Here is a 121,896-nt window from a genome sequence, read left to right as displayed (position 1 = left end):
TTACCAGAGGACATTACCAGCAGGCATTACCAGAGGACATTATCAGAGGACATTGCCAGCAGGCATTACCAGAGGACATTACCAGCAGGCATTAACAGACAACATTACCAGAGGACATTACCAGCAGGCATTACCAGAGGACATTACCAGCCGGCATTAACAGAGGACATTACCAGCGGGCATTATAAGAGGACATTACCAGCAGGGATTACCAGCTGGCATTACCAGAGGACATTATCAGAGGACATTACCAGCAGGCATTACCAGAGGGCATTATCAGAGGACATTACCGGCAGGCATTACCAGAGGACATTACTAGCTGGGATTACCAGAGGACATTATCAGCAGAAATTACCAGAGGACATTATCGGAGGACATTACCAGCGGGCATTACCAGAGGACATTACCAGCGGGCATTGCCAGCAGGCATTACCAGAGGACATTACCAGCGGGCATTACCAGAGGACATTACCAGCAGGCATTACCAGAAGGCATTACCAGCAGGCATTACCAAAGGACATTACCAGCAGGGATTACCAGAGGACATTGCCAGCAGGGATTACCAGAGGACATTACCAGAAGGCATTACCAGCAGGCATTACCAAAGGACATTACCAGCAGGGATTACCAGAGGACATTGCCAGCAGGGATTACCAGAGGACATTACCAGCAGGCATTACCAGAGGACATTATCAGAGGACATTACCAGCAGGGATTACCAGCTGGCATTACCAGAGGACATTATCAGAGGACATTACCAGCAGGCATTACCAGAGGGCATTACCAGAGGACATTACCAGCAGGCATTACCAGAGGACATTACCAGCGGGGATTACCAGAGGACATTACCAGCGGGGATTACCAGAGGACATTACCAGCGGGCATTACCAGAGGACATTGCCAGCAGGCATTACCAGAAGACATTACCAGCAGGCATTACCAGAGGACATTACCAGCAGGGATTACCAGAGGACATTACCAGCAGGGATTACCAGAGGACATTACCAGCGGGCATTACCAGATGACATTACCAGCAGGCATTACCAGAGGACATTGCCAGCAGAGATTACCAGAGGACATTACCAGCAGGTATTACCAGAGGACATTACCAGCAGGCATTACCAGAGGACATTACCAGCAGGCATTACCAGAGGACAATACCAGCAGGCATTACCAGACGACATTACCAGCAGGCATTACCAGAGGACATTACCAGCAGGCATTACCAGAAGACATTACCAGCAGGCATTACCAGCAGGCATTACCAGATGACATTACCAGCAGGCATTACCAGACGACATTACCAGCAGGCATTACCAGAGGACATTACCAGCAGGCATTACCAGAGGACATTACCAGCAGAGATTACCAGAGGACATTACCAGCAGGTATTACCAGAGGACATTACCAGCAGGCATTACCAAAGGACATTACCAGCAGGCATTACCAGCAGGCATTACCAGAGGACATTACCAGCAGGCATTACCAGAGGACATTACCAGCAGGCATTACCAGAAGACATTACCAGCAGGCATTACCAGAGGACATTACCAGCAGGCATTACCAGAGGACATTACCAGCAGGCATTACCAGAGGACATTACCAGCGGGCATTACCAGCAGGCATTACCAGAAGACATTACCAGCAGGCATTACCAAAGGACATTACCAGCAGGGATTACCAGAGGACATTGCCAGCAGGGATTACCAGAGGACATTACCAGCAGGCATTACCAGAGGACATTACCAGCGGGCATTACCAGCAGGCATTACCAGCAGGCATTACCAAATGACATTACCAGCGGGCATTACCAGAGGACATTATCAGAGGACATTACCAGAGGACATTACCAGCAGGCATTACCAGAAGAAATTACCAGCAGGCATTACCAAAGGACATTACCAGCAGGCATTACAAGACGACATTACCAGGGCCTTTGTTAGTGCTCTCTTTCCCTTTGTCCATGTGTATGTGTGCACTCACGTACATACTTTTCTTATAAGCATATTATACCGTAGTGATCAATGTCCGAAAATTGACATTGAAAATGCATATCAATGACAGGTCCAATCCTGGATGTATTGTAAAAGTTTCCCCACTACCAAGATAACTTACGAATGGAGTTGAAACAATGTGCACATGCACCGAATAAGAGCTCTGTCTAACTTACTGTCCCCCTCGTGCTATCTCTTTCTCCCTCTCTCTGTGCCTGTGTCTTGCTAACACGTCCCCAGACATCCATTTTCAGGAGTGAGGGTTTTCTGTGGTTTGCAAACAGAACATTAACTTTAAAGTATTTTCTTATGCCGTCTGTCTCTGGTCTATATATGCTGTAAATCCTGGCCATTGTCCAGGAATCTCCTGCATGCAGCCGCTCATAAGCCTCGTCTAACCAGCCAAGAATGTGAACCAGCCTCCTTCAAAGAGAAGCCTTTCACAAGGTGTGGTTAAAGCAGGTAACTGTGTCTGCAGGTGGTCACATTACAACAGAGGAGGCTGCAACTGAAATCACCTGTCTTGCACAAGAACTAACTGCAAGGGGAGTTGCAAGGGCAAATAGGTACATTCGGATTAGATTAGATATGAGTAGGCCAAGTCTAGGAGGTAGGTATTCTTATACTGATGCATGAAAAAAGCTACTTTGAAAATGTTTTCATAACCAATACTGTGGGGTAGACATAAATCAAACCCTTAGTAGACTGATTTGGGATCAGTTCTTAGATGAAACAATCACAAGTCAGCTCAGCAATGTGAATGTAGAGGGAGATAAAAGACACTTAAGCAACAACCCCAGAACAAACAGATAATTTGTTACATGTGTATCCAGAATCCAGTTGGAAAACCGTGAGGACAGTCAGAGTCAAACACAGACCAGGCGTCCAGAGATGAGAGGAGAGGAGTGAGGAGAGAGATTTAAAATAAGACAGAGGACAAAGAATGGCTTGTCCAGGGCCTTTCTGCCATTGCCCCAGAGGGGAGGCCGGGGTGGCACTTGTTTGAGGGGCTCCCATGATAAATGTCCCACTACTTGATTCTGTCACACTGTCTGCAATGTGGACAATAACATGGGTCATGGCATAGTTTTGACACCGTGGACTGAAGAGAGGGAGAAGTTTGTCTCTCAACATGGCCATTCATCGGAACCATTCAGAATTACACAAGATGACCATATCCAAGAGGGCTTTTATAAGATAAATAAATATGAAACTCTTCACAGTTGTCTTTACTGAGATGTTTAATTGTAGGCATTAATCACTCGTGACTGGGACACTGGGTCTAAGGGCCCATATTAAACTCTTGTGCAAAAAGTGTCAAACAAGCAATGACAGTGATAAATGTGAACCAAATGAAAAATATGACATGTTTAACATAACTTAAGATTTTTTGAAGGACTCCTGGCTTGAAAGGCACCAGACTGGCATTGCAACATTGTCTCACCTGCCCTTTCAGTGGTTGGCAACATGGCATTGCATTATTTTGATTCGTGCAGGGTTTTAAGCACTGGAATTACAGACGACAGTTTGAATAACCCCATCTCATCTCTCACTCACACGCAAAGCTGTGCTCTCCCTTTCCCCTCAAAACCTACGCTCCCCTCCTCTTAAAATAAGCAGTTGGGGAAAATATTCAAAGCGTACCACCTCTTCCTCCTCCACTCAACCAGCCAGGCTTCAAACTCCTAGAGCGCACTGCGAAAACTTTCCTCTGCAACTGCTGAAAAACCGACTGACACAGGACAGCGCCGAGTGAGAAGAGATAGGGAAAGTAGAACGCGTAGCCCGTTAATAGTTGCCTGGGGTTTGGGAATGGCGGAGAGTCGGAACGATCTATGTCCACCTTCCGAATGGCACATGTGAGCCGAACCCGGTCTCCTCCGCGTCTATTTTGTTACATGTTAGGAGGCGAACGCCAGTAAACAGCGAGAAAGAGACAGGGGGGAGATTGAAGTATCTACAACAGCCTGTCGACACCACTATCCTCTCATCTCGAGATGGTCTGTCCGCCAGGACTTCGATGGTTCCTACTTACCGCTCTCTTGCACGCTGTCGCACCCCGGGACACCCGCGAGAGACCTAGGCAATGTGACCCGCCGAAGTCGGTGAGTTGTGCGGAGTAGTTACGGTTACTTACCTGTTTCAGTAATGTCATGAGGCAATGTCACACATGAATATGTCCTTGATGGATAGATTCAAGTCTTTTAGCTAAATATGTTGGGTTAATTGCAAATGTATGTGTCTAGTCTACAACTGCCACAGTAGGCTACAACAAATTATACAATTTAAATAAACGCACTTTGCTTACACAGTGCTCCTGAATAAGTTGTCTTATGTGCAGCGGGTAGGCCAATATAAAAATAGTGAGATATTGTGTAGTTATTGGGTTTTTGTGTAACAACCAAATTAACAATAACAACAAGTTTTGAGTTTTATTGTCATGGAAATATTGACATACTATAATAACTACCTACACGTTAAATACAAGAACTATAATTATGTTTATAGCAACTTTATTAGGCTACCGTATTATTATAGTATAATTATCACATGTGTTATTATTAATATTATTATTATGCTATTATTATGCCATCATATATTGTTAGGCTAATCCATTATTTCAAGGCTTCGTTAATAGGCCTGTAGTCTACAAGTTGAAGAGGGAAAGCCCATGGCCTATAATTGAAATAATTTCCAATCAGCAAAGTTGCTTCCAATGGCACCTCAAAAATAAGTTATTTTACTTGACATAGCCTATTCTTGAGTTTCCTCACACAAATCTGGGCCTGAAAAATGGAAGCAGTTGCCAAGCGAAATATGGTTCATGGGCGCCTACCATATGCCTGTTTATATGACAAAAGATAGTGGGGAACACAAACGGGTGACTTGACTTTACATACATTTATTTGGAAAAGTTTCAATTACCTTCAATCCAAACGGATCAAGTTTCAATGAAACACGACCTATTAAAACAGTTATCGGGCATATTTGCAAAATTATGGAATGGGCTTGTTTTCACAAAGGGAGTCAGCCCATTCGAATTCATTTAATTTGAGTGTTATTTTATCTGGAAAGGACCATGTTGCACATGCTCCCGTCTGTATGTCTCTCAGTGTGAATTTCTCATGATTCTAATTAATTTCCTTCTGATTCTTCTCTTGTGCTGATGATAGAGACAATGCGTGCCGTACGCGTAGACTACATGACTGGTCTGGTCTATATGACTAAATTCCCAGATAGAAACGCAATAGGCCTACATCATAACTGGAATTACATGACTACAGCAATAACGTTAATTACAGGGGCATGATGTGATCTATTAATATAATACAAATGTGTTATAATGCATTATTGAAAATATTTATCATGGTTGACTTGATAGCATTGCTACAACATAGTCCACAAAATAATGAAATTGTTGGTATTGTTAACCTGCATCTTATAATGGCATTGTTGTCAGGGTCCAGGGATTAACTGTATATGTTGTTCCCCCTTCATGTGATTTGTAATACGTCAGTACAGAGGTATCTGTTTTGTGTTAAAAGTAATTACCCAATAAAATTGAGTTGTTCACATCAGTGCTCCGGAGCGAGCTAGAACCAGCGCGCGAGGAGCTCTCCTCAGGCTCGGCCAAATCAAGTAAAACGGACTTCAACTATCCTTATTCGATCGTAAAGAAGTCTTCCTGTCTCCGTGAAGACGAACAGACGTTTGACGATTTAATGATTAACAAATGATATGTATAAAGTTACCAAAATATATAGCCAAAATATAGCCTAGTCAAAATAGAATAGTAAGAGCTGTAGGCGTCACCCATGCATTTATTTAGTTGTACTTAGGCTATGCTAATGTGAAAATAATTTCCAAAGAAACGTTTTGAAACGTCTTAATCACAAATTGCCAGTTTGAGAGGATGTGCAAGCATTTCAGTGTAAAACATAGTTCAATGCAATAATTAGGCCTAAAAGTATACAAATTTAATTTATGACAATAACAATCCCTTGCAAAAACAATAATATTTCCAAATATTTAATGCCTTTTGACAGGGTTTTGAAATCCTTTAAAAAAATGTAATTTAAAATGACAAATGTTAGCATGGCATTGGCATTACAATTGTTATTACAACTGGGGAAGTTTTCATTGAATTAGGGTAGAAATAAACATTTAAAGGGGCTTGGCCCCCCAGATAGCATATGAACATATCATGAAATAAATGTTTAGAATTACAGGAACTGTGCTTTAAAACTGCAACATTTTCTCTCAGCAAAATATGTAAAATAGCATGAGATTTGCTATAAAAATGCAAGTGTTTCTCTCTGGGGTGAGATTTGGCCTTTTTGGACCATGCTGGTGGACCCAGCGAAACTGCTAAGCTACTGATACAAATAAAGAAATCCTCAATCCCAGCATCATCTATATGGTTTGATTTATGTTTTGCAGAGCTATGATCTATGGATGTTTTTGTAAAGAGGGCATAAGGACCCTCATCAAATCCCTGGAATGTTAATGAACTGTAAGAAATAGACACATAAACAAAGCTTTTTCCATTTTATCAGACTTTTATACTGTTCAGTAAACCAGATACAGTAGCCACGTTTGACAAAATGTTCAGCAAAGGCCTATTTGTGTGCATTTTGTTGTTTGTGTAGGCTATCCAATGGCTTTTGCAAAAAAGTACTTCCTCAAGTAAAGGATATCCAAGTTAGGTGGGTTGCAGCAGTTTTATATGGTTCAGTATGTTTATACTGCTGTAGCAACCCTTGAAAAGCTTCCCAGCTTCACAGAGGCATTGGCAGCACAGTTATGCACCTCAACAATACACTGGGGTCTGTTTACAAGGAGAAAGCTTCACTATAAACTCATTGCCTCAGAACAGCAGACAGAGAGCAGCACAGTGGAAGTTAGCTGACAAGGTTTCATTGAGTCCCTTGCCTTTATCTCCAGCTGACATTTCAACAGATTCAATTGCATTGACCTGTATCTCAACCAACTAAAAAGCCTGTTTTGAATCACTAAATCACAAAAAGTACTTTTGACTTAACTACTGTCAATGGCCTTTACTCAGAAGGTTTATTTACTCTATTCAAATACTGATTGTCATAAACTCTCTCTCGCATCTCCTCCTCCCCATCCTCCCCCTCAACCCCCCTGTGCCCCAATAGCAAACCGACATGAACTCTTTCCTCTGGACGGTGGAGCGCCCAGCTCCCTATCCCCCCTCCTATCTCTTTGGGACCATCCATGTGCCCTATACCCGTGTGTGGGACTTCATCCCAGATGTCTCCAAACGGGCCTTTCAGACCAGCGCCAACGTGTTCTTCGAGCTGGACCTGACTGACCCCCTGACCATCTCCAAGTTGACCAACTGCCAGCTGCTGCCCCACGGGGAAAACCTGCAGTCCCTGCTGCCCCGGGACCTGTACCGCCGCCTCAAACGCCACCTGGACTATGTCAAGCACATGATGCCCTACTGGATAACGGCAGACCAGCGGGGCCGGGGGCTGTACGCTGACTACCTCTTCAACGCCATCGCAGGGAACTGGGAGAGGAAGAGGCCTGTCTGGGTGATGCTGATGGTCAACTCTCTGACGGAGTCAGACGTGAGGTCGCGGGGGACTCCCGTACTGGACCTGTTCCTGGCCCAGGAGGCCGACCGCATGGGGAAGAGGACGGGAGCGGTGGAGCGGGTGGAGGAACAGTGTCACCCCCTCAACGGACTTAACTTCTCCCAGGTAAGAGAGGGGGCTGTGGAGGGGGTGGGTTTTGGACATGATCATTGGAGTTGGGGGATATGTGATTGTTGGATGCAGTTGGGAGATTTAATAGAAGGGAAGTCTTGGGAGGAGTTAGTGGAGAATGTAGAAAATGACAATGGGAGGAGAAAAATATGATTTGAAACGATATGTTTCAAAGCTGTGTAGATGGTTTTAAAGTTATTATTGTGCCTGAGCCTTACAAAACAGACATGAGAGCTGAATCAGCTGACGAGGTGTCACGTTGACAGCTGTAAGTGTAACATGAGTTAGTGAAGGTGTGAGGTAAAAGAGTGTGTGGGACGGGTAGATCTCTTTTCACTGGGCTGACTGCCTGTCTTGGTGCTATGATACAACCACTGTTAGTATCTTGCTCTGTAACTTAACACTGGAAAGATAGACAGAATAACCAAATTACTTGATGACAAAAACATGGGGAGTATCCGTGTTTTATATCTCCTTGGAAGGGCTATAGAGGAAGGGTAACATGGAGGTCTAAATAAAGGATGGCCCAGGAATGGTTAGGGGGAGGTCAACTCAAGTCAAATTTTCCAAACTCTGGGAGGTCCAAGCATGTCTTTGATGTGCTAGGACTGGGAGGCTATTCTCCTGCACACACACACACACACACACACACACACACACACACACACACACACACACACACACACACACACACACACACACACACACACACACACACACACACACACACACACACACACACACACACACACACACACACGGCGTGCCTGGGCCTCCGTGTGAAAGGGTGCGGGGCTCCTGCGCTAATTTGAGAGGCACTGGGCCCACACAGCCTCTCCTCTTTCATCAGCACCTCCTAACTACGCTGTCAAAGAGCACACACACACACACACACATGCGCGCACGCGCACACACATACAGCTGCCCTGCACATGCATGGGAACGTGGAACACAACTGCCCTACAACAATGTTGCAAGGCCAAGTCATGAACTGCTTCTCAGTGTAGTAGTATACAGGATACAGTGATAATATAAGTCTAATTTCTAATGACCACAGCCTGGAGCTAACACTCTATCATTAAAGCTCTTGGTGTAATGCCTGTTATTTCCAATGAGAACATGAGTAAATCACCAATACAAAGTATTGGACGACTGCCTGCCTTTCTATTGTTCCAGGGAAGGGAACTTTTTATAAGGCAGGTGTATTGTTGGATAACATTTGTGTTGTTGGAGGTTATTTTTTCTAAAATCATAATGAATAACTTGAAAAAACTCTGTAGCATAATGGACTTTTGGACTTTTGAGCAAGCAACTTACCCCCCATCTCAAGTTGTATGAAAAGAGTTCAAAACCTGAAATGAAAGTGACATGGAAACAATTATAGTCAATTATAATTTGCAATGTAATTTGAACACTATGGTTGATTGGATCTCTCTCTTTGGTGATTGGATCTCTCTCTTTGGTGATTGGAACAAAGATGAGGTCAGGCTGACAGACTGAAAAAAACAAGAGAGGAAAAGCGCGAGAGAGAGAGAGAGAGTGACGGTGAAGGAGTGAGGGAGAGAGAGAGAGAGTGACGGTGGAGGAGTGAGGGAGAGAGAGAGAGAGTGACGGTGGAGGAGTGAGGGAGAGAGAGAGAGAGACGGTGAAGGAGTGAGGGAGAGAGAGAGAGAGACGGTGAAGGAGTGAGGGAGAGAGAGAGAGAGAGACGGTGAAGGAGTGAGGGAGAGAGAGAGAGAGAGACGGTGAAGGAGTGAGGGAGAGAGAGAGAGAGAGACGGTGAAGGAGTGAGGGAGAGAGAGAGAGTGTGACGGTGAAGGAGTGAGGGAGAGAGAGAGAGTGTGACGGTGAAGGAGTGAGGGAGAGAGAGAGAGAGACGGTGAAGGAGTGAGAGAGAGAGAGACGGTGAAGGAGTGAGGGAGAGAGAGAGAGTGTGACGGTGAAGGAGTGAGGGAGAGAGAGAGAGAGAGACGGTGAAGGAGTGAGGGAGAGAGAGAGAGAGAGACGGTGAAGGAGTGAGGGAGAGAGAGAGAGAGTGACGGTGAAGGAGTGAGGGAGAGAGAGAGTGACGGTGAAGGAGTGAGGGAGAGAGAGAGAGAGTGACGGTGAAGGAGTGAGGGAGAGAGAGAGAGAGAGACGGTGAAGGAGTGAGGGAGAGAGAGAGAGAGAGTGACGGTGGAGGAGTGAGGGAGAGAGAGAGAGAGTGACGGTGAAGGAGTGAGGGAGAGAGAGAGAGAGAGACGGTGAAGGAGTGAGGGAGAGAGAGAGAGAGAGACGGTGAAGGAGTGAGGGAGAGAGAGAGAGAGTGACGTTGGAGGAGTGAGGGAGGGAGAGAGAGAGTGACGGTGAAGGAGTGAGGGAGAGAGAGAGAGAGAGACGGTGAAGGAGTGAGGGAGAGAGAGAGAGAGAGACGGTGAAGGAGTGAGGGAGAGAGAGAGAGAGACGGTGAAGGAGTGAGGGAGAGAGAGAGAGAGTGACGGTGAAGGAGTGAGGGAGAGAGAGAGAGAGACGGTGAAGGAGTGAGGGAGAGAGAGAGAGAGACGGTGAAGGAGTGAGGGAGAGAGAGAGAGAGTGACGGTGAAGGAGTGAGGGAGAGAGAGAGAGTGACGGTGAAGGAGTGAGGGAGAGAGAGAGAGAGTGACGGTGAAGGAGTGAGGGAGAGAGAGAGAGAGTGACGGTGAAGGAGTGAGGGAGAGAGAGAGAGAGACGGTGAAGGAGTGAGGGAAAGAGAGAGAGAGTGACGGTGAAGGAGTGAGGGAGAGAGAGAGAGTGACGGTGAAGGAGTGAGGGAGAGAGAGAGAGAGTGACGGTGAAGGAGTGAGGGAGAGAGAGAGAGAGTGACGGTGAAGGAGTGAGGGAGAGAGAGAGAGAGTGACGGTGGAGGAGTGAGGGAGAGAGAGAGAGAGTGACGGTGAAGGAGTGAGGGAGAGAGAGAGAGAGTGACGGTGAAGGAGTGAGGGAGAGAGAGAGAGAGTGACGGTGAAGGAGTGAGGGAGAGAGAGAGAGTGACGGTGAAGGAGTGAGGGAGAGAGAGAGAGAGTGACGGTGAAGGAGTGAGGGAGAGAGAGAGAGAGACGGTGAAGGAGTGAGGGAAAGAGAGAGAGAGTGACGTGGAAGGAGAGAGAGAGAGAGAGAGAGACGGTGAAGGAGTGAGGGAGAGAGAGAGAGAGTGACGGTGAAGGAGTGAGGGAGAGAGAGAGAGAGTGACGGTGAAGGAGTGAGGGAGAGAGAGAGAGACGGTGAAGGAGTGAGGGAGAGAGAGAGAGAGTGACGGTGAAGGAGTGAGGGAGAGAGAGAGAGAGTGACGGTGAAGGAGTGAGGGAGAGAGAGAGAGAGAGACGGTGAAGGATTGAGGGAGAGAGAGAGAGAGAGACGGTGAAGGAGTGAGGGAGAGAGAGAGAGAGACGGTGAAGGAGTGAGGGAGAGAGAGAGAGAGTGACAGTGAAGGAGTGAGGGAGGGAGAGAGAGAGAGAGTGACGGTGAAGGAGTGAGGGAGAGAGAGAGAGAGTGACGGTGAAGAAGTGAGAGAGAGAGAGAGAGTGACGGTAAATGAGTGAGGGAGAGAGAGAGAGAGTGACGGTGAATGAGTGAGGGAGAGAGAGAGTGACGGTGAAGGAGTGAGGGAGAGAGAGAGAGAGTGACGGTGAAGGAGTGAGGGAGTGAGAGAGAGATTGACGGTGAAGGAGTGAGGGAGAGAGAGAGACGGTGAAGGAGTGAGGGAGAGAGAGAGAGAGTGACGGTGAAGGAGTGAGGGAGAGAGAGAGACGGTGAAGGAGTGAGGGAGAGAGAGAGTGACGGTGAAGGAGTGAGGGAGAGAGAGAGAGAGAGACGGTGAAGGAGTGAGGGAGAGAGAGAGAGAGAGACGGTGAAGGAGTGAGGGAGAGCAGGGAGACTGATGTGCATCATGTCAGTGCGAACCCTAATCTGAAACATGAGCTCTACTTCTTCTGTGGTGGCTAGATCTGACAGCTCCAAACCCTACTGTCCACATATAATTTGTTCCCAATAAACGTAGCTGCTTACAATATCCTGTAACTTGCCGCTCCCGCGTCACCAAGAGGGTCTCCGATGGTGATTCTTCATCTGCCATAATTATTTTCATACTGTAGGCACCTGGCCCCTGCACAGCCAGTGACCTGGAACTGTGTGGCTGGACCTGGGGCATGGGCTAGCCCAGCTTCGCATCCCCTCCCCTCCCCTCCCCTCCCCTCAGCTTCTCAGCATGGGGACAGTGTGGTGACGTTACTGAGTCAACCATCGCCCTGGGTCTCCTGACCTCACAGGAAGTGATCTGTCCGGATGAGAGGTATAACTGATAAACAGTTTCCCCCACGGTGAGAAGTGTACCCCGTGGTAGAGGCCTTCATGGGTCCAAAAAGTTGTACCCGTTCTGAAATGGACATGGTGCTTTCCCATCCGGACCTGATATGCATAAATACATTTTTTAAATATGAGACCAGTTCCGAATGGACCCGAGAACAACTAGACCCATTCTGTATAGACCTGGACGGCTCCAGACCTCGTCTGATCCAGTTAAGGGAAGCAGCAGAAAAGTCAATTTTTAAGCTACTTTATTAACCGGATCTGATAAAGCGCGAGAGAGAGGAGGTAGAGATAGATGAGAATCTAGCAGGGGCAGTGCTGTGTGTGTAGGCTACTGTGAGTGTGAGTGAGTGACACGTGGAACGGGGAGGAGGGAGAGATGAGAGACTGCAACCAAAAAGCTGACTCACGCTATAGTAGACTAATAGCCACCATAGCTAGGTTATTTATCTTCCAATATGATTACGTAGTACCTATGTTGACAGCATCAAACCGGGAGAGGCTAGTTAAGCTAGGCTAATTGAGGCTGCATGAGCTTTCTCGTCCTACACAGTTACAAACAACAACTACTAACAACTAATCTCCTAACTTTTGCCCCTCATGGAGGCTCTATGACTGCAGACTATTGCCACTTTGATGACTTATGATTGGCCAACAAGCTACAGTACGCGTGCCACTCTCGTGAAACGCAAAGAGCAGCAGCATAAATTAGAAAACAAAATCCTCTCTCTCTCTCGGTCTACTGCAGAGGTCATGTTCTGATCTATACTGAACAAAAATATAAACTTAACATGTAAAGATCCCAGAAATGTTCCATACACACAAAAAGCTTATTTCTCTAAAATGTTGTGCACAAATTTGTTTACATCTCTGTTAGTGAGCATTTCTCCTTTGCCAAGATAATCCAGCCACCTGAGAGATGTGGCATATTAAGAAGCTGATTAAACAGCATGATCATTACACATGTGCACCATGTGCTGGGGACAATAAAAGGCCACTCTAATGTGCATTTTGTCACACAACACAGTGCCACAGATGTCTCAAGTTTTGAGGGAGCATGCAATTGGCATGTTGACTGCAGGAATGTCCACCAGAGCTGTTGCCAGATAATTTGTTAATTTCTCTACCATAAGCCGGCTCCAACGTTGTTTTAGAGAATTTGGCAGTACAACCGCAGACCATGTGTAACCACGCCAGCCCTGGACCTCCATATCCGGCTTCTTCACCTTCGGGATTGTCTGAGACCAGCCTCCCGGACAGCTGTTGAAACTGTGAGTTTGCACAAAGTATATCTGCACAAACTGTCAGAAACAGTCTTAGGAAAGCTCATCTCCGTGCTTGTCGTCCTCACCACCGTCTTTCTTGACCTGACTGCCATTTGGCATCATAACCGACTTCCGTGGGCAAATGCTCACCTTCGATGGCCACTGGCAGCTGGAGAAGTATGCTCTCCCGGATAAATCCCGGTTTCAACAGACAGCGTGTATGGCATTGTGTGGGCGAGGGGTTTGCTGATGTCAGCGTTGTGAACAGAGTGCCCGATGGTGTTGGTGGGGTTATGGTATGGGAAGGCATAATCTACAGGCAACAAACACAATTGCATTTTATCGATGGCGATTTGAATGCACAGAGATACCGTGACAAGATCCTGAGGCCCATTGTCATGCCATTCATCCGCCGCCATCACCTCATGTTTCAGCATGATAATGCACAGCCCCATGTCTCAAGGATCTACACAATTCCTGGAAGCTGAAAATGTCCCCGTCTTCCATGGCCTGCATACTCACCAGAAAATGTTACCTGTTGAGCATGTTTGGGATGCTCTGGATTGATGGGTACGACAGGGTGTTCTAGTTCCTGTCAATATCTAGAAACTTTACATTTCCTTTGAAGAGGAGTGGGACAACATTCCACTGGCCACAATCAACAGCCTGATCAACTCTAAGAGAAGGAGATGTGTCACGCTGCATGAAGCAAATGATGGTCACACCTGATACTGACTGGTTTTCTAATCCACGCCACAACTTTTTTTTAAAGGTATCCCTACAGATGGAGCTCTGGCGCACTTACAGACCTGATAGAACTTTGGTTTCTGTGTGCAGTAGCAGTGAGGCAGCAGTGAGGCTGTGGAAATAAAGGCTTGGGGAGAGCATCTCCAGAGCTGTGGAGGGCGATGCAGGCCGACAGATGGGTGGGCCTGCCAGCACCAACCACTCTCCAAAGGCACGCTATCCACAGCGAGGGGGAACCTGCAGGAAGCCAGGACGTCTAGAGGGGTGCAAGCTGGTCACCGTCCAGCAGACACATTCTGAAAAAGTCAACAACAACCACAGGCACCTCTCTTCCACTCCCCCGTCTCAGCGCACTACATCTATATCTACATGTAGACCTGAGCCTCTGCTGCCTGCGTCTCTCCGTCTCTGGCCTGGTGTATAAATACCTCTATTTATTTACTCTGGTTCACTTTGCAGCCGAAGCACAGCCCTTGTCAGCGGGAGATGACATCACAGCTGTGCCCCCCTTCTCTGTGTTGGGGTCAGAGGTGGCGATGGGGCTGGCGGAGCAGTGGGCCGTGAGGAGACTCTGTGAGTTCTGAGTTAGGAGCTGAACATTCAGGGGCCCCAGAACAGAAAAGGGTAAGTTACTGGGCTATTTTCCAGGCAGGTGATATAAGTCAGTATTCGACATCCATCCATGTCTGAGGACTTCGGGAGATGACGTGGAAACCGGCCACTAGGGGCAACAGTAAGTGCTGTCGGTTTTGCTAGGGCGTTCTGGATGGGGATGGCGGATGAGTGTAAGCATCTACCTGTGGTTCGAAAGGTTGCATGTTTGAATCCAGCGATAGAAAGTTGTTTTTGATATTTTTGTTTTAACCCTATCCCAAAACTTAACCCTTACCTTAACTATTCAGAGTTAATGCCTAACTTTAAGAATGTGGACTTAATGCCTAAACTTAACCTTAAACACTTCGAAATGTAACATTTGAGAAACATGGATGAACGCCTAATTCTGACGTCAGACAGTGAGAGCTTGTTGCGATTTTCACTGTGACCTGGAGAGGGAGTCTCCTCAGCTGTAGCATTGTCACCTTAGCAGGGACAGATCTGGTTTCTCCTCAGCTGTAGCATTGTCACCTTAGCAGGGACAGATCTGGTTTCTCCTCAGCTGTAGCATTGTCACCTTAGCAGGGACAGATCTGGTTTCTCCTCAGCAGGAGCTTGGGGTGCCCTGTGGTGCACTGTGACAGAGACGTCTATTTCAATCAGCCCTGCCCCCGACACAGCTCAGTAGTCCTTTTCTGCTTTAGTAAAGACTTTAGGTTGAGACTTTCTGCTGTGCTGACATAGCATACAATATGGGCCTCTCACATATTGTGGTTAGGTTGGTAAAAATATCCAGGGGGCATTGCCTTCCTATGCATACACAGAATTTTGTTTCTCTAATTTAATACGTGTTAAACTGAAGATGATACGCTGAGTCTGAGATGATACGCTGAGTCTGAGATGATACGCTGAGTCTGAGATGATACGCTGAGTCTGAGATGATACGCTGAGTCTGAGATGATGCGCTGAGTCTGAGATGATGCGCTGAGTCTGAGATGATACGCTGAGTCTGAGATGATACGCTGAGTCTGAGATGATACGCTGAGTCTGAGATGATACGCTGAGTCTGAGATGATACGCTGAGTCTGAGATGATACGCTGAGTCTGAGATGATACGCTGAGTGACCAGAGAAATAAAGATCTCTCTTGTCTCGACAGGGTCACGGAGAGCACTGATGAAGACAAGCTGTGTTCAAAACACACATCTCCCGGCTGTCATATCAAATCATGACAGAACACTTTTCAGCGTGTTCATTGGATGGCTCTCGTATAAATAATGCATATTTAAAGGGAGGAATTAGGTAACATATGACCTGGTCTTTAGTCAAATATTTACATTCCATGGCTGATGTGTTAGGATGGGTCTGGAGCGCTCCTCTGGCCGCAGGGCCTGGAGACAAGTGATGGAAAAAAACAGTTGTCTCCTCTGCTCCCTAACCTGGCTCCTTCTGGCTCCATGCTCCCTCCCTCTCTCTTTCTCGCGCCATGTCTTGGGGCTCTAGCTGTCCCACTGCTCAACTGTACACACCTGGATCTGAACACACAGAACAGAAGAGTAGGAGAGTATAGTTCAAACACCGGGCCTCTCCTACTATGTATCTACTATGGTTGGTACAACGACTCTGCTACTACATTGATTGTTACAATGTTGGAAAGAAACCCCAAAGGAAACACTGGTAGATGTTCACTCTTTACGAGTGACGTTAGAGGATGATGTCAAGCCTCGTATGACTCCTAGTATAAATATGTGGAAAACTGCCGGGCAACTTGTATCAGACAGGATATTTCCTGGCTCCGTTGGCAGGCGGAGGGCCAACCACCGCTCTAATGACTTAATTGGCTTCTTAATGACTAAATTGCCCTTCTGCTACCCAGAACCACTTAGGCTATTATACACTGGCCAGAACAGTGGCTTACGGTGGAAGCCAATGAGGAAGAGAGGCCAGATGTGGATGTAGAGTGAGTGGTGGGAGTGACGACTGTAACTACAGGACATCAAAGAGATGGGGTGAATACAGGTCATATACTATTGGTTCAGTTAGACACAAGTTGGTCAGTTTTTTGCCGGTCAAGGATAATAGTTGGTATCTCTATTCTATTCCATTCTATGGTTACTCCATAGAGCCATATCTCTGTGGTCTTGAGAAACACCATGTCCCCTCTCCCACCTCTGAATACCTGGCCAGAGGAGAGGACCTACTGTAGATAAGTAATGGATTTACCACATTGTCACTGAGGTAGCCACTATAACGAGACAGTGGGCTAGAGAGAGTGCTATCCCATACCGTTGGGTTCCCAGTGCTAAAACCATCCCTTTCCTGTTTCAAACGGAACACGGATACCTATCTTTGTTTTAATGGCCGCACGTCACGCTATGGATCATTATCCTCCTACCCCTGCTCTTTCTCTCATAGCTGACTCGGTCTCTCTTTCTCACATACACACACCACAGTGACCCATGCAGTGAAATACACACACGTACACACACAGACAATGACAACATGGGTAACAAACGCCAAGCAGATCAGTCTAGGGGCAACAAAACAATGGAAACAAAACAGTGGATTTGGAGGTGGTCTCGCTGTGCCTCTGGGCAGGGGCATGTTTTTTCCTGGCAGGGTAGGTTGGATTGGGTTGTCTGAGGTAGCGGCTGATTGATCGCAGACAGGAATGTGACTCAGTGATTTCCTGAGCAACCACAGTTTCCCTGCCTGGAACCCTGTTGTCTGTCAGAGTGTGATAACCATCTTAGATCTGAATCACATACATTACAACCACCTTAACATTGCAGCTCCATGACTTGGTGTTGGTGTGTTGTTGTCTGTGCACAAATGCTCACAGTCACAGATCACTAGCCTTGAGAAATTAAGTGTGTGTGTGTGTGTGTGTGTGTGTGTGTGTGTGTGTGTGTGTGTGTGTGTGTGTGTGTGTGTGTGTGTGTGTGTGTGTGTGTGTCACCCTCATAGGCAGGCTTGTCAGGGCCCTTGGATGAGCATTAGTGTAGGCCTCTCACTGAACCCTGCTTTAATATGACCCATGCGTTTCCTCTGCCCTCTGTGCTCTGTCCCCAGTTATACACACCCCAGTGAAGCACTTCAATTCCGCTCAGCCCCACCTCACCCCCACCTCACCCCAGTCTCACCCCAGTCCCACCTCACCCCCACCTCACCCCAGTCTCACCTCAGCCCCACCTCACCTCACCTCAGCCCCACCTCACCCCCACCTCACCCCAGTCTCACCCCAGTCTCACCTCAGCCCCACCTCACCTCAGCCCCACCTCACCCCAGTCTCACCTCACCCCCACCTCACCTCAGCCCCAACTCACCCCCACCTCACCCCAGTCTCACCTCAGCCCCACCTCACCCCAGTCTCACCTCAGCCCCACCTCACCCCAGTCTCACCCCAGTCTCACCTCAGCCCCACCTCACCCCCACCTCACCTCAGCCCCACCTCAGCCCCACCTCAGCCCCACCTCACCCCTTTCCCCTTCAACGCTCTTAATGCTCTCAAAGTGTGCTCGACTCCGCACCTCTGTACCAATCATGTGTATTATTAAAGAGGAAGTGAAACTCAGTTCTGAGTCTTTAAGGAAGGAGTCCATAACTGTTTGAGGATGATTGGTTAAGCAGGGAGGCTCTTAGACTGGCCATTTTCTTTGTTGAATCAGTCCTGATTGAGGTCACACCCTAGACTATTCCTCTACTGCCACTGACAGAGTCAGAGTGGTGATGACTCAGGTCGTCCATCCGCCCCAGCCCACAGACTGATGTGAAACCCGCCAGTTGGAGCTCTTGAAATGGAGCTCCTCTCATAAACTTTTACTGGGGTGCACATAAATCCACTGATTCCCGCTGTTCCCCCGCGCAACCGTGTGGATCGACGCCCGCCCCCCCCCAGTCCCCTTGTCCCTCCCCAGGCCAGCAAGGAGGGAGGGCAGGACGCAGGCACCACTGACATTAACAAGGCCTCAAACACACAGGCACTGGTACCAACTCACTGAGCTCTGTGGGGAGAAATTACAGCAGAGCAGTTAGTCCAAACCCCATTCATCCATGTTTAAAAGCACTCGGCTCAGTCAAAGTTATTTTTGTTGATGGATAGTTTCATGAGAACACGTTGATCCCTGGGTCCAGCTTGGCTCTGGGCTGACCCAGTGATGGAGTAGTACGGTCAGGGCTGGAAGGGATAGCTGCAGTGCCCACCAGTGTTAACACAATGTTATAAGTAAGGAAGAGATCCTTCACAGTGTTCTGATAGGAAGGTCATGTTTCACTCCACATCCCTGTCTCTGATGGATCGGCAAGGGTGTAACTGGAATACATGACCTCATAGTGTGTCTGGGGGTGGGAGTGTGTGTTTGTTTGCATGCATGTCAGTGGAGGCTGGTGACGTGAACAATTTAGGAGGATGGGAGACCCACGGCATAGGCACGGACTGCACGGAGACGACAAAGTGTGTTTTAAAATTATTTTAACCTAAAGCATTTAATAGAGACATTTATAGTACAATATTATGGGGAATGGGAATGAAAGGGCTACTTACACATTGTTGGGAAGGGATCACAGCAGTGATTGAATGAGGGTATGAGTCATGAGTTGAGGTTTTCAGAGGTTTGACTTCAGTGCAGGACAGGGGTTGAGGTGTTCAGAGGCTTCAGTGCAGGACAGGGGTTGAGGTGTTCAGAGGCTTCAGTGCAGGACAGGGGTTGAGGTGTTCAGAGGCTTCAGTGCAGGACAGGGGTTGAGGTGTACAGCGGCCTCAGTGCAGGACAGGGGTTGAGGTGTTCAGAGCCTTCATGGCAGGACAGGGGTTGAGGTGTTCAGAGCCTTCAGTGCAGGACAGGGGTTGAGGTGTTCAGAGGCTTCAGTGTAGGACAGGGGTTGAGGTGTTCAGAGGCTTCAGTGCAGGACAGGGGTTGAGGTGTTCAGAGCCTTCAGTGCAGGACAGGGGTTGAGGTGTTCAGAGGCTTCAGTGCAGGACAGGGGTTGAGGTGTTCAGAGCCTTCATGGCAGGACAGGGGTTGAGGTGTTCAGAGCCTTCAGTGCAGGACAGGGGTTGAGGTGTTCAGAGGCTTCAGTGCAGGACAGGGGTTGAGGTGTTCAGAGGCTTCAGTGCAGGACAGGGGTTGAGGTGTTCAGAGGCTTCAGTGCAGGACAGGGGTTGAGGTGTTCAGAGGCTTCAGTGCAGGACAGGGTCACCATGAATGGACTGTGTTGGAGAAGAGCTCAACTCTTCCACTGAGGGCAGGACAGGATTTGACTGGGACGACAAAAAACAGAAACACACTACTCTACATAGAAAATTGGCAGGTCTACTCACATTGCTTGTACAGGAGAGGGCACATGAGACGTGGCTTCAGTCAGGAGAGTTGACAACGGTAGTGGTCATCACCTCTTAATCAGGGAACAGGAGGGGACTTAACTGTAAATACAAATAGTATATACCTTCCATTACAGCAGCGCCACCATAGGTTTGGTCAACAATTTTCTCCATGTAGTTAAGCTCAGACATTTCAGAATTCACAAAGTCAAACACAGACTGTGCATCTCTCCCACTTGACACATCAAAATAGCTCAATAAATGTTCCTGGATAAAGCCCTGATCATCCACATACCTGACAATAACTGACGACCGCGAGCAGACTGGTGGCACAATAGGACCCAGAGTGATGAGGCAATTTTTTCCCTCTTGGGCCGGAGTTTTTCCTTATCTGGTAACCTAACCAGGAAAACTCCGGACCCTACCCTATGACAGTGAATAATCACTTTTAAAAAGGTTTTATACTGGCTATGATGGGATCCGTTTTTCTAACCAGGTCCGTTTTTCAACTCCTGTAAAAACCTTCTGGCCATGGGGAGGATGAAGACCTTGTCAAACTGCAGCAAATGAATTATATTTAGACTAGACTAACAGGGGGGTTTCCTCTTCCCAGACACAGAGATGGACAACAGAACTCACAGGGCTGAGCTTCCTTTATGCATGTTTGTATAGCGCAGGCCTATGCAACTGTAGGCCTAATAAAACATTTACTCACATGTCTGTCTATGACATCACTATTATGTTGACTGATTCATTCCAGGTAATCATTTGGGATTTAAAAAGGTCTAGGCAACCTAGCCAGCCCAAATTTGCATATAAACCAAATTTGATCACATTCACATTTTCTCCTGACAAACAAATGGACTATGAATACGTAACGCTACCAATTTGTTTACCCTGACCAGATGGACAGGACGGATAGGCTGCATGCAGATGTTATTATTAGTAGCCTACAGTTGATCATACTGAATAATCATCTCGTTTTCATTCCATACAGCATGTCAGATCTCTAATGTTTAGGTGTGCCTATAATGAAACATTTATGTAAAGAGTTTTTGCTTGTGTCTGTCCAGAGTGATGATGTGTTATCACCTTTGCTAAATAAATACCGGAGGAAAGTGGAAAGCCTACTTGAGCTCGCGCAAAAAAACGCACTACATCAACCTTTCTTTTTAATCTAATGTTTAATGGATGATGCGTTGGAAGCAATCAAATCATTCTGAATTGATTTCGACATCCCAGAGAAGGCAGTACAAACTTCCATATGCTCAGCAAGTAAAGCGTCTTAGCGTTCAATTACCTCTGCAAGCTCCTTGTAGTTGACCTTGTTAGCTGAACCTTCCCACTCGTCCACTACATTGTTGCGAGCATTAACTAGCCATTCTGGTGGACAAAACTGCACTCTGGTAGCTAGCTACTTGCTACTAAAGTTAGCAAGGCAAATTGAAATAAATTGAACTAACTCAACACAAAAAATAAAGTTCTAAAACCAAGAAAACAATATATAATCTACCTCCTCCGTCTCCTGTAGTTTGAAGAAACATATTTGAATTGAATAATATCCTAAAAATGCTCATCTATCACCATTCACTCTTATCTTTATCCAATATGCCACCAACTCACACCCTCAAACACGTAGATCCCCTGAACGCAGCTCACTTTCCAGCCCACTTTCCAGCTCCCACTCTCAAACACCTAGATCCCCTGAACACAGCTCACTCTCCAGATCCCAATCACGTGAATTCTAATCATCTGTTCACACACCTGTATGTCATTATCACACACTATTTAGTTCAGTTCTTTGCACCCCGTCACTGTGAGGTATTGTTTGTTTTGAGACACACGTCTTTCTGAGCTCTGGGTTTCCCGTGAGTTACTCCTCCTGTGTATGATAGTTTTTGCCTGCCTCACTAACTTTTGCCTATTCCCTGCCTGTACTTTAGCCTATTGGATTTCCTGTTATCTACCTATTGCCTGATCTCCCGGACTACGTTACTAGCCTTTTCCCTGCCTGTACTGTTGCTCTTTTGAACCCCCTGTGTATGACCTTCTGCCTGCCCCTGGACCCAGCTACCTGCCTCCTCCTGTACTCCTTTGCAATAAACACCTTCGCCTGAAACCAGCTCTCTGTCTCCCCTCGTGTTCATTACAGGAATACTGTCCGGCTACACCATGGTGCAAACCTAGAGTGCGTTGTTGAGACTACTGTAGACCTTCATTGCAAAATAGTGAGTTTTAATCAGGTATTTGGTGACGTGAATATATTTAGTATGGTTTTATCTAAAAAGGATAACTTTTTAAATTTTTAATAAAAAAATAAAAAGTTTAATTCACTGAGTAGGATGGACCTCCCCTTCTTCCTCTGAGGAGCCTCCACTGGTGTGCGTGTTTGCATGTGTATGTCTGTACCTAATGATGTGTGTGCGTGCGTGCATGTTTGGTGCATTTGAAATATGATTAAACACAATTGAACGTGTGGTTAGCGTTTTGAAATCCCATGCCAAAACAACAGCTCAGGCCCTCAATGGGGAGGCTTAATAACAAAGAAAAAATTATGCGACCATGAAAATGTTTCACTTTGTTAAAACCCCAACTGCTAATCTCTGGGTGATAAACAAATTCTACGTCCATGTTCCCTCCACTGCCGGAAGATTTCAGGAATTTGCTGAATTCAGGCCTTTCAAAGTTTTATTCCCAGGCACTTCTTAGAGCCAGATTTAATTGATTGAGGGAGTAGGATGCTCTCAATCATCCAGAAACTCCAAGTTTCTGATCATCTCCACCAACGGAGTTGGCTTTGTGAAATTAATTTCTGACTACATCGATTTGCCTAAGGTCAATATATATAAAAAAGATTATTATGAAACTCTTACATTGTACCTGTGTTTGTCCTCTGTAGTTACTTGACTTTCTTTGTTTGCTGAAATCCATACTTTTTCAATAAATGTTAATCAGATGTGCCAATTAAATCTCAACAAGGAAACTGTCTGTGATTGTATTGGATTAAGTTTTTATTAAAACATTTGGATTTTAGCAAACAAAGAAAGGCACGCATCTACAGAGGACAAACATACTGTAGGTTCAAGGTAAGCGACACGTTTTATAATTGACATTTTTTGAAGTATTAACCTTGGGCGAATCGATGTAGTCGGAGCTGAAATCCACAAAGCCTGGTTTCTGCTCTACTTCGTTGGTGGAATTCATCAGAAACATCCTTCTCCATGGAGTTGAGTTTAGTCAGCTACCCTCTTCTCTGCCCCTCAAATGACCCTCATCCCCCAATCGCTCCACCCTCCCTCCCTACCTTCTCTGCTGTCGTACATGATTCCCTGTGACTGGCTCAATGGTGCAGCGCAGGTTAGTGGTTGTGCTCTATTGTTCAGGTCAGTTGTAGAGCTGGGATTTGGGATTATGGAATGTTGGCTCCCCTTCTGCTGACGTGTGACCTCTATAGGCCTTACCTTGAGAGCAAGGAAACAGGGAGAGGAGAGAGAGAATGGAGGGAGGGAGGGAGCGCAAAGGAGAATAGGAATGAGGGAGAGAGAAAAGTGGATATAGAGAAATAGGAGATAGAAAAATAATAGGGGAGGGGCATGAGAAAAGACGGAGATTCAGCAGACCTACGCCACTCAGAGTTAGAGCAAGAGGAAAAAGAAACGAAAATAAATGACTCAATTTGGATGTGGAAAAGAGAGGTAGAGAAAGGGCAAAAAACACAGGAAACCTTTTACTTTCTTCACTGGGCAGGTTTTACCAAAACAAAAGAGATGTGCTTTGCTCTGCTGTGAGATTTCTCTCCCCTTTCTCCTCTCTCTCTCCTCTGTCTCTCCACTCAATTTCACCTGTCATTCACCGGTGGAGTTTTCCCCCCTCTCCCAAGGCAAATGTTCTCTACCTCTCTTTTGTGCTCGGTGGAACAGTTTAAATACAGTACCAGTCAAAAGTTTGGACACACCTACTCATTCCAGGGTTTTTCTTTATTTCTACTATTTTCTACATTGTAGAATAATAATAAAGACATCAGAACTATGAAATAACACATATGGTGGTAACCAAAAAAGTGTGAAACAAATCCAAATATATTTTGTATTTGAGATTCTTCAAAGTAGCCACCCTTTGCCTTGATGACAGCTGTGCGCACTCTTGGCATTCTCTCAACCAGCTACACCTGGAATGCTTTTTCAACAGTCTTGAAGGAGTTGTTGGATGCTTTTCCTTCACTCTGCGGTCCAACTCATCCCAAACCAACTCAATTTTGACTGGTACCAACCATTTCGAATCCCACCGTACCTTCTCCGCTATGCAATCTGGTTTCAGAGCTGGTCATGGGTGCACCTCAGCCACGCTCAAGGTCCTAAACGACATCATAACCGCCGTCAATAAGAGACATTACTGCGCAGCCGTATTCATCGACCTGGCCAAGGCTTTCGACTGTCAATCACCACATTCTTATTGGCAGACTCGACAGCCTTGGTTTCTCAAATGATTACTGGTTTACCAACTACTTCTCTGACAGAGTTCAGTGTGTCAAAGCGGAGGGCCTGTTGTCTGGACCTCTGGCAGTCTCTATGGGGGTGCCACAGGGTTCAATTCTTGGGCCAACTCTTTTCTCTGTATACATCAATGATGTTGCTCTTGCTGCTGGTGATTCTCTGATACACCTCTACGCAGACGGCACCATTCTGTATACTTCTGGCCCTTCTTTGGACACTGTGCTAACAAACCTCCAGACGAGCTTCAATGCCATACAACTCTCCTTCCGTGGCCTCCAACTGCTCTGAAACGCAAGTAAAACTAAATGCATGCTATTCAACCGATCACTGCCCGCACCTGCTCGCCTGTCCAGCATCACTACTCTGGACGGCTCTGACTTAGAATATGTGGACAACTACAAATACCTAGGTGTCTGGCTAGACTGTAAACTCTCCTTCCAGACTCACATTAAACATCTCCAATCCAAAATTAAATCTAGAATCGGCTTCCTATATCGCAACAAAGCATCCTTCACTCATGCTGCCAAACATACCCTCGTAAAACTGACCATCCTACCGATCCTCGACTTCGGTGATGTCATCTATAAAATAGCCCCCAACACTCTACTCAACAAACTGGATGCAGTCTATCACAGTGCCATCCGTTTTGTCACCAAAGCCCCATACACTACCCACCATTGCGACCTGTACTCTCTCATTGGTTGGCCCTCACTTCATACTCGTCGCCAAACCCACTGGCTACAGGTTATCTACAAGTCTCTGCTAGGTAAAGCCCCACCTTATCTCAGCTCACTGGTCACCATAGCAGCACCCACTCGTAGCATGCGCTCCAGCAGGTATATCTCACTGGTCACCCCCAAAGCCAATTCCTCCTTTGGCCGTCTTTCCTTCCAGTTCTCTGCTGCCAATGACTGGAACGAACTGCAGAAATCTCTGAAGCTGGAAACACTTATCTCCCTCACTAGCTTTAAGCACCAGCTGTCAGAGCAGCTCACAGATTACTGCACCTGTACAGATTACTGCACCTTTACCTCCCTTATCTCACCTAATTTGCTCACATTGTATATAGACTTATTTTTCTACTGTATGTTTTGTTTTTTCCATGTGTAACTCTGTGTTGTTGTATGTGTCGCACTGCTTTGCTTTATCTTGGCCAGGTCGCAGTTGCAAATGAGAACTTGTTCTCAACTAGCCTACCTGGTTAAATAAAGGTGAAATAAATAATAAATAAATATTTATTTGGGGTGAGGTCGGGTGATTGTGGAGGCCAGGTCATCTGATGCAGCACTCCTTCACTCTCCTTCTTGGTCACATAGCCCTTACATAGCCTGGAAATGTGTTGGGTCATTGTCCTGTTGAAATCAACTGATAGTCCCATTAAACGCAAACCAAATGGGATGACGTATCATTGCAGAATGCTGTGGTAGCCACGCTGGTTAAGTGTGCCTTGAATTCTAAATAAATCACTGACAAAAAATCTCAAATTTGGACTCATCAGACCAAAGGACAGATTTCCACCGGTCTAATGTCCATTGCTCATGTTTCTTGGCCCAAGCAAGTCTCTTCTTATTATTGGTGTCCTTTAGTAGTGGTTTCTTTGCAGCAATCAACCATGAAGGCCTGATTCACGCAGTCTCCTCTGAAGAGTTGATGTTGAGATGTGTCTGTTACTTGAACTCTGTGAAGCATTTATTTGGGCTGCAATTTCTGAGGCTGGTAACTCTAATGAACTTATCCTCTGCAGCAGAGGTAACTCTGGGTCTTCCATTCCTGTGTCGGTCCTCATGAGAGACAGTTTCACCATAGCACTTGATGTTTTTTGCGACTGCAATCAAAGTTCTTGAAATTTTCCGAATTGACTGACCTTCATGTCTTAAAGTAATGATGGACTGTTGTTTCTCTTTGCTTATTTGAACTGTTCTTGCCATAATATGGACTTGGTCTTTTACCAAATAGGGCTATCTTCTGTATACCACGCCTACCTTGTCACAACACAACTGACTGGCTCAAACGCATTAAGAAGGAAAGAAATTCCACAAATTAACTTTTAACAAGGCACACCTGTTAATTGAAATCTATTCCAGGTGACTACCTCATGAAGCTGGTTGAGAGAATGCCAAGAGTGTGCAAACTCTCATCAAGGCAAAGGGTGGCTACTTTGAAGAATCTCAAATATAAAATATGTTTTGATTTGTTCAACACTTTTTTGGTTACTACATGATTCCATATGTGTTATTTCATAGTTTTGTTGTCTTCACTATTATTTTACAATGTTGAAAAAAGTAAAAATAAAGAAAAACCCTGGAATGAGTAGGTGTGTCCAAACTTTTGACTAGTACCGTATATCAAACATATGGCAGCGTTTATAGAAGGCAAATGAGTTGAGACATCACATTTACAAAAAGATTTCTGCAGCCGTAGTCCCTGAGGACAGTGGTTGTTCAGGGATTATATATGTCCTGATATCCCCAAACAGGGAGAGAACAGCAGACAGGAGGAGATAGTGTGGGAGAGATTGAGAGAAAAGGAGAGAGCAGGGGGAGAGCAGCAGGGTAGAGAGCTGGAGAGAGCTGGGGAGGAGAGGGAGATAGGAGGGTAGAGAAGGAGAGAGCAGGAGAGTGCTGGCCAGAACAGGAGAGACCAGAAAAAAGAGTAGAAGAGAGAGCAGGGCAGAGAAGAGAAGGAAAGAGTGCAAGACAGAGAAGGGCGAAAACATGAAGGAGAGGGAGAAGAGATCAGTAGAGCGAGGGGTTTTATGTATTCCTGCTAAGATACTGTAAACTGGGTCCATGGCTCTCTCACCTCTCTCTGACAGGCCTGCCTCTCTGAAGCTGCCTCTGTGGTGTGCATCATGTGATGGGTAATTGGCCTGTGGTTCCACCACAGTTGTGCAAACAGATTAGCAGTGAAACGTGTCGGCTTGCAGGGCTCTCGCAGGGCTCTCGCAGGGCTCTCGCAGGGCTCTCGCAGGGCTCGGAGGTGAATGTGTGTTCTGTGCTGTCTGAATCACAGTTGTGGGTCTGTGTGGGAAAGAGTTTGATGGACTAATGGATTAATGGTGATCGGGTGGAGCAATTGGCTTATACAGTACATGCATTCCCACACCCGTACACACACACACACACACACACACACACACACACACACACACACAGTACGTGCAAACAGCAGAGACGCTGTATAGATACCCTAGTATAGTGGTCATTGTCCAGTTGTCCTTGTACCATAGCCTAAATGACTATCCTGTGAACAAAGACACTTTTCGAGAGAAAGGAGCTCAGTTTAGTGAGTAGACTCTACACACCATCAGCATTCCGGCAGCAAAGCTAAGGAGACAGAGACAGAGAGCGAGGGAGAGAGGGAGAGTAAGTAAGAAAGCGTCTGAACACGCAGGGCCATTCAGATATGTGAGTTTAGCTTGGCTCAGAAAAGTCAGTGTGTAAGCAGCCGGGGTAATTGGTTTCTGATGCCCCTGTCAGCCATGTGCCAGACCACCTGCCTGGGGTGGGAGGAGGAGGGAGAGGGGAGGAGAGGAGGGGGAGGGAAAGGGTGAGTAACAGCATCTCTCCATTTGCCACCCAAGGTGAATGCCCAACTCCGCTCACCCGAGCCCAAGCTATCCATAACCAACCCTCTCACCATAGCTCTGGCTGTGCCCCCATGGCTCAGGGCTGTAGCAGGCTTTACAGTATGTGGCCTATGTCCCTGATTGGCTCAGGCTTTAATATGATGGTCAGTCAGCCAATTGGGGGGGGGACCTGTCCTCGTTGTTGGATGCCAGCGGATGTGGCCACAGGCTCTTATGTCACAAAGCAACTTTACAGATCTCTTAATATGAAAAATATGGGGCCTAGACCGAGAATGCCAGAACCGTTTAAAGAGCTCAAGCCCTGTTATTTTACAGAGAAGCATTAGCAAATCCCCTCTTTTGATATATGTACATACTGTTGATTCTCTCAGGTAATACCCTCAAACACAGCTTACTGAATCCTAAAGACAATACATGTGTATATGTCATTGTCAGGCAAAACTCTCTGAGCTAAGCTCATAGATAGGGAGAGAGAGTTGAAATGGAAACACGCCTTTTTTATTGCCTTGACAAAAGCCGAGGAAGAAAGAGAGAGAGGAAGGGAAAGAGAGAGAGAGAGCTTGAGTGGAGCAGACCCCCCCAAAGCCTATGCTCAGCTGTGGTGGCAGCCAACTCAAGCACTTGCGCCCGTGGTGTGAATGGCCTTTTAATGCCTGCTAACAGCCTGGGTGTTTAGCAGGATGGAGATAGGATGGGGGTGACGACAGACAGCGTGTGGACTCCCTGCTCTGCTGACTCCCTGCTTTGTCCAAGGGGCCCGGGACCCTCTTCACCTGCAGCTTCCCCTCTTACACACTGACACATAACTACTACATTCTGCCACCTTTATTACACCCACTGTGTACACTCTCTGTACCTTGATTACACACTATTAACACTGTGTACAGTCATAGGGTTAGTTACACCATACAAAAAGTACATAAATCATCACATTGATACTGTATGCTCTTGTTCTCACAAGACTGTCTCTGTTTCAAAGTTCCAATTAATGTTCAGACAGTCATTAATTACTTTTTAACTGCAGTTAGTGTATGTGGTGCATGTGTATGACCTGGAACAGATCTACTGTACCGTACAGTGAAACTGACAGCTGGAGGAACCGTCCCATTGAACCCATTGAGAGTCCACAGGTCACAGCCAGGGGAGTCAGGGGACTTAGGGGAGTCAGGGGAGTCAGGGGACTTAGGGGAGTCAGGGGAGTCAGGGGAGTTAGGGGAGTTAGGGGAGTCAGGGGAGTTAGGGGAGTCAGGGGAGTTAGGGGAGTCAGGGGAGTTAGGGGAGTTAGGGGAGTCAGGGGAGTTAGGGGAGTCAGGGGAGTTAGGGGAGTCAGGGGAGTTAGGGGAGTCAGGGGAGTTAGGGGAGTCAGGGGAGTTAGGGGAGTCAGGGGAGTTAGGGGAGTCAGGGTAGTCAGGGGAGTCAGGGGAGTTAGGGGAGTCAGGGGAGTTAGGGGAGTCAGGGGAGTTAGGGGGGTCAGGGGAGTTAGGGGAGTTAGGGGAGTCAGGGGAGTTAGGGGAGTCAGGGGAGTTAGGGGAGTCAGGGGAGTTAGGGGAGTTAGGGGAGTCAGGGGAGTTAGGGGAGTCAGGGGAGTTAGGGGAGTCAGGGGAGTTAGGGGAGTCAGGGTAGTCAGGGGATTTCGTGGAGTCAGGGGAGTCAGGGGAGTTAGGGGAGTCAGGGGAGTCAGGGGATTTAGGGGAGTCAGGGGAGTTAGGGGAGTCAGGGGAGTTAGGGGAGTCAGGGTAGTCAGGGGATTTTGTGGAGTCAGGGGAGTCAGGGGAGTCAGGGGAGTTAGGGGAGTCAGGGGAGTTAGGGGAGTTAGGGTGCAGAAATGGGGAGGCTCTGACACCTCTGACATTATCATCCTGGACGCGTGGGGACAGATGTAAGAGCTGAGTGACCTGTGCTCTGGTGTGTGTGTGTGTGTGCGTGCGTGCATGCGTCTACTTTTCCTAATGTCTTACCGGGCCAATCCCAACCAGATCCTTACCCTCACAGGAAACACACTCTCAGAGTTCCGTTGACCCCTGTCTGTGGAGGTCATGTGTGACCCAGAACAGCAGGGTAAGAGACAAACACACACAGGCTTTGTTGGCTCTGCTGGACTGAATCTCAGTGTTTGTGTGTCCTGTCAGTGGGAGAATAGTGTGTGTGCCATGCAGTGTGTTGCTGGGAAAGTGCAATGTTACATGAAGGGAGAAGAGTAGCCCCACTAAGAACCATTCATTCACTGCCCCAACAACCTAGTAGGCCAACCTTCACACAGCTGACGCGTGTTAGCTAAAGACCATGACGTCTCTGCGCTTTCCAAACAAACTGTTTAAACAGGTGTAGAGAACCAAAGGGAAACGGACAGATAGAGAGAGGTGTGAGGATGAAGTGTAAGAGAATAAACAGCTGAGTGTGTTTTTATTGAGGCTCTCCGCTGTAGAACACGTTGTAGGCTGGTGCCAACATGGAGGAGCTGAGCTGCTGAGCGCCATTCTGTTCAAGGGGCTGTTTAAGCTTTAACACTCCTCCTCCTCCTCGTTCCAACCACACTCATCTGGGACACCATGATTATGTGTTAAAACCTCAGCAGTTTGAAAGGAGGGGAAAAGTGTTAGAAGTCAAAATTGTGAAGTGTGGATTCAGTTAGATATTCAAAGAATTCCTCACTGTGGTGGTGAGCTTGGGGTTGCTGAGGAAGGGGGTTCTAAAGTAGGGGCACACGGTTTGGGAGATGTTTTTGTTACAGGTTGAACTTTATTCATTGAATGGATACTAGCGTACATATCGCTCTCTCATCTATTTTATGGTGTGTGTTCTTGTAAGTGAGGCTTGCTTCTTTCTGTATGTTGTCTTGGGTGGGTCAAAACCATTGCTCTTGGATCAGTTTCAGTCATTAGTTCTCCCTCATCTGGGTTGAAACCCAGTGAATGGCGACAGACCCAGGATCAGTATTTGAGGGCAGTGTCCAGCCAGTGCCTACTGATTTGGCAGTTGAAATGCAGTCTGATGCTTAGTCTCAGAACTCAATTTTCTCCTCGAAAGGGAAACACAAATAAATTCCTTTCAATCAGCCAAGGGTTACTTTGAGGCTCATTTGGAAGGAATGTTATTGAAACTTAAAGTAACATTATTCAAAAGGTGAAATATGCTTTCCTAAGCTTGATTTTCTCTCCGCTTTCCTTTGATATACTCTGGGGTAATCCAGGCGGAGTTTTGATGAAGACAAATTTTCCAACTTTCTACTTTAGAAGTACAGAATAGATTCTCTGTTCAAGTAAACTATGAGTTTTTTTTGATTACGTAAGATACTGAGGTAGGCTACTGGATGTGTCATCCATGATTTCTGGGCTTGAGTTAGCTTGTCTCAGACAAGTTGTCTGTGTTGGATGAGAGTACAGAGAGAGTCTGAACCTAGGCAGTAGAGTTCTGGTGAGAGGCTGATGATACTTAGAGGAGTATCGCCCAATAGTTAAGATGCCTTTCTCTCTCCATCTCCTCTGGCTCCCTCTGTCTCTCTCTGTCTCCCTCTCTTCTATCTGTCTCTCCCTCCCCCCTCCCTCTGTTGGCCTCTATCTTTCTCTGGAAGTGCTCTGGGGAAAAGGTCCTGAGTTCAGCTCCTCTGAAAGGGGATCCAAACCGTCTGCTAATGAGAACGCCAAGCCTAACAGGGACTGACAGCTCTTGTGAGTGACGACTGTGTATGCGTGTTTATGAGTGTCTGTGTGTGTGTTTGGGGAGGGTTGGGATGGGTGGGGGTGCTGGGGTTGGGGGGATGGCGTCCAGCCGTGGCAAATATCTGTGTGCATTTCTTTGGGGAGGCAAAGAGCCGTGGTTCACTTATTTTGACACACAGTACAGTACACCCACGTGTATACACACGGACTGCTAACATCTTCAACTCAGACAGGAATGAATGAGATATAGCAGCTTAATAAGAAGGGTTTGAATAATTCTGGCCAATAGTTTTGAAAGTGGTGCTCACAAGTCAAAATGGCTGCCCATTTTTTGTGTACTACGTCATCCAATTTGTGTGATATGTTACAAATACAATTTGTGCAATATGTTACGAATTTGTTATGCTTAAGATCCCGGAGTGCACCTTTTATAGCCAACCTCCATCCAATCCTAGTTCCAACATTGCTCCAACCACTATCATCCCACTCCACCCTGTCTATCTACCCAGAGATCAAAAGCAGATGGGTGAGAATGGAACGGGGGAGGGAGGGAGGGAGGGAGGGAGGGAGGGAGGGAGGGAGGGAGGGAGGGAGGGAGGGAGGGAGGGAGGGAGAAAGGTCAGGCAGGGAGTGAGGGAACAGTCAGCCAGTCTCAGATGAAAGGAATCCCCCCCAATCCTCTCAATGATAAACATGTGTCTCTGTCACCGTCCGTCCTCCAGTCTGATGATGCACGCCTCACAGGCGCTGTGTGTCCGACACACTGACGCTCCACACCAACACCTCTCCCTATCCACTTGGCCCCAGGAGCCACCACAGCACTAACCAAGGCATCTAACAACTTAACTCATCCCTCGATTTCCCTTCACCGCTAGACACCATGCCTCCTCTCCTCCTCTCCTCCACTATTTGCTGCTCACAGGCATGGTGTCATACTGAATACCAGACGTTTAGGGATCTCTCTCTGCAGCACTGTGTGTGTAACAGCAAATTAGGATCTCTGGTTGAAGGGGAGCAAGGGCTTTAAATACGAGGTTCCCCCTGGAGATGGTGGTTTAGAGTGGGGCTCTATGGTAGTCTGTTGACATGGCTGTTCCTGGCCCCTCTCCATGGGCAACTGGCGGGCCTAAAATGAACCAGGAAAAGTGGAGGGGGGAGAGGGGGTAGAGAAAGATGAGAGAGGGAGGGAGGGAGGGAGGGAGGGAGGGAGGGAGGGAGGGAGGGAGGGAGGGAGGGAGGGAGGGAGGGAGGGAGGCGTTCTCTCTGAACCTTTAGAGGAGAAATATGGGTAAACATTCTGATGCTTGTTGCTGTTGTTCTGGCAGAAAAGGCCTCTGCGCTGCCTTAACAACAAACATTGTGTTTTTGGGTATGTGTGTGTGTTTTATGTACGCAGTTGTGTTGTGTCTTTATGTTATGTTAACTCACGTGGTTGTGGTGATGAGGATACTTATTTGTGGGAGGATACAGCAGTGTTGGAGCGCAGATTCCCCCCTCTGCCCCCCTCCTCTCCTGGCCCGGCGTTGTAAAAGGACCCAGCATTTCATGTGAGCTCCAGCAAACATGGTTGTTTAACAGCTGTGGTCAACACGGCTGTGTGACGGGGCATGGCTGTGTGTATGTGGCATGGCTGTGTCATTAATGCTATACAGACCGCCGGTGTGCAGCCACGACAACCACCGCCACTTACCCACACTGAGCCTGGGACACTCACACACACACATTCACAAAAGCATGTTGCTGACACAGACACACACACACACACACACACACACACACACACACACACACACACACACACACACACACACACACACACACACACACACACACACACACACACACACACACACACACACACACACACACACACACACACACACACACACAAGCCTGAAGAAGGCACTGCATGCCGAAATGTTGGTTGTTACACCCATTAAATGTTTGGGAGCATTATTAGAGTGTACAACTTTATTTATTTACACACACACACACACACACACACACACACACACACACACACACACACACACACACACACACACACACACACACACACACACACACACACACACACACACACACACACACACACACACAAAGAAACACACACACACACATGCACACACAAACACATGCACAGTAAAGACAGTCACACACATTCATAGACTCACAGACTCTGGGTTATGGTTAAGGTTAGGGTTAGGAGTTAGGTTAAAGGGTTAAGGTTAGGGTTAGGAGTTAGGTTAAAGGGTTAAGGTTAGGGTTAGGAGTTAGGTTAAAGGGTTAAGGTTAGGGTTTGGAGTTAGGTTAAAGGGTTAAGGTTAGGGTTAGGAGTTAGGTTAAAGGGTCAAGGTTAGGGTTAGGGGAAGGGTTAGGTAGCATGCAAATAGTTGCAAAGTAGTTCAAAAGTAGTAAGTAGTTGCTAATTAGCTAAAATGCTAAAGTTGTCTGTAATGAGATTCACACACTCAATGTTTGGGTTGCTAGACTTTCGCGTTATTTACGTTTCTGCCTTAAAACCTCTTAAATGTAACTAAATGTAATCTAAAATGTAATCTAAATAATCCCCAAAAGTAATTATTGATCATGAGAGTGCCATAAACAGTAACTAGTAATGCTGTATACTCCAAGAAAGGATAACATCTCACCTTTCTGGTAAAAATAGTTATGAATTACAAAAGTGTAGTGACATTTGAGGACACAAGCTCAAGTACACAGTACAATTATGAAAAATAATATGAAATATTTTATATAATGTATTTCCTATTCAACAAAACTGTATAAATAAGGCTTAAATGACTTATATTTTACCTAAATATAGCACAATACATTTATAAAACTTCTAACTATAAGATTTCAACTTCCTTATAACTGTAAAATACATACTTGTATATTTAGTGTTAGAGAAAATGTACATATTTTCTAAAGTTCTCGCTTGATCAAAACCTATGCCCCCACCGCTGTGAACATCTCACAGAGCTCTTGCTTGGCTTCCTAAACTTGTTAGTAACTCGCCTTTCATCTATATTAATATTGTCCAGCTATGACAAACAAAAAGTGTTTTTTGTTTAAAATCGCTGAATTATTTTAAATTACTGGCTATACATCGATCTCTGAATGCGCTACATCGACGAAACCACGCTCTCCTGCTGCGTTACGATGTAAGGATTCCAGCAGTGGCATGTATACCATTGATGCCAAGGGAAGCCAGACTTCCCAAAAAGATTTACCAAGAAAAAAACATACTAAATAATTTATCTTTCGTCTCTGTGTTTCACACATTTCCTTCAATTCGCAAGAGGCTGAATACATCTCCCTGGAGAAAGTATCAGAGCGAATGAAACAGCACCCCTCTGTCTCAGTATGTGTAGCGTATCTATCTGATGCTGTCTGGTCAGAAAGAGTATGACATTGTTGCCGCCCGTAGCCTTGAATGCAAGGGAAGCCAGCGAGCATTTGGACTCCCTTGATTTAAAAAAAATTATAATAATAGCCAATCAGCGTTGAGCTAAACTGAGTGAGCTCAGCTGTGAATGGTCCTGGCACACCCCCAAAAAAGTGTCAAGGGAAGACAGTTTGGATTTGGCTTCAGGCCAATCAAATCACAAGCCAAACATCATTATTGACAGAAGAAAACTTGAATTGTTGCATCTCGTTGTGTTGATGTCATCTAGCGGTTAGCTAGCTAGCTAAAATCGTCCCTTTACAAAATTAGCTACGGATGGAGATTGAGCTTTGGACTTGTGGTTTAACTTAATTATCCATACTGGCCAATGATTATAATGGTGATTCTGATTCAACCATAAATTCATTCATTGTTGTGCCCCTGGCCTGAGAGGATGGAAGTTCAATATGAAGCTAGATGTAATATGCTAACGTTAACTAGCTGGCCTGGTGCATCATTGCCCATAAAAGCAAGTTAGGCTAGTGAGCAAGTATTTTATCCAGGTAGCCTAGGACAACAAAAAATAAAAGTATGTACTGTATGACAGAGTCATAGACCGTTTAGGCAACATGGAAGAGGAGGATGGCATTAGTGTTTCTCTACAAGTAGGGTGAGTCAAGATGTTTTTCTACTTGCACGAATGCGCATAGAAATCAGTAACATGGACAGCCACATCATATTTAGCTTACATTGATTGAACTAAATAGTTTTTGGTATCTTTTAGTTGTTACTGTATTAGACTAAGAAGGTGATTAGATGATGTTGAAATGGTGCTGGAATAGTGGAGGCAGCTCCTGTTTTCTTTGCTACTTGCGGTAACTCTCTGTGGTTCTAAATCAATAGTTGTTTAGTCCGAAAATGTCGGAAACATTACCTTGCTTGACCATGCTGTTGGTCGTGTAATTGTTTGTAACATACAATATGTTTTGTCGACTTCACCAGACTGTTGTTGCTCTCCGGTTTTGTAATGAAACAAATGTGTGGTTGAATTTATTCTGCCACTGTGTCTTCTTATTGTCTCAGCATGAGGCCTATATATCACGGTGTCAAGGCATATGAACTAACAGGTTATAAAGCAAACAACACACTTATCACAACACATAGGTTGTAATATGGATTTTTTTATGCATTGGCTTCCCATGTGATTTTACCCATGCTACTGGATTCCAGGCAGTGGCTGTGATGTAGGGTTCAAAAAGGAGTTGATGGACAGACGGAAGAGCGAATAAAATGGTAGATGGGACATCCCAGCTTCAAGTGCTGTTAAATTTCACATCCGGCTTCACACAGGCAGAAGAGACATACTCCTGTGTCTGTGAGAATCGGGGCTACCGCTCAATGTAAGCCATATGTTGGTCGGAACCATGATTGTCCCCAAAACAGGGGAATTTACATCTTTAAAGGAATACTTTGGGATTTTGGCAATGAGCAGGGGTGTAGTGACATTATTTAAGGTGAGGGAGCGTTTTTGTTTTTTTACATAACATAATAATGTCCTCAATCAATGTTTGTACCGACAGATGTGGCCAATTGAATAGCCTGTAATGATAGAATATGCATAAAATGCATTTTCCAATTGCAACATTAGCCTATGCCCACACATACAGTGGCTTGCGAAAGTATTCACCCCCCTTGGCATTTTTCCTGTTTTGTTGCCTTTACAACCTGGAATTAAACTAGATTTTTGGGGGGTTTGTATCATTTGATTTACACAACATGCCTACCACTTTGAAGATGCAAAATATTTTGTATTGTGAAACAAACAAGAAATAACACAAAAAACAGAAAACTTGAGCGTGCATAACTATTCAGCCCCCCGAAGTCAATACTTTGTAGAGACACCTTTTGCAGCAATTACAGCTGCAAGTCTCTTGGGGTATGTCTCTATAAGCTTGGCACATCTAGCCACTGGGATTTATGCCCATTCTTCAAGGCAAAACTGCTCCTGCTCCTTTAAGTCGGATGGGTTCCGCTGGTGTACAGCAATCTTTAAGTCATACCACAGATTCTCAATTGGATTGAGGTCTGGGCTTTGACTAGGCCATTCCAAGACATTTAAATGTTTCCCCTTAAACCACTCAAGTGTTGCTTTAGCAGTATGCTTAGGGTCATTGTCCTGCTGGAAGGTGAACCTCCGTCCCAATCTCAAATCTCTGGAAGACTGAAACAAGTTTCCCTCAAGAATTTCCCTGTATTTAGCGCCATCCATCATTCCTTCAGTTCTGACCAGTTTCCCAGTCCCTGCCGATGAAAAACATTCCCACAGCTTGATGCTGCCACCACCATGCTTCACTGTGGGGATGGTGTTCTCAGGGTGATGAGAGGTGTTGGGTTTGTGCAAGACATAGCGTTTTCCTGATTGGCCAAAAAGCTACATTTTAGTCTCATCTGACCAGAGTGCCTTCTTCCATATGTTTGGGGAGTCTCCCACATGCCTTTTGGCAAACACCAAACGTGTTTGCTTATTTTATTCTTAAGCAATGGCTTTTTTCTGGCCACTCTTCCGTAAAGCCCAGCTTTGTGGAGTGTACGGCTTGAAGTGGTCCTATGGACAGATACTCCAATCTCCGCTGTGGAGCTTTGCAGCTCCTTCAGGGTTATCTTTGGTCTCTTTGTTGCCTCTCTGATTAATGCTCTCCTTGACTGATCCGTGAGTTTTGGTAGGCGGCCCTCTCTTGGCAGGTTTGTTGTGGTGCCATATTCTTTCCATTTTTCAATATTGGATTTAATGGTGCTCAGTGGGATGTTCAAAGTTTCAGATATTTTTTTATAACCCAACCCTGATCTGTACTTCTCCACAACTTTGTTCCTGACCTGTTTGGAGAGCTCCTTGGTCTTCATGGTGCCACTTGCTAGTTGGTGCCCCTTGCTTAGTGGTGTTGCAGACTCTGGGGCTTTTCGGAACAGGTGTATATACTGTATACTGAGATCATGTGACACTTAGATTGCACACAGGTGGACTTTATTTAACTAATAATGTGACTTCTGAAGGTAATTGGTTGCAACAGATCTTATTTAGGGGCTTCATAGCAAAGAGGGTGAATACATATGCACGCACCACTTTTCCGTTTTTAATTTTTTTTAATTTTTTGAAGCAAGTTCTTTTTTTCTTTTCACTTCACCAATTTGGACTATTTTGTGTATGTTCATCACATAAAATCCAAATAAAAGTCAATTTAAATTACAGGTTGTAATGCAACAAAAAATGTCAAGGTGGATGAATACTTTTGCAAGGCACTGTCTTGTCGAAAGAAAATGTTATATTTTTTATAACCTCAACCACCAAGTTGGGCATAGGCTACCTAATTTAAAAATAGGTAATCCTCACTGTCAATCGTGAATGATAATTCTTCACATTTTACCGGTAAAAGTTGGAGACTGCAACTCCATGCCGATTGTTTGATTGATCTCAATCAGTTTCATGAGGATATGCATTTAGAGCTTCTTGAATAACTATTTTGTGAGCGAATTAGAACAGATGGTGTTAAGGTATTAGCCTTTCTTGTATTTTGTTTCAATCAAAGCATACAGTGCATTCGGAAAGTATTCAGACCCCTTCACTTTTCCTACATTTTGTTACGTTACAGCCTTATTCCAAAATGGATTAAATTAAATAAAAATCCTCATCAATCTAAACACAATACCCCATAATGACAAAGCGAAAACAGGTTTTTAGAAATGTTTGAGAATTTATGAAATTTTTTAAACAGAAATTACTTATTTACATAAGTATTTAGACCCTTTGCTATGAGACTCGAAATTGAGCTCAGGTGCATCCTGTTTCCATTGATCATCCTTGAGATGTTTCTACAACTTGATTGGAGTCCGCCTGTGGTAAATTCAATTGATTCGAAGGAATTGTCCGTAGAGCTCCGAGACAGGATTGTGTCGAGGAACAGATCTGGGGAAGGGTACAAAACAATGTCTGCAGCATTGAAGATCCCCAAGAACACAGTGGCCTCTATCATTCTTAAATGTAAGAAGTTTGGAACCACAAAGACTCTTCCTAGAGCTGGTCGCCCAGCCAAACTGAGCAATCGGGGGAGAAGGGCCTTTTTCAGGGAGGTGATCAAGAACTCGATGGTCACTCTGACAGAGCTCCAGAGTTCCTCTGTGAAAATCAGAGAACCTTCCAGAAGGACAACCATCTCCACAGCACTCCACCAATCGCGCCTTAATGGTGGAGTGGCCAGATGGAAGCCACTCCTCAGTAAAATTCACATGACAGCAAGCTTGGAGTTTGCCAAAAGGCACCTTAAGACTCTCAGTCCATGAGAAACAAGATTCTCTGGTCTGATGAAACCAAGATTGAACTCTTTGCCTGATTGCCAAGCGTCACCTCTGGAGGAAACCTGGCACCATCCCTACGGTGAAGCATGGGGGTGGCAGCATCATGCTGTGGGGATGTTTGTCAGCGGCAGGGCCTGTGAGACTAGTCAGGATCAAGGGAAAGATGAAAGGAGAAAAGTACAGAGAGATCCTTGATGAAAACCTGCTCCAGAGTGCTCAGGACCTCGGACTGGGGACAGGACAACGACCCTAAGCACACAGCCAAGACAGCACAGGAGTGGCTTCAGGACAAGTCCCTGAATGTCCTTGAGTGGCACAACCAGAGCCCGGACTAGAACCCAATCGAACATCTCTGGAGAGACCTGAAAATAGCTGTGCAGCGACGCTCCCCATCCAACCTGACAGAGCTTGAGAGGATCTGCAGAGAAGAATGGGAGAAACTCTCCAAATACAGGTGTAGCGTCATACTCAAGAACACTCAAGGCTGTAATTGCTGCCAATGGGGCTTCAACAAACTACTTAGTAAAGGGTCTGAATACTTATGTAAATGTGATATTTAAGTTTTTTATTTTTAACACATTTGCAAACATTTCTAAAAACCAGTTTTTGCTATGTCATTATGGGGTTTTGTGTGTAGATTAATGGGGGGAAAAAAACTATTTAATCCATTTCAGAATAAGGCTGTAACGTAACAAAATGTGGAAAAGCTGAAGGGGTCTGAATACTTTCCGACTGCACTGTACATCCTGCCTAGTGGTGCGTTCTGTTGAGTTTTGCCTAATTAGAATTTTTGGGGGACTATTCAGCTTCAGCTAACCATCCTAACGTCTCATTAGAAATGAGGAGGTGTTTTTTGTGTAACAGGAACTTTATAGGCCTACTATGCTATGGTATTATATTTGCTTCTGTTATGTGAAATGCAAATTAATCATTCCGTAATGTTGCGAGACACTGATTCAGCTTTGATCTAACTTTACTAAACAAGCACCATTGTGAGAAGTGATAACCTTCTATTTGTAATAATAATAACAACGTGATGATTATGACCATTAGGCAACAGATCTTAATGAGATGTCATTTTAAGCGATTGGAGAGCCGTTCGTGGTGCTGAAAGGACAGCGCCACTGTGCCAGGATTTCGCAGTGATGTTAAAGAACTTGTGGTGTTGAAGAATAGCTGAAAGATGGCGCTGCCATTCGGCCAATCCACAGACAAACAACAATCATTTGCAGTAGGCCTATAGCGGTTTACCGTGCCTTCAGAAAGTATTCACACCCCTTGACTTTTTCCACATTGTGTTGTGTTACGGTCGCCTGAATTGAAAATGGATTAAATTGAGATGTTGTATCACTGGCCTACACACAATACCCCATAATGTAAAAGTGGAATTATGTTTTTAAGAAATGTTTATAAATTATTTAAAACTGAAAAGCTGAAATGTCTAGAGTCAATAAGTATTCAACATCTTTGTTATGGCAAGCCTAAATAAGTTTGGGGTATAAATTTGCTTAACAAGTCATACACTACATGACTAAATGTATGTGGACACCTACTCGTCGCACATCTCTTTCCAAAATCATGATCATTAATATGGAGTTGGTCCCCCCTTTGCTGCTATAACAGCCACTCTTCTGGGAAGGCTTTCCACTAGATGTTGTAACATTGCTGCGGGGACTTGCTTCCATTCAGCCACAAGAGCATTAGTGAGATCGGGCACTGATGTTGGGCGATTAGGCTTGGCTCGCAGTCGGCGTTCCTATTCATCCCAAAGGTGTTCAATGGGGTTGAGGTCAGGGCTCTGTGCAGGCCAGTCAAGTTCTTCCACACAGATCTCAACAAACCATTTTTGTCTGGACCTCACTTTGTGCACGGGGGCATTGTCATGCTGAAACAGGAAAGGGCCTTCCCCAAATCTGTTGCCACAAAGTTAGAAGCACAGCATTGTCTAGAATGTCATTGTATGCTGTAGCGTTAAGATTTCCCTTTACTGGAACTAAGGGGCCTAGTCTGAACCATGAAAAACAGCCCCAGTGTCACGGCCGTCAAAGGAAGTGGACCAAGGTGCAGCGTGTTGAGCGTACATTTTCTTTTATTTGTTAAAATGTCGCCAACAAAACAATAAATAACAAAAACGACCATAAGTGCCACTAACAAAGTCAACTACCCACAACGAAAGGAGGGAAAAAGGGCTACCTAAGTATGGTTCCCAATCAGAGACAACGATAGACAGCTGTCCCTGATTGAGAACCATACCCGACCAAAACATAGAAACACAAAATCATAGAAAACATAACATAGAATGCCCACCCCAAATCACGCCCAGCAGGGAATGTGGTGAGATAGAGACGAGGAGGAGGGTTGGTAAAAAGACAAGGCCACCGTCAACTCCACAACAGCAGTACACAGTACATTACACACACCACACGCAGCCATGTATTCTATACCCGAGAATAGAGGGATCTCTTCCTTTACAACAACACTGAAATAAACAGCTTTAGAAACGGACCGTGGATGATGGGAAATTGCTTCCTCTATGGTGAGACCCTGGCCTATTAGAGGGAGCGGTGTGAGAGGGTGTGGTTGTAGAGAGAGGGTGAAGGGGGGGTGGGGGCGAGAGCTCAGGCCCCATGGTCAGCCCAGGCAGACAGTAGAGCTGCAGTCTCAGCTCTCAGGCACAGATCTGAGGAGAGATAGCATCACGGTCAGGACAGGGTCAGAGTGGGGTGAGTGAGGTGAGGGTGAGAGGAGGGGGTGTAGGAGGAGGGTATGTGTGTAGGGAGTGTATGGAGGGTGTTTGTGCTCTAACAGCACCCTTTCCTCCCCCCAGCTCCCCCTCAGACCCAGAGGTGACACAGCAGCCAGATGCACCATGGGGGCCAGACTGAGTCCCTTCTCAGGACCCACAATGCAATAGTAAAGAACAGTAAAGAATAGGATATACTGTGGTAGTACACGCTGATTCACATGATCCTAGCAGCAAGGGGTCATTGCTTCTCTATAGCTAACTGTTTGTTAAACAAGAACAAGAGGTCCACTGTAGCTTCAGTATGGTGAAATAGGAAACCACACTCCATATGTGCATCATCAAACCTACTCATATGTAGGCACACTTGAAAGCTTGTGTGTCTCTACTCCATGGGTACAACCCTGTGTGGTGCAGAAACACAATACCAATTTTCCACTTGAGTCTCATGACTCAATCCCTAAAGGACACCTCCCTCCCTACCGTGAGTAATTGCCTCGTTTGTTAAAGTATCGGTTTCCTTACACTCCCTCCAGCCTCTCTATAGCTCCCACATTTAGAGGCATCCTGCCTGGAAATGTGTGGACCACCTATCAGAAAAAAACCTATATGCTGTGATGCTGCCCAGTGCAGGGTCTGTGTCTGGGTGACTGACTCTGACTGCCCCGGTCTATGGAGACTTCTCTGTTTTAGGGACAGAAGGAGGAACAGGACTCTCCATTCTAAAGCAGGAAGGGAACGACTCATTTGATGCAATCAGCAGAAACCAGACAGCCCAACTTTACTCATAGGTTTACTATTGTACACACAGAAGGTCTGGGTCCAGAACAGGTAACCCTACCCCAGAATCCCCAGAACACTACCCTACAATTACCACTCTGCCATGTTTATATTGTTAAGGAGAACAGTTATGACACTTTGTTTGGCCACTTAACCAACAACAGGAATGGATGTGGTTGAATTCTGTAGTTCGAAAATACAAGGGAGATACTAGTCCAGCCTCTACTGTTGTCTGTGCATTCATCTTTACTGTACTGTACTCTTCAGTGAATGGTTTCAGAACGGAGAACTCTGCCCTACTACAGAGGAGTTCCAATCTTGCTTACATCGCCTGTCTTTCTCTGCTTTTCCCCTCATTTGTAGACTTGGGGGATGATTAGTGGGCCATTTAAAACCACAATCCTGTGATTTGTTGGTCACCCTGACCACAGCTCCTCAGCGCTACACCACGTCTGCCCTTGAGCCCAGCAGGCTTTGTGTTTAAGCTGCTACTCTTACACGGGCTGCTCCCATGCACCACTTCTCCCTGTCAAGAGCTCCGCTCAGCTGTGGTCCAAACCAAATGTTTTTCCAAATAGAAGGGGAGTGCTAAAACTATTACTAATCTCAATCATAGTCATCATCATATTTCTGCATAGTGAGCAGTTTCTTCCCCGTGGCCGTGGTGGCTGGCTTTCAGGCTGTGGGAGGTTATGGAAGCGGGGAGGGAGGGAGTGTTTGGCTGATGCAGGGGCAGCATTGATGGAGAGAGGCAGCAGGGGGAAGTTGGGGTGTTGGGGGCAGTGCTGGTGGCAACATTTACCGAACTGTGGCTCTGTTGTGGGGAGCCAGACAGACACCAGAGCTGCTTTAGCTCATGTCTCAAGAAGGGAAGCGAGGGACAGAGCAGAGCAGAGAGGGACAGAGCATAGCAGAGAGGGACAGAGCAGAGAGGGACAGAGCTGAGCAGAGAGGGACAGAGCAGAGAGGGACAGAGCCGAGCAGAGAGGGACAGAGCAGAGAGGGACAGAGCAGAGAGGGACAGAGCTGAGCAGAGGGACAGAGCAGAGAGGGACAGAGCCAAGCAAAGAGGGACAGAGCAGAGAGGGACAGAGCAGAGCAGAGAGGGACAGAGCAGAGTAGAGAGGGACAGAGCAGAGAGGGACAGAGCAGAGAGGGACAGATCAGAGCAGAGAGGGACAGAGCAGAGAGGGACAGAGCAGAGAGGGACAGAGCAGAGCAGAGAGGGACAGACCAGAGCAGAGAGGGACAGACCAGAGCAGAGCAGAGACTGACAGAGCAGAGAGGGACAGAGCAGAGCTGAGAGGGACAGAGCAGAGCAGAGAGGGACAGAGCAGAGAGGGACAGATCAGAGAGGGACAGAGCAGAGCAGAGGGACAGAGCAGAGCAGAGCAGAGCAGAGAGGGACAGAGCAGAGCAGAGAGGGACAGACCAGAGCAGAGCAGAGAGGGACAGAGCAGAGCAGAAAGGGATAGAGCAGAGCAGAGAGGGACAGACCAGAGCAGAGAGGGACAGACCAGAGCAGAGAGGGACAGAGCAGAGCAGAGAGGGACAGAGCAGAGCAGAGAGGGACAGAGCAGACAGAGACAGAGCAGAGCAGAGAGGGACAGATCAGAGCAGAAAGGGACAGAGCAGAGCAGTGGAGAGCAGGGTAGTGTTTACGCCTCTCTGTTATCATCCCTTTTCCAAAGCCTGCATGCACCACCTCACCCAGATGCATGTACTCAGCGAGCCAGACAAAACAACAAACAAACATAACAGAACATGAGGTTCACACACCCTCTCCCCGCGTCCACACAAAACATGAGAAGGAATAAACCTTCTCGTAAATAAATGAGAGAGATTACATAAACATTCTAAATCTTGGACAACGCTCAAATCAACACAACCCAGAGCCTAACTAAAGAGTCATGAAATAATTATAGGCTTATGAGAGTAGTAAAAGGCCCCAGCTCTGATATGACATCCAGCTCTGTTCTCACCAATGGCCAGCACTGTCTTACCCATTTTACCCCCCAGCAGCCACCATTACCACCACCAACATACAGTACAGTAACCCTTACTGTTAATCGCTATTATTATTCATCTACTACAGTATGCCCATAGGACACCTGTCCTGATAAGTGTTAATGCACCAATCAGACCCATGGAGTTATGACTGTGTTATTATCATGAATGTGGTTGCTGCCCAATATGACTGACTCTACTCCCATTGTTTCCTTTTCAAACAGGCCTAAAGGGATCTGGGATACAAGTGTCTCTCTTATAGTGGATCCTTTTGGAGAGCTTTGTGTTTAGGTTAGGTCTAAGGGGCTAGGGCCCTGTGTATTGTCAGGGTGTGAAGGTTATATATGGTGAGAACTGTATCTAGGCTAGGTGTAACAGAGGGTAGAGGATTAGAAGAGCTGTTGATTCTACAGTACTGTAGGTTTAGGGTTTGGGCATGGGGGACGAGTTGTCCACTAATTAGGACCAGCAGTAAACAGGGAGCCTCTCTCTCACTGCCAGCCTGTTGGATAAGTCATCTCTCTCTCTCAATTCTCCCTCTCCCTCTCTCTTTCTTCCTGTCATCTCTGTCTGTCTGTTTCTCTCTCCCTCTGATCATTCTCCATCGCTCCCTCAGTTTTTTCATTTTTTCTGTTCATCATGCAGATTGGGTTGGCTTGGCTCCCTGTCATGGATTGGCCAGTGGTGAAGGTGGGGTTATTGGGGGGTTGTAGAGGTGTTGGCAGAGAATGTTGGGGGGGAAAGGGGTAGTCAGGAAGTGGAAAGAGAAGGCTCAAGTGTACCCTTGTTAATGTAGATTAAAGAATAAAAGGCTTCAGACTGGCTGTTACTTCATCTGCTTTCAATTCACACTCTCTGCTTCCAAGGTACTTTTGGACAGGCCTCTGGAGAGACCGAGAGAGAAGGGGAGAGAGGGTTGGAGAGACAGAGAGAGGGAGAGGAGATGCCAGGGGCTAACATGACGTATCCTCTGACCACTGTAGGGGGGGGGGGGGGGGGGGGCTGGTACTGTGTGTGTATACCCTCTGTATGTGTGTATACTCTGTGTGTGTTTGTGTGTGTGTGTGTGTGTCAGGTTTGTGCTTAATTTAGAATTTTGGAACTGACTCCCATTCAACTCATGAATTGAAATTCGAATTGAATTGGACACACCCCACAGGATGTACACTCTTAGAAAAATAGGTGCTACAGTATCTAGAACCAAAAAAGGTTATTCGGCTGTCCCCATAGGAGAACCATTTGAAGAACCTATTTTGGTTCCTGGTAGAACCCTTTCCACAGAAGATTCTACATGGAACCCAAAAGAGTTTTACCAGTAACCAAAAAGGGTTCTCCTATGGGAATAGCCGCAAAACCTTTTTGGAACCCTTTTTTCTAAGAGTGTAGAATTTGAGTTTGAGTGACAGGAAGTAGAATTTATACAGTGCAATTCAAAGACATTCCACTCAGTCATAGAACATGAGAATTTCATTGAATCTGACAGGTCACACTTCCAGATACCAAAGAATATATCACTTTTCTCTGGAAACAATATTTATATACTCTTTTAACCTGAGTGCTTACGCTCTCAGAAAAAAAGGTCCTATCTAGAATCTAAACGAGTTCTTCAGATGTCCCTAAAGGAGAACCCTTTGAAGAACACTTTTTGGTTCCAGGTAGAACCCTTTTGGTTCCAGGTAGAACCCTTTAGGGTTCCATGTCGAACCCTTTCCACAGAGGGTTCTAAATGGATCCTAAAAGGGTTCTACCTGGAACCAAAAAGGGTTCTCATATGGGGACAGCCGAAGAACCCTTTTGGAACCTTTTTTTCTAAGAGTGTAGAATAGCAAATGATATTTCCACCAACCATTCCATTTGTTTGGCTTCTTTTTGAAGGCTTTAGGGTCAACTTGAGGGTTAGACTAAATGTAAGTGATTCATGAAATATAGTAACTTGGAATATTCATATACATTTGTTTTCCTTGATCATTCTTTTCTTTTCAGTTGGTTCATCAATATTTTATATGCATGTATATAGTGACATGTTTAATGTTTTATGTACAATATGTATATTTGTATAGACTACACCTAATATAGAATAGAAGAGGCACTGAATTCCAGTATATTTCCTTTAATTCAAATTCTAATTACAATTCTGTATCAATTCAAGAATTGAACTGGAATTTATGAGGCATTCTCAGTTCAACTCTGAATTGAGCACAACCCTTGTGTGTGTGAGAGTGAGAGGACATGGCTGAACAGCAGGGTTCTCTGACAGGCTGTCCAGTGAGGGGGAATCAACAAATATCCACAAATATTTTTCACCAAGAAAAAAGCAGTTGTGTCTTTTGAAGGACATATGTAGGATCTTAATTTGAGCAAGTTTGCTACAGCAGAAAAATGGTCCTGCAGCAACAGGAAATGTGAATTATTATGTGGACTATAATTAATGGACATTTTTTGTATTAGTTGATACTTTTTTCGTTAGGGCAAATCAAGTGTGACATTTTTAAGTGGAAATTACAAACTTTAGAGGCCTTTTTAAACCTCAAATACACTACAAGATTTCATTGGAAAATTCCTGCAGAAACAGGATGATAAAATTAAGATACGGCATCTGAATTGGGGTTCTTCCCAGCGCTCCCATAGTTGTGAGTGCATGCCGTCGGGCCTGCAGTGGAGAGCTGAGCGGGGTTTGTGCCTCTCTTACACACTCTTTCTCAGACAGCTTGTTCTCATTGGGGAGAGGATTTCTGATCTGTCTTCAACGGATGTGCTGACAGAAGTTTTTTTTTTAATAGTTTTTTTTATTTTTTTTTCAAAATATAATAAAATACATTGAAAATGACAGGGCAGCATGACCCTCAGGCACCCTGTGATTCCCCCTGAAATGCCCTTACACACACAACCCCCCCCCCCCCCCCCACACACACATATACTATCTCTGTGTATTTTTCACTGCCCTCAAGGTACAGCCTCTCCAGATTGACTGTGCTCCGTAAAATTTGACATTTCTCCCTCTGATTTGCCGTGAAATGGTGTGCTTGTCTGGGATTACGCTGCGTTAGTGTTTGGTGTCTGGAGGAGCCGTGACTGAGGGGAGCAGAGCCTGCCCTCTTCCCTTTGGCTGCTGCTGCTCGTTCAGACAGACACCGCACTGTACACTCAGCACACACACTGACTGCACCATAACACACAAACACACACACATTCACTCAAATACACACTGACCACACCATAACACACAAACACACACACACACACACATACACACAAACACACACTGACCACACCATAACACACGAACACACACACATACACACAAACACACACTGACCGCCCATAACACACAAACACACATACACACATACATACAAATACACACTGAACGCACCATAACGCACAACACACACTGACCGCACCATAACACACAAACACACACACACACACACAAATACACACTGACCACACCATAACACACAAACACACACACACAAATACACACTGACCGCACTATAACATACATGCGTGGCACACACACACACACACACACACACACACACACACACACACACACACACACACACACACACACACACACACACACACACACACACACACACACACACACACACACACACACACACACACACACACACATACACACACATGGACACAAGTAATGTAGAAAGGAGTGGGAGCAGAACGCAGGAAGGAGGAAGAGAAGATGAAAGCAAAATAAACAGGGTTCAGACAGACGGTGGTGGGAGGGAGAAGGCAACCAATCAGAGGAAGAAGAAGGAGAGGAGAGGGGAATGAAGAGAGAGGGTGAGTGATGTTGTTGATAACTGTGTGGAGGATCCAGGTCTGTCTGGATGGAGGGGTGAGGAGAGGAGAGGTGGGCTGGTGGAGGGCAATGCAGGGCCAGCTGTGCTCCAGACCTGATCGAAGAGGGGGATGGAGGGATGGGGTGGGCAGGGGAAGAGCACAGAGGCTTTCTCTCCTGCTAACTATAAACACATGGCTTTCGCTCTCTCTACCCCCCTCTGTTTCACTCTTACCCCCCTTCACAAATGGACACACATGCACTACACACAGACATTAACTCATACATAATAGCCTTTCAATCATGCTCCTTTTATATGGAAATGCTGCAATTATTTAAATGCTATACCATGCCATAGTCCTGTACACTACCCAGGCAATATGGAGCAAATTGAGAGAGCCGCTTATCAATCAGTGCAGGCTCCAGTAACGTCAGTCTGAACTGACACAGGCCCAAGATCAGATGTATGAGGCATGAGGACTTCACGTCACACTTCATCTGAGCTGTGTGTGAGAGATGGGCTGTACCTGGCACTGCCTTCACACACACACAGCTCTGGTGACAGGAACCACTCAGCACAACCTCGGAGGAATTAAGTCTTGCAAAGGGACTGGTCCTACTCCCACACTGCTGCTCATATCCCCTGAATCTGCATTAGTTTTCTGACCATGGCACAATTTATCTTCAATCATACACAAGATTATGTGCTACTCTCATGTTTCAGCAGGACCTTAGAACGGGACGTTGCAGAAATACAAATCATTCTTAGGGAATTACACTGTCTAAAGCTATTAAATGTACCAAAGCAGACTGCAAGATAAGAGAAAAGTGGCCCCTTGGTTGGAGCTGTATGTTTTATACATGCAGGAGTCTCCCTGGTCTTTCTGACTAAGGAATGAGTCCACTCATCTGGTTCTGATAGCATCACACATCATAATGGAGGCCGATGAAGCCCATGGGATTCAATAAGATCATTCCCTGGGAAAAGAGGAGCTATATGCAGAATGTGTTGGTGCACACAGTACAGGCCTGTCTGTAGGCTGTGGGCTGCTGGCTGCTGGCTTACACAGGTCAGGTCTTTCTGTGAGCTAACAACGGTACTGCTATGTGCCTCTGCTCCTTTCTCTACACCCCCACCCCTTACCTCAACACCCAGCAGTGCTGAAAGACAGTAAGATTGAGCACTATTTCACCCCTTCCCTTTTTTCTTATTTAATTCCTCCCACTCTGTCTTTCTCTTTTTCTCACACCATTCCTGGGTATTCACAGTGAAGAGGCAGCTGTTCTCCAGCTCAAATGATACTTTATTGTTTTCAAAATGTTCAGGTGGGAAGGAATGGATAAATGGTGTTGTATTTGGGCTGCTAAATCAAACAGCAGGGTTTGTTTGTGGACAAGTGTAAAGAGAGCAGGGTCGATCCCCCCACAAGTTCTTATTTACTGGGCTGGGGGCTAGGGAGAGGGGCTTTGGAGCTAAGGCCAGGGTTTGGACTGAGAGAGATGGGGACTGAAGGAGAGCAGAGTAGAGGCTAGGAGACGGAAAGATTGACCAAGGGAGGAGGTCAGAAAGGAGGGATAAGAGAAAAGGATGAGGAGATTTGTCCCCCGCCAGGCTGAGATGGTCCTGCAGTGTCCATCACCGGAGCCCCTGGGTTGGGAGAGAGAGGGGAGGGAAGAGAGAAGAGAGGGAGGAGGAAGGGGGCGGGAGAGGGGAGGAAAGAGAGAAGAGGGAGGCTTTCTGTAGAAGCTGGGAGCACCAGGCTGCTGCCACTGGGATTGTCCCCAGGTAATCCCTGGATTTCCTGGGCTGAGAGAGACAGAAGGGTGAGAGATAGAGAGATAGGGAAAGTCAAAACCAGAAAGGATGTCTTCAAGGGACAATAGTTTTATCTGGCTGTGTGTGTGTGTGTGTGTGTGTGTGTGTGTGTGTGTGTGTGTGTGTGTGTGTGTGTGTGTGTGTGTGTGTGTGTGTGTGTGTGTGTGTGTGTGTGTGTGTGTGTGTGTGTGTGTGTGTGTGTGTGTGTGTGAGTGTGCTTGCACGTGTAGAATGTGTAAGGGACCCGGCTGTTGCTATTGCCAGATGTGATCAGCTGAAGGCATTGCTTACCTTCGAATAAGCGAAAGTTACACAAAAGAGGCGCCAAAGGGTTGTAAAAATATTTAGGCAATTCTTGGAAGTTGGAAATGCCATTTGAAAGCATTGTTATGTTTTATAGCACTGACAGGTTACAGGGTTTCCTCGAGAAAAGACCATGTATGAGGGATAGCTGATAAAACCGTTGGAGACTATGGTGAAGCTACTACCAGCAGAGATTGTACAGACAACTTTGAAGTGTTCTTGTGCGTCACGATCTCCATTTCCTACACTAATGTTTTCAAGGTGTGTTTCAGACTGGACGTAAAAGATGAGACGGCGTTGCTTTTGAAAGAGCAATAATGACATGGTCAGTATGACATTGAAACAGGCATCAAGCAGACACTATAAAGATATTAGGTGAAAAGAGGAAATGTATGCTATTCAGACTTCTGTGATCAGACAGTAGACGGTGGGAGTTTAGGGGAGTTTAGAGGATTGTGACTTGGTGTCTTTTCATAGGCAGCGTTGCACAGGTTCTCTCAGGCACGCACGCACAAGCATGCACGCACACACATAGCCGCAGGAAGTAGGGGCGCTGAGGGTGCTGTAGCACCCCCTGATAAATCAGAATTAAAGAAAAATATGAATACATAAGTTATTTCACAAAAGCAGTGGCCTGGGCATTTACTAGTCCTGTATTAGCTGACGGATATAGCCGTCTGTACCGCGGGCCAAAAACAACATCTGCACCCTCACCCCCTAACATCTTCCCGCAGCTATGTGCACACACACAGACACGCACACACGCTTCAACGAGATCACACACTCACAAAACCTATAGTATCCCCCGTAGCGGAGCCCCTCAGCAGAGTGTGTGTATGATGATTCCCAACCCTAGTTAACTCTGGATGTTATTACACCCCTGTGGTCCCAGGCCACTATGAATCCCATCCCCTTTGGGCTGAGCCCCGTGCCTTCCCAGCGGAGCCCAGCCGAGCGTGTCCCTGGGTTAGGCTCTGGGGTTTGCTGATGAAACACAACCACCTCTAGGAGCTCCCAGGCAGAGGCAGGCAATGGAGAGGAACAATGCCTTAAGCTGTTTCTCTATGTATCTTGATCAGTGGTGATTAAATATCTGTGAGCAGACTTCTTCAAATACTTCTCAGATCTCTTGCCTGATGCTGGCAGACCTCTCCATGCTTCTCATGCCGCTCATGCACCTGTGCCTATCCAACATTAGACCCAGTGCCCACTTCCAGTAATGATGCCTCCCTACCCTGACCACTCCTCCAGAGGAAATACACCTCCATCTGCATAACACATGCTTCCATTAGAACCTGCCCGTATTTGTTTAACATTCTCTACCTCTCTCTCTCTCTCTTTATTTCACTCTTCCTTTATTTTGTTCTGTCGATGTACTTTGAGAGGGTAGAAGGGTGCACCATTCCTCAGTCTCAGTGGAGAAAAAGAGAGAGAGAGAGAGAGAGATAGAGAGAGAGAGAGAGAGAGAGAGAGAGAGAGAGAGAGAGAGAGAGAGAGAGAGAGAGAGAGAGAGAGAGAGAGAGAGAGAGAGAGAGAGAGAGAGAGAGAGAGAGAGAGAGAGAGAGAGAGAGAGAGAGAGAGAGAGAGAGAGAGAGAGAGAGAGAGAGAGAGAGAGTTTTAACACCTATTTTCAAAAAGTGAATGAGAGAGAAAGAGAGAGAAAGAGAGTTGGGGAGGAAAGGGAGTTAGAGGAGTGAGGTAGTTGACATTTGCGAGCAGTCCAACACCTTGTCAACAGCACCTACTTGTTACATGTTATAACAGCATAAATGTCTCAGAGGGAAAACCAGGAACAAACAGCCAGAGTCTAATACACTTCAAGGTCAATTGCTTCTATGCACACACGTGTTGATAAATGTGTTTTTTTCTGCTCCTTCTCCTTTTTGGAAAAGAATGTTAACGTTCTCTAGTTTTTTTCTATCTCTCTTTCTTTCCACAGACCACTAATGAAATTTTGGAATGCTGACGTTCCAAGACTGTCAGCGTGGAGCACTTTCCAGTTTGGATCTTTATGCAATCTTTACTAAATTATAATTTGAGGTTCTCACGAAGGCGTTGTGATGAGTAACCTGTGTGAAGTGAAGCGTGTTGATAAATCACATGCGATAATCACCACCCACTTCTGCAAGGTACTGTGATGGCCTATGTCAGGGGTCTAACCTGTGACAACCTGTGAGAGAAATCAAATCTAATTAAATACAATTTTATTGGTCACATACACATGGTTAGCAGATGTTAATGCGAGTGTAGGGAAATGCTTGTGCTTCTAGTTCCGACAGTGCAGTATTATCTAACAAGTAATCGAACAAATTCACAACGACTATCTTATACACACAAATGTAAAGGGATGAATAAGAATATGTACACATAAACATATGGATGAGCCATGGCCATGCGGCATAGGTAAGATGCAGTAGATGGTATAGGATACAGTATATACATATGAGATGAGTAATGTAGGGTATGTAAACATTATATTAAGTGGCGTTTTTTAAGTGACGAGTGATACCTTTATTGAATCCATTTATTAAAGTGGCCAGAGATTTGAGTCAGTATGTTGGCAGCAGCTCCTCTGTGTTAGTGGTGGCTGTTTAACAGTCTGATGGCCTTGAGATAGAAGCTGTTATTCAGTTTCTCGGTCCCCGCTTTGATGCACCTGCACTGACCACGCCTTGATGATTTTTTTGGCCTTCCTGTGACATCGGGTGCTCTAGGTGTCCTGGAGGGCAGGTAGTTTGCCCCCGGTGATGCATTGTGCAGACCGCACTACCCTCTGGAGAGCCTTGCGGTTGTGGACGGATCATTTGCCATACCAGGCGGTGATACAGCCCGACAGGATGCTCTCCATTGTGCATCTGTAAAAGTTAGTGAGTGTTTTAGGTGCCAAATTTCTTCAGCCTCCTGAGGTTGAAGAGGCGCTGTTGCGCCTTCTTCGCCACGCTGTCTGTGTGGGTGGACTATTTCAGTTTGTCCGTGATGTGTACGCCGAGGAACTTAAAACTTTCCACCTTCTCCACTACTGTCCCGTTGATGTGGATGGGGGGATGCTCCCTCTGCTGTTTCCTGAAGTTCACAATCATCTCCTTTGTTTTGTTGACGTTGAGTGAGAGGTTATTTTCCTGACACCACATTCTGAGAGCCCTCACCTCCTCCCTGTAGGCTGTCTCGTCGTTGTTGGTAATCAAGCCTACCACTGTAGTGTCATCTGCAAACTTGATGTTTGAGTTGGAGTCGTGCATGGCCACGCAGTTATGCGTGAACAGGGAGTACAGGACAGGGCTGAGAACGCACCCTTGTGGGGCCCCAGTGTTGAGGATCAGCGGGGTGGAGATGTTGTTTCCTACCCTCACCATCTGGGGGCGGCCCGTCAGAAAGTCCAGGACCCAGTTGCACAGGGTGGGGTCGAGACCCAGGGTCTCAAGCTTAATGACGAGTTTGGAGGGTACTATGGTGTTAAATGCTGAGCTGTAGTCAATGAACAGCATTCTTACACAGGTATTCCTCTTGTCCAGATGTGATAGGGCAGTGTGCAGTCTGATGGAGATTGCATCGTCTGTGGACCTATTGGGGCGGTAAGCAGATTGGAGTGGGTCTAGGGTATCAGGTAGGGTGGAGGTGATATGATCCTTGACTAGTCTCTCAAAGCACTTCATGATGACAGAAGTGAGTGCTACGGGGCAATAGTCATTTAGTTCAGTTACCTTTACTTTCTTGGGAATAGGAACAATGGTGGCCATCTAGAAGCATGTGGGCACAGCAGACTGGGATAGGGATTGATTGAATATGTCCGTAAACACACCAACCAGCTGGTCTGCGCATGCTCTGAGGACGCAGCTAGGGATGCCGCCTGGGCCGGCAGCCTTGCGAGGGTTAACACGTTTAAATGTTTTACTCACGTTGGCCACGGAGAAGGAGAGCCCACAGGCTTTTTTCATCTGAAGGACAGCCACTCTGTCTGTCAACACTCACGCACACACGCACACACGCACGCACACACGCACACACACACACACACACACACACACACACACACACACACACACACACACACACACACACACACACACACACACACACACACACACACACACACACACACACACACACACACACACACACCGTTTCGTTCAGTTTGCTTCTTTAAGAAACCTTTTTCAACAGAATTGGGGGAATTAAATACACACCTGAGCACACGCAAACACAGTTCACTTTCATAGCAGCCACTTACAAACAGCATGATCACTTTGCTCGTCCTTTTTGCATCTACGCGCTCTTCTCCTCTCACCTTTTCCCTTTGCTTGTGGTCTTCAGTGCACAACACATCAGATGGCTGTGACCAGGCGAAAAAAACTTTTCAAACCAAACCATCATATCCTAACCACTAACCACTACACACAGCCTTCTTTAAAAAAAATATATAATTATTTCACCTTTATTTAACCAGTTGAGAACAAGTTCTCATTTACAACTGCAACCTGGCCAAGATAAAGCAAAGCAGTGCGACAAAAAACAACAACACAGAGTTACACATGGGATAAACAAAAGTACAGTCAATAACACAATAGAAACATCTATATACAGTGTGTGCAAATGAAGTAAGGAGGTAAGGCAATAAATAGGCCATAGTAGCGAAGTAATTACAATTTAGCAAATTAACACTGGAGTGATAGATGTGCAGATGATGATGTGCAAGTAGAAATACTGGTGTGCAGAAGAGCAAAAAAGTAAATAAAAACAATATGGGGATGAGGTAGGTAGTTGGATGGGCTATTTACAGATGGGCTGTGTACAGCTGCAGCGATCGGTAAGCTGCTCAGATAGCTGATGCATGAAGTTAGTGAGGGAGACATAAGTCTCTAACTTCAGCGATTTTTGCAATTCGTTCCAGTCATTGGCAGCAGAGAACTGGAAGGAAAGGCGGCCAATAGAGGTGTCGGCTTTGGGGATGACCAGTGAGATATGCCTGCTGGTGCGCGTTCTACGGGTGGGTGTTGTTATGGTGACCAGTGAGCTGAGATAAGGCGGAGCTTCACCTAGCAAAGACTTATAGATGACCTGGAGCCAGTGGGTCTGGCGACGAATATGTAGCGAGGGCCAGCCGACGAGAGCATACAGGTCGCAGTGGTGGGTGGTATAAGGGGCTTTGGTGACAAAACGGATGGCACTGTGATAGACTGCATCCAGGTTGCTGAGTAGAGTGTTGGAGGCTATTTTGAAAATGACTTCGCCGAAGTCGAGGATCGGTAGGATAGTCAGTTTTACGAGGGTATGTTTGGCAGCGTGAATGAAGGAGGCTTTGTTGCGAAATAGGAAGCCGATTCTAGATTTAATTTAGGATTGGAGATGCTTAATATGAGTCTGGAAGGAGAGTTTACAGTCTAGCGAGACACTTAGGTATTTGTAGTTGTCCACATATTCTAAGTCAGAACCGTCCAGAGTAGTGATGCTAGTCGTTCGGGCGGGGGCGGGCAGCGATCGGTTGAAGAGCATGCATTTAGTTTGACTAGCGTTTAAGAGCAGATGGAGGCCACGAAAGGAGGGTTGTATGGCATTGAAGCTCGTTTGGAGGTTTGTTAGCACAGTGTCCAAAGAAGGGCCAGATGTACACAGAATGGTGTCGTCTGCGTAGAGGTGGATCAAGGAATCACCAGCAGCAAGAGCGACATCATTGATGTATACAGAGAAAAGAGTCAGCCTGAGAATTTAACCCTGTGGTACCCCCATAGAGACTGCCAGAGGTCAAGACAACAGGCCCTCCGATTTGACACACTGAACTCTATCTGAGAAGTAGTTGGTGAACCAGGCGAGGCAGTCATTTGAGAAACCAAGGCTGTTGAGTCTGCTGATAAGAATACGGTGATTGACAGAGTCGAAAGCCTTGGCCAGGTCGATGAAGATGGCTGCACAGTACTGTCTTTTATCGATGGCGGTTATGATATTGTTTAGTACCTTGAGCGTGGCTGAGGTGCACCCGTGATAAGCACGGAAACCTGATTGCACAGCGGAGTAGGTACGATGGGATTCGAAATGGTCAGTGATCTGTTTGTTAACTTGGCTTTCGAAGACTTTAGAAAGGCAGGGTAGGATGGATATAGGTCTGTAACAGTTTGGGTCTAGAGTGTCACCCCCTTTGAAGAGCGGGATGACCGCGGCAGCTTTCCAATCTTTAGGATCTCAGACGATACATAACATTTAACATTTACGTAATTTAGCAGACGCTCTTATCCAGAGCGACTTACAAATTGGAAAGTTCATACATATTCATCCTGTTCATACAAACCAAAAGCTTCCCTTTACTTAGAAAAGTTCCAGTGTTGGATTGCCATAGCCAGCTAAATAACATAGTAGACTAAACTAGCTGAAATCGCTAGCTAAGTAATTAAAAGTGAAAGAAAAATATATAAAGTGCATTTGGAAGGTATTCAGACCCCTTGACTTTTTCCACATTTTGTTACGTTACAGCCTTATTCTAAAATTGATTAAATCGTTTTTTTCTTCGTCTCATCAATCTACACACAATACCCCATAATGACAAAGCAAAAACAGGTTTTGAGAAATGTTTGCTAATTTATTTAAAAAAATATTACATTACATAAGTATTCAGACCCTTTACTCAGTACTTTGCTGAAGCACCTTTGGCAGCGATTACAGCATAGAGTCTGCTTGGGTATGACGCTACAAGCTTGGCACACTTGTATTTGGGGAGTTCCTCCTATTCTTCTCTGCAGATGCTCTCAAGCTCTGTTAGGTTGGATGGGGAGCGTTGGTGCACAGCTATTTTCAGGTCTCTCCAGAGATGTTCGATCGGGTTCAAGTCCGGGCTCTGGCTGGGCCACTCAAGGACAACCAGAGACTTGTCCCGGAGCCACTTCTGCATTGGCTGTATGCTTAGGGTCATTGTCCTGTTGGAAGGTGAACCTTCACCCCAGTCTGAGGTCCTGAGTGCTCTGGAGCAGGTTTTCACCAAGGATCCCTCTGTACTTTGCTCCTTTCATCTTTGCCTCGATCTTGACTAGTCTCTGAGTCCCTGCCACTGAAAAACATCCCCACAGCAATGCTTCACCGTAGGGATGGTGACAGTTTTCCTCCAGACGTGTTGCTTGGCATTCAGGCCAAAGAGTTCAATCTTGGTTTTATCAGACCAGAGAATCTTGATTCTCATGGTCTGAGAGTCTTTAGGTGCTTTTTGCAAACTCCAAGTAGGCTGTCATGTGTATTTTACTGAGGAGTGGCTTCTATCTGGCCACTACCTTAAAGGCCTGATTGGTGGAGTGCTGCAGAGATGGTTGTCCTTCTGGAAGTTTCTCCCATCTCCACAGAGGAACTCTGTGCCAGAGTGACCATCGGGTTCTTGGTCACCTCCCTGACCAAGCCCCTTCTCCCCTGACTGCTCAGTTATACTGGGCGGCCAGCTCTAGGAAGAGTCTTGGTGGTTCCAAACTTCTTCCAATTACTAATGATGAAGGCCATGGTGTTCTTGGAGACCTTCAATGCTGCAGAAATGTTTTGGTAAACTTCCCCAGATCTGTGCCTCAACACAATTCTGTCTCAGACCTATACGGACAATTCCTTTGACTTCATGGCTTGGTGTTTGCTCTGACATGCACTGTCAACTGTGGGACCTTATAAAGACAGGTGTGTGCCTTTCCAAATCATGTCCAATCAATTGAATTTGCCACAGGTGGACTCCAATCAAGTTGTATAAACATCTCAAGGATGATCAATGGTAAAGGTATTTCTGTTTTTTATTTTTAATACATTTGCTGAAATGTAAAAAAACTAACAGTTTTCATCTTGTCAATATTGCGTGTAGATTGCTGAAGTTATTTTTTTTTTATTTAATCAATTTTAGAATAAGGCTGTAATGTAACAAAATGTGGGAAAAAATGTACGAAGCTCTCTCTTGCTCTTTCTCTTGCTTCTTCAATTAAATGTTTTATAATTTGTTAAAAACTGTTCAACTATTGTCTTTCTCTCTCTTTGAGAGAACTACTCACCACATTTTATCCACTGCAGTGCTAGCTAGCTGTAGCTTATGCTTTCAGTACTAGATTATTTCTCTGATCCTTTGATTGGGTGGACAACATGTCAGTTCATGCTGCAAGAGCTCTGATAGGTTGGAGGTCGTCCTCTGGAAGTTGTCATATTTACTGTGTAAGTCTATGAAAGGGGGTGAGAACCATGAGCCTCCTAGGTTTTGTATTGAAGTCAATGTACCCAGAGGAGGACGGAAGCTAGCTGTCCTCTGCCTACACTACACTATGGTACTACCCTATAGAGTGCTGTTGAGGCTACTGTAGACAATCATTGCAAAACAGTGTTAAAATAAATTATTTGGTGACATTAATATATTTAGTATTGTTTTATCTAAAAAAAAAAGTTTTTATGTTTAACATTTAAAAAAAAAATGAAATTCATTGAGGACAAGGGTCCTCCCCTTCCTCTGCTGAGGAGCCTCCACACACACGCACGCACGCACACACGCATGCACGCACGCACGCACGCACGCACGCACGCACACACACACACACACACACACACACACACACACACACACACACACACACACACACACACACACACACACACACACACACATTCAACACATCACAGCGAAGGCGCTATGGCAACAGCACAGAGATGTGCAGTCTCCGCAGTGTGAGAACAATATTGACTTACCACACCTCACCACTCACAGCCCCCTTTCCAAAAATCCCTCCACCCCCTTCCTCACTCCCTCACTCCTTCCCTCTTCCTCCACCAGGTCCAGTGTGTCTGGTGCAGTTTTCTGTATTTAAGGAAACTCACAGCACTGGCAGCAGTACAGAGGGGCTGGCAGCCCCTACCCCAGCCCGTACCTCAGCCCTCTTTCTACCCAGGGCCTGCTCTGGCATTGCTCTTGGCAGCAGTACAAAGCCCTGGGCAGGCATAGAGCCGTGTGGGTCAAGGGCTTGGGCAACGCCAACGCACATATGTGCCTGAGCTCGACAGGCCTCACCCTCCAACGTGACCCGGCGTGGGGGGAGGGAAAATTAAGACAATAAAGCAAGCAGACGTGAGATAGAAATAAATATATGAGGTATTGTCATTATGGAGCCGGCAGGGGGTCCTGGAGCGGGAATGAAAGCATATTTGCCGTTATGGCCACAGGTTTGATCAAGGCCCATTTTGGGATTACCGCTTTGGCAGGAGGACAGCACGCCACTGCGCTCTCAGCTGAAAATAGATTCTGTGAAATACGTCTAATAAAATAAATAAGATTACTCACCTCTCTCCTTACAGTGTGAGAGGCTGAGTGAGGTCCTGGGGTTGCGTGCGTGCGATTGGGAAAGATGAGAAGAGGTTAGAGAGTGGACTGAGGGAGGCAGGAAGGGAGGAATGAAGAGGGAAAGGGAGAGAGAGGCATCCCTGCTGTCAGCTCTCTAGTGTTTTCTCCCCTCGTTAGAACAGAGGCACCCTATTAAGGCACTGCCTGGAAGACTGGTTAGCAAATACAATGACCTCAGACTACACAGACTAGAGAAAGAGAGAGAGAGAGAGAGAGAGAGAGAGAGAGAGAGAGAGAGAGAGAGAGAGAGAGAGAGAGAGAGAGAGAGGGGGGGGGGGATTAGGGTGTGCTGAGCTCATTATTAAGGTTACTAACAGTTTAAGCAACATTCAATAAGGCAATACAATAAGGCATTTATCAGTTCAATAAGTGATTGCAAAAACATAACATAATTGTGTGAATTATTACATATAACTCAGAGTCCGTTGAATTCGGGATAGATCAGTTGCACAGCTGTATGCCTTAAGCCTACACACAAATCATGCGGATGGGCTGTCGACCATCAGTATTTACCATAGCCATCACTTTTCTTTACTGACCCGGCTGGAGGCAATTAGGAATAAAGGGCTGGATGGAGAAGTAAATAGCGGTGATATACAGTATACATGCATACTGTACATACGTACGTAATCAAGGGTGCAAATCAACTGACCGCACCACCATAGGATATGAATGTGTCAGTGGGCGGAATGTGAGACAGCGTGAAACTCAATCCGCTGTACTCTGAGTAAACCACTCTCTCCCTCGCACCCTCCACCTAGCGCTCCTGTCAGAACACTTATCCCTGATTGACAGCTGGCTGGGGGCTGCCAGGCCAGTCAGAGGTGGGTGCGGGAGTGAGGGGGCGGGAGCTGGGAGAGTTAACCCCTGGTGTCTGGGACAGCTGCAGTGTCGCTGGGCCCGCTGGCTGCTGCACGCCATAAATTATCTCTAAAGAGGGTTTACTTTTTATTTTAATGGGGGCTGTAAATTTACGTTGTTGAGGCCCTGAGAGAGCTATTTTTAAAGGGGCACTCTCTGTCTTTTCAGCTCTCCCTTCTATTTCTCTAAGAGAGGAGAGGGGTGGAGACACTGGAGCTCTGCCATCCGTCTTGTGGTCTTTTTTACCTGCAGCCAGTTTGTACTTGATGGGCAACATTAGGAAACTAATAGAAATAAGCTTCTGTAAACTATACATCATACATTTCCACTACAGTGTGCCTGTACAGTGCAGTATGTGTGTGCTTGTATGCTTGTGTTAGTGTGAGTCATAATACAGGGAGACTTCCAGTAGTGCTGTTATGCTCTCATTGTTCCACACGGTAAAGTCCCTAACAGTTCCTCCCTCCTCCCTCTGCAGGTGCTGTTTGCTCTGAACCAGACCCTGCTGCAGCATGAGAGTGTGAGAGCAGGCAGTCTGCAGGGCTCCTTCACCACAGAGGACCTCATCACACACTATAACTGTGGAGACCTCAGCTCCATCATCTTCAACCATGACACTTCACAGGTACGTCCACTAGGGCTAGAAGACCCAGTGGGGCTAAAGCCGTGTTATTCCATCGTGGTCCTGAAGATACAGGCTTTTGGTCCTGCTCAGCATTAACACACCTTACCATCAAGCCCTGACCTACTATGACCACACACTATGGTTTTGGGGCGGCAGGTGGTTGGAGCGTTGGGCCAGTAACCAAAAGGTTGCTAGATCGAATCCCCAAGCTGACAAGGTAAAAATCTGTCGTTCTGCCCCTGAACAAGGCAGTTAACCCAGTAGGCCGTCATTGTAAATAAGAATTTGTTCTTAACTGACTTGCCTAGTTAAATAAAGATTCAATTAAAAAATTTACAAAATGGTTGTCACACACCATGTACTTTAAATCCTCTATGGTCATACCAACTACAGTATGATCATATTTCAACAGTCAAAAACACTGTACATGTATGTATACAGTGGGGCAAAAAAGTATTTAGTCAGCCACCAATTGTGCAAGTTCTCCCACTTAAAAAGATGAGAGAGGCCTGTAATTTTTATCATAGGTACACTTCAACTATGACAGACAAAATGAGGAAAAGAAATCCAGAAAATCACATTGTAGGATTTTTTATGAATTTATTTGCAAATTATGGTGGAAAATAAGTATTTGGTCACCTACAAACAAGCAAGATTTCTGGCTCTCACAGACCTGTAACTTCTTCTTTAAGAGGCTAAATACTTTTTTGCCCCCCTGTATGTTGTCACACTGATTACACACTCATGGTTATCACCGTTTAGGAGTCTGAACTAGGGTCAATTCAGCATATTACAATCACTTTACCTTCACAGGTGTATTATTAGTTCCAGACAAATGATGCGATAAGACATTATCTTCTATCTCCTTGGCCCCTAAAGACCATGCCTCCTACAGTCGTCTCCATCGTCCATCCACTAAATCAGTCCAGTTAGCCTTGGTTCTTTATATAATAATAACACATAATTAACATTCCATACCACATGCTATAACCATCTAATGGTTGATGGCGGTGCCTGGCCGAGCTGATCTATGGCAGGCCTTATGAACTCTTCCGGAGTAGCAGGTGTTCCCTGATAAATGGATGGTAATCCCCTGCCCCCATGCTCTCCCAGCTCCATCTTCATCTACTGGGGGCCCGATGGGCCGCAGGGGGAGAGGTTAATGCAGACGGCCTCCTCAGTCCCAGCCTCAGCCTATCCACCAGAGAGTGTAGCGCAACTAGGAGGTTCAAAGGGAGCAGGGTTGAGGAGGCCTCGGCCAGGGCCGCGACCAGAAGTGAGGAAGGGAGGAAATATTTCCCTGTCATTTCTCATTTCCTGAGCAGCCAGTATTGAGTGCAGCTAATGGGCCTTCCTGTGATAGGTTATCTGCATGTGGTTACCCCCCCCCCCTTAACCCCCTCCCTTTGACCATTAAACGCTCAAGCGGTCCTCATTCATCAGAGAACCGCTGGGGCCTCCCTCCTCACTCTCTTTACTTTACTTTTCTCTGATTCTCCTTCTCTAGCTCAGTCACTCCCACAGGACTAACCAGTGCTAACCAGAGCAGAGAGAGAGAGAGAGAGAGAGAGGTCAAGAAAGAGACAGGACAAAAGGAGAGAGGGAGGATTTGAGGGAAAGGGTATTTAGAAAGAGGAAGGAGAAAAGTTTTAGAGATAGAGATACAGTATATAGACAAGGAGGGATCATCGCTGTATCAAAGAGAATGGTTCATGTCCCTGGTTACACATGGTGGCATATAGATCAAAGTGTTTGAATACAGTTCTTAGATGTACCATGAAATCCAGGTCTTGAGAGAAAGTAGAAAGACAGACAAAGAGAGAGCGAGAGAGAGAGACAGAGAGAGAGAGAGAGAGAGAGAGAGAGAGAGAGAGAGAGAGAGAGAGAGAGAGAGAGAGAGAGAGAGAGAGAGAGAGAGAGAGAGAGAGAGAGAGAGGAGATTAAGAGACTGAGATCGGAGAGAGAGAGAGTGAGCGAGAGAGAGAGAGCAAGCGAGAGCGAGAGAGTAAGAGATAGAGAGAGAGAGCGAGAGAGAGCAAGCGAGAGCGAGAGAGCAAGAGATAGAGAGAGAGAGCGAGAGAGAGCAAGCGATAGAGATAGAGAGCGAGAGCGTGAGCGAGACAGAAAGCGGAGATTAAGAGACTGTGAGATGGGATGAGAGTGTTTTGGGGGAGCGCGAGATAATTTGTATTTTTTTCATTGGAGGGTGGTTACAGGCACAATATTTACATTTATATAATTTCATATTCCATATATTTTCAATTCATTATTTCATACATTTACCTGTGGACTGCCACTCAGAAGAATAAAAAATTAATAAAAAATAGAACATTACAATAAGTGCATATCTACAAAGTCTTACTTACTTCAGTATAAACAGGGGAAAAAAGCTAAATAAAAAGTGGGCCTCCACCCCAACCCCCCATCCCATTCCCCCAACCTGTCCCCACCCCCAGCCCCCATCCCAGTCCCCCAACCTGTCTCCACCCCAAACCCCTCATCCAATTCCCCTAACCTGTCCTTACACCCAACCCCCCATCCCATTCCCCTTACCTGTCTCCACCCCCAACCCCCCATCCCATTCCCCCAACCTGTCTCCACCCCAAACCCCTCATCCCATTCCCCTAACCTGTCTCCACCCCCAACCCCCCATCCCATTCCCCTTACCTGTCTCCACCCCCAACCCCCATCCCATTCCCCTAACCTGTCTTCACCCCCAACCCATTCCCCCAACCTGTCTCCACCCCCAACCCCTCATCCCATTCCCCTAACCTGTCTTCACCCCCAACCCATTCCCCTAACCTGTCTCCACCGCCAACCCCATCCCATTCCCCTAACCTTTGTGGCTTTCGTCGAGAAGCGTTGTCTTAAAAAAGAGAAACTCCTGGGGATAGGGACTGACAATGCCTCTGTTATGACGGGGATTAACAATGGGGTCCATAAAGTGCTGAAGGAGGAGTATGGCCTCAAATATCTGGTTCTTATTCGCTGTGTGTGCCACTCTCTGCAGCTTGCTCATTTGTAGTTCTAAACATATTTAGGGTGTTTTTTACTCACTTTTTGTCTCTCCTACGATGTTATTCCTCTCTCCTACAGCGTCCGTCACAATTACATGCACATGGCCAATTATGCAAATTAGGTGATGACGTCATTTAGCGACTTCTAGCGACTTTTAGGACAGCCAATAGCTACTTTCCTTACTGAGGAGTTGGCAACACTGTCAGGGCACTAGCGTCCCACCTCGACAACATCCGGTGAAATTGCAGAGCGCGAAATTCAAAATACAAAAATCGTAATATTAAACATTCATGAACATATAAGTGTCTTACATCGTTTAAAAGCATAACTTCTTGTTAATCCAGCCGCATTGTCATATTTCAAAAAGGCTTTAGGTCGAAAGCATACCATGCGATTATCTGAGGACAGCGCCCCACACACAAAAGCATTAAACATTTTCCAAACCAGCAGAGGTGTCACAAAAGTCAGAAATAGCGATAACATAAATCACTTACCTTTGAAGATCTTCCTCTGTTTGCAATCCCAAGGGTCCCAGCTACACAAAAAATGGTTGTTTTGTTCGATAAAGTCCTTCTTTGTATCCCTAAAAAGTCAGTTTAGTTGGCACGTTTGATTCAGTAATCCACCCATTCCACTCGTGCAACGTGCATACAAAGGAATCCCAAAAGTTACCAATAAACTTCGTCCAAACAAGTCAAACAACGTTTCTAATCAATCCTCAGGTACCCTAATGTGTAAATAAACGATAAAATTTAAGACGGAATGTAGTATGTTCAATACCGGAGATAAATAACGAGGTGCAAGACTACAGTCAAAATGAGAGCCACCTTGAAAAAGTCATTTTTTTAAAAACAAGCCTGAAACCCTTTCTAAAGACTGTTGACATCTAGTGGAAGCCATAGGAACGGCAATCTGGGAGGTATTCCTTTGAATCTCCTATAAACAAGCATTTAAATGAGCTGTGACCTCAACAAAAAAAAGAATCCGGATGGATTGTCCTCGGGTTTTTGCCTGGCATATCAGTTCTGTTATACTCACAGCCATTACACTTCAGAGTGTTTTCTAATCTATCTAATTATATGCATATCCTAGCTTCTGGGCCTGAGTAACAGGCAGTTTACTTTGGGCACGTCATTCATCCAAATTTCCTGAATACTGCCCCCTATCCCTAAAAAGTTAAATAGTAACTGTATCCACTGGAGAATTGGGAGAGAGTGAGGTGATTGCTATCTAAGAGTTAACATATTTTTTTGCATCAGTGCTGCCTGCCAAAAAATCTAATCAAAAATCTAAATCAAATCAAATTGTATTCGTCACATGCGCTGAATACAACAGGTGTAAACCTTACAGTGAAATGCTTACTTACAAGCCCTTAACCAACAATGTAGTTTTAAGAAAAAATACGTTTTAAGAAAGTATTTACTAAATAAACTGAAGTAAACAATAAATAAATACAAATAAAAATGAAAAAAATAAGAAAAAAGAAAAATAACAAAGAATTAAAGAGCAACATAAAATAACAGTAGCAAGGGGGTACTGGTCAGAGTCAATGTGCGGGTAGTCAAGGTAATTGAGGTAATATGTACAGTGAGGGAAAAAAGTATTTGATCCCCTGCTGATTTTGTTTGCCCACTGACAAAGAAATGATCCGTCTATAATTTTAATGGTAGGTTTATTTGAACAGTGAGAGACAGAACAACAAAATAAAAATTCAGAAAACCCATGTCAAAAATGTTATAAATTGATTTGCATTTTAATGAGGGAAATAAGTATTTGACCCCCTCTCAATCAGAAAGATTTCTGCCTCCCAGGTGTCTTTTATACAGGTAACGAGCTGTATAAACTCGAAGCACAACCCAACCAAGCCGCACTGCTTCTTAACACAGCGCGCCTCCAACCCGGAAGCCAGCCGCACCAATGTGTCAGAGGAAACACCGTGCACCTGGCCCCCTTGGTTAGCGAGCACTGCGCCCGGCCCGCCACAGGAGTCGCTGGAGCACGATGAGACAAGGATATCCCTACCGGCCAAACCCTCCCTAACCCGGACGACGCTAGCCCAATTGTGCGTCGCCCCACAGACCTCCCGGTCGCGGCCGGCTGCGACAGTGCCTGGGCGCGAACCCAGAGACTCTGGTGGCGCAGCTAGCACTGCGATGCAGTGCTCTAGACCACTGCGCCACCGGGGAGGCACGTAGGTGTTATTTATGTCCAGGTGGGAAAGGGCAGTGTGGAGTGCAATAGACATTGCGTCATCTGTGGATCTGTTGGGGCGGTATGCGAATAAGAGTGGGTCTAGGGTTTCTGGGATAATGGTGTTGATGTGAGCCATGACCAGCCTTTCAAAGCACTTCATGGCTACAGATGTGAGTGTTACGGGTCAGTAGTCATTTAGACAGGTTACCTTGGTGTTCTTGGGCACAGGGCCTAAGGTGGTTTCCTTGAAACATGTTGGTATTACAGACTCGGTCAGGGACAGGTTGATAAAGTCAGTGAAGACACTTACCAGTTGGTCAGCGCATGCTCGGAGTACACGTCCTGGTAATCTGTCTGTGAATGTTGACCTGTTAAAGGTCTTACTCACATCGGCTACGGAGAGCGATTGATTGATTGAGAGATTCAAGGAGCTATCATCTTTCAGTAACATAATAGATGCGAAGCATTGAATATTTATATTCAACCACTTCGAAATGAATGTTGTAACTTTGCCCCAGAAGCATTTAAATTCAGGGTACTCCTCCCACGTCATATAAAGGAATGTGCCTACCTGATTTAGGGGACACAGTGAAAACTTAGGAGTTGAGGCCAATTTCATCGTAAAATGTTTCCTTGGTGTTAAATACAGTCTGTGAACAAACCTAAAATGTATAAATTGATGGTTCAGATTATGGGATGCCAAGGTCATATTTTTCCATATTCTATTATAGTTAAAGGGTTGTTCAGATTCAATTAGATCTGTGGACCATCAGTTTTTAATGGCTAGAGACTATTGATGCTAACAGCGCAGCTCATCACTCACACATACCTATGTAATTAGGTGTTTTTCATGCAGCTGTCCAGTCCTTTTCATCACATTTAGTGCTGCAGCTTAATCAGCAGCCAGGTCACCCATGATACAAGTCAGTATTCAACATCCATCTTATTTTACAACGAAGGCTTACCCCTCCCCTAACCCGAACAACACTGGGCCAATTGTGCGCCGCCCTATGGAACTCCCGATCACAGCTGGTTGTGATACAGCCCGGTATCAAACCAGGGTCTATAGTGACGCCTCTATCACTGAGATGCAGTGCCTTAGACCGCTGCACCACTTGGGAGCCTTAAAATGTTTGAGGACGTCGGGAGATGATGTAGAAAACTGGCCACTAGGGGCAGCAGTGAGCGCTGTTACCTTCAAGTAGGTTTGGGTTTTGCTAGGTGTTGTTGACAGGGATGCAGAGGGGCGTAAGCATCTGCCTCTGAATGTTCCAAAGGTTGCAATTTTGAATCCAGCATTTTAAGCCTATCCCAAACCTTAACCCTTGCCTTAACTATTCAGAGTTAATGCATAACCTTAACTTTTCTGAGTTAATGCCTAAACTTAACCCTAAACTTAAAAATACAGAGTTAAACTTAACCTTAAACAGTTTGAGATGTGACGTTTGCAACAACTTCGAAATTTGACAAACATGGATGAATGTCTAATTCTGACTTGAGACTGTGAGAGCTAGTTGCAATCAGACACAGGCTTTGATCAGCAGCTACAGGTGTCCACATCATACAGTACAGTTCAGGGCCCTCCAGGCAATCAGTCTTCAAAGCCCCAAGAGACAACACACACACACACACACACACACACACACACACACACACACACACACACACACACACACACACACACACACACACACACACACACACACACACACACACACACACACACACACACACACACACACACACACACACACACACACACACACACACACATACACACACACACACACACACATTCCCTCACACACCCCTGTACCCTCTGACCTCTTTTCCTGATAACCCCTTCCTGTCTCTCTCCATCTCTCTCTTCTTTTCCCCTCTCCCCTCGCTCCCTCCATCTCCACTGGGGAGAGTAGCCCTGGTCAGGAAGTGGAGAGGAACTTGTTCCGAACAAACACTTTGACCCCAGAGCTGTAAGAAACTGAACAGGATACTCCCTGAGAGCAGTACAGTGGGGCTCAGGTGCAGTCTGCAGCCTGGCCCTGGTGTGTATGTGTGTGTGCAGCTGTATAATAGAGCAGGATCCTCAGCCTACCCCTGTAAAGGTGGCCCTTGAGGCCCCCCTCTAAACGCCAGACTCCCTCCCACTCCACTCCCATTCCCCCAGGACCTCTAATAATCCCTGCAGATTAACGGCCTGCCTAGCCCTCTGAGCCGGCCAAGAGCTGACTACAGCCAGGACGCTGTCTGCTGTAAATCAATCAAACCGCAATTACACACACACACACACACACACACACACACACACACACACACACACACACACACACACACACACACACACACACACACACACACACACACACACACACACACACACACACACACACACACACACACACACACACACACACACACACACACGTAGGCATGCAAACACACATATACACACATCAGTAGAGTCAGTCCTCTCTCTCTCTCTCTCTCTCTCTCTCTCTCTCTCTCTCTCTCTCTCTCTCTCTCTCTCTCTCTCTCTCTCTCTCTCTCTCTCTCTCTCTCTCTCTGTAGCAGGTAGTCATTTTCCATCAGGCTGTCATGCTACACATGCTGGCAGAAATGTCAGGAACACTTTCTCCTGCCAGGTTGCACACTCACACGAGGCACACGTGTGCCAGGACGTCACTAACACCCTCCTTCTCTCACTCTGTCCTTCTCTCTTTCCTTGTTCTCTCACTCTGTCCCTCTCGCTTTCCTTTTCTATCCCCTTCCCCTCCCTCTCCTGCTCTCTCTTCACCCTTCCCCCTCTCTTACTCTCTCTCTCTCTTTCTTTCTTTCTTTCTTTCTTTCTTTCTTTCTTTCTTTCTTTCTTTCTTTCTTTCTTTCTTTCTTTCTTTCTTTCTCTCTCTCTATCGCTCTCTCTCAGCTCCCTCACTTCATCAACAGTTCCCTACCGGCCCATGAGAGGACCACGGCGCTGCAGATTGACAGCTACTTCCGTCAGGAGCTCATCTACAAACGCAACGAGCGAATGGCACGCCGCATCTCCGCCCTCATCCAGCGAAACCCCTCCCAGACCTTCTTCTTTGCTTTTGGTGCAGGTGAGTGGGGAGGTTTGGGAGGTCATGAGTCCAGGAAACCCTGATCTATGGTCACCTCTACAGATTAAGGGGAGGATTTTGAGATGGTAATCTGAACCTAGATCTGTGCCTATGGGCACTTCAATGGGACCCCATCTCTGGTGCTTACAGAAACTCTGTGTGTCTGTTTTTCACCAGCACTGAAGCTTAGTGTTGGGACAGAGGGAGCTGGAAGTGGCGGCAGGTTGGATGGGGGGACAGTAGTAAATGGTAGATGACCTTTCCTTATGGCCCAGTCAGAGGTGGGTTTTGTCAGCCAGAGCAGAGGAGACAGATGAAGTCAGGAGGCCATGTTCACAGTGCTCCCCTGCACCTCAGCCCTCCCTCAGCTGTCTCCAGCCACCAGTAAAGACTAATGGAGCGTAGAGCTGAGGAGAGGAACTTACAGTGCTACACACCCCACATCTCAGTGGAGGCAAGGAATGCTCACGGTTACAGTTCCGAGTGTGTGTGTGTGTGTGTGTGTGTGTGTGTGTGTGTGTGTGTGTGTGTGTGTGTGTGTGTGTGTGTGTGCGTGCGTGCGTGCGTGCGTGCGTGCGTGCGTGCGTGCGTGCGTGCGTGCGTGCGAGCGTGCGTGCGTGCGTGCGTGCGTGCGTGTGTGTGCGCGACACCAATGTTAATGTGTGTTTATGGTGAACAATTGGTGAGCAATTTTATCTAATTCACATGTTTGAAAGCAAAACTGGAGAAAGAGCAGGACAATAATAGTCTTCAATGGTTCCCAGATCTCTGGCATGTAGAAACATATGTAAAATACACTCACACACGCACACACACCCACACAAAGTTACGCGCATGCACACACACACACAGCTATAGTGCCAATTACCAGCAGTTCCTCCCAAATCCAGAAATGAAGGAACCATGAACTGTTTGTTTCAATTAGCATTCCATGCTGATGCTGCTAATGTTTCCTGAATGGTGCACTGTGTCCTGTAGGAGAGGGGAGTGTGTGTGTGTGCGTGCGTGCGTGCGTGCGTGCGTGCGTGCGTGCGTGCGTGCGTGTGTGTGCGCGACACCAATGTTAATGTGTGTTTATGGTGAACAATTGGTGAGCAATTTTATCTAATTCACATGTTTGAAAGCAAAACTGGAGAAAGAGCAGGACAATAATAGTCTTCAATGGTTCCCAGATCTCTGGCATGTAGAAACATATGTAAAATACACTCACACACGCACACACACCCACACAAAGTTACGCGCATGCACACACACACACAGCTATAGTGCCAATTACCAGCAGTTCCTCCCAAATCCAGAAATGAAGGAACCATGAACTGTTTGTTTCAATTAGCATTCCACGCTGATGCTGCTAATGTTTCCTGAATGGTGCACTGTGTCCTGTAGGAGAGGGGAGTGTGTGTGTGTGCGTGCGTGCGTGCGTGCGGCGTGCGTGCGTGCGTGCGTGCGTGCGTGCGTGCGTGCGTGCGTGCGTGCGTGCGTGCGTGTGTGTGTGTGTGTGTGTGTGTGCGCGTGTGTGTGTGTGCGTGTGTGCGTGCGCGTGCGTGTGTGTTTTTGTGTGTGCATGGTCATACACTGAATGTGTATTAGGAGTAACTAGTTAATGTTCATCTAATTAATCCATGGCCAGCATTCCAGTGAACCGGTGGAGGAAATAAGGCTTGATGAATCTGAAGATACATCCTTCCTTTATTAAAATGTGTTTTCATTGGGAACACAGAAACCCATGTGAACCACAGATAACAAGTGAACCAAAACCAGTCCTCCCAGCCAGAGCTAAGGAATGAGAGAGAGAGCAGACTGGAGGAGTAGGGGGTTTAGTGGTGGAGTAGGGGGTTTAGTGGGGGAGTAGGGGGTTTAGAGGGGGTGTAGGGGGTTTAGTGGGGGAGTAGGGGGTTTAGAGGGGGAGTAGGGGGTTTAGAGGGGGAGTAGGGGGTTTAGTGGGGGAGTAGGGGGTTTAGAGGGGGACTAGGGGGTTTAGAGGGGGAGTAGGGGGTTTAGAGGGGAGTAGGGGGTTTAGTGGGAGAGTAGGGGTTGGAGGGGGAGTAGGGAGTTTAGAGGGGGAGTAGGGGGGGGAGTAGGGGGTTTAGAGGGGGAGTAGGGACTTTAGAGGGGGAGTAGGGGGTTTAGAGGGGGAGTAGGGGTTTGGTGGGGGAGTAGGGGGTTTAGAGGGGGAGTAGGGAGTTTAGAGGGGGTGTAGGGGATTTGGTGGGGGAGTAGGGGGTTTAGAGGAGGAGTAGGGAGTTTAGAGGGGGAGTAGGGGATTTGGTGGGGGAGTAGGGGTTTAGAGGGGGAGTAGGGAGTTTAGTGGGGGAGTAGGGGGTTTAGAGGGGGAGTAGGGAGTTTAGTGGGGGAGTAGGGGGTTTAGAGGGGAGTAGGGGGTTTGGTGGGGGAGTAGGGAGTAGGGAGTTTAGAAGGGGAGTAGGGAGTTTAGTGGGGGAGTAGGGGGTTTAGAGGGGGAGTAGGGAGTTTAGTGGGGGAGTAGGGGGTTTAGAGGGGGAGTAGGGGGTTTGGTGGGGGAGTAGGGGGGTTGGAGGGGGAGTAGGGAGTTTAGAGGGGGAGTAGGGGGGGAGTAGGGGGTTTAGAGGGGGAGTAGGGACTTTAGAGGGGGAGTAGGGGGTTTAGAGGGGGAGTAGGGGTTTGGTGGGGGAATAGGGGGTTTAGAGGGGGAGTAGGGAGTTTAGAGGGGGTGTAGGGGATTTGGTGGGGGAGTAGGGGGTTTAGAGGAGGAGTAGGGAGTTTAGAGGGGGAGTAGGGGATTTGGTGGGGGAGTAGGGGGTTTAGAGGGGGAGTAGGGAGTTTAGTGGGGGAGTAGGGGGAGTAGGGGGTTTAGAGGGGGAGTAGGGAGTTTAGTGGGGGGTAGGGGGTTTAGAGGGGAGTAGGGGCTTTGGTGGGGGAGTAGGGAGTTTAGAAGGGGAGTAGGGAGTTTAGTGGGGGAGTAGGGGGTTTAGAGGGGGAGTAGGGAGTTTAGTGGGGGAGTAGGGGGTTTAGAGGGGGAGTAGGGGGTTTGGTGGGGGAGTAGGGGGGTTGGAGGGGGAGTAGGGGGTTTAGAGGGGGAGTAGGGAGTTTAGAGGGGGTGTAGGGGATTTGGTGGGGGAGTAGGGGGTTTAGCGGAGGAGTAGGGAGTTTAGTGGGGGAGTAGGGATTTGTTGGGGGAGTAGGGGGTTTAGAGGGGGAGTAGGGAGTTTAGTGGGGGAGTAGGGGGTTTAGAGGGGGAGTAGGGAGTTTAGTGGGGGAGTAGGGAGTTTAGTGGGGGAGTAGGGGGTTTAGAGGGGGAGTAGGGAGTTTAGTGGGGGAGTAGGGGGTTTAGAGGGGGAGTAGGGGGTTTGGTGGGGGAGTAGGGGGGTTGGAGGGGGAGTAGGGGGTTTAGTGGGGGAGTAGGGGGTTCAGTGTGGGAGTAGGGGGTTAAGTGGGGGAGTAGGGGGTTTAGTGAAGGAGTAGGGGGTTTAGTGGTGGAGTAGGGGGTTTAGTGGAGGAGTAGGAGGTTTAGAGGGGGTGTAGGGGTTTAGAGGGGGAGTAGGGGGATTAGTGGGGAAGTAGGGGGTTTAGTGGGGAAGTAAGGGGTTCAGTGGGGGAGTAGGGGGTTTAGTGGGGGCGTAGGGCGTTTAAAGGGGGGAGTAGGGGGTTTAGTGGGCAAGTAGGGGGTTTAGAGGGGAGTAGGGGGATTAGTGGGGGAGTAGGGGTGCGTTTGGGTTTTTAGGCACGGGACCATATAGAACATTTACTGCTTCAATATGTCCGATAAGAACACTCATTTTCATTTTCCCATTTTGGGAATACTCTACACGACCCTGATGAAGGGCTGGTATGGGGTGGACTGGGAGGTATAGACTCTGATTTAGGGCTGGTATGGGGTGGACTGGGAAGTATAGACTCTGATGTAGGGCGGTGTGGGGTGGACTGAGAGGTATAGACTCTGATGTAGGGCTGGTGTGGGGTGGACAAGGAGGTATAGACTCTGATGTAGGGCTGGTATGGGGTGGACTGGGAGGTATAGACTCTGATGTAGGGCTGGTATGGGGTGGACTGGGAAGTATAGACTCTGATGTAGGGCTGGTATGGGGTGGACTGAGAGGTATAGACTCTGATGTAGGGCTGGTGTGGGGTGGACAAGGAGGTATAGACTCTGATATAGGGCTGGTGTAGGGTGGACAATGAGGTATGGACTCTGATATAGGGCTGGTGTAGGGTGGACAATGAGGTATAGACTCTGATGTAGGGCTGGTGTAGGGTGGACAAGGAGGTATAGACTCTGATGTAGGGCGGTGTGGGGTGGACAAGGAGGCATAGACTCTGATGTAGGGCTGGTGTGGGGTGGACAAGGAGGTATAGACTCTGATGTAGGGCGGTGTGGGGTGGACAAGGAGGTATAGACTCTGATATAGGGCTGGTGTAGGGTGGACAATGAGGTATAGACTCTGATGTAGGGCTGGTGTGGGGTGGACAAGGAGGTATAGACTCTGATGTAGGGCTGGTTTGGGGTGGACAATGAGGTATGGACTCTGATATAGGGCTGGTGTAGGGTGGACAATGAGGTATAGACTCTGATGTAGGGCTGGTGTGGGGTGGACAAGGAGGTATAGACTCTGATGTAGGGCTGGTGTAGGGTGGACAAGGAGGTATAGACTCTGATGTAGGGCTGGTGTGGGGTGGACAAGGAGGTATAGACTCTGATGTAGGGCTGGTGTGGGGTGGACAAGGGGGTGTAAACTGATGTAGGGCTGGTGTAGGGTGGACTAGGAGGTATAGACTCTGATGTATTGCTGGTGTAGGGTGGACTGGGAGGTATAGACTCTGATGTAGGACTGGTGTAGGGTGGACTGGGAGGTATAGACTCTGATGTAGGACTGGTGTAGGGTGGACTGGGAGGTATAGGGTTGGTGTAGACGGTTTGGTGTATGGTGAATGGCCTGTGATGACCTCTACTGGGTGCCTGAGAGATGAACAGGAGAGTGCCAGGTCACCTATGGGTGTCTGTTTGTTCGTCTGCGTTCCTTCAGCTGAAAGGCCGGTATGTGTGTGTGTGTGTGTGTGTGTGTGTGTGTGTGTGTGTGTGTGTGTGTGTGTGTGTGTGTGTGTGTGTGTGTGTGTGTGTGTGTGTGTGTGTGTGTGTGTGTGTGTGTGTGTGTGTGTGTGTGTGTGTGTGCGTGCGTGCGCGCGCGTGTGTGTGAGTGAGGGCTGACAGGTAGTGTGAGCTGATGGGAAACGGCTGCAGCGCGGCAGTAACCGGACGATAACCCGGAGAGTACATACACGCAAGCACCAGGCCGTGGAGACCTACGTTTCCTTTAGGTTTCTGCCTGAAGCAGCCCTCAGAGAAGCTGATATCAAAACATCCCACAGTCACCTTCTGACATCAACTTCTGCTACCACTTTACTTATGAAGTGTTCTAATGCCTGATAAACATGCGTAGCACATTATAGATGCATTCATAGAGCATAGTACTGGGGAGGCCTATGGGAACACAGACCGGGACTCTCTCTCTCTACCACCATCTGTCTGTCTCTGTTTCATCTCTGTCTGTTTGTCTTTCTCTGTCGCTGTCTGTCTGTCTTGGCCCATCCATCCAGGGTCTTCTCTGGCACCCTCTCCATCTTCCCAGCTGCAGACTCCTCAGAGTAGAGAAGAGCTGGAGGAGAACTAGTGTTTATAAGAGCTCCTTCCTTCCATATGGCCGATAACTATTAACGGCCCCCGCTGCATTTACCTTGGATGCCGTTCTTCAGGAACCATGTCCAAACTACAGAAAGAAAACAAGAACAGGAGGAAAAGGGTGGACGCTCAGGTTAAGGCCTTCTAGAGTTACCTGTGTTGTTCCATGCTTTTTCCGGGGGTAATTAAACTATACAATGTGTGTATAATGTGGTTTGGGCAGGCCATTCATCTTGCCACAGCATCCGCCCCCAACACCCTCTCCCCCATGCCAAAATCTCCCCACAGTCCCAACGCTCTAGCAGCCCCATGGTACACGGTGTGTGTCTGACACTGGGTAATGACATATAGCGTCTCAAGGGCATTATTCATTTTCATACACAGCTTATTTATGAAAAGAGTGGGGATCATGGAGTCATAACATAACAAGCAGAAAATAAATACTCTCTGACTTTCTCTGGTGCCCCCTGTTGGGGGGAACGTTTCTGGCATGAGAGTGGTGTTATAGTGAAGTGAGCATTGCTGCTCCACTTTATGCAATTCACTGTATATGCTGCTCTGCTAGGTACCAAATAATCACACTATTAGTCAAAGGAAAGAATCACTGAGGCTATGGTACATCAACAGTATGTTAGGACAGACTGTCTTTTCCTACAGTCTGAACCTCCCCCTCTCTCTATATATCCAGTGCTTTGTTCTGTACTGTATGATCCAGGGTGTTAATGTTACTGCTATGTACCGTTACTGTTACTGATACTGTTACTGTGGTGTTACTGTAGTGTTACTGTTACGGTCACTGTAGGGTTACTGTTACCGGGGTGTCACTGTTACCATTACTGTTACTGTAGTGTTACTGTACTGTGTCTGTTACTGTCACTGTTACTGTAGTGTTACTGGGGTGTTACTGCAGTGCTACTGTTACTGTTACTGCAGTGTTACTGATACTGTTACTGTTACTGCAGTGTTACTGTAGTGTTACTGTGGTGCTACTGTTACTGTTACTGTGGTGTTACTGTTACGGGTACTGTAGTGGTACTGTAGTGTTACGGTTACTGGTAATGTTACTGTGGTGTTACTGTTTCTGTTACTGTTACTGTGGTGTTACTGTTACTGTTACTGTAGTGTTACTGTAGTGTTACTGTTACTGTTACTGTTACTGTGGTGTTACTGTGGTGTTACTGTAGTGTTACTGATACTGTTACTGTTGCTGTAGTGCTACTGTTACGGGTACTGTGGTGTTACTGTTACTGTAGTGTTACTGTAGTGTTACTGTTACTGTTACTGTTACTGTTACTGTTACTGTAGTGTTACTGTAGTGTTACTGTTACTGTTACTGTAGTGTGACTTTTAATTTTACTGTTACTGTTGCTTTTGCTGTTGCTGTTACTGTCACTGTTACTGTTACTCTAGTGTTACTGTTACTGTTACTGTTACCGTAGTGGTACTGTTACTGTAGTGTTACTGTTACTGTAGTGTTACTGCAGTGTTACTGTAGTGTTACTGTTACCGTTACTTGTTAATGTTACTGTCGTGTTACTGTTGTGTTACTGTTGTGTTACTGCAGTGTTACTGTTACTGTTACTGTAGTGTTATTGCTACTGTTACTGTGGTGTTGCTGTCGTGTTACTGTTACTGTTACTGTTACTGTTACTGTTACTGTTACTGTAGAGCTACTGTAGTGTTACTGCAGTGTTACTGTGGTGTTACTGTTACTGTTACGGTGGTGTTACTGTAGTGTTACTGTTACTGTTACTGTGGTGTTACTGTTACTGTTACTGTAGTGTTACTGTCGTGTTACTGTTACTGTTACTGTATTTTTACTGTTACTTTTACTGTATTTTTACTGTTACTGTATGGTTACTGTCACTTTTGCTGTTGTTTTACTGTTACTGTGGTGTTACTGTTACTGTACTGTTACTGTAGTGTTACTGTTACTGTTACTGTGGTGTTACTGTTACTGTACTGTTACTGTAGTGTTACTGTTACTGTTACTGTGGTGTTACTGCTGAGTTAATGTTACTGTTACTGTGGTGTTACTGTTACTGTTACTGTAGTGTTACTGTGGTGTTACTGTTACTGTTACTGTATTTTTACTGTTACTTTTACTGTATTTTTACTGTTACTGTATGGTTACTGTCACTTTTGCTGTTGTTTTACTGTTACTGTGGTGTTACTGTTACTGTACTGTTACTGTAGTGTTACTGTTATTGTTACTGTATTTTTACTGTTACTGTACGGTTACTGTACGGTCACTGTCACTGTCACTTGTACGGGCACTGTTACTGTTACTGTTACTGTAGTGTTACTTGATTACCAACAACGACGAGACGGCCTCCAGCGAGGAGGTGAGGGCCCTCGGAGTGAGATGTCAGGAAAATAACCTCACACTCAATGTCAACAAAACAAAGGAGATGATCGTGGACTCTAGGAAACAGCAGAGGGAGTAGCCCCCTATCTACATTGACGGGACAGTAGTGGAGAGGGTGGAGAGTTTTAAGTTCCTCGGCATACACATCACGGACAAACTGAAATGGTCCACCCACACAGACAGCGTGGTGAAGAAGGCGCAGCAGCGCCTCTTCAACCTCAGGAGGCTGAAGAAATTCGGCTTGTCACCAAAAACACTCACAAACCTTTACAGATGCACAATCGAGAGTATACTGTCAGGCTTGTGATAATGTGCGTCTAGGTGGTAGGTGTAGGAGTCAGGCGCAGGAGAGCAGGGATGTCTGAGAAGCGTGTTTTAATAAGAAAGTCCACCAACACAGGAATGGGACAATCGAAAAGGTACAACGCCCTCAACAACAGAGAACCCGTACAAACGCATGGAGGAAAAAACAAACCGGCGACGGTAGACCGGCGACGCCGAGCGCCGCCCGAACAGGGAGAGGAGCTACCTTCGGTAGAAGTCGTGACAGGGCTGTATCACCGCCTGGTACGGCAGCTGCTCCACCCATAACCGGAGGGCTCTCCAGAGGGTAGTGAGGTCTGCACAACGCATCACCGGGTGCAAACTACCTGCCCTTCAGGACACCTACACCACCCGATGTCACAGGAAGGCCAAAAAGATCATCAAGGACAACAACCACCCGAGCCACTGCCTGTTCACCCCGCTATCATCCAGAAGGCGAGGTCAGTACAGGTGCATCAAAGCGGGGGCCGAGAGACTGAAAAACAGCTTCTATCTCAAGGCCATCAGACTGTTAAATCATCACTGTTAAACCATCACTAACATTGAGTGGCTGCTGCCAACATACTGACTCAACTCCAGCCACTTTAATAATGGAAAAATGTATGTAATCTATTTATCACTAACCACTTTATATAATGTTTACATACCCTACATTACTCATCTCATATGTATATACTGTACGCTATACCATCTACTGCATCTTGCCATCGTGATGTATCACTAGCCACTTTAAACAATGCCACTTCATATAATGTTTTCATACCCTACATTACTCATCTCATATGTATATACTGTACTCTATACCATCTACTGCATCTTGCCATCTTGATGTAATGTATCACTAGCCACTTTAAACAATGCCACTGTTACTGTCACTGTAACTGTGGTATTACCGTAGTGTGACTGTTAATGTAGTGTTACTGTAGTGTTACTGTTACTGTAGTGTTACTGTTACTGCTGCTGTAGTATTACTGTTACTGTTACTGTTACTGTAGTGTTACTGTTACTTTTACTGTTACTGCACCAGTACTGTTCCGTTTCTGTACTGTTACTGTAACTGTAATGTTACTGCTACTTTTACTGTTACTGTGCTGGCACTGTACTGTTACTGTACTGCTATTGTTACTGTTACTGTACTGTCACTGTAGTATTACTGTAGTGTTACTGTTACTGTTAATGTAGTGTTACTGTTACTGTACTGTTACTGTTACTGGTAATGTCCTGTTACTGTAGTGTTACTGTTACTGTTACTATATTGTTACTGTGAAGGTGCTGTTACTGATACGGGCACTGTAGTATTGCTCTAGTGTTACTGTTACTGTTTCTGCAGTGTTACTGTTACTGTACTGTTACTGCTACTGTAGTATTACTGTGCTGTAGTGTTACTGCTACTGTCACTGTAGTATTACTGTTTCTGCAGTGTTACTGTTACCATAGTATTACTGGTACGGTTACTGTAGTATAACCGTGGTGTTACTGTTACTGTAGTACTACTGTTACTGTTACCGTAGTATTACCGCGGTGTTAACTGCTGATGCTACTGTTACTGTAGTGTTACTGTTACTGTTACCATGGTAGTACTGTGGTGTTACTGTTACTGTTACTGTAGTGTTACTGTTACTGTTACTGTAGTGTTACTGTTGTTGTTACTGGTACTATAATGTTTACTGCACTGTTACCGTTACTGTAATGTTACTGTTACTGTAGTGTTACTGTTACTGTTACTGTATTGTTATTGGTACTGTTACTGTAGTGTTTCTGTTACTGTTACTGTTTCTGTAGTGTTACTGTTACTGTTACTGTATTGTTATTGGTACTGTTACTGTAGTGTTACTGTTACTGTTACCGTAGTATTACTGTAGTGTTTCTGTTACTGTTACTGTTACTGTGGTGCTACTGTACTGTTATTGTTACTGTTACTGTAGTTTTTCTGTTACTGTTACTGTTTCTGTAGTGTTACTGTTACTGTACTGTTACTGTGGTGTTACTGTAGTGTTACTGTTACTGTATTGGTACTGTTACTGTTACTGTTACTGTAGTGTTAGTGTTAGTGTTAGTGTTACTGTTACTGTTACTGTTACTGTTACTGTTACTGTTACTGTAGTGTTAGTGTTAGTGTTAGTGTGGTGTTACTGCTACTGTTACTGTTACTGTAGTGTTACTGTTACTGTGGTGTTACTGTTACTGTTACTGCGCTGGTACTGTTACTGTAGTGGCACTGTAGTGTTACCGTTACTGTCACTGTAGTATTACCGCATTGTTACTGTTACTGTTACTGTAGTATTACCGCATTGTTACTGTTACTGTAGTCTTATACTGTCAATGTATTGTTACTGTTACTGTAGTATTACTGTTACTGTACTGTTACTGTAGTGTTACTGTTACTGTTATTGTTACTGCTACTATAGTGTTACTGTTTCTGTTACTGTAGTGTTACTGCTACTGTAGTGTTACTGTTACTGTAATAGTACTGTTGTGTTACTGTTACTGTGGTATTACTGTTACTGTTACTGTAGTATTACTGTAGTGTTACTGTTTCTGTTACTGGTACTGCAATGTTTACTGTACTGTTACTGTTACTGTAGTATTACTGTAGTGCCACTGTTACTGTCAATGTTATGTTACTGTTACTGTTACTGTTTCTGTTTTGTTACTGTCAACATTACTGTATTGTTATTGGTACTGTTACTGTAGTGTTACTGTTACTGTAGTGTTAATGTTACTGTTACTGTTACTGTAGTGTTACTGTTGCTTTTACTGTTACATTTACTGTTACAGTTGTGGTAGTTTTACTGTTTTGTTTACTCTAGTGTTACTGTAGTGTTACTGTTACTTTAGTGTTGCTGTTACTGTTATTGTTACTGTAGTGTTACTGTAGTGTTTCTGTTACTGTTACCGTAGTATTACTGTACTGTTATTGCTACTGTTACTGTAGTGTTACTGTTACTGTTACTGTGGTGTTACTGTACTGTTATTGTTACTGTAGTGTTACTGTAGTGTTACTGTTACTGTATTGGTACTGTTACTGTTACTGTTACTGTTACTGTATTGGTACTGGTACTGTTACTGTTACTGTAGTGTTAGTGTTACTGTTACTGTTACTGTATTGGTACTGGTACTGTTACTGTTACTGTAGTGTTAGTGTTACTGTTACTGTTACTGTATTGGTACTGGTACTGTTACTGTTACTGTTACTGTTACTGTTACTGTATTGGTACTGGTACTGTTACTGTTACTGTAGTGTTAGTGTTACTGTTACTGTATTGGTACTGGTACTGTTTCTGTTACTGTTACCGTAGTATTACTGTACTGTTATTGCTACTGTTACTGTAGTGTTACTGTTACTGTTACTGTGGTGTTACTGTACTGTTATTGTTACTGTAGTGTTACTGTTACTGTTACTGTTACTGTTACTGTTACTGTATTGGTACTGGTACTGTTACTGTTACTGTTACTGTAGTGTTACTGTTACTGTAGTGTTAGTGTTACTGTTAATGTAGTGTTACTATTGCTTTTACTGTTACGTTTACTCTAGTGTTACTGTTACTGTTAATGTAGTATTACTGTTACTGTTACTTTAGTGTTTCTGTTACTGTTACTGTTACTGTGGTGTTACTGTACTGTTATTGTTACTGTTACCGTAGTGTTTCTGTTACTGTTACTGTTTCTGTAGTGTTACTATTACTGTTACTGTTACTGTTACTGTAGTGTTACTGTAGTGTTACTGTGGTGTTACTGTTACTGTATTGGTACTGTTAGTGTAGTGGTACTGTTACTGTTTTGGTACTGTTACTGTATTGGTACTGTTACAGTATTGATACAGTTACTGTTACTGTATTGGTACTGTTTCTGTATTGATACTGTTACTGTTACTGTTACTGTATTGGTACTGTTACTGTAGTGTTACTGTAGTGGTACTGTAGTGTTACTGTTACTGTTACTGTAGCGTTACTGTTACTGTTACTGTAGTGTTACTGTTACTGTTACTGTTACTTTTACTGTTACTGCAGTGTTACTGTTACTGTATTGGTAATGTTACTGTATTGGTACTGTTACTGTTACTGTATTGGTACTGTTACTGTTACTGTATTGGTACTGTTACTGTAGTGTTACTGTTACTTTTACTGTATTGGTACTGTTACCGTGGTGGTACTATAGTGTTACTGTTACTGTTACCGTAGTATTACCGTATTGTTACTGTTACTGTATTTTTACTGTTACCGTTAATGTATTGTTACTTTTACTGTTACTGTAGTGTTACTTTTACTGTTACTGTACTGTTACTGTTACTGTTACTGTTACTGTAGTGTTACTGTTACTGTTACTGTAGTGTTACTGTTATTGTGGTTTTTCTGTTACTGTTACTATAGTGTTACTGTTTCTGTTACTGTAGTGCTACTTTTACTTTTACTGTTACTGTAGTGTTACAGTTACTGTTACTGTGGTGTTACTGTTACTGTAGTGTTACTGTTACTGTTACTGTTACTGTTTCTGTTACTGTAGTGTTACTGTTCCTGTAGTGTTACTGTTACTGTTACTGTAGTGTTACTGTTACTGTTACTGTTACTGTTACTGTAGTGTTACTGTTACTGTTACTGTTACTGTTACTGTACTGTTGCTGTTTCTGTTACTGTAGTTTTACTGTTACTGTTACTGTACTGTTACTGTTTCTGTTACTGTTACTGGTACTATAGTGTTACTGTTTCTGTTACTGTAGTGTTACTTTTACTGTTACTGTTACTGTAGTGTTACAGTTACTGTTACTGTAGTGTTACTGTTACTGTAGTGTTACTGTTACTGTTACTGTTACTGTTACTGTTACTGTTATTGTTACTGTACTGTTACTGTAGTGTTACTGTTACTGTACTGTTACTGTTTCTGTTACTGTACTGTTACTGTTTCTGTTACTGTAGTGTTACTGTTTCTGTTACTGTAGGGTTACTGTTCCTGTAGTGTTACTGTTACTGTTACTGTTACTGTTACTGTTACTGTTACTGTACTGTTACTGTAGTGTTACTGTTACTGTACTGTTACTGTTTCTGTTACTGTACTGTTACTGTGGTGTTGCTGTAGTGTTACTGTTACTGTTACTGGTACTGTACTGTTACTGTTACTGTAGTGTTGCTGTTACTGTACTGTTACTGTTTCTGTTACTGTAGTTTTACTGTTACTGTTATTGTTTCTGTTACTGTAGTTTTACTGTTACTGTTTCTGTTACTGTAGTGTTACTGTAGTGTTACTGTTACTGTAATGTTTCTGTTTCTCTACTCTTACTGTAGTGTTATGTAACATCAGCCTTCTACTCTAAGGACTGTTTCAGTATGGCATAGTATACTGGTGATCTGGCCAAGAAAATGTTGTTCACTTTTCCATGTACAGAATGACACAGCACCAGCTGATAGTAATTGGTTAAGAGGTTAAGAGCATACTCACACGCACTTTCTCTTTCATTTGCCAACAAACACACAGCCACCCAACCACAAACAAACCCACACCCACACCCACCCACCCCACCACACACAATTCAGTCCCATTCAAAATCCTATTTTCCCTAACCCCTAACCCCTAACCCTAACCCTCAACCTAACCCCTACCCTAACCCTACCCTTAATCCTAACCCTAACCTTAACCCAGAAACCTAACCATATCTTAACCCTGAACCTAACCCTAGCTCCTAACCCTAAAACTAACCCTAGCTCCTAACCCTAAACCTAACCCTGGCTCCTAACCATAAACCTAACCCTAGCTCCTAACCCTAAACCTAAAACTAACCCTAGCTCCTAAACCTAAACCTAACCCTAGCTCCTAACCCTAACCCTAACACTAATTCTAACCTTAACCCTAAACCCCCTAGAAATAGCATTTGATCTTGTGGGGACCAACAAAATGTCCGCAGTTGGTCAAATGTTTTGTTTGTTTACTTTTTTTGTGGGGATTTCTGGTCCACAAAGATATAGTTAAACACACACACACACACACACACACACACACACACACACACACACACACACACACACACACACACACACACACACACACACACACACACACACACACACACACACACACACACACACACACACACACACTCACTTTCTCTATATAACACAGCAATACGCACGTACATGTAGGAGGAGGAACATGTGTGGCAGTGTGTTGGAGTCAGAGAGCAGTGTTTCAGCAGGTTTCCATTTGCTAGTTCCTTGATGCTGCCTTCATTCCCTTATTGAAAACATCCCCTGGAATGTCCTGCAGCAGCCATAGCCCAGCCACCACTTCCCTGATACACACAGTGAAGGAGAGAAAGTGTGTGTGTGTGTGTGTGTGTGTGTGTGTGTGTGTGTGTGTGTGTGTGTGTGTGTGTGTGTGTGTGTGTGTGTGTGTGTGTGTGTGTGTGTGTGTGTGTGTGTGTGTGTGTGTGTGTGTGTGTGTGAGAGGGGGCGGAGGCGAGTGAGTTGTATGGCCTAGAGAGTTGTTTATTAATGTATACAGTAATACAATACATACTAATATTTGTATTTTAGACAAGTTGCTTTTGTCTGTTATACAAGTTTGTGACTTTGTGTGTACACTGTGCATGTGTGTGTGTCTATGTACGTGTGTGTAATAGGTTATTGTTCAGTTTTGGACAGATGTGTTTTGCAGTTGCATGTGAAGTGGTGGGTTAAAGCCATGGTTGTATTCTTGCACTCTAGATGTCGCCTGCTTTGTCACGACGCCTCCCCCTCTCTCTTTCTTCTCCCCTCTCTCTTTCTTCTCCCCTCTCTCTGTTCTTCCATCTGTCTCTGTCTGATTTCCTGTCTGCCTCCATCCCCCTTTATCACACAGACTCTATCTCTCTCTCCTCCATAACTCCATCTGCTCTGTCTCACTGTCTTTCCTTGTCTTCCATCCTCCCAGTAGGAACGTTTTATGGAGCGAGAGAAGAGAAGACACCAGGGAAAGACGATTAGTGGTCTCCCTTGGATAGTTTAGTATTGTATTTGTACAGGTGTGGCATGGTGTGTGTTACTGTATCGGTGTGGGTGTGTATCATTTAACAGTGGTGCCTCTGTCTTAGTGCCCACCCTGTTGGGCTGACGTGTCCCTCTCTGCCTCCCCCTGCGTGAGACTGACGATGCACAGGCCCCGTCTCCCGTCGCTGAGCTGGGACTGTGGCGGGGAGACAGCCTTTTTTGGCTCTCATACATCTTTAACTCACACGTACACACACACGGACACACACACATATACACACAGACACACACACATACACACAGACACACAGAGACAGACACACATACACACACACAGTAGACAGGCAGATACACACACACAGGTGCTCATATAAGGTCCGTCTGATATTAGATTCACTACAAGTCAGAGCTGAAGAGGTGCAATATTAAAACATAATGTTTTCATCAGTCATCTCCCCATTAGCAGAAGACCCAGTGTGGAGCCCCATCACTTTTCTGTCTCCTCTCCTTACAGTCTCTATACAGCGCAAGGCAGATTCATGACAACCTGTCACAAACGTAGTATTGACATTCTTACATATTTTTCAGTCCTGAGTCCTGACCCATAGCATTCTACATACAGTATGTATGACACAATCCCCTGTTATCATTATAACTACTAATAACTCATCTGGTGTAAGGTTAGGGGTTGGGCCCATAGTGCCAGTCCCTCTTTCTGTCAGGCCTGTATCCTCTCTCAGTCCCTCTTTCTGTCAGGCCTGTATCCTCTCTCAGTCCCTCTCTCTGTCAGGCCTGTATCCTCTCTCAGTCCCTCTCTCTGTCAGGCCTGTATCCTCTCTAAGTCCCTCTCTCTGTCAGGCCTGTAGCCTCTCAGTCCCTCTCTCTGGCAGGCCTGTGTCCTCTCTCAGCCCCTCTCTCTGTCAGGCCCATAACTTATATCCTTCTCTCTGGCAGGCCTGTAGCCTCTCTCAGCCCCTCATTCTGTCAGGCCTGTAGCCTCAGTTCCTCTCTCTGTCAGGCCTGTATCCTCTCTCAGTCCCTCTCTCTGTCAGGCCTGTATCCTCTCTCAGTCCCTCTCTCTGTCAGGCCTGTATCCTCTCTCAGTCCCTCTCTCTGTCAGGCCTGTATCCTCTCTCAGTCCCTCTCTCTGTCAGGCCTGTATCCTCTCTCAGTTCCTCTCTCTGTCAGGCCTGTATCCTCTCTCAGTCCCTCTCTCTGTCAGGCCTGTATCCTCTCTCAGTCCCTCTCTCTGTCAGGCCTGTATCCTCTCTCAGTCCCTCTCTCTGTCAGGCCTGTATTCTCTCAGTCCCTCTCTCTATCAGGCCTGTATCCTCTCTCAGTCCCTCTCTCTGTCAGGCCTGTATCCTCTCTCAGTTCCTCTCTCTGGCAGTCCTGTAGCCTCTCACAGCCCCTCTCTCTGTCCCTCTCCGGCCCTGAAGTGTTAGCTTAGCATTAGCCTGTGTGCTGGTGTTGATCCCAGGCAGCTCTAATTAGATCTATAGGGCTCATTAGTCTGCTGGTAGATTACATGCTTCATTAGACTCTGGAACAACATATCACAGCTCATTCAGCACTAATGGCTGCTATGCCACATTGCACTGACACTTGTACACTCACTCCATCTCCATAACTCTCCTCTAGCTAATACAAACACACACATTCTCTTTGTCACACACACCGGCACACATTGCATGTATTGCACGGACATACAAATGCATGCAGACACACAATGTCGATTACACTTGCAATTTTTTACACAATTTGTCTAAAGTCTGTCATTAATTACTATGTATCAGCTGATCTGAGAGCTAAAAATGTATCTAACATGTAGCAGAGGGACTTGTTGCAATAAAGAGGGGATGAGGGGGTGAAGGGTGGAGGAGAGGAAATGACATGATGAAAGTTGGAGCAGGAATGAGATGAGCGCGATAAAGAGACCTTTGAGTGGGGGTCTATGAGGATGCCATGGCTTCCATCACATTCATGCACAGCATAGTTACCGTCAGCATGTGTGTGTGTGTCTGTCTGTGTGTCTGTCTGTGTGTCTGTGTGTAAGAAAGGAGCCTTTCTCCAGACGCCTGCCAGCTGCCCTGAAACCCTCCCCCTCCCCCTCCCCCCCACCCTCCTGTCCTAGCAGAGAAGGAGTTAAGACCTCAGCTGTCAGCAACAAAAACAAACTGAGGGGGCAATTTTCACTAAATGTTTTAACCCCACCACAGGCCCAGCCCAGCAAATCCCTGTCTCCCCCTCCTCCCGATCCTTACCTCCTTACCTCCCTCTTTCATCTCTCTTCTTCCGCAGTCTCTCTCGCTCCTTCCCTCCTCCCTCCCTCTTTCTGTCTCTGTCTGCCAGGGGAGGTTCACACACAGCAGTGTAGCAGCAGTGACTGTAGCCTGTGGGGTCTGGCAGACACAGAGTGAGAGCATACAGACAGTCTAAATATGTAATGCCAGCAGGAAACACTTTAAATGTTCCTACAGATAATCACTAGCCCCTACAGTGGTCCTGACATAACCCATGTGGTGCAGAACCAAGGATGCCATGGTCAGGCTGTGTGTCTCTGAGTATGCAGTATAAAAGGGGTTGACCTACAGGGGGTAAATAAGTATACATGGCTTTTTTTGACTTGATGCATTAGGGGACCTGGACCGAGACACGTCCGTTCACAAACATTGGTCATCACACCCCACCGGTAATCGCATTCAGAGGGTCTCACCCACTCCACGGGGAGTAGTCAAGATGTGATGTGTGTTGTCTTAAATAAACAGTTGTAGAAGGGTGCTATTAGCCAAGGAATCATTCACTGTTATACATATAAAAATGGCCAATGGTGTCTTGATGCATTAGGGGACCAGATCTGGGACACGACCGTTCCCGGTCATCGGTCATCACACCCCACCGGTGGAAGCACTTATTGGGCTGCATGCATAGGAAATGAAATCATTATGAAAGGGAGGAGGGGAGGAGAAAGGGATGAGGAGGGGTAAGGAGGGGAAACACTCCTGATTCCCATTAATCCCACTACTAAAACAGAGCCTGAGAGCTTCAGGGTGGAATTTCCTGATTCCTTCCTTTAGATTGACACGTCAAGCGAGAGCTGCTCTGTTCAACAGCATGGTTCAGCTAGTTCAGATGTAATACGACTAGAATTTCTCTCCCCCGGTTTGTTGACTGGAAGGCTGGGAGGTGATTTATAGATGAGCTGGTACTGTAGAAGTATACATGTACACCCAGGGTTACAGTGCAGGGATGCTGGAGTTATTAAAGCTTTGTTACATTACTCATTCTCACATTGTGGAAGGGGCTGATAGTACTCTGGCAGTGAGTCAGACAGGGACTTCCCCGAGCATTTATACAGAGGCAGGTACACACTCACACGCATGCACGTGCCCACACACAAGATTACATGCATACACACGCATACCCACATATACACACACACACTTGCACGTTGTGAACGCGCGCACACACATACATCAGATAGCACTCATATTTCCAATTAGGGTAGAGGAATGCATCCTTATTTTCCTTGGCCAACTTTTTTTCTTTGAGTCCAGATTTGTTGGGTTTGTTTCCATTCCATCACCACCCCTTTGTCTCTCTCCTCATCCCTCTCTTCTCTTGTCCTCTCCCTTTTTTTCACGGTCTGTTGTTCCACAGCCTGTGAAGCAACAGCTTGTGTTTGTTTGCAGCATAGTAACAGTGGCCAGCATGTGTTCTGTGTGTTCGTGTGTAGAGGTCTACGCCATCGTCCCCCTCCTTCACCTCAGGTGTCCACCAGCCAGCCTGCCTGCCCATGCTCTGAGAGCATGGATCCCTCTCTTCTTCTTACGCTGGTACAGCCTCCCTCTCCCACTTGCCTGTCCCTATCCACATCACTCTCTACAGTAGAGGGATTATCCCTATGTCCACTCACCATTCAGCGTCACTTGACTATATTGACAGGGTGCAGGGATGGGTAGAGGGAGGAGTGGAGCAAGGCGAGGACGGGCTGAGGGAGGAATGAGGTGCTGACACGGCTGGAGTTAGGCCCACAAAGCCCTCAGCCTGGGTGGCAACCAGACACACGCTACTATAGAGGAGAGAGGGATGGGGAGAGAAAGAGGCTGAATATGTGGCTATTGAATGTGTGTGTTTGTGTGTGTTGCAGGTGTGTTTGAATGTTTGTTTGTGTGTGTGGGTTTTTTGGGTGTGGTTGAGGGATTGAGTGCGTTTTTACATATGAAATTTGGAACCCTCGTTCGGTTTCCTGGAGCATTTTTTAAATGTTATTCTACAAACTATGTTTTGCTTTTACAAGACCTGTAAATAACTGTTTCAGGGTAGGATTTGAGAGATGCACATTCTACATAACGTTAGCAACATTCTACATAACTTTAGAAACATTCTACATAACGTTAGCAACATTCTACATAACGTTAGAAACATTCTACATAACGTTAGCAACATTCTACATAACGTTGGAAACATTCTACATAACTTTAGCAACATTCTACATAACGTTAGAAACATTCTACATAACGTTAGCAACATTCTACATAACGTTAGCAACATTCTACATAACGTTAGAAACATTCTACATAACGTTAGCAACATTCTACATAACGTTAGCAACATTCTACATAACGTTAGCAACATTCTACATAACGTTAGCAACATTCTACATAACGTTAGCAACATTCTACATAACGTTAGCAACATTCTACATAACGTTAGCAACATTCTACATAACGTTAGCAACATTCTACATAACGTTAGAAACATTCTACATAACGTTAGCAACATTCTACATAACGTTAGAAACATTCTACATAACGTTAGCAACATTCTACATAACGTTAGAAACATTCTACATAACGTTAGAAACATTCTACATAACGTTAGCAACATTCTACATAACGTTAGAAACATTCTACATAACGTTAGAAACATTCTACATAACGTTAGCAACATTCTACATAACGTTAGAAACATTCTACATAACGTTAGAAACATTCTACATAACGTTAGCAACATTCTACATAACGTTAGCAACATTCTACATAACGTTAGCAACATTCTACATAACGTTAGAAACATTCTACATAACGTTAGCAACATTCTACATAACGTTAGAAACATTCTACATAACGTTAGCAACATTCTACATAACGTTAGAAACATTCTACATAACGTTAGCAACATTCTACATAACGTTAGCAACATTCTACATAACGTTAGCAACATTCTACATAACGTTAGAAACATTCTACATAACGTTAGAAACATTCTACATAACGTTAGCAACATTCTACATAACGTTAGAAACATTCTACATAACGTTAGCAACATTCTACATAACGTTAGCAACATTCTACATAACGTTAGAAACATTCTACATAACGTTAGAAACATTCTACATAACGTTAGCAACATTCTACATAACGTTAGCAACATTCTACATAACGTTAGCAACATTCTACATAACGTTAGCAACATTCTACATAACGTTAGAAACATTCTACATAACGTTAGCAACATTCTACATAACGTTAGCAACATTCTACATAACGTTAGCAACATTCTACATAACGTTAGAAACATTCTACATAACGTTAGAAACATTCTACATAACGTTAGCAACATTCTACATAACGTTAGCAACATTCTACATAACGTTAGAAACATTCTACATAACGTTAGAAACATTCTACATAACGTTAGCAACATTCTACATAACGTTAGCAACATTCTACATAACGTTAGCAACATTCTACATAACGTTAGAAACATTCTACATAATGTTAGAAACATTCTACATAACGTTAGCAAGCTAGCTAGTTTACAACGTCACAATACCTGGTACTCTTTTCCTGGATTTTGGAACCGTTACTCACACAGGTCCAGGATTCGTTTCAGCCTGGGTTCGTTTGCGTTTCACACATGCTTTATAGCGTGGATCAGGGTACCTAAAGCTCCAGGATCATACAGGGGATACGTGAAAGCACCCTGACAAATCAAGAAAGAGAGAAGAATGCAAGATATCAGAAATGCATTTTCTCGCTCCTCTAATGGTCTCTAGAGTCAGACACATTCCCTCTGAGAGAGACAGACCAGACAGAGAGGAGGGTACACTTGGCCCCCTGTAGCAGGTGTGTGTTGCTGGCTACAGTCCTTAACTCTGTGGCTGTCTGGTGGCCAGGAAGAGAGATGACCACACACACACACACACACTTCTAATTCATCCCACACATACCCCGGACCAGACTAAATGACTTCCTCTGCCTGTGGTAACCGTACGCCTCAGTAAGAACTCTGTTCAGACTGTTTATGTATGACATCAAACAGAGACAAAATAAACAAGACACATCAGACAGCTTGACCTCACAGGAGGAATACACAGGGCTTTTTTTCACTGACCACAAAAGTGCTTCATAGCTGAAATTAATCAAATATCTGCTTTACACAGACATGGGGGTCATTGAAGCTGTCTGCGTCCGTTCTGGGAGAAGCCTTCAGCTGTGGAGGGGACAGGAGAGTACAGGAGAGAGGAGGAGAGGAGTAGAAAGGCAGAGTGGAGGGGGGTAGGAGTAATGGTGTCTATTCAGCAGCCTGATGATCTGGGTGTAGAAATTATTGGCCAGTCTGTTAGTTTTAGCCATGATGCTCCTGTACTGCCCGCGTCTGACTGATGGAAGCGGGGAGAACAGGCCGTGGCTCGGGTGGCTGAGGTCCCTGATGATCTTCTTGGCCTTCCTGCGACACCCCCCCCCCCACCTCCCACCTCCCTCCTCTCTCCTCTCTCTCCTCTGGAGGGGCCTGGTGTGGGGGAGGGAGAGTGCTGTAATCTGGCCGTCTGATCTGGCCGACACTCTGCGGTAGCCTCTCCTCTCTCATCATGCCAATCCCAACGCAGCCTTTGAACTCCGCCGCCAAGAAAGTGTAGTACCGCTTTTTTCTCCCTCAGGAATGATCAGAAAAATCATAATAATAAAATAGAGGGTCTGAAAAAATCTGGCGAGCTAGGGAGCTTGAAGATTGTCAGCGTGCTGTTAATAAGCTGGAGGAGCGTGCGGAGGGGGTGATGTCAGAGAGCATTAGGCCTTATTGCTGGGTTGAGTGACACCTGGGATTATCATCTGTAGAGAGGAATAAAACAGCTTTCATCAGAGTGGGGCTGGGGCATGTCTGTTTGATGTCAGAGTGAAGGAATCACACACACACACACACACACACACACACACACACACACACACACACACACACACACACACACACACACACACACACACACACACACACACACACACACACACGTACACATGCACACAGGGGGTTTGGGGAAGGAGGCCAGGAGCAGAGTGCACTACAATATGGGGTCATTAGGAACAAGTGTAGTGAATGATCAAGGGCCAGTATGTGTTAGGAACTAAGGATGGTATCACTGCCACCATAACAGGTTCTGCCCTGTCTCTTCAGACCTCTGATTCAGACTAGAGACTATCATGTCTCTTCAGACTAGAGACTATCATGCCTCTTCAGACCTCTGATTCAGACTAGAGACTATCATGTCTCTTCAGACTAGAGACTATCATGTCTCTTCAGACCTCTGATTCAGACTAGAGACTATCATGTCTCTTCAGACCTCTGATTCAGACTAGAGACTATCATGTCTCTTCAGACTAGAGAATATCATGTCTCTTCAGACCTCTGATTCAGACTAGAGACTATCATGTCTCTTCAGACCTCTGATTCAGACTAGAGACTAGCATGCCTCTTCAGACCTCTGATTCAGACTAGAGACTATCATGTCTCTTCAGACTAGAGACTATCATGTCTCTTCAGACTAGAGACTATCATGTCTCTTCAGACCTCTGATTCAGACTAGAGACTAGCATGCCTCTTCAGACCTCTGATTCAGACTAGAGACTATCATGTCTCTTCAGACTAGAGACTATCATGTCTCTTCAGACTAGAGACTATCATGATTCAGACTAGAGACTATCATGTCTCTTCAGACTAGAGACTATCATGTCTCTTCAGACCTCTGATTCAGACTAGAGACTATCATGTCTCTTCAGACCTCTGATTCAGACTAGAGACTAGCATGCCTCTTCAGACTAGAGACTATCATGTCTCTTCAGACCTCTGATTCAGACTAGAGACTATCATGGCTCTTCAGACCTCTGATTCAGACTAGAGACTATCATGGCTCTTCAGACTAGAGACTATCATGTCTCTTCAGACTAGAGACTATCATGTCTCTTCAGACCTCTGATTCAGACTAGAGACTATCATGTCTCTTCAGACTAGAGACTATCATGTCTCTTCAGACCTATGATTCAGACTAGAGACTATCATGCCTCTTCAGACCTCTGATTCAGACTAGAGACTATCATGTCTCTTCAGACTAGAGACTATCATGTCTCTTCAGACCTCTGATTCAGACTAGAGACTATCATGTCTCTTCAGACTAGAGACTATCATGTCTCTTCAGACCTCTGATTCAGACTAGAGACTATCATGTCTCTTCAGACCTCTGATTCAGACTAGAGACTATCATGTCTCTTCAGACCTATGATTCAGACTAGAGACTATCATGTCTCTTCAGACCTCTGATTCAGACTAGAGACTATCATGTAACCATCTGTCATCATTACTAAAGAGAAGAGATTTTCTGGACGACATTGCCTGATCAGGAAAAACTCTGCGCCCTATGTGAGATGTGAACTGACCTGTTATGTTTCCTGTTAGGTCACTTCCTGGGGAACCACAGTGTGTTGGACATCCTGAGACAAGAGGGCTATGAGGTGGTGCACACACCATCACACTACCAGGAACCAATCCCAGAGTGAGTACAGAGACACACCCCGCCCACGCAGCAGGGCTACAACCCAAATACATACACACACAGACTACAGTATTGTTTACGCACTAACACAAACACACACATTGATACATGTGTGTATCTGCATTGAGCACTAATTCATATGAACCCTCTCACAAACACAGTCACAAGTTACCCCATAATTTTACAATCCCACATCAACTAGAGCAGAAACACATGACATGTACTAATTGACCCCCACAGATGTGCTAAATGTAGCACACATGTTTCAGTACATGTAGTACACCATAACAACCAGAGCTCAGCTAAGTAGGAATCCTTTGATTCCCCCAACCCTCACTCCCTCACCCCGCCAGCTGTGAGAGGTGGGCCAGCCCGCTCCTTGCTACCCCTTGGCATGGCTACCTCATAGAAAGGCCTCAACCATTTGCCTCCTGGAGAGGGGTGCTGCATCTCCTCACGCAAACCAGCCCCCAGTCTCCCGTGAACTCGCCCACCCCGAACAGGCAGGCAGCAGCAGGAGGACTTGGGGGGGGGGGGGGGGGGGGTTGATCCAAGGGCCGAGCAGGTTGGGCCCATTAAAATAGCAGCGCTAATGGTTACAAGACTCACATGAACTAGGGTGAAAATTGAAAAATTAGGAACAATAAGGGAAATCGCATAAAACAGACCTACGTTAAAACCTCCCATCCAGCCACTGCTTTTACAAACTCACTTCCCCACTGCAAATTCCAGCTGTAACCAAACCGTTCCTTCCTGGCTCATACACAGAGCAGGCCCCAGCCGAGCTGAAGGCCACAGCAGTTCTGTTTCAAAAACTGACAAGTGGACTGATTGTGGTCGAAACACAAAAACACAAAACCCCTCAAAGCATGTTGTGCTCTCTGATATGAGGTGACACAACAACACAATACATCAGGAAGCTTGTCGGGTGTTTATCAAGTGTAAACCTCAAAACTGAGCCTCTGAACCCAGAGGCATCACGTGTTCTCTGCTCAATAGAGATATTATGACAGAAGGAAAAAGTGACTCAGTGTAGAGTGGCTATAGCAGCCAGCCACTGTAGTCAGTGTAACACTGGCAAACACAGAACTGAGCACTGTGTTGTCTGGACCTGGGGCCTCATTATGATGTCAAACCTCCAGGGTGTTTACTGATGGGAAAGCAATATGACCCTTCATATACATAGTAGGAAGAAGTTTCCCCTAGATGTTGAGGTATATGGGGTTTGGGGTTTTCTGATCCTATATCTGTGCCTACAGGCAACTACCGGTAACCAGATAGGAAAGGACAGGTAAGGAATGGACTCCTTGTGGATTAGTGTAGGGCCGTGTTTCAATACTTTTGAAATCTATTCTAACTTCCTCCTTTCCTGCTCGCACATGATTGTGTTGATCAAAGCAATGTAATAGAACCCTTACTTTCACCTATCCGACCATTACATTAGTGACTACTTCAATGAAATGAATATGGTAAGGATGAATTTCTAAGGTATTGAGTTGTCAGGGTGGTTGGGGCAGATGTCACTCAGACAAGCCTCCACATGGGTTACAGCTTCCTCCCTTGTGGCTTGTTTAGACACTTTGTAAACTTTTTACACGCACAGAGGGCATTGTGTCCCTGTTTGAAGTTCAAAGCCCTTTGGAACATATAGATAGACTAGAGAGCACCGTGATGGTCAGGTCACCTTAAACCACACACCATTACACATTCACACACAGCTTACAAGGAGAACCTCCCTAAAATATCTGACATAATATGCTTAAACTGCTCACCAACATTGTTCTGTTATCTTTAATCTATTCTAGTGATGAGTGAACATACAGCCAGGTCTATACCATAGTGCCATGATATTTAATAAGCATATAGTGTTCTGTTCCACAGAGAACCAACAGAGAACCCCAGCGATGGGGGCTCCGATGCGGGTACAACCTCTCCCTATGACTGGGTGACCAGCCCCTCAGACCTGGATGGTTTGGAGGAGCTGGAGGATGAGGAGCTACCCCACATGCTGCTGCCAGACAGCCTGAGCCAGCTAGAGGAGTTTGGGAGACATAAGCGCCCCCGGAAGGCCCACCGCAGCCATGGCCGCCCACGCCTCTTCAGTGACCTGTGGGTCCGCATCGGTGACGGGTGAGAGAAGAAGAGAACAAATACACACACTGTCTCTAGGTCTTTAATGAAACCATTCAATGACAACAGAAAATAGCATAAACTGAAGAGTAGCAGACAGTGCAACTGCACACTCATAGGACATGATGGACACTCACACAACAAGAGACCACAACAAGCTCTACCACAGTGCTCCTGTTAACCTGACTGATCTTGTTCTCCTACCCTCCAGCACCACAACTCCTCAGCCTAATGTGAGGATAACCAATGGCTATGTGACGGTGGAGCCTCTCCTCACCCACCAGGAGCAGAGGAGGAGGACAGGCCTCTACCCTCCAGTGGAACCCCCCAGCCAGGCCTCACCCTCAGCGCTGCCCACCCCCAGCTCAGCCCAGTACACCATCGGCACCACCCACGCCCTCACCTGCCTACTAACGTTACTCACCTCGCACCTGCTGTTCACCTCCTGACCACATGGTGGAGCTCTCTCCACAGACAAAAACTCACACTGTCTCTATACCTGAGCACCGTTATGTGCCAAGAACCCTAGAACATACAAAGATCTACATATAATGATTCTGCAAATGGGAACTGGAGGTGGAAATGAACTGCTATGGGCATGGAACATACACAGAACATAGAACATGTAGACATGGATATGAGGGTAGAGAACAACAGACAGACACACCAAGGACTTCTGAGACAGAGCTGTCCATCTTCAGGCTTCTGTGAAGGGAGCAGGATCAGTCTGTGAAAAGTTATTTAAGCTCACACTGTGGTGGAATAACTTTCACCCATGACAAATAGATAAACGGTCTCTATCAGAGAACTGATGGAAGATACTGTATATACGACATCCATATTATGAAGTTGTCAGTTGTAGAGGCCAAGTCTTAAAATCACAAGAAAGCAATATGATAAATAATAATAAATGTTATTATTATGAATAATATTGATATTAATGATGAGAATAGACATACTAATCACTATAATAACAGCTATAACTCTGTAATAAGGTCTGATATCTTAAAGACATTGGACGTTTTTGTAAATTGTGCATTTTGTTCATAAATAAATATTGTATATTTATTATTTCTCTAAGAGTATATTTTCTTGCATTTGATGATTCCTGGAAAAATAAACTTTTGGAAATTCACTCAAGTTTCTTGGAGTTCCTATTTCTCTGGGCCTGCATTTCAATACTAATGCCAGTTAGTATTCCATTTCAAGCCCGGTGCGCTAATGTAAAGGTAAGCTTAGACCTACAGAAAACGTAGAGGGGAATTCTCCAAGAATTGAATTCACTGCCCTCTACAGGATCCAATTGGAATGCAGGGATTGTCATCAAGTTACACGGCATGGTTCCACTTTCACCACCAGATGGCAACAGCGGCTTTAACAAAAAACAACAATCACAAAACGCTCAATCTCCAATATGAAACCAATTAAGACTCCATGGTCATGGACACTTCTGCTACTCCCACCACTTTCAGCAACGCTCTTGTTAGCTTTTATGTAGTCACAGTATATATATTATGTAGAATTTCCAACAGTGTAGACTTTAGCACAATATGTTATTTTTCTGCAGCAGGCAAGTCTACAACAGGTGGCAATGGTGACAGTGAGTTGACTATTCAAAGAACTCAAACAAAGGTAAGTGCTTAGTTTATTTATATATATATATAGATATAGCACTTTGAAAACTAGAAACTAGGATTCTCGTATTTTCACTGGTGTCATATTATTTTATCTAATCAAATTCAGTATAGATCTCACCATAGGGCTATGCCTTTATTTATTTAGACGTGTCATTTGATTTAAAAATCGAAACACAATTTCAGTGGTTAAATTAATTTGGTTATTGTTGGCAGCCTGGTTAAAAAACGATTATACTTTTTTCAGTTGAGAAAACGACTCATTGACTTGTAACCAGTTGACGATATTGATCCAAAGAGTATTAAAACATGTTTTACAGTGTAGTCCTATTCCACACTGCATCTACCAGAGTAGGCTACAGCTCTTTAGATGTATTTTTACCTTTGGTATTTGATTTGTTAAAGTCTGTTTTTTTTGTGCAGAATAAAACAAAAGATAGTTATTTCTTTGTTTCTTTGTTCAAACTGTCAATTCAATGTGACAGGTTTCTGACTAATATTGCCTAATGTGAGCAATCATCATGCAGTATAGGCCTATGCAAGGAAAAGAGAGGTTAGTTCATTTTCTGAATTGTGGGAGCACCGTTTCACCTACAAAACACACAACGGTGATTAAAACGTTCTTTTTTCAATGGGACAGTATAATATTATGATTGGCCTCAACCCTTGTCTAGGCAAAGCCTATCTATTTATATGAAACATGTTATTTATTTATTTATTAATTCATTCATTATAATTTTCCTTTAGTTATTGTCACACATTCAGTCATTCTCGAAGTCCACGTTGAACCATGTGACTCATGCATGTTGTTGCTGGATGTTCCTCTAGTCCTGTACACCGGCTGCTTTTAATTAACCTAACAGAGCCTTGCACTGGAGCCATCTGTTATAGGACGGCAACCAAAAATACTAGACCTATGTCGTCCTGTATTTACTGGAAATATGGGTATGCTAATACATGGAAAAAAGTCAGAGTAATAACAGACATTATTGTTGAACGTGTTGAATGTGTTTATCAATGTTGAATGTGTTTATCATGATGAAATATTGAGGCATATAGCTAGATATTGGAGCACAGATAGGCTTCATATCTATTCCAAAATATGCATTCTTAATCGATATCATAATAGTTTAAAAAAATCTAACGCACAGAGCATTGGTTGACTGCAACGTGTTTCACCATATAGTAAACACAAACCAGATTTAATGAGCTCAATCATTATGACCCTTATGATCCATCTATTCCATTCTGTATGAGACTATGATAATATGTAACATTCCATTTGAGATTGAAATCCATTTAAGTTTCAAAATATTTTTATTGATAGACACCTGTTCAAATTGGCAGCAAACATACACTTTTGTCAAATGAAAGATAAGGAAGTAGCACAATCAGCTGCTATGAATTGATGCAACATGAAAGATACAAAACACAATCACAACTCACTCAATAAAGTACAATTCCCAAACCTTATAATACAAATCAAGTATAACAGTGTGAATGCTTCTAGTGACAGCCACTCCTTCACAAGTAGTATCCTTGTGTAGGATACAAGTAGTATCTGTACAGCACTTTGAGATATTAGCTGATGTACGAAGGGCTATATATAAAATAAACTTGATTTGATTTGATATCCTAACTGCCACAGCCATTACACCAAGTTGTTCTGATGGTGGTTGCTTGCTAACTAAATCCCCTTCATCTAATTGAGATGCTACAATGACACTCTAACCCCATTAATATTCATTGGATAATAAATTATGATAACTGTCTAAACTTTGTTCCAATTTCAACTTCCTCTATTCCTTCCTTCAGACAAAGTTTCTGGCATGATGGAGAGAGGGGAACAAGTTTTAAAAAATAAACAGCTATTTCGCCCCTTAAGCCAAGACAGGACAATGTTTGCCTTTGCTAGAATACCATTTTCCCTGTGCTTTGGGGTGTTGTTTGACAGAGTGGGGGTCCTGACAGAGTTCACACAGGACTGACCCTCACACTGCCCAGGAGGGAGATCAGTCTGCATATAAATAAAAGATTACAGCTGAAAATCAATTTCTGGGCAAACTCATTAAAAATTCTTCTTCACATTAAATGATTCCCCTTCTTTTTGAATTCTCCCCCTCTGTCTCCCGGCGCTCCCCTTTCTCTCCTCCTTCCATCCTTCCTTCCCCTGTTGCTCTCCCCCAGCGGTAATTACCAGCACAAGTCGTTTTTTGCCCTTTGATTTGCACCGTTTCACAAATGAAGGTTAAGTTTGTTTAACCGCGGTGGATTTGCCAGTCATGTTAAAGCATATAATGTGGCAGGTCCTTGCTTTCTCCACACACCTCCATCCTTGGCCCCACTCCCGCTCTCCACACACCTCCACCCCTGGCCCCACTCCCCCTCTCCACACACCTCCACCCCTGGCCCCACTCCCCCTCTCCACGCACTTCCTGGAAGGTTGGGGGGTGGGGGGGTGGGGGGGGGTTCCAAGGTTAAGGCTCGCCGGGGCCCAGGGCCGACGTGGGCTGCAATGGATCATGCACCAGAGTTGACTTGACTGGAGGGGGATGAGGAAGTTGTTAAAAATCACCTCTGGTAAAAGGATTACAAATCAAACAAAAAAGCTTAGTGGTGTGTTTGCCTTGTGAGGGCCTTTAGGTGCTTGCAGGAACCCATTGAAAGCAGCATGATGGAGGAGAGAGATAAGAAAGCAATTGTTATCCAGTCCAAGGTCTTCCATCAAGGACCTTAGAAATCAACACCATGTTGCTTCTATTAAGGTTATAGTTTGTGAGTTGTGGTAATAAATTGAAAGGAGGGAAAATACACAAAAGACAGACACACCAATTATTGTATGTTCACATTTCAAATTGTTTCCCTTGTATGAACCTATACATAATAGAAATCACAGAAGCCAAGAGCGCCAAGAGCATATCAAATGTATGGGTTTTGATTCTAGAACTATTGCCCAATCAAAACACAACACATACAATTGATACATATTGGCGTTAACAATAACCTTTTATACAAAGGTGTTAAACCAATAGTGACTGATACATATACGGAATGCTTCATCCATTTAGCATGATGAATTGTATAGAGTAAGGTATAGTAAGAAAATATACAATTTCTATCAACTTAACTAACCACTGGATAGTGTTTGTTCCAGCAAACCAAATGGCTGGCCTTCTCTGTCAAGACATCAGCAAGAAAGCTTTGGAAACAAAGTGGACTTGCCCTCGGATAGATAGCTGCCCTCTAAAAGATAATCCCTCTGATAAAGGATGCTGAGGCACACTGCAGATGGGGAAACAAGACTCCTAGTATACTATAGGACATGACTTGAAACTACTAATCTTGTCTCTTCAAGGCTTAATCCATACTGTAGCAGTACAACTGAGTTCAATGGGTTTATAGTCAGGTGCAAGCAAGGCCCTAAGACCAACCCAAAGAGAAACAGGGACAAATGAAATACAGTATATTATATACTACATTGTTCCTATTGTTTGGACTGTTTCCATACGTTTATGTTATGGATACACATGGCAACTCAAAGCACTATCGAAGTGGCTGTTCGCCGTACAACATGGCCGTGTTTCCATTGAGATGACTGTTTTGCGACATGTGAGTGTGTGTTTGAGGAGGTGAGAGCGAGGGAGAAAAGGACAGTGTGTGTACAAGGTAGAGGGAGAGGAGAAGGTGAGAGTGTTGTGTTTCACAGGTTTTTGCGACGATGCACTGCTTTATTATTCAGCACAAGGGGCACTTCACCAGCCGAATGGCTTCTCTTTGATATCGACAGCAGCTTGAGGGGGAGAGTGCACTCACAAACAGGCGTAGGCAAATTTATTCTTTCAAAAAAAAATAGCTGTGTACTTCTCTGGCAGCGGTGGCTGCACATGCGGGGAGCCAATCGCTTTGATGCTCCAACAGTGACACCCAACACAGTAATGAAATATGGTAATTACACACACATGAAAGCCATGCTACACAGACCAGGGGGAAAAGGGATACAAACCAATATGACTTTATCCAAAGATACCCTTTGTGATGAATTCTCCTTTTCATAAACATATATTTTATTCTATTGGGGAAGCACAATGCAGCATGAGCCATCATTTGACCCAGAGAAGGCTCAGGGTAAGAGGTCCACTGATTAAGAACCTCATTGTTAACCCTCAACAATAACAACACAGATAAACAGAACAGGGGGTCGTCCACTGTGCTCTTCACTGTGCTGCTGCTATTTCCTTTCTGTGTCCCAGTCAGTAGTAAACTGTCCACAGGAGAAATGATTGGCAGGTCCTGTTGTGTTGGTCAAGGCACTCAAGGCAGTCAGTCTCCCAGCAGGGATTGCACATGATACTGGACATTGGGATCTTCATGTTATACCTTTTTGTGCCCAATTCTATCTGCTCCATTGATTGACAGATACATCTTCCACTTGTACATTCCACACATGCCTCTCAATAGAACTACATGATGCACTTAGCTTATATTGAGCTAGGTGGCCAAGGAGCATGGGAGGTAGGAGAGGTGAATGGGGGATAGAGAGTGAAAGAGCATGCAAGAAAATGGGTGGAGGGGGCTGTTTATTTGACCATCAGTGTTTGCTCTTGAGTCAGACAGCCAGAGCCAACCCTTTCTCTCTTTCACACACACACACACACACACACACACACACACACACACACACACACACACACACACACACACACACACACACACACACACACACACACACACACACACACACACACACACACACACACACACACACACACACACACACACACACACACACACACACACACACACCTTAGCCTTCCTAGCTTGGTCCCTCCAGGGACAGAACTGGAGGTCAGGGAGAAGGTGGAGGTCAAATGGGCCTGGATCAGTCCTGCTTAAACACTGCTAATATGACACAGTGTGTGTGTGTGTGGGGGGGGGGGCTGCTATGTCCATCTAACTGGGACTAAATGCTCCATGAACAAACACACACAGATGCACTGTGCTGATGCGCAAAATCACACACACATTCACACGTACGCATGCAAATACACACCTTAAGGTCAGAGCACGGGGTGAGAATGTTAAATGCTCATCCTAAGGACATCAAATATTTTCCTATCTGTCACTGGTATTGGCAAAGAGCCTCTCTGAAATATATAAGGAAAAGAGAACTGAACCATATAGTTATTAGAATCTGAGAAAAGTTAGAGAAAGCTCTTATATCTTGCTTAATTGTCTTGAGATGAGGATAAACTCTGGGCACCAGTGACCATGGTACAGACATGGCATACAGATGGGGCCAGCTAGCAGTGTCCTCTCTCTGAGTGCAGTGATAGGATTTTTATTCCAGTCCTGCGCCTCTTTTATCACCCCTCTCCAGGTGTATCCAGGTAACTCCAAGGCCACCAGGCTCTTAAAACAGGACAGTCAAGGTAACAGGTAATTGCAAAGGCTTCTCGTAAAATGGCCTGTTTGCCCAGAGCTGAACGAACACAACCTCCTATTTCATATGTCAACCTGGGACTCACAGGAAGCACACAGGACAAGAAGACACTGCCAACACTGCTCCTCTGTTGTCTTACTGTACTGTATATCCCGGCTCTCTTCCTATCTCTTTATCAATCAACTTGCTTCTTTGTCTTCACCTACATGTTTCTCCCCCTTTCTCTTTCTCTCTTTTTTTCTCTGTCTGTCCATTCATCTTGATCTCAGTTGTTCTGCCCTCTCATTCTACTCAGCCTGTCTCACTCTCTCTCTCTCTCTCTGTCACTCCACTCACCCCCCCCCCCCCCCTTTACCTCGTTTTCATTTGTCTTTATGATTAACCTGGTTCTCTGTCCTCCTCCCGCCTCCCAAACATCAGTCTTTTAATGTTTGATTCCAGGTGATAAGAGCAGTTTGAGAGATGAGCCTATAAGAGAGCAGGAGTTAAAATGAGTTAATGTGGTCAAAGGGCAGAGGCTAGGGAGGTACCGCAGACACACATACACACTGCACAACAAACTGCCTTCTGGGAGGTCTGGCTGTCCTTGCCTGGCCTGGCCTGGAGTCTCTGGACCAGGCCCAGCTCGGCACTCAAGGTGACAGAGGACTGAGAGGAAACTAGTCAAGAGCCAAAGCACTCCACCAGAACCACTGCATGGCTTTCCACACATCCACATACAGTAGGCCTGCACAGGGAGAGAACACACAGGACTATCTACATATATCTAGACTGTCTATCTGCACAGCAGTAACTATAGTATTTACCTACAGTATCTATGTACAGAATCTATAGATCTACCCCACATGCACTTACACCCTGTAATACACACACACTCACACACACACTAGGCCGCCCAGCTCACTGTTTACTGCTGGACACTGTCACACTCCATTTCCTCACCTTCAACAATCACTTGTTTGTTTCCATCTGTAAACAAACAACACAAGCAAAATAGACACCGATAATTTAACTCTCTCTCAGACACATGCACATCCTCTGTCTCTTGCTCCTCTCCTCTCCTCTCCTCTCCTCTCCTCTCCTCTCCTCTCCTCTCCTCTCCTCTCCTCTCCTCTCCTCTCCTCTCCTCTCCTCTCCTCTCCTCTCCTCTCCTCTCTCCTCTCCTCTCCTCTCCTCTCCTCTCCTCTCCTCTCCTCTCCTCTCCTCTCCTCTCCTCTCCTCTCCTCTCCTCTCCTCTCCTCTCCTCTCCTCTCCTCTCCTCTCCTCTCCTCTCCTCTCCTCTCCTCTCCTCTCCTTCTCCTCTCCCTATTTCCCTCTCTTAGGGTTTCATCTGATGTGATCCCTCTGTGCTCGACATTATAAAATCAAATGTATTTATAAAGCCCTTCTTACATCAGCTGATATATCAAAGTGCTGTACAGAAACCCAGCCTAAAACCCCAAACAGCAAGCAATGCAGGTGTAGAAGCACGGTGGCTAGGAAAAACTCCCTAGAAAGGCCAAAACCTAGGAAGAAACCTAGAGAGGAACCAGGCTATAAGGGGTGGCCAGTCCTCTTCTGGCTGTGCCGGGTGGACATTATAACAGAACATGGCCAAGATGTTCAAATGTTCATAAATGACCAGCATGGTCAAATAATAATAATCACAGTAGTTGTCGAGGGTGCAACAAGTCAGCACCTCAGGAGTAAATGTCAGTTGGCTTTTCATAGCCAATCATTGAGAGTATCTCTAACGCTCCTGCTGTCTCTAGAGAGTTGAAAACAGCAGGTCTGGGACAGGTAGCACGTCCGGGGACGTGAAACTGGAGCAGCAGCACGGCCAGGTGGACTGGGGACAGCAAGGAGTCATCATGCCAGGTAGTCCTGAGGCATGGTCCTAGGGCTCAGGTCCTCCGAGAGAGAGAAAGAAAGAAAGAAAGAGAGAGAGAGAGAGAGAATTAGAGAGAGCATACTTAAATTCACACAGGACACCGGATAAGACAGGAGAAATACTCCAGATATAACAGACTGACCCTAGCCCCCCGACACATAAACTACTGCAGCATAAATACTGGAGGCTGAGACAGGATGGGTCAGGAGACACTGTGGCCCCATCCGATGATACCCCCGGACAGGGCCAAACAGGCAGGATATAACCCCACCCACTTTGCCAAAGCACAGCCCCCACACCACTAGAGGGATGTCTTCAACCACCAACTTACCATCCTGAGACAAGGCCGAGTATAGCCCACAAAGATCTCCGCCACAGCACAACCCAAGGGGGGGTTGTTCCGTGGCGGAATTATCAATTCATTGTGTGCTGCTTGTAGCTGGCGTGTCTGATTGAAGTGATGGGCTGATTCCTCCTGCTTCCTCCCAGATGGAGGGTGCTATAGCAAATAGCCCAATGGGTCTGTTTAGATAACACTGACCTCTCCCAGCCGGGCCGCCTGCACGGTAAGTGAGCGGTTTTATGGGATTCTGCCGTTCCTAAGTGGAAGGGAAAAAAAGAAAAAGAGCCAAATTGATCAATTCAGAGATGGACAGAAAGAAAAAAAGATGTGGCCAATGGTTGTGAGCGTATTGTAGGCTGTCTCCCACCTACCTCTCCATGTACAGGAGTGTTAGTCATCACCAGGCTGAACTGCAGGAGGACACAAGGGGCTGTCTGCCTGCCTCGGCTGATCTGCATCCCATTGGGTTACCCGGGAAACATATAGTAGGCTGAAGGGGGGCCACTTGCGCCCTTCCATGGAAATGGATATTCACGTCTTTGTTCCATATCATGATAGTATTTCTAAAATGATTCCTGTTAAATTGTGTGCTCCTCTCAGCAGCCAAGGCTCCTGCGATTTCATCAGCCAACCATCGCGCATGTCAGGATTTAAAGACGAACGTTGACAAAAGAAAAGGAACCAAAGGAAGAGATGAATAAATCTCTGCATAAAAGATGCACTGATGAATTGACATGGAGAGAGACAGAATAAATACGAGACATTATATATCCTGTTGCTTCCTACTAGCCTGTTTAAACTGCCCCCCCCCTCTCTCTCCAGCTGTAACACTGTGATGCTTTCAGAGGGGCCCTGTGTGTTCCAAGCTAAATGGCCTGATCTCTGAGTCCCACGTATTAAGGCATCATCAGCCTGTGTGTGTTTCCCCATCTCTGTGGCCTTGTGCTTAAGTGCCCACTTTATGGGCCACATCAGAACACACACCCTGTTATAATGTGCATTTAAAAAGAATGGTCTTTGGCGTTATGCAACTCCTTGCAAACAGAGAGGCCTGTTTAAAAGTTATGGGGGCGATATTATGGCTCATCTTTGAAAACTGGGGGGTTGTAAAACATCATTGTAACTCCCTCATGTGACAAGATGTTTTACAATCGCACCATTAAAAGCCATGGAGTGTGAGGGCCAGGTTGGGCTGGGTGAGCCACTACAGGCCCTCTCTCCCTGGTTGTGGGGCTGGAGAGAGGAGGCACGCCTTCTAGTGAGGAGTGGAGCTAAAGATAAAGATAATGTTGTTCTTTAATTAAAACAGCACATCTATCCCCATTGATCCCAACGAGGGGAGGAGAGGAAACAGTCATACAGACAGAAATAGACAGCATATAATAAACAGCTTAGTAGTGCCAAATACTGTACACAAGGCAGTGAGTGAGTGAGTGAGTGAGTGAGTGAGTGAGTGAGTGAGTGAGTGAGTGAGTGAGTGAGTGAGTGAGTGAGTGAGTGAGTGAGTGAGTGAGTGAGTGAGTTAGAGAGAGAGAGAAAGAGAGCGAGAGAGAGAGAGAAAAACAGTTTAATGAGTATTCAGAGCATTGCCAACCAAAGAGACTTTTCAATAGTTAAAACTTGAGCCCTGTCGCACTGCAGTTTTCTTTGTAGTCATATTAGTCATATTATGTCTAAATGAACCATCATAGACAGATTATTAAAGGATTCATGTTTAGCAGACTGAACACAGCATGCAATATAGATGATGAGGGGTGTGGTACTAATGCATGACAGTGTGACTTTAGTTTAGCATATTGAATAAGTTGAATTGCCTAATTTTCAACTAGTTGGAGTAGATGTGGATCAGACCAGCTACTGCTTCGTTTTTATTGTTGAGCTGCGTGTTGAGCTGTATGCTGTGGTTTCATCAGCCTGCCCTCAAGCATCTGTATTTTGACAGATACTTGGCGGGACGTCCCCGGTCGGGTTAAAGAACCCAAAGCAAACATGCAGTCTTGGCGTTGCATGTTCTAGACTAAAAAACTTCACGAGTCAAAAACGTAACAAAAATCTATAGGAAATTAGTCCTGACTCTTGCACAATGACACAACGTCTGATAATAGTGTTACAGGACTATTTTTGAAGACAATTACTCCTGCACTACGTTCGGCAGTCATTAGGAGGAGTTATGAAGATTGATTTCCTTGGTTGAGCCCATGCGTGGTCCACAATTACAACCACCCAGCTTTGCAATGACCTAGGACTACCTACCACGGTAAAAATATCATTAACGATGTCTCAGAAATGAAAAGGATAAATCAGACCACGATCTGACAAGAGGGTTTGATGAAAATAGTTAAGGTGGGAAACTATCTAATGAATAAATTAATCATGCAAAAAAATGTACCAACCAACTGCACTGATAATAATATTATTATAATGTTACTATTATTGTCTTTTTCCATTATATTTCACCACCTCTCAAACCCACCTAACCTCTCAAACCCACCTAACCTCTCAAACTCACCTAACCTCTCAAACCCACCTAACCTCTCAAACCCACCTAACCTCTCAAACCCACCTAACCTCTCAAACCCACCTAATCTCTCAAACCCACCTAACCTCTCAAAACCACCTAACCTCTCAAACCCACCTAACCTCTCAAACCCACCTAACCTCTCAAACCCACCTAACCTCTCAAACCCACCTAACCTCTCAAACCCACCTAACCTCTCAAACCCACCTAACCTCTCAAACTGACGCCAGATGCTTTCAAACAACACATTGTATGTATGTACATTCTTTTTTTAAATAGCAGAAAACAAGGCTTGTTTGAGTTTGACCTTTAGACCAAAGGCCAACAAACAAAGCGATAAAATCCATGACAAAATAAATCTCATAATATACTGTATCAGAGATGTTTTGGAATGGGGAGGTTTTGGATAGAGACTGAATAGTATTTAACATTCAAGATTTCCATTTGGCCCTCTGAAAAGACTGAACACCAATTGTCCTGCTGGTCACCTCTCAGCTCTACATTTTGATAGAATGCAAATGTTGGAAGTCTATGGCTCGGTGTGGGTAATCCATTGATTTGAGATGAATACAGTGGCTACTCTCAGACCCTTCACAGTTATTAGGACTAATAGAAAAACATAAAATAAAGAATCTGCTCAAACGCTCCGAATAGCCAGCTCCTCCAAAGTCCTCTCTGACAGTTTGGCTAGTAATTTGCATTCCTTTGTGCGAAAACTTGTAATCCCCTCCTCAGCATGCCAAGAAACACACAACAGATTTATTGTCCCAGTCAACAAATCGTTTAGGTCTTCTCAAACCTATTACTGGCTAATGCACCAGTGGCTTCCAAACACCGGGCTGAGCTCTACAGAGCCCAGCAGCCCCACAGCTTTGTTGGACCCCTGATCTATTCACGCCAAATACACTTCTGTAGCTCCAACATCTTCCCGGCGCGGCCTGGGAGCCTGTTGCAAAACTCAGAGACCACTGTTTTTTCCAGGACAACAAAGCGACATGGACTCTCCACTGTGGTCGATAAAGACACACACACACACCACACACGTATGTAGGCCTATAGAAAATAACAAAATAGCCTATGCTCTCTTATTTCTATTCTAACACAGAAATAAATGTCCTTGCAGAAATTACATGGGAGCATAAAGACATCATCAATGTTCATTGAATTCAATCTAAAATCGAATCATACTTGAAGGACATCTTTTTCTAAAGTGCGCTTTCCAAATACACTGAGTTTACAAAACATTAAGAACCCCTTCCATATATATGCATTGAACCTTCCTTATATTGAGTTGAACCCCCCCTTCCCTTTTGCCAGTAGAACAGACTCTCACATTTTTGGGGCATGGACTCTACACTACCAGCTCTCACAGTCTCATGTCAGAATTAGACTTTCATCCATGTTTCTCGAAAGTCATATTTTGAAGTGGTTCCAAATATCACATTTCTAATGTTTAAGGTTAAGTATTAACTCCAAATGCTTAATGTTAGGCAGTAACTGAGAATGGTTAAAGTTAGGCAGTAACTGAGAATGGTTTATGTTAGGCAGTAACTGAGAATGGTTAAAGTAGGGGTTAAGTTTTGGGATAGGCTTAAAACAAAAATATCAAAAACAACTTTCTATCAGAGGCAGATGCTTACTCCCATCCGCCATCCCCCATCCCCATCCACAACACCCTAGCAAAACAAAAAGAAAGGTAGCAGCAGCACTCACTGATGCCCCTAGTGGCCGGTTTCCACGTCATCTCCTGAGGTTCTCAGACATGGATGGACGTTGAATATTGACTTGTATCATGGGTGACCTGACTGCTCTACAAGGTGTTGAAAGAATTCCACACAGGGATGCTGGCCCATGTCGACTCCCATGCTTCCCACAGTTGTGTCAAGTTGGCTGGTTGTCCTTTGAGTGGTGGACCATTCATGATACACACTTGAAACTGTTGATTGTGAAAAACCCAGCAGTGTCGCAGTTCTTGACACAAACCGGTGGGCCTGGCAGGTGCCATACCCCATTCAAAGGCACTTAAATACACCACATGAACAAAAGTATGTGGTCATCTGCTCGTCAAACATCTCATTCCAAAATCATGGGCGTTAATATGGAGTTGGTCCCCCCTTTGCCGCTATAACAGCCTCCACTCTTCTGGGAAGACTTTCCACTAGATGTTGGAACATTGATGCAGGGACTTGCTTCCATTCAGCCATAAGAGCATTGGTGAGATTGGGCACTGATGTTGGGCGATTAGCCTTGGCTCGCAGTCGGCGTTCCAATTCACCCCAAAGGTGTTCAATGGGGTTGAGGTCAGGGCTCTGTGCAGGCCAGTCAAGTTCTTCCACACCAACCTCAACAAACCATTTCTGTACAGACCTTGCTTTGTGCACACAGAGGCATAGTCATGCTGAAACAGGAAAGGGCCTTCCCCAAACTGTTGCCACAAAGTTGGAAGCAAAGAATCGTCTAGAATGTCATTGTAGGCTGTGACATTAAGATTTCCCTTGACTAGAACTAAGGGGCCTGCCTGATCCATGTAAAACAGCCCCATACCATTATTCCTCCTCCACCAAACTTTACAGTTGACACTATGCATTGGAGAAGGTAGGGTTCTCCTGGCATCCGCCAAACCCAGATTTGTCCTTCGGACTGCCAGATGGTGATGCGTTATTCATCACTCCAGAGAACGCGTTTCCACTGCTCCAGAGTTCAATAGCAGCAAACTTTTTACCACTTCAGCCGATGCTTGGCATTGTGCATGGTGATCTTAGGCTTGTGTGTGGCTGCTCTGCCATGGAAACCGATTTCATGAAGCTCCTGACTAACAGTTATTGTGCTGACGTTGCTTCCAGAGGCAGTTTGGAACCCGGCAGTGAGTGTCACAACCGAGGACAGATGAGTTCTACGCGCTAGTTCCGTTCTGTGAGCTTGTATGGCCTACCACTTCACGGCTGAGTCGTTGTTGCTCCTAGATGTTTCCACTTCATAATAACAGCACTTACAGTTGCCCCGGGGCTGCTGTGTGCCACGTTGAAAGTCACAGAGCTCTTCAGTAAGGCCATTCTACTGCCAATGTTTGTCTATAGAGATTGCATGGCTGTGCTCGACTTTATACACCTGTCAGCAACAGGTGTGGGTTAAATAGCCGAATCCTCTCATTTGAAGGGGTGTCCACATACTTTTGTATAGATAGTGTATTTTGTCATGTGTATGTCTGCCATTCACCCTCTGAATGGCACACATACACAATCCATGTCTCAATTGTCTCGAGGCTTAAACATCTTTCTTTAACCTGTCTCCTCCCCTTCATCTACACTGATTGAAGAGGATTTAACAAGTGACATAAATAATGGATCATGAAGCTTTCACCTGGATTCACCTGTTCAGTCTATGTCGTGGAAAGAGCAGGTGTTCATAATGTTTTTTACACTCAGCAACCACAGTGATCCATCATTTCAAACCCTGAGCACATAACCACAACGCAATATCATGAATATTTGTCTGGTTTACTTAAGCTCGTTTTCAAATCATGTCTGCCTAATAGCCTAATGATGAAGCATTACAGTTGAAGTCAGAAGTTTACATACACTTAGGTTGGAGTCATTAAAACTCGTTTTTCAACCACTCCACACATTTCTTGTTAACAAACTATAGTTTTGGCAAGTCGGTTAGGACATCTACTTTGTGCATGACACAAGTCATTTTTCCAACAATTGTTTACAGACAGAATATTTCACTTATAATTCGCTGTATCACAATTCCAGTGGGTCAGAAGGTTACATACACTAAGTTGACTGCCTTTAAACAGTTTGAAAAATTCCAGTAAATGATGTCATGGCTTTAGAAGCTTCTGATAGGCTAATTGACATAATTTGGGTCAATTGGAGGTGTATCTGTGGATGTATTTCAAGGCCTACATTCAAACTCAGTGCCTCTTTGCTTGACATCATAGGAAAATCAAACAATAGTACACAAGTATAAACACCATGGGACCACACAGCCGTCATACCGCTCAGGAAGGAGACGCGTTCTGTCTCCTAGAGATGAATGTACTTTTGTGCGAAAAGTGTAAATCAATCCCAGAACAACAGCAAAGGACCTTGTGAAGATGCTGGAGGAAACTGGTACAAAAGTATCTATATCCACAGTAAAACGAGTCCTATATCGACATAACCTGAAAGGCCACTCAGCAAGGAAGAAGCCACTGCTCCAAAACCGCCATAAAAAAGCCAGACTACGGTTTGCAACTGCAGATGGGTACAAAGTTCGTAGTTTTTGGAGAAATGTGCTCTGGTCTGATGGAACAAAAATAGAACTGTTTGGCCATAATGACCATCGTTATGTTTGGAGGAAAAAGGGGGATGCTTGCAAGCCGAAGAACACCATCCCAACCGTGAAGCACGGGGGTGGCAGCATCATGTTGTGGGGGTACTTTGCTGCAGGAGGGTCTGGTGCACTTCACAAAATAGATGGCATCATGAGGCAGGAATATTATGAGGATATATTGAAGCAACATCTCAAGACATCAGTCAGGATGTTAAAGCTTGGTCACAAATGGGTCTTCCAAATGGACAATGACCCCAAGCATACTTCCAAAGTTGTGGCAAAATGCCATAAGGACAACAAAGTCAAGGTATTGGAGTGGCCATCACAAAGCCCTGACCTCAATCCTATAGAAAATGTGTTGGCAGAACTGAAAAAGCGTGTGCGAGCGAGGAGGCTACAAACCTGACTCAGTTACACCAGCTCTGTCAGGAGGAATGGGCCAAAATTCACCCAACTTATTGTGGGAAGCTTGTGGAAGGCTACCGAAACGTTTGACCCAAGTTAAACAATTTAAGGGCAATTCTACCAAATACTAATTGAGTGTATGTAAACTTCTGACCCACTGGGAATGTGATGAAAGAAATAAAAGCTGAAATAAATCATTCTCTCTACTATTATTCTGACATTTCACGTTCTTAAAATAAAGTGGTGATCCTATCCTAACTGTACATTTTGTTTACTTTCTGCTCACTTTATTGCATTAGTGAGCCCTCAAATGATACTTTAGCCTAATTTGCCTTTTTTTTCAATTATTTTCCATTGGCCAAAAGATTTAACCCACATGTTGGCTTAGGTTTTTTTTGCCAAACTAACAATGTCTTACTGTATTTAAATTATTTTATTTGATTTCAACTAACTTATGTTTTAATTTCACTAGGATTAATTAAATGTCAGGAATTGTGAAAAACGGAGTTTAAATGTATTTGGCTAAGTTGTATGTAAACTTCCGACTTCAACTGTATATTCTATGTGAGTTGAAGACGTTATAATCGATCTCAAAGCACGTCCTCTGGAAAATTGCCATTAAAGCGTGTTAGTTTTGTCTCTGTTTTGTGATTTCACTGCGCTGTAGGTCTGTCAGTGGAGGGAGAGGTGAAAGGAGAGGACCGTCCATCTGCTCGCCTTTGTGCCTCACACTCCGGGCATCAAATGGAGGTCACCACAGAGAGAGGGGGTCAGAGGGAGAAATATCCAACATAGACCCTACGCGACAAACACAACGGATCCTTTGATTCTCTTGTTTGCACACATACATTTATCTCGAATTGTTGTTTTGCTTTTCAGTTTGGTCCCATATTGAGATGGTGCACTGCATGAACGAGAGCCATATAATGTTCAACCGTTGGCGCACATTAAACTATATATCCAAGTTATCCAACATCAACACCAAATCCAGCAGACACATCTTGACAGCCTCGTAACTGTTATAAGCAATCAGTTCGAACGTTTATGGCTATTCTGGAAGTATTTGGGTGTTGGGGATCCCGAGAGAAGATGACACACTCCGAGTGAATGTCGAGAACACAAGCCAGGGGCACTTGCTTGGAACGTTTGGTGGTGAGGATGGGCGCGTGATTACTCGCACATGGAGCAGGAACTGAGCGCATTCAGATTAAGGCAAACATTTTCCAACTGTGCAAAAGGAAAAAAGCTAAACCCTCCTCACTATCTTTTTACATAAAACATTGAATAGAGGAAAATAGCCTATATAGGTCTAACTAGAACCATTTGGTGAGGAATCCATTAACTGTAGGCCTATTGGATAATACAATTAGCATTCAGAGACAATCATTCTATTTTCCATTATTCAATATCTTACAATCGCATCCGTCTTGCCTCATGTACTGCCTCTGCATGACTTGGCAGGCAGACTGAAGCAATGGGCCGATTACGCTGATACAGTAGGATAATGAAGTCTGAGCACTGTAAAATAAATTGCAGGTATCAGATTGCGTCTAAGTGAGTGGCTGCGGCCAAGCCTTCAATGACGATGGGCCCCTAACAACACTGTTGTTTAATGTATGGACTTGATTTGTTATATCTTTATTAATTCATCATTGCTTGGGTTAAATATTGCCAGGAATCTATTGCCTGTAAATGTAAATGTATTTAAAGAGGACCATTTACACTAACAATCAGAGTCAGGATTTATTTAATTCTACCAAATTGCATCTTAATTGTAAATTTCCTTTCTCTTATTGAAACGTCTCCCCGTAATGATTTCATCACATGAGATCATGGAGATGAATGGGCATGAAACGGATTCTCCAACGGCGGCATATCCAGTGCAATATGGCGTGTAAAAGCCTCCTCTGAACCAAAGTTGAAACACATGTTATTTTTTCTACCATTTCCATACAATTACTTGTGGAGTGCGTAAAGACTCCACTGAATGGGATTCAGCTATACCGCATGCACAGCCTGTGCGGGACTTCAATGAAAATATATAGGCCTAATGAAAAGCATTATTATTGGTTTAATTCGAAGTCCGGTCAAAACTGATACATAACAATGAATGGCCTTTTTTTTGCTATAGGCCCAAATAATCAAGCCTTCAAAAATAATAATAATTTACAGTTTCTTAAGCCCTAACTGAGAAATTAGTAATAAGTATATTATTGTTATTCTTATTATATTATTATTTGGTAGGCTACACCTTAATAAGTAGCCTAACAAATCACTTTTAGATGAAAAATACATTTTAGATCACCTTAAGTATAAAACTAGTCACAGGACAACTGAAATCCATCTGCGTTGCTCTCTGTTATTAATTTATTTAGTTAATTTATTTGGTCAAATTACATTTTCCGTCGCAGTGCGTCAAAGCTAATAAACCATGGGTTTGCAGGAGCGTGTTTGTAAGTTGTGCACACTGCGGCGTTTGAAGATTTCACTTTCTCATATTCCAAAGCCTCCATTTAGCCTATTCATTTATTTAATTCATTATTAATTTCTGTGCTTCTGCTGAACCTGGCAGTATTTACAGAGTTTTACGGCTATTGTATGAGTTTTGTATGTGGTCCGTTGTTTTCTTTACCAAAATAAACCAGATTCAACACAATTTTACAAAAAAAGATGTTCGTCTAGCCTATTCGCAAAATGTTTTGAAGAGCAACTGGTGATGTGTTTGAATATAACGAGAAAAACCCCGAAAAAATTAAATACAAATTCTTTTCTCCAGTCTTTCCAAGCTGACCCCAACATAATAATTTTCATATGCCTACGATAAGTCTACGTTTAGAAAGTCATCTTCATATATTAGACAAAGAGACATCATAACGAAATGCTAATATGTTATAGAATTTGGACATGAAATATGGTCCCCTTGAGGCCAATGCAAAGATCGAAACTCTCAGTTCTGCGTGTTAAAAGAGACTGGCAGGAATTTCATCTGAATGCATTTGTCTAGCCTCGTTGCTCCTCGCACACATGCGGTTCGTTAGGTTGTCTCTTTTGTGAGAATTCCCACAGATTCTCTGGGTAACTCAATCTGTCGACAATCAACACACCGCTGCCTTGAGTCCATTGAATAAATACATGATTTCATTATTTGGAAACTAGTGCACCGCTTCCCCTTTTATCTTATTAAACAAGGAAATCTACTAAGGCGCAAATGGAGTCAGCTTTGGCACATAGACAAACGTAGACTGAAAAATGAAAAATAGACTGCTTTGTTGACATATGGCTACAGAATAATTAGGCTCGAAATTATTGCTAACAATGCTACTACTACTACTACTACTACTAACTACTACTACTACTACTACTACTACTACTACTACTAGTAGTAGTAGCCTACAAGGACTAATAATATTTGTCATGATATTACTACAGTACTATTTTGAGTTATAGCATACATATACCCAGTGAATGCCATGTCAGAGAGTTGAGGCGTTCCATGGAAAAAGAGTGAGGCCATAAGCAGGTGTTTGTTCTTTGCTGTCCCGGTGCTGAGGACACCCTCATCCCTGCTACAGCCCCTATTCTGGAGGCCTTGCCTCTCCCTCCAGCCCGCTCCCCCCAGCCTCTCCCCCTCCAGCCCGCTCCCTTGCTCCCAAGGCCTTTGATCAGGGCCGACCCCCTCTGTCACAGCTGCCCATGTGGGGGCTTCTCTCTCACCTACAAAAACACTTCCTGCTGGGGGACCCACTCTTACACTCCACAACCCTCCAACACCCCTATCCAAGATCACCATCCCCAAGGAAACAGCAGAGCGGGTGGGATCTCAGTTTGTGAGTGAGGGTGCAAGACGGAGAGTGGTCGTCGAGCACACATGAACACATGAGAAGTTGAGTGCTGTACAGTGTTCATGGCTATAGGAAAGAGAGAACGAATGGGTTTGTGTGTGTGAGAATGAGATGAGACCAATATTGACAAGTAGAGAACATGCTATGCTTTACCTAAGCAAACACATGCCGACAGAGCAGTATTTTCCACACACAATCTGACACAAGCCCCGATAAGAGTCCACAGCTTGCTTACATATATATGTATGACTGTTCTTAGTCACACCTGCAAGCCTTTATCAAAGCGGCTGGAGCACAAAGTTACTTCCCCCTGTTTAGTTGACCTGAAAACTCCTCTTATTTGGCATGTCTGCTCAATTAACTAGGAAGAAAACCCCTTTGGTCTATCTGGGAGAGTGGTGAGCAAGTTCCACGGTCGTAGTTTTAAATATTTATATTTTATTTACACCAGCAAACATTTGTTGATGCTGTCCTTTTTCTTTTTGGGTAAAGGTTGTTAGTAACAGTTTAAAAACCACTCTTCTCTCTAGCCCTGGCTAATCCTGCTGAGACATCTGGGGAGGATGACTCAACTGAATGTCTGATACACATCATATGTGATTCATTATCCTGAGGTTGCCTATTCCAGGCTAATTGTACTTTGTACATTTTCAGATAGTCCAATATACATAGAAGCTGGCTGAGATGACACAGTCTTTGACCAGTGAAAGCTGTTCCAGGCTGTGTGACTGTGATGACTGGAAGGACTAATGGTGACGTGACACAGGAAGCACCTTGGGCCATCCCTCTCCACTGACGCCTGCCCTGCCCCCGAGCTGCCAGGGGTCAATTAACTATATAAGTGCCAATTAAAAGCATGAAATGTTTCCCAGGAGTTGTGTGGTGGCATCCGGGTGGGACACAGAGCAAGTGGTCTGGGTGTGAGCGAGTCCAAGTTCAACAGGGCTTTATGTCCTCCTTCCACAAAGACAGACATGGAGGGAGACAGACGTAGGGGGATACAAGTCTGCTACTGCTGTAAAGGTGACACATACAAGTGGGGGACTGACGTGTTAATTTTGAAACCATCTAACTTATGCAGCATAAATACTGCACACCAAAGAAGTCAAATGAATCCATAAAATATCCTCATAAATGTGTGTCCATAATGGATTTATATTATTAATTAATTGAGGGACAATTAGCTGATTAAAAACATTGTAATATAGCCTACCACAGTAACACAGCTAAAACACAGGCTCCACCAGGACTCCTCTGTTCCCCTACCACAGTAACACAGCTAAAACACAGGCTCCACCAGGACTCCTCTATTCCCCTACCACAGTAACACAGCTAAAACACAGGCTCCACCAGGACTCCTCTATTCCCCTACCACAGTAACACAGCTAAAACACAGGCTCCGCCAGGACTCCTCTATTCCCCTACCACAGTAACACAGCTAAAACACAGGCTCCACCAGGACTCCTCTATTCCCCTTCCACAGTAACACAGCTAAAACACAGGCTCCACCAGGACTCCTCTATTCCCCTACCACAGTAACACAGCTAAAACACGGCTCCACCAGCACTCCTCTGTTCCCCTACCACAGTAACACAGCTAAAACACAGGCTCCACCAGCACTCGTCTATTCCCCTTCCACAGTAACACAGCTAAAACACAGGCTCCACCAGGACTCCTCTATTCCCCTACCACAGTAACACAGCTAAAACACAGGCTCCACCAGCACTCCTCTATTCCCCTACCACAGTAACACAGCTAAAACACGGGCTCCACCAGGACTCCTCTATTCCCCTTCCACAGTAACACAGCTAAAACACAGGCTCCACCAGGACTCCTCTATTCCCCTACCACAGTAACACAGCTAAAACACAGGCTCCACCAGCACTCCTCTATTCCCCTACCACAGTAACACAGCAAAAACACAGGCTCCACCAGGACTCCTCTATTCCCCTTCCACAGTAACACAGCTAAAACACAGGCTCCACCAGCACTCCTCTGTTCCCCTACCACAGTAACACAGCTAAAACACAGGCTCCACCAGCACTCCTCTGTTCCCCTACCACAGTAACACAGCTAAAACACAGGCTCCACCAGCACTCCTCTGTTCCCCTACCACAGTAACACAGCTAAAACACAGGCTCCACCAGGACTCCTCTATTCCCCTACCACAGTAACACAGCTAAAACACAGGCTCCACCAGCACTCCTCTATTCCCCTACCACAGTAACACAGCTAAAACACAGGCTCCACCAGGACTCCTCTATTCCCCTACCACAGTAACACAGCTAAAACACAGGCTCCACCAGGACTCCTCTATTCCCCTACCACAGTAACACAGCTAAAACACAGGCTCCACCAGCACTCCTCTGTTCCCCTACCACAGTAACACAGCTAAAACACAGGCTCCACCAGCATTCCTCTATTCCCCTTCCACAGTAACACAGCTAAAACACAGGCTCCACCAGCACTCCTCTGTTCCCCTTCCACAGTAACACAGCTAAACACACAGGCTCCACCAGCACTCCTCTATTCCCCTTCCACAGTAACACAGCTAAAACACAGGCTCCACCAGCACTCTACCACAGGTAGGGTTGCACTCTGCTTTTTTCTCCACACCTCATAGACAAAACCAACACCTCCATCTGGCTCTGGGTTGAACCCAGCGTTCCTCCAGTCTCACTACATTCATTTTGATCATTCCAATCCCCATATATAACCTGTTTTTTGGTACAACCTGACTCATCCAAAGGGACTTAGAGAACGTTAGGGAAAGTGGAGTGAGAGCAGCACAGATCCGAGGGAGCCTGTACAGGTCATGGTCGCCCTTCTCCCCACTGCAGTTAATGGAGACTTCTCCAGGTTTGGGCAAACAGGCTACGTGGTCCCTGTCTCCCTGTCTCCCCCTTTCACTGTGTTGATCTAGGCCCCCCGCCACCTCAATTTCAGCAGGTTCACATGGAGTTTGGCTTTAACGTGCCGGGCGGCGCACGCAAAGAAATCACATTATGACATGGCAGAGCCGTCGTAAAGTGCCAGGGAGCTCTCCTTCTTCTCCTCCACCTCCGTCTGAAAACAGAGTGATCCCGAAGGAGGGATAAGAGGAGAGGAGAGAGGAATGTAACATGTTTGTAACATGTATGCAACCTGAGATGGTTTACATCATAACATTCTATGGTGTGCAATTTTGCTCAACCTTGTGATATGATAACATGGTGGTAATGCAATCTATAATGTCCCTCTACTGTGAGGCACTTCCACTCTTTGCTTTCTTAGGGTTCTATGGCTTCCCAGGCCATTGCATCAAGGAAATAGAGCCATCACCTCAAACAATTGTATCTCCAACCACACCATTAAAGTACTGTGTGAGATATATAGCAGGGAGGGATGGAGGGAGAGATGGGTGCGATCAGTGGAGGGGTGGGGGGGCTGAGAGTCTGGAACTCTGTATGTAAGACACCCAAAACAAGGGAAGGTTACAACTGTCATAAATTGACATATTTTCGCATGGTCAGATTCTCAAACACACACATGCACGCATGCACACACACAGCAACTGCTTTCCATGCCACCAATGTAACAATGGAATCCAAGGAATTGAGCAGAATGGAATTTCAGATATCTATGAAGAAATTAATCAATTCCCCCTTCATGGAACTTGGATAGTCAACCATATGGATGTTTCTACTCCCCAAAAGTGGGGATAAGGGGTTTTCATATTTTTTCCAATTAATTCACAGGCAGACTGAAACCCTTTTTTTTCTCTCTCGTTCACCCTGTTTCTTCTGGCACTCAGTCCTTCTGCCTGTGCATCAAGAAACACAAGGAGAGAAATAAGCAACTGTATTAACAGATGGTGAGAGTCAATAAAACACACAGAAATCAAGTCTCTGACACATCTGCTCTGCAGCATTTGACTAATCTTTCTGTGTGGCTCGTTGGGAATGCTGGGCCGCTGGGACGGTGTGATGGAATCAGAGCAGGACAGGCAGATTAGGGGGGACAGGGATCTCCCAGGGGAGGACAACACATGCAATGGATCAAACTGGGGTGAGAAACATTTAGGGAATGTGCCCTGTATGATGAATCTACAGGATCTAAATGTGCACTGTATGATGAATCTACAGGATCTAAATGTGCCCTGTGTGATGAATCTACAGGATCTAAATGTGCCCTGTGTGGTGAATCTACAGGATCTAAATGTGCCCTGTGTGATGAATCTACAGGATCTAAATGTGCCCTGTGTGATGAATCTACAGGATCTAAATGTGCCCTGTGTGATGAATCTACAGGATCTAAATGTGCCCTGTGTGATGAATCTACAGGATCTAAATGTGCCCTGTGTGATGAATCTACAGGATCTAAATGTGCCCTGTGTGATGAATCTACAGGATCTAAATGTGCCCTGTGTGATGAATCTACAGGATCTAAATGTGCCCTGTGTGATGAATCTACAGGATCTAAATGTGCCCTGTGTGTAACGATCTGAGTGTCGGGAGGTGCGAAGTCAGACGCAGGAACAGCAGAGCTTCAATATGTTGAGTCTTTTAATACTCAACTTGCAAACACAATGTCCAACACGGACGTACTGGGTGTCACACACAACGGTCCAACGACACGATAAACAAACCCAGTCCACAATAATAACATCCACTCCCGAAATCCAAAAGCCACAATGAAACATAATCAAAATAACATAAAAATAGGTCAGGAACGTGACACTGTGTGATGAATCTACAGGATCTAAATGTGCCCTGTGTGATGAATCTACAGGATCTAAATGTGCCCTGTGTGATGAATCTACAGGATCTAAATGTGCCCTGTATGATGAATCTACAGGATCTAAATGTGCCCTGTGTGATGAATCTACAGGATCTAAATGTGCCCTGTGTGATGAATCTACAGGATCTAAATGTGCCCTGTGTGATGAATCTACAGGATCTAAATGTGCCCTGTGTGATGAATCTACAGGATCTAAATGTGCCCTGTGTGATGAATCTACAGGATCTAAATGTGCCCTGTATGATGAATCTACAGGATCTAAATGGCTTCTAATGTTTACAGATTGTGAAGTCTTGATTTATGAGAACATATTTGGCATTTAGTTTTATTTACTCGCATCGCATGCGTACCAAAAGTCCTATCAACCTTTTCTGTCTATCTTTGACAGATTTATAGATATGCCAATCTGTATGACTTGCATAATCACCAGCACACTAAACTGTGCAATATG

At 45.3% G+C, this 121,896-nt stretch overlaps 1 protein-coding gene across 1 annotated transcript; it reads left to right on the top strand.

The window, feature by feature from the left end:
* The first annotated feature begins 3,608 nt into the window (after nucleotides 1-3,608).
* On the top strand, nucleotides 3,609-97,432 carry trabd2b (TraB domain containing 2B). Its single transcript, XM_071345294.1, has 7 exons — nucleotides 3,609-4,099; nucleotides 7,157-7,726; nucleotides 61,581-61,727; nucleotides 69,862-70,036; nucleotides 94,071-94,167; nucleotides 96,049-96,297; nucleotides 96,509-97,432. Exons 1-7 carry the CDS (start codon nucleotides 3,992-3,994, stop codon nucleotides 96,744-96,746), a joined length of 1,584 nt encoding a protein of 527 aa, XP_071201395.1. The 5' UTR covers nucleotides 3,609-3,991; the 3' UTR covers nucleotides 96,747-97,432.
* The last annotated feature ends 24,464 nt before the right edge of the window (nucleotides 97,433-121,896 follow it).

The sequence above is a fragment of the Salvelinus alpinus genome, chromosome 16 (genome assembly GCF_045679555.1).
Source record: "Salvelinus alpinus chromosome 16, SLU_Salpinus.1, whole genome shotgun sequence".
In the NCBI taxonomy this organism is placed as follows: domain Eukaryota; kingdom Metazoa; phylum Chordata; class Actinopteri; order Salmoniformes; family Salmonidae; genus Salvelinus; species Salvelinus alpinus.
Note: the sequence above shows the minus strand (reverse complement) of the source record. Positions and strands in the feature narration are given on the sequence as shown.

Excerpts from the sequence above, each read along its gene's own strand:
- trabd2b (XM_071345294.1), top strand. The coding sequence starts at position 3,992 with ATGGTCTGTCCGCCAGGACTTCGATGGTTCCTACTTACCGCTCTCTTG. Across the intron at positions 4,100-7,156 it reads AATGTGACCCGCCGAAGTCG|CAAACCGACATGAACTCTTT; the intron begins GTGAGTTGTGCG and ends GTGCCCCAATAG. Across the intron at positions 96,298-96,508 it reads TGGGTCCGCATCGGTGACGG|CACCACAACTCCTCAGCCTA; the intron begins GTGAGAGAAGAA and ends CCTACCCTCCAG.